The 143,164-nt window shown below is 45.5% G+C and overlaps 3 protein-coding genes across 12 annotated transcripts; 1 reads left to right on the top strand and 2 right to left on the bottom strand.

The window, feature by feature from the left end:
- Positions 1-27,524: 27,524 nt before the first annotated feature.
- Positions 27,525-44,675, bottom strand: ZNF207 (zinc finger protein 207). 6 transcript variants are annotated; one of them, XM_078063458.1, is made up of 12 exons: positions 44,482-44,675; positions 42,879-43,006; positions 38,462-38,600; positions 36,430-36,600; positions 36,236-36,311; positions 35,678-35,725; positions 34,510-34,580; positions 31,723-31,880; positions 30,545-30,637; positions 29,282-29,524; positions 28,527-28,686; positions 27,525-28,375 (listed from the first exon to the last, which is right to left on the bottom strand). In XM_078063458.1, the coding sequence occupies exons 1-12, from the start codon at positions 44,519-44,521 to the stop codon at positions 28,215-28,217; spliced, it is 1,488 nt and encodes a 495-aa protein (XP_077919584.1). In that variant the 5' UTR covers positions 44,522-44,675; the 3' UTR covers positions 27,525-28,214. The 6 variants fall into 6 exon arrangements, with proteins under 6 accessions (XP_077919584.1, XP_077919586.1, XP_077919596.1 ...); XM_078063460.1 differs by having other exon boundaries at positions 36,430-36,597; XM_078063470.1 differs by lacking the exon at positions 30,545-30,637.
- Positions 44,676-48,227: 3,552 nt separating this feature from the next.
- On the top strand, positions 48,228-59,413 carry C2H17orf75 (chromosome 2 C17orf75 homolog). 3 transcript variants are annotated; one of them, XM_036116933.2, is made up of 10 exons: positions 48,228-48,437; positions 49,151-49,231; positions 50,074-50,199; positions 51,144-51,287; positions 51,534-51,591; positions 54,014-54,133; positions 55,033-55,097; positions 55,215-55,369; positions 56,607-56,710; positions 57,261-59,413. In XM_036116933.2, exons 1-10 carry the CDS (start codon positions 48,298-48,300, stop codon positions 57,474-57,476), a joined length of 1,209 nt encoding a protein of 402 aa, XP_035972826.2. In that variant the 5' UTR covers positions 48,228-48,297; the 3' UTR covers positions 57,477-59,413. The 3 variants fall into 3 exon arrangements, with proteins under 3 accessions (XP_035972826.2, XP_035972828.2, XP_035972827.2); XM_036116935.2 differs by having other exon boundaries at positions 56,607-56,663; positions 57,261-57,427; XM_036116934.2 differs by having other exon boundaries at positions 48,229-48,437; positions 55,233-55,369.
- Positions 59,414-61,497: 2,084 nt separating this feature from the next.
- Positions 61,498-112,294, bottom strand: RHBDL3 (rhomboid like 3). 3 transcript variants are annotated; one of them, XM_036116930.2, is made up of 9 exons: positions 112,131-112,293; positions 110,588-110,611; positions 95,150-95,308; positions 89,527-89,751; positions 85,187-85,335; positions 81,728-81,840; positions 76,014-76,114; positions 68,052-68,112; positions 61,498-65,163 (listed from the first exon to the last, which is right to left on the bottom strand). In XM_036116930.2, the coding sequence occupies exons 1-9, from the start codon at positions 112,239-112,241 to the stop codon at positions 64,892-64,894; spliced, it is 1,215 nt and encodes a 404-aa protein (XP_035972823.1). In that variant the 5' UTR covers positions 112,242-112,293; the 3' UTR covers positions 61,498-64,891. The 3 variants fall into 3 exon arrangements, with proteins under 3 accessions (XP_035972823.1, XP_077919574.1, XP_035972824.1); XM_078063448.1 differs by lacking the exon at positions 112,131-112,293 and adding an exon at positions 111,072-111,809; XM_036116931.2 differs by lacking the exon at positions 110,588-110,611 and having other exon boundaries at positions 112,131-112,294.
- Between the last annotated feature and the right edge of the window lie 30,870 nt (positions 112,295-143,164).

The raw sequence follows: 143,164 nt of genomic DNA, 5'->3' as shown, positions 1-143,164 counted from the left end.
AGAGAGAGAGCACATGAGAGGGGTGAGGGTCATAGGGAGAAGCAGACTCCCTGCCGAGCAGGGAGCCCGATGCGGGACTCGATCCAGGGACTCCAGGATCATGACCTGAGCCGAAGGCAGTCACTTAACCAACTGAGCCACCCAGGCGCCCGATATCTTAATTCTTTAAGAACATTCCATATACCATGGCAAAGTAGACAAATGCTAAGAAAAGATTATAGAAATGTATAGGGAATAGTGATTAGTTTGGGGTAACTATACCACAGAATATATCAAAGATGGCATGAAGGTCACAAAAGGCTGAGGAGGCATTTGGACATTATGCTGTAGGTCATAGGGGGTTTTCTATGGCTTCTGAACTAGTAACAGAAAAAGCAGAACCAGCTCTCTGGATCTGTGGTCTTAGCAGCCTTGGGTCTTTGCTGCTTTTGATTGGCATCACTGGATTTAAAGGGCCCTCACTGGTGTCCAACCATGTCCCTAATCTTCTCATGAGCACAATCTAAGATAGCTCTTAGGGATGGCAGTGTCCTGGCATATTAGATGCCACTATATTCTCCCTCACCTGAGGCAGACATCACTAATCAATCACAGTACTCTTTCCCAATAAGCCTAGTCTGCCTCAAAATACTTCTCAAAATAGCCCTCCAGGAAAAGCCAGTAGACCCTACTGTAAATTGCAGAGATTTGCCATCTCCCTACTCTGAGCCTTAGGACCAGTACCTACCTCTTCAATATAGCTTAAAAATGCTCCAAGGGTTGCACAGGAACTCTGAGAATTCTAACTAATTTTGTGTTAAGTAGGTCACAGGTTCAACTTACACCAAGAAAAAGAAAAAACAAAACCTGACAAACAGGTATGTAGTTCCTGGTTAAGGTAGTGAACTTCAAGGATTAAAAATAAGTCATATATGGGGCTCCTGGCTGGCTCAGTCAGTAGAGCACGCAACCCTTAATCTAAGGGTCTTGAGTTCAAGTCCCACACTGGGAGTAGAGACTGCATAAAAAAAAAAAAGATAAAATCTTTAAAAGGGGGGGCACCTGGGTGGCTCAATAGTTATGCCTCCAACTCTTGGTTTCCGCTCAGGGAATGATCTCAGGGTTGTGGGATCAAGTCCTGCATCAGGCTCCGTGCTCAGAGCAGAGTCTGCTTGAGATTCTCTCTCCCTCTCTCTTTGCCCCTCCCCCCACTTGTGCATGCTCTAAAATAAATAAATCTTAAAAAAAAAATCTTAGGGGCACCTGGGTGGCTCAATTGTTGAGTGCCTGCCCTGGGCTCAGGTCGTGATCCCGGGGTCCTGGGACTGAGCCCCTCATCGGGCTCCTAGCTCAGTGGGAAGCCTGCTTCTCCCTCTCCCTCTGCTGCTCCCCCTGCTTGTGTTCCCTCTCTCGCTGTGTCTGTCAAATAAATAAATTCTTAAAAAAAAAAAAGATTTTAAAAAATCTTAAAAAAGAATCATATACCCTAGACTTATACAATGTTATATACCAATTTTACTTCATTCTAAAAAATCATATAAAAACACAGACAAAAATTAGTTTATCTATAAAGGGGGTGGGAAGCTTTGGTCTCCTTCTTGGCAACATTAGACACCAGTAAGTACAAAACTTACAGAATATTGATGGGAAATCTTTATCCAGCCTAATTGTTTGAAGGCCAACAAAAAAATGTTCTCAAATATGCAAAGCCAAAAAATATACCAGCTATATACACCTTCCTCAAAAATGTACCTGATTATATCATCCAGCCAACCAACTAATGAAAAAAGAAAACACATTTTTTATTTGGAATTTGTGATTTTTTTTTTGGTAATTCCTTCAACTTTATTCTTTTTTCCAAAGGTTTTTTTTTGGCTCTTATAAGTTCTTTGCATTTCCACATAAATTTTAGAATCAGAAACAGGAAAAAGTCAAACTTTCAGTGACCTAGAAGATGTGATCTGGGAATAAAAGGCTGAGTGGCAAATTGAAAGGAAGCAAATGCTTAGTCAACCCTCCTGTCTGGGGCACGATGTCCTGGCTCCCTGGCTTAGCTTGCAGGGCAGAGAATGGAGTGAAGAGTTGGCCTACAAAAGGAAATGTAAGTTATGTAACTTTTTTTTTTTAAGTGGGCTCCATGCCCAACATGGGGCTTGAACTCACAACCCTGAGATTAAGAGTCATGTGGTCTACTGACTGAGCCAGCCAGGTGTCCCAAGGAATTTCTGGATATTAAAGGACTAAGAGTTAATATTTAAACTTTTAAAGCTAAATAAGTGTAGTAATTATGGCTACAAAGCTCGATTTAAATATGCCACAATTCATGAATAAGCCCACAATAATATTAACTAAAATGTAAACACACACACACACACACACACACACACACACACATAAAACTAAGAGGTTAGGTAGGAGAATGGGAAGAAATAAAAGTATGATAATTTTTTCACATTTAATAGAGTGAATCAATTTCATTTTTGATGAATTGATATATATATATGAACATTATTTAAAGATACAAAAAAGTAACCACTAATAATAGCAGAGAGCCTAATATACCAGAATATACTTAATATATCAGAAGCTGGAGAGAAATACCACAATATATAGAGAAATGTCTGGAAGAACATGCATCAGAATGTTAACATGCTCTGTCCGGATGACTGGATGGTAAGTTCCATCTTCTTCTTTAAGTTTTGACAGAGTCTGTTCTTCACCTCATGACCTTAGGGCTTGCTGCTCCCACTGTCTGTAACACTCTAGCCTATCTTCAAATGGCTAACTCCTCTGCTTGGCTGTCTCCTTCTCACTACTTAGATACAGCTCACAGATAATGAGTTCATTTCCTCAGAAAGACCTTCCTTGATCATCCAGTCTAGAGCAGTGCCATCCCCACAAACCACTATTATTTTACCGTCTTATTACCATATTACCCTGTGAAGTGCCTTCACAGCACTTTATCAGTAACAAAATTCAAAATTATCATTTTTTTTTTTATCTTGCTAATCTCCCACACTAGCATGGAAGCTCCAGGAGGGAAAAGGCTTGCCTGCTTTGTTTTACTGCTGTCTTTATTTCTCCCCTAGGACCTTGAAGCACACCCTGGCACATAATATTCATTGAAATATGAATATGCATAAGTCAGTTTTGTAATCAGAAAAGAAAAAAGCTATTTTCGTTTGAGAAAAGAAGAGCAAAGAGAGTAAGTTGGTTGAAAAAGTGAAAGATGAGACCAGAAGATATTTTATGCACACTTAATTGGCAAAAAAATTTTTAAATGTGAGAACCAGAGAGTGGGAAGGGAGGGAAAAAATTAAAAATAAAAAATAAAATAAACAAAAATGTGAGAATGCTAAATGTTGAAAAGGATACTGATCATCTGAAACCCTTATGCATTGCTGGTGGGGTATAAACTGATCCAAATACTTTGGTAAACAATTTGGCATTCTTTTATCATTTGTGTATCCTATTACCCATCAATTCCACTCACTCCTAGAGAAACTCTTTCATATGTGCACCAGGAGACATAGGTTATAATGCTTACAGCAACACTGTTTGTAAAGGCAAAAGACTGGAATCCCAAATGTCCGTCAAAAGGAAAATGGATAAATAAATTCTGGCACGTCACACAATGGAATACTATACAGCAGTGGAAATGAATGCACTGCAGCTACACAAAACAACACGGATGAATCTTAGTATGACTTATCATCCCATGATTCCAATCTTATGAAGCTTAGAGACAAAACCATACAATACACTGTTTAGATATAAGTGGATGTATAATAAAACTCTAAAAGTAAAAGCAATTATATTTCAACTTAAAGAAAGCAAAAGTACAATAAACACGTTCACATATTCTTTTGTGTCAAATACTGTGTTAAAAAAAGGAAAGAAAAATAAGAAAAAATTGGACCTCACATTGGAGTTGATCATATCTATTTTTCAAATATAAATATTGTACCATTAGGAATTCTGGTTAGAAACAATGAATTCTTTTTAAAATAATATGTTAGTTCTAAAGATACAAAGTTTTAAGTTACATTAGGCTTCTGACTTAAAGCCAACCATATTTTACTCACAATTGCATTCCCTATATCTGGCATAGTAGGTCTTCAATTAATATATATTGCTCAATGGATGATAGGTGATACGTAGTTGAAGCACTATTAAGAAAAACAGCTCTTTTTTATTAAGCTAGAAACTGTTTTAAACATTTCACAGGAAGTACCTCATTTAATCTTCCCAATAACCTTATGAGGTAAATTCCATTATTATCCCAAATTCTATGAGAATACAAAGAGAGCACCTACCTTGGCCCTGGAGAGTCCAAGATTAGAAAAACATCCTGGAGAGGAGCAAACTGAAACAAACTTGGGGAACACAATTTTCAATACAAAGTAATTTAAGTTAGATGCATCACCTTTTTTCTTTCACATGTAGATGCACTCTGTCAGCAATAAAATTAAGGCAATCCATTGGTTACTAACCAATAGATTGGTTAGGTTAGGTTCATGTAAATTTAAAACATTGTACCTGGTACTCTTTACAAATCTTTTTTTTAACTGTAATTTTTTTTTTTTTTTAAAGATTTTATTTATTTATTTGAGAGAGAGAGAATGAGAGACAGAGAGCATGAGAGGGAGGAGGGTCAGAGGGAGAAGCAGACTCCCTGCCGAGCAGGGAGCCTGATGCGGGACTCGATCCCGGGACTCCAGGATCATGACCTGAGCCGAAGGCAGTCGCTTAACCAACTGAGCCACCCAGGCGTCCCTTAACTGTAATTTTTTAAAGATTTATTTGAGAGAGCGAGCACACAAGCAGGGGGAGCGGCAGGCAGAGGGAGAAGCAGACTCCATGCTGAGCAGGGAGCCCAATGCGGGACTTGATCCCAGAACCCTGGGCTCATGACCTGAGCTGAAGGCAGAGGCTTAACTGACTGAGCCACCCAGGTGCCTCTCTTTACAGATCTTAACTTCAAGAAAACATGTAAAAAGTACAGCACTAATTGAGTTGGAGAGAAGAAAGGAAATCACTAGATGCCATTTGGTTGCACATAAAGCTTATTAGTGAAAGAGTTGCAGGGATGTAAAGTATAATACATTGGCAAAGTGAGAGTTCATTTTCAGGAAGGTAGGAAGTTCTTGATAAAATTCTAATGCACAAAAATTTAAGGAAAACTTTTAAGATAAAAATGGGGATTTATTATGTCTCTGTGATGATTAAATATTTTAGAAATTTACATCACAAATTTCCAGGAGATGGAAAATGTCATATTACCATGGGACCCCATCTATCTTCATTTCTAAAAAGAATTTCAAGTAAACAAAACCAAAAAGTGAGAAACAGGGGTGCCTGGGTGGCTCAGTCGGTTAAGCATCTGCCTTAAGCTCAGGTCATGATCCTGCTCAACGAGGAGCCTGCTTCTCCATCTCTCCCTCTGCTCATTCTCGCGTGCTCTCTCTCTCTCACTTTTTCTCTCAAATAAATAAATAAAATCTTTTTTAAAAAAGTTAAAAACATATATACCTACGTTTACAAGTCAGGGAAAAAAAGTCCTATTATTATGTTTTTAAAGTAAGCTCTGCGCCCAACATAGGGCTTAAATTAAGGACCCCAAGATCAAGAGTGGCATGCTCTACAAACTGAGCCAGCCAGGTGCACCTTAGTTATTAAAGAAACAGTAGCCTAAAATGTTACAGTTTAAAGAACTAAGCCTTTGCTGCTAATTTGGGTTACAGGTTCTAATTCACCTATTCCAGCAGTTCATCTCTCTGCATCTCTGTAAAATTAGCTTAGACTGAACGCTCAAAGTGCCACTGAGGTGTCTGTTTCTTCCACTGGACTCTATGCGCATGGGAACATGTGGTATTTTCTTAATAATAAAATATTGCAAAGATATTTAATGTATCTACATACCCACCACCCATCTTTAGCATCATGCTGTTATTTGCTATACACCTTCAAGAATACATGACGATACAGTTGAAGCACTTTGTTTATCCACTCTACCCCACAAGAGGTAACTTCTACCCTAAATTTGGTATTTATCATTCCCATGCAAGTCTTCATACCTTTGTTACACATATATGTATGCGTAAATACTATCATGTTGCATGTTTTCCAACATTTAAATGTCATAATATTGTACATACCTTTACTTAACCATTTATTGCACAATGTTATTTGATATTTATCTGTAGCGATACATATAATGCCTGGTTCATTTTAACTGCTGTATTTTTCTGCATTTCCTATATACACTTAAATTATCCATTTCTCTATTGATGAACATTTTGGTTATTTTCATCCTTTCAATTGCAAATAATAAAGTTTTGTGCATCTCCTTGTATAGAAGGTCTAGGAATATATACATCTCCAACTTCACTGAATTTTGCCAAATTGCTCTCCAAAGTGATTGAACTGGTTTACTGCATGTGGCACCAGCTCCTAAGAGGTCCAAAATATTAATTTTCCTCCTCTTCCTTTAATAACAGGTCCTCCCAATTTTAGATGGGTGTGTAGCCAACTAGAATACATACCATTTCTCATTGTTTCTTATAACTTATCTGTGGCCATGTACCTAAGTTTTGGCCAATGGTACATGACAACAAGTAATTGGACCATTTCTAGATTATACCTTAAAAAGATATGGACCCTCCCCTTCTTATTGGCTGGTAGGCAGATACGATAACTGCAGTCGCTGGAGTAGCTACCCTAAACCAGAGAATAAAGGTGCCTATTAAAGTTGACAAATCAACAAATTAAAAAGAATCTGTCACAAACACTGTATCAGCCCCATGCTTGGACTATTACAGGAGAAAAACTTCCACTTTATTAAACCTTACTATAGTTGGGTTTCTGTTACAACAGCCAGTATATTTTGTTTCATATCTTTGCCAACATTATCATGAAATTTTTGCTAAACTGATAGGTTTTTGAAATGGTATTTCACTGTCGTTTTAACTTGCATTTTCCTGACTACTAGGAGTCAACTTTTCATATTTATTGGCCATTCTAGACTTTCATTCTAGTCAATACTTTTTGCTCATTTTTCCAGTGGATATTTTTCTTGTCAACTAAAAGCTTTAAATATTCTGTATATATATGCATTGTAAATTGCTTCTTCCTGACTTAATCTTGCTGTTGTGGGCTAATCCCAGTATTCTCAACTGCCAAACAAGAAGGTTAACATGGTTTTACAGTATCTGTCACTTGAGAGGAGGCAGAGAACATAATTCTCAGTTGTGAATACAGAGACACCTCTCAGAAAGCATCCGGAATTTGCAAACAAATTTCTGTAACACAACATAATGGGTTTTTCTTATAAAAAAGTGCACAAAAATTAAAAGGAAAAAGAGAGATTCCATAGACTGACACTGTCTTTGAAAAACTGTGAGAACCAAAGGATGTAAGAAAAGTAGGTAGAGAGATGGGGCACCTGAGTGGCTCAGTCAGTTAAGCACCTGACTCGCAGGGGCACCTGGGTGGCTCAGTCGTTAAGCATCTGCCTTAGGCTCAGGTCATGATCTCAGGGTCCTGGGATTGAGCCCCGCATCAGGCTCCCTGCTCAGCAGGAAGCCTGCTTCTCCCTCTCCCAGTCCCCCTGCTTGTGTTCCCTCTCTCACTGTGTCTCTCTCTGTCAAATAAATAAATGAAAATCTAAAATAAAATAAAATAATAAAAAATAATAGTAAAAATAGGGAGAGAGAGAGAATGACTGGACTGACTCCAGGGAAAACAAAAAGCTTCACTGGAGGGGCGCCTGGGTGGCTTAGTCGGTTAAGCATCTGACACTTGATTTTGGCTCAGGTCATGATCTCAGCGTCTTGAAACCAACCCTGTATTGGGCTCTGCACTCAGCGGGGAGTCTGCTTGAGATTCTCTCCCTCTGCCCTCCCTCCCACACGCGTGCATGCACTCTCTCTAAAATAAAAAATAAAAATTTTGGGGGGCGCCTGGATGGCTCAGTCGTTGGGTGTCTGCCTTCGGCTCGGGTCACGATCCCGGGGTCCTGGGATCGAGCCCCGCATCGGGCTCCCTGCTCAGCGGGAAGCCTGCTTCTCCTTCTCCCACTCCCCGTTTGTGTTCCTGCTCTCGCTGTCACTGTCTCTGTCAAATAAATAAATAAAATCTTTTTTTTAATGTTTTTTTTTTTTAAAGATTTTATTTATTTATTTGAGAGAGAGAGAATGAGAGAGAGCACATGAGAGGGGGGAGGGTCAGAGGGAGAAGCAGACTCCCCGCCGAGCAGGGAGCCCGATGCGGGACTCGATCCAGGATCATGACCCGAGCTGAAGGCAGTCACCCAACCAACTGAGCCACCCAGGCGCCCTTTAAATTTGTTTTTAAAGATTTATTTATTTGACAGAGAGAGAGACAGCGAGAGAGGGAATACAAACAGGGGGAGTGGGAGAGGGAGAAGCAGGCTTCCCGCTGAGCAGGGAGCCCGATGCGGGGCTTGATCCCAGGACCCCGGGATCGTGACCCAAGCTGAAGGCAGACGCCTAACGACTGAGCCACCCAGGTGCCCCAATAAATAAAATCTTTAAAAAAAATAAAAATAAAAAATAAAAAAAATTTTAAAGGCTTCACTGGAAAAGAAATGCAATCACATTACATTTCTTGGCCTTTTAATATTTACAATCATAAGAAATCTTCATCAATTTCCAATTTTAAAATCAACCTATAGCCAAAACACCTTGTTTACAGAACAAAATGCAGATGTCCCAACCCTGACACTGCAAAAAAGTATAAATGTCCAAAGTACGAAGTGAAAGGTGGAAAAAGAAGAGTAAAGGATGATGATATCTTTAAGTTATTAAGTGAGGGATTGAGATACTGTCTTCAACTGATGGACCAGGAATAATAGGTATAAGTTATAGAGATAACAGCAAAACAACAAAAACATGATCCAATTACATAAAGAGGGAAGCTGTGGTAGAGACGGAACAAATGAGCTAAATCCTTACCTAAGACAATGGAAATCAGTAGACGTTAACAAGTCAACAATGTAAGGGTGTTAATTCAAATACACTAAGGTGAAGCCAAAAGAAACACCATTAAAAATAATTCTTCCTAGGGACTGTGACTGAGGGTGGGGCAGGGAACTACTGCTTTTTATTTAATCCACATTCGGTTTTTTTTTGTTTTTTTTTTTTGACAGAGAGAGACACAGTGAGAGAGGGAACATAAGCACGGGGAGTGGGAGAGGGAGAAGCAGGCTTCCCATGGAGCAGGGAGCCCGATGCGGGGCTTGATCCCAGGACCCTGGGATCATGACCTGAGCCGAAGGCAGACGCTTAACGACTGAGCCACCCAGGCGCCCCTGATCCACATTCGATTTTTAAAAGTGATATGCGATACATTAAACAAAAATTTTTTTAAAAAGTCAGTAGAAACTTTGTACAAATTTCCATGGGCCAGGTAAAAGATTATGTGCTCTTAGTAACTCTGAACTTCTAGAGTTACTTTGTCTCACCATTTGCTGATTGAGAAAGAGGACTGACGTATGCTTTGTCAATACCCTGTTATCAGAGCTTTCTCTGAGGATGACATACAGGTGAACCTACTCAAAACAACAAACATTTAGTGCCATGTGCAAAGGCACTGTGAACCACAGGTAGAATGACATCTTTCAAACACCAAAGTAATAAACTTCAGTCACCTATTATGACTATTTCCAAGATATGCTCTCTCCCACCCAAACACGTTCACTGATTGTTCTGAAGTTTTGCTTGTGTGATCTCAATACTCTTGGTGTACTGCATTGTCCCCAAAATCCTCCTAGGAACTGAAATGATGCTAAACACTAAACACCTGTATTTATTCCCACTTACAACCTGCAGCTGGACCATAGTGGCCAATTACTGGCTCAACTGCACCAGTCCCAATCCCCCTGACATCATGCTCCATCATGCTGACAGATCATTTGGCCCTTGTCCATTATCAAATCTTTCTCTCTGGGTCTGAGTTTCCTGCTATTGATAGCCGCTAAATTCCCACAAACATAAACTTCTTGCCAAGAAGTCCCATACTGGTAACCCATAGGAGAACTGGCTTGCAAGTGTGTTTCATTCTAATTTTTTTAAACAAACCTATTTTTTTTTTTTTGCCAAATTTGAAAAGGTTTCTGAATTCCCTAGAAAAATGAAATCTGGCAACCCTGCCTAAACATTACACACAGCATAAACCTTTAGAACTCTCCAACTGACTCATTTCTATTACCTATCTGGTTCTTGTAGGTTTTTTAAGATTTTATGTATTTGTCAGAGACAGTGAGCGAGCGAGCGCACAAGCAGGGGGAGTAGCAGGCAGAGGGAGAAACCAGTCTCCCCACTGAGCAAGAAGCCCGATGCAAGACTCCATCCCAGGTCCCTGGGATCATGACCTGAGCTGAAGGCAGACGCTTAACTGACTGAGCCACCCAGGCGCCCCACTTGTAGGTATTTTAGCTTGCAATCCCTAGCCTAGCCTACCTGTATTCTATCCAGAGCTCATTTTTCATCATGTAGGAAACAGGAATTTTTGTCCTGCAGACATCACACATGAAAAGTTATGTCTCAAAAATCCTAAATACACACACACACACATATATATAATGTATATATATATATATAACCTTCTAATCTTCCTGCAAAAACACAAATCGTTTTTCAGAATAGCTGTATCCAAGAGAACTTTGCTGTTAAAAATGGTTATAATTTGGGCGCCTGGGTGGCTCAGTTGGTTAAGCGACTGCCTTCGGCTCAGGTCATGATCCTGGAGTCCCGGGATCGAGTCCCGCATCGGGCTCCCTGCTCAGCGGGGAGTCTGCTTCTCCCTCTGACCCTCCTCCCTCTCATGCTCTCTGTCTCTCATTCTCTCTCAAATAAATAAAATCTTTAAAAAAAAAAAAAAAACGGTTATAATTTATGGGTGCCTGGGTGGCTCAGTTGTTAAGCGTCTGCCTTTGGCTCAGGTCATGGTCCCGGGGTCCCAGGATCAAGTCCCCCATCAGGCTCCCTGCTCAGCAGGAAGCCTGGTTCTCCCTCTCCCACTCCCCCTGCTTGTATTCCCTCTCTTGCTGTGTCTCTGTCACATAAATATTTTTTAAAAAGGGTTATAATTTAGTCAATCAGTAAGTGCCTTCTAAAGATCCTGCTTAAAAGAACAGCACGACTGTCAGATTTAAATTGCACAATGTTCAAATAAAGGCATGTGCCTATCTGGACCTCTAGTCTGTGTCTGTGAAACCAATTAAACCCACTCCTGGCAAGTTAGTCAGATTCAGCAGTTATGAAGTACCTCTCTTTAAGTACCATGCTGCAGCATGCTAGGTTTGAGAGATGCAACGAACAAGACATACTCCTGCCTTCAAGGAGGTTGTAGTCCAGCACAAACAGACAAGCAACATTAAAGGTTAAGTAGCTGGAGCAATAAAAGCACATATGAATATGAAGGTCATGATGAAGACTCAGGGGTTTATAACAGGAAATAACCTCTAAACTAAAATTTGGTTAAGTGAGGAAGCAGAAGTTACCAAACCAAAAAGGTAAGGAGAGGAGATATAGAGATACGGGCAGAAAAAAGCTTGAGCTGAGGACCACGGGGAAATGGTAATAAATAACGCTGGGAAGACAAGCAGGGGTCAGATTATGAAAGGTCTTCTAAGCCAAATAGAAAAGTAAAACATTCATTACTCCTACCCCCAATGTCACTTCCAATCATTCATGTTTTAACCTGAGGGAAAAGAGGAATCATTAAAATAATGAGAAATGGGAAAAGAAGCTGAAGAAACACCAAAAGGAATAATCAAGAGACTACTAAAAAGGTAAGAGTCACTCTGTGAAAAACAGTATCAAGAAAATCAGAAGACTGGGGCACCTGGGTGGCTCCAGATGGTTAAGCGTCTGCTTTCTGCTCAGGTCATGAACCCAGGGTCTTGGGATCGAGCCCCACATCGGGCTCCTGACTAAGTGGGGAGCCTGCTTCTTCCTCTCTGCCTCTCCCCCTGCTCATGCTGTGTCTCAAATGAATAAATAAAATCTTAAAAAAAAAAACAGAAGATATGCCACAAACTGGAAGAAAATAGTTGCAAAACCCACATTTGATACAGGACTGTGTATATCAAAAATATACAAAGAACTTTTTTTTTTTTTTTTTTAATGTTTTATTTATTCATGAGAGTCAGAGAGAGAGAGAGGCAGAGGCAGAGGGAGAAGGAGGCTCCCCGCCTAGCAGGGAGCCCGATGCGGGACTTGATCCCAGGACCCTGGGATCATGACCTGAGCCGAAGGCAGACGCTTAACCATCTGAGCCACCCAGGCGCCCCCAAAGAACTCTTAAAGCTCAACAAGCAACCCAATTTAAAAACGGACCAAAGACCTCAACACACACCTTACCAAGTAAGATATAAGCATATGAAAAGATGCTCCACATTGTATGTAATCAGGGAAGTGCAAATTAATATGAGATACCACTGTGTACCTAATAGAATGGCCAAAATTTGGAACACTGACACCACCAAATACAGGCAAGGAAGTGGAACAATGGAAACTCTCACCCATTGTCAGTGGGAATGAAAAGTGGTATAGCCGGGGCGACTGGGTGGCTGAGTCAGTTAAGCGTCTGCCTTCTGCTCAGGTCATGATCCCAGGGTCCTGGGATCGAGCCCCATGTCGCAAGCAGGGAGACTGCTTCTCCCTCTCCCTTTGCCTGCTGCTCTGCCTACTTGTGCTGTCATATAAATAAAATCTTGAAAAGAAAAAGAAAAAAATGGTATAGCCAATGTGGAAGATGGTTTGGCAGTTTCTTACAAAACTGAACATATCTTTACTATACAATTCAGCAATTAGATTGTGCTCCTTGGCATTTACCCAAAGAAGTTGAAAATCTATGTCCACACAAAGACCTGCACATGGATGTTTATAGGAGCTTTACTCATTAATTGTCAAAACCTGGAAGCAACCAAGATCTCCTTCAGCAGGTGATGGATAAAACTGTGGTACATCCATCCAATAGAATGTTATTCAGCACTAAAAAGAAATGAGCTATCAAGCCAGGAAAAGATATGGAGGAAATTTAAATGCTTATGCCAATCTGCAAAGGCTTTATACTGTATGATTCCAACTATATGACATTCTGGAAAAGCACAACTATGTAGACAATAGAAGGATCAAAATAAATGCTGGTGAGGTTGAGAAAAGGGAACCCTTGTGCACTGCTGGTGGAAATTTAAGTTGGTGCAGCCACTATGGAAAACAGTATGAAGGTTCCTCAAAAAACTAAAAATAGAAATACCACACAGTTACAGTAATTCCACTTCTGGGTACTTACCCAGAGAAAATAAAAACACTAATGTGAAAAGCAATATGCACCCCTATGTTTACTGCATTACTTACAGTAGCCAAGTTATGGAAGCAGCCCAAGTGTCCAAAAATAGGTGAATGGATGGTGTTTATACAATAAAAAAAAAAAAGAATGAAATCTTGCCACTCACATGGTGGATGAACTTGGAGGGTATTATACTAAGTGAAATAAGTCAGACAGAGAAAGACAAATACCATGATTTCACTTATATGTGGAATCTAAAAAACAAAAACAGGGATGCCTGGGTGGCTCAGTCAGTTAAGCATCTACCTTCGGCTCAGGTCATGATCCCAGGGTCCTGGGATCAAGTTCCACATCAGGCTCCTTGCTCATCGGGGAGACTGCTTCTCCCTCTGCCTGCTGCACTCTCTCTCTTTGGCAAATAAATTAAATAAAATCTTTTAAAAAAACCAAAAAACCAGAAATAGACTTTAAGAGTATAAGCTGGTGGTTGCCAGAGAAGAAGTGGAGGGGTGATGGACAAAATAGGTGAAGGGATTTAATTAAGATGTAAACTTCCAGTTATAGAGTAAGCAAGCCATGGGGATGAAAAGTACAGCACAAGTAATATAGACAATAACACTGTAGTAACTGTATGGTGACAGATAACCACACTTACCTTGGTAAGCATTTCATATTTGTAATTGTCGAGTCACTATGCTGTACACCTGAAACTAATGCATGTAATGAGGGGAAAAAAAGACAGCAAAAAGAAAAAAAATACGATCCGTGGTTGCCAGGCATGGGAATGGAGGATACGCAAATCATAGAGGATTTTTAGGATGATGAAAGCACGCTGTATAATGACAGATGTATGCCGTCTTACTTTTATCCAAACCCACAGAATGCAGTACACCAAGAGCAAACCCAAAGATAAACTATGGACTTTGCATGATTGTGATGTATCAGTTTAGGTTCATCCTTGGTAAAAATTGTACTATTCTGGTAAATGATGGTGACAAAGGGAGAGGCTATGCATGCGTGGGGGCAGAAGCCATGATAAATCCCTGTGCCTTGCTTTCAATTTTGGTGTAAACCTAAAACTGCTCTAAAAAATAAAAAATAAAGCAGGAGGTGGTATTCCAGAACATAGTAAAAGGGGTCAGCCATAAAAAAATGGATACCTAGTCCAAAGCAATAAAAAAAGTGTAGTTGCAGGTTTCTGCAGGTTATTTCATAGATATGGTATCTAAAAAGTTAAAGACCATGGCTTTTACTATTTTCATGAATTAGGGAACAAAGTCATCAGACAAGTGCATGTGTAAGTGGTACAGGGTGATATTGGGAACACACAAAGATTTGAAGAGATGTGGGAAAGGTGACTATATCCTTACACAGAATGGCTTTGCAGCATCATGAACCCAGCAAACACCAAAATGTGTGCTCATACACTAAGCACCTACAATGTGTGATACGCTTAGACATGAAATTGCAAGGTTATGTGACTGTCCTCAGTAGTGCAACACTATATAACCAATATTCAAAGAGAATATTAACCATTTACTCAAAAAATTTATTGAGCACCTACTACGTAAGTAATAATCTAAAGACTTCCTTAGGCTCAGGTCTCCCACAGTCCTGGGATCGAGCCCCGCCATCGGGGTCCCTGCTCCGTGGGAAGCCTGCTTCTTCCTCTCCCACTCCCCCTGCTTGTGTTCCCTCTCTCGCTGTCAAAAAAAAAAAAAAGGAACTCAGTGAAGGGGAACTTCAGATGTCAGTGGGTTAAAGCAGAGGGACAAAGGTGTCTTGAGGACAAATGGAACAAACGTATTTATAAATGGCTCATTTCATTTTAGACAATGATTATCTCAAACTCCAGGTACAAATAATCTGGAAGAATGAATATAGCACACTCACTTCAGACAACTATTAGAAACTGCACCTTTGTGAAGGAGGAGGTTTCAGGAAGTTTCTATGCAGAAATCAGAGAGAGGGGAGTTCAATTACATGCAATAGGACTTACGTGGGCATAACAAAAAGGTCACTGAGGGAAGCAACGTTTTACCACTGGGGAAAATGGAAAAATTGAGATATTTACAGGAAGGCGACCAAGGAAAATAAAGGTGTAAGGTATAGACGATTTCTATAAACATTTTAAGCTAGCCTTGGTGAACAGTAAGAAATTTGTGTTTTTTAAAAGTAAGCTCCATGCCCAACATGGGGCCTGAACTCATGACCCTGAAATCAAGAGTTGCATGCTCAACCGTCTGAGCCAGCCAGGGGCCTGGAGAAATTCTTGACCAACTCAGTAGCAGTCAGAACCAATTATAGTTCCTATAGATCCTACTACCCCACATCACCAGGACAATAGTAATGAGGAAACGGTGGCAGCCTCGGGTAATGTAGGAGTACAGCCTTGGGGCACTTCTGAAGAGATGTAAAGTCCAAAACCACAGCTCTAGTCAGTGTTAGTTACTTAATCTCTACACCTAAGGTGGGGCTTGAACTCACAACCCCAAGATCAAGACCCTACCGTGTCAGCCAAATGCCCCTGGCCATTGTTTTTTAATACCAAAAATCAAAATCATTCCAATTCATATAGGAAATGTATATCCCGGGAGCACCTGGGTGGCTCAGTCGTTCAGCGTCTGCCTTTGGCTTGGGTTATGATCCCGGGGTCCTGGGATCGAACCCCACATCAGGCTCCCTGCTCGGCGGGGAGCCTGCTTCTCCCTCTCCCTCTGCCTGCCGCTCACCCTACTTGTGCTGTCAAATAAATAATATCTTAAAAATAAATGTATATTCCGAATGTGGTATTCAAGAACCTTTACATGTTAGCCTCAAATTACTGTATCCCCTTCTCTCCAACTTTCATTCACATAACTCCCTCTACTGTTAGATTTTCCAGTCTTTCTCCAAACACTTTTCAATTTGTCCAAATCCTAACAATCCTTGAAGACCTAGTTCAAATGTCCACCTTTTCCCTGACACAATGCAGGTGGAATTACCTTTCTCCAAACTTAACTTCCACTGCGGGCATTTTCGGTTTCTTACGTTAGCATCGATCCTTCTTAGACTCTAAGACCAAGTTTTGGTTTGGTTTTTACCTCTCAATGTCTTACTAGATCCTCAATAAACATTTCCTAAAGGAAAATCTTGCAGATGCGGTGTGGATCAAACCATGAGTAAAAACAGTTTAAATTCCAAATCTTTTTGCTCTTTGCAAAGTGCTTAAGAGGATTGGCATCACCTAACTTCTCAAATGATCATCCAGTCACAGTAATTCATAACACCAGTTCCTCTTGAGTTCTGTTTTGACCAAAGGGTTCTTCTTGCTAACTAGTCCCTATACTGCCCACCCCCACCCAACAGTTAACTTTTAAAAATCAAACTATGTATTACTCACCAGCTCAGTCTTTGAATGACTTCCACTGGAATAAGATTCAAATCACAGTCCAGTGTGATCTGCTCCATCTAACCTGTCCAATCTCCTCATATGACACACATAACCCCTCCCATCCACTCTTACTTCATTTTTCTGTTCTTCCAAAAAAAGGCTATGCTCTCCGGTTTCTGCACCTAACTATCCCTTCAGTCTGGCATATGGTTACCCAGCAAGACTTTTTGCAAGGGTTGGCTTCTTAAATCCTCAGCGCCAAGGTCCCTTTTCAGATGCATTTCCTAAATAAAAATTTTTAGTAACCGCCTGCCCCCACTCCACCCCTGTAATCTCCACTGGTGTGACAAGGCTAAGTTCCTTTACATATAGTAACTACTTCTCACAAGCCTAGGAAGTTTGTAATTACATCATTTTAGAGAAATAACTTAAGGTCATAAAACTAGTAAATAAATGGACAAGGATTTGACTGCAGGATCTCAGCTTATGCTTAATCTAAACCACTATGCTACATCTGGTTCATTCCACCTGTTCAACCTCAACACTTGATCACATACCCCATATATCCACAGCCTAAACATCCTCATTTACTTCTTTCTCCCAAGAGACATTTCCATTTTTAATAAAAATAACTGCCTTTCTTTTCCACACCAAAAACTGCTCAGGACAGCTCAATACAAACTGTTCTGGATACACTTAATAAAATGGGCTCAGATAAGTACCATAAATAATAAATGAAAGATTTTATTCATCTTTATAAATAACAGGTGCTCAAATATTAATGGTTAACCATAATCAGAGGACAAAGAGGCTTACTTTTAATAATGCAGAAGCAAAAATCCTTCAACTTTTAGATGAAAACACAAACTGAAAACTGCTTCAGCTATGAAAATAAAACACCACCTCTCAAATGGTACTTTTAGCTTTCTTAAAGCCTAGCAAACACCGCCCCACCCCCCCAACTACCTCAAAGAGAAACAAATCTTCAGTGCCTTTTGGAGTTTGTCTTAGTGTATGGCTATAGATTAAGGAACATCTCTTCCTCCAAACCCTAAGAACAGACTAAAATTCAACATTGGTAAACACCATAATTGTGGTCATCCACTTCATTTTTCTCTTGCATTAGCTTTCAGGTGATACATCATAGTGAGAAAATACACTACTAATACTTGCGCAAAAAAATTTTATTTAATGGTGGGGGAAGGTAAATCTTAAGCAGGCTCCATGCCTAGTATGGAGCCTGACTTGGGGCTTGTTCTCACAACCCTGAGATCATGACCTGAGCCAAAATCAAGAGTCAGACACTTTACCAACTGAGCCACCCAGGTGCCCCGTAAGAAAATTTATGCTACTAGTCAAATTTTTTTTGTTTAGCTAGATCATTTAACCATACAAAGGGACTAGTCCTTTATTCTCTCTTGCTTGCTCAGGTCCTCCTTACCATCATATATTCTGTGTATAACTTGCTTTTCCATTCCCCTCTTACCAGTACAATGCTAGAGTGAAGCCTGTAGACTGAACTGAGAAGGGCCCCCTCTTTCCTACAACCCTTTGGGATCTTGAACAGCTTCACAAAATAATGCTATCCTAGGTTAGGAAGGAAATAGACATTATTACTCAGAAATAAATGACCTTCCCTGGTGTAGCAATTAAATGTTTTCACTTAAAGTTCCATTTACTATCTTATTATTAAATACAACATCCCAGGGAGAACAGGGGAGATTTCCAATTTCATCACCTTTTCTCTTAATTTAAAAAGCACTGCTTCCATGAAAATCAAATACCAGCTTCGTAACATTTTACTATTAGACAATGATTCCTACAATATTCCAGAAAGAGGACAAGGTTGGTTCCCCCCCCCGCCCCCCGTTTCTTATCAGCTGTCTATTGTCAGTTTTAACTGGAACTGAAAAACAGAAGGCTTCAAATAAACTGAGAAGTCATCACTATTTTCTATTTTAAATAGAAACATTTAAATAATTCTTCTTGAAGGTATTTTATCAGCCACTTATTTCTACTGAAAAAATCTTGAAATACAATTAGTGTTTAAAGCACCATACCAAATAAAAAGAAAACAAACCAGACAAAGGAGTTAAGATACATTTCAATTTAATCATTGTGCACACAAATTTGTAAAAATGCTAGACACACATACATGAAGTCGCAAAGGAAATTCAAGAATTCTTGTTCATGTCTAAATTTTTAAACTATGGAAATTTGGCTACTTACTCTCACCACTATTACATGCATTTAGAGTTACATACTTACCACATTTTCAATGTCTGCTTATCCTTGCTAGGAAAGGAGAGAGTTCCTTAGAAATTTACTTCACTTTAAATCTTAAAGACATAAATTGAGGGTCCATACTTTGTTTAGTGCTTATCTAGAAGAATACATCACCATTATCACATACTCAAAATATCAATTTTCAGATTTATTTTAGAAGACTATCATTTTCCGTACTAAAATGCATTAGGAGCAGCTTCCTGTTCATTGGTGCTTTACATTACAGCAAGAAATACAATGTGAAAACATCCTTAGCTTATGTTGACATCAGCTAGGATGTGGCTAAAGACTAGAGAGAAAAAAATCCATGTGTCACTCTGAAGGAAAGTACTAAACAGGGCATAAAGTGATTAGAAATACACCCAGAGGTTAATTTCCACTGGTATACACAGTCCCAGAAACCGTATTTCTAACCTAAGTTTTCCATGCAAGGTTAGAAAGATTTAAAGATACACTTGAAATTTTCAAGCCTCATTCACAGAGAATCCTATAAGCAATAGTCTGCAGGAGCATTTCAGCTTAAGTCCTTCTTCAAGCCTACCCTCAGCTTTAATTGCTCACGAATCACTGCAACAACAGATTCACAGAGAAGACATAAATTCTGATGTTTAAATTTTACACCTGTGCAGTGCAGGAACCAAAAGCATTTGAGACAAAACTTTTGGTTGTCAGCTAAAAGGAAAATCTTAAGCTTAAAAACATTTTTTAAAAGCACTAGTTTTGAGTAAAAACATTTTTTCTATCTTACCAAAAGAAAAAAATTGCATGTTAAAAGTGGAAGTCAGAAAAATGATCTGGATTGTTAGGGAAATGTCAGGAAGTGAAAATAATCAACTTTTAAAATACATTCCCAATTCAGGTATTATCTAAAGAGTGTCAAAATTCAGGCTGCTCACTTCTTTGATCAGTATCCCACTTCAATTAAACTTAAAAGGAAAAATTGTGACATAGAAGTATAAAATAATACTCACCAGAAAGGCAGCTTTATAGAGATGGTTTTAAGGAAAACCATTTCCACTGTATCTACGCCATTTCTTATACAGATTAAACTGTGAAAGGCAATGAAACTTAAGCCCTTAGGCAATTTTATATTAAAAAACAAGTGGATATCTTATAAAATATATTATCAGCTGATATATCGAGATTTTTAATTAACTAAGTGCACGACTTTCATATAAAATAACATTAAGATGGTCTGTTTTCAGTGGCTAATCACCATCCCCATTTAATACAATACAAGATCAGCTAGTTTTATGGACTGTCTCAAATTAGACATCATTACACTTAGGGCGTAGAGGAGGTAGCCATGCATCCTCATCAATGCTACAGAATGGAAGGATGGTTCAGGCTTGTACAAACCAAATTGTAAGCTTTATTCTTTTTTCCTTGGTATTTAAAATGTTTATCAACATAAGAGCATAATATTTAAAGGTTAAAGGAAAGGTCTCAAAGATGGTTGAAGAAAACAATGAATTCTGGTAGAACCAATGACAGTAATAAAACCCTTAACAGATCTTTTACAAGCCATTATACCCTCACTGCCCCTCAAAAGGAATACACAAGGAATCTGTCTAGGTTTCATGGTGGGTGGTCAGTTTTCATTTGAGTATTAAAAAGTCAGTTTTGTTATTCTTAATTCAAGGTAAAACGAGCCCACAGTGGTGGAGCACCACCAAAATACGTTATAGTTTACAAAAAAGATTAATAAAATTAGTACTATTTACAGCAAGAGTTACTAAAAACATTTAACAAAAAAGCAGTATGAAAACATTTTCTAGCTTATGACTGCACACCATTTATCACTACTAGAGGTGAGGAAACTTGACTTTCTTGGGTTGATTCATACTGTAAAAAGTTAAAAGGTAAAATATGAGTACCACCATGGGAGAGGCTTAAGTAAAAGAGCCTGGACCCAAAGCCCTGCACTCTGTTTTCAGATACCAACATGTACATATAGCCAATCGAAACTTTCACTGTGTTTTCCTTTTATGTACAACATATCTACTTAGGGTCAACCACAACCAGATAATAAAGGAGCAGTATTACACCTTTCTCACAACGGAGGTTAGCAAACCTAGCTACTTTGGCCCAAGTACTGAGTGTTTAAAAAGTGTCCAATGGATCTATTATTAGTTATACTCACATTTAAGTAACTGCACAGCTTTCTTCCTTGTGTGGGTTATATGGATATGTTTGAAAAAAATAGGAACATCAGGTACTTACAGATTAAACTAACCTGTACTGGCAGGGCTGTGGGATTTTTCTTCTCTACCAGTAAGTAGCAAATGCTGAAATTCTGCTGCTAGTTAACAAAAACACAAATTGTATTAAACTGAGGAGTTCAATCCATAGTTTAAAAAGTCAATGTGCATTAAATTTCCTCAGAACCTGACATTAATACATTTTAAACTTTTTCCCTAAGTCTTACAAAAGTTACCTTGCATTGGCTCTTAAAGTGACCTTTTGAGACTTAAAAACACTATCTCTTGGACACACCTACTTTTAATAAACTATGTATTCCAACATGTGTATTATGTGGAAATTTTGGTTCCTCTAAAAAAATGGGGGGAGCATGTATCTGGGGGAAAAGGTAATTTCTAAATTTAAGTGTGTGCAGACATACTCCACAGAGGAAAGCCAACTTTTAATAGTTTAAAATTCAATTTTCAAAACACTCGATTTTATCAGAGTTAAAACATGGACTGAAAAGTAAATCTGTTTCTCCTGGAAATACACTAATAAACTAATAACAAAAACAGAGGCTTTGCTCAATAAATCTATGCCCCATACTATTCTAACTCAAACCTACAGAAACTTCAAGAACTTCCCTTGGCTCACTTGGGTGTTAAGCAGCTTTATCAGTAGAGAAAGGAAATGATGCTGCAAATTTTATTTTCATCTGATTGCCCAAATATTTATGAACAAAATGTTAAGAGTAAGTTACATTATAATAAATGATTTGGTGAAACCTTAATCACAAATGCAAACCAGAAGCAGGAATGTTACCTTTCACTACATTTAAGGTTCCTAAGCCTAACAACATTATATAATGACCTCTCAAATAGTAACGGTCTGTGTGTAGTAAACTGGGGAAACGTCATTCTTCATTTTTATCCAAATTGGGCATCAATAATATCACTGCCAGCTCCTCAAATTTAACCAAAGGTGAAGGCATACAGATTCTTTATCAATAATGATGGTTTAAAAAAAAATCAACAACAACAAAAAAACCCCATAAAAACCCAGACACGGTAAGAATGCCAAAGGGCCAGGAGAATTCCAAAAAAAGGCCTTCTCCCTCTCTATACAGCATTACACAAACCCCTGACCAAACACACAGCACACATTACTGAAGCTGTGCCGTAACACAACCTTACACAGCATTTAGAATGGATGGGGTCCAAGTTAGGTCCAAGTTATCAATCATTAAAATAATTTACTCACATGTATCTTCTCTGTAGTTAATTTGATCAAGATTAAAACATATATACAAACATATTCTAATATAGCTGATTATATGCCTCCTAAAAAACCTAACCATGAACAGTCTTGACTTATAATACAGGATTCAATTTGCTTCAAATAGCAATAGTTCAAATTAGCTTCAGTGAAGAGCTCCTTTAGGTCTTCAATTCCTGCCTTAATAGGACTTCTACATCCTGCTTATTAGTAAAATAAAGATATTTCCCCTGAGGATACATGAGCTGAACTGAACAGATTTAAAGAGACAAGGTTTAAAAATTCAAATTAATATAGTTGCAAGCTATTATTTTTCCAGAGTTAGGAAGAAAATGAAAGGCTCTGCCCTTTATGGCCAAATTATTATACAAGAATGTATACAGAGCTCAGCGCAGAAACAACAATTCTTATAAAAAGCAATTCTCTTCTGAGCTTTATTCATATTTTTTTTAAATGCTACTTTCAAACTTACTATTTCTCAACAAAAATACCAAGTAAGAACATGAAGACACTGGGGAAAAGCTGGAGATATTTCAAGTATTAGGGAGCTCAAACTCAAGTCCCGCATTTCCTACTAGTTTGATTTAGATCCCATAACAGGGAATGCCTAACAGCAAAATATTAAAAATATTGTTCTAAAAATTTAACATTAATACAAAATTATGAATAATCACTATGTGCATAACACTATGTACAACATCATTAAAGTAACTCCTTCTCATTTTACCAAGAAATATCACACAGAAGTTAGAGGATTTCTATGCTAGAAAAACAAAAAGTCATTTATTAAAATGATTCAGATGACAGAAAACAAAATATTGAGAAAGGGTTAAAAAAAAAAAAAGTAACCTTCACTAATATTCAAGTCATGAGACAGCAAGCAGAAGTGTAACTAGGGGGAATGTTTACTTACAAAACTGCCTTAGAGTCAATAGTCTTATAAATGAATCCCTCCTTTTAGAAGAGTTTTCCATAAAAGTTACAGCACAAGAAAACCGACTTTGTTTTGGAATAACATACAAAGGTTACTTAATATTAGGGAGATAAATACTGCCTCTTTAAAAAGACATACCTAATTAACACAAAATTTTTATATTTTAAATACTACTTATCGCTAACCAATACAAGTATCAGTTTACTCAAAACAAATTTTATCTCTGTAAAGTAACTAGTTCAACATTTCATTTACCAAGTATTACCAGTGGAAGGAATAGATACCTGAAAGTTATGTAATTCTCAAAACCATACTTCAGAGATATCAAGAAAATTAACTTCAACAAATTACGCCACCTTTAGAAAATCCCTCCAACACCCAGTAGTCAAGTATGTAAGAGCCTATTTCAATTATTTCAACTATCACTATTAGAATTAAGACAAGCAGCCTCACTCTTGAATATTTCCCTAAACTGGGGGATGGTGGATGCAACAGAAAATAGCTCCAATTAAGGAGACTTAAAGAGGTGTAATTACCGAACAGGTTATAAATGTATTCTTTTGTTGTGACAAAATTTTTTTTCAAACGCTAAAATCTTTTTTTCCATGATTCAGTTACACAGAAAATCGTATGTTTTAATTGCACAGGTGAAAATTTGGAATTCATTTAATGTATATTTTTTCTTTATGCTTCCAAGAATTAAAACCATATAGAAAACATTATCCTGGGTTAGCTAAACACTGTACTATATGTTGTTCCTGTTCAAAAGAAAATGCAATCTGGATAGAACAGATGTGTCGCTTAAACACAGGAAGGAACAAAAGTAATACAGGTTTATGTTTTGGCCTCTCTTCCATTTCTTTCTTTACTCCTCACAACATACACACATAAACATGTTTCTCACCAAGTAAAAGCAAATTTTAGTTGGAATCAAATGTGGATACTTTTCGTGTGTGCATATTGCATAAAACAATGTTCAGTACAGCTGAAAAAGAACCTCAAAAATGTTCCAAAACCACAACAATTCAATGTACTAAGTTTACCACAATTCAATTTCAGTTTGGCTACCTGAAAATCAGTAATCTATCCATACTGACAGGTCTGTAATACCCAAACTCTTTTATTATCCTTTTATCAAATGTGTAGTGTATTTGCATACATACCACACACACACCACCTTCCCACTCTTCACAAGGGCTCTACATTAACATTTGCTCTAATGTGGTGAAGTTTGTAAATATTAAAAAAATCACAAGCATTTCCACATGACCCTTCAACCTTAATGTTCAATGCATAACTTTGGGATTAAGAATGCAGATTTCAGTATCCTGTGGCATTTCCAATGATCAAACTTATCCATGAAGTTAAATTTAATAGTTTGAGGACCAGTAACTTTTTCCTAAAAGTGAAAGTGGAAAATTTGACAAAACATTTCATGCCTCCAAATCAAGAACATCAAATTTTGTCAATTTACTAATAAAGATCAATATAGCAATACCAGCTTTACTGAGGCTGTTAACACAAAGTAAATTACATAAAATTACATGTATCAAATACTTTTTATTTATGTTTATTAACACCACAGTCAAACGTGAATATTAATATAGAGCCTTCTCTGCCCAAAAGAGTATAAAAATCCTAAGTTTAATTAAATTTAGGGGCCTTCACCAAACTTGCTGCAAGTTTGGGGACATAAATATCCAACAGCCATAAAGCTGTGAAAGCCCCTATAAGGAATAAAATAAATCCCACTTGCCTCAGACTGAACAGGGCAACACTGAGACTCAGCCTCAGCCTGTCCTATGGCAGGGCTATAGGAAGAAGAAAATTTTGATTTTAGAAAAACATTACCCAATTAATTTAAAAGACATGCATTAAAAAAAAAAATCCCAATGATCAAGCAAGCAAAGGAAAAAAGAGCAGCTTTTTTAAAAAAACGATTGTCTGCTGTAATTCCACTCTGAACCCATACTTATTTTTGTTGGGGATCTCCCCCCAAATAACTAAGTTCAATTAGTTTAAGCTGAACTTGATCAGTGGAATAGAGTACACTAGGAGTATTTTCCCCATTCCTAATGGTAAGTGTGTGCGATTATTACCAAAATATAAGTATTCAAATTAAATGATAATTCCAGCAGCCACTCAAAAGTTGATCCTCACCTGCTGGTCTTGTCATACAGCAGGTAAAATCTATACGTGATAGAAACTAGTGCCAGACAAAACGTTAAGTCACTTTTTTGTTTTTTTAAAAAAGGTAACATAGGAGTGGACTAAGGGAGAGCCAAAGTTGGCAGTCCCATTAATCTTACAACTTCCTAAATTATGGCAATCACAATGCCTGCCTGAATATAGCAAGTCCTAAAGGATGTCTTCTGTGAGGGCAAACAGAAGTTTACTTCAACTCAACTCCATCTATTATTTTAAGGAAGCATAAGTCAAAGTAAGAGTTCATTATTTCAACATGGTTTGTTCCTCTCATAATTTAACCACACTATGGACCCCAGAAGCAGTTAGGTAAAAGGTATTTTCTAGAAGCTTAATTATGCTGATGCATGCACAAACAACTTTAAATATACCAAATGGGCACCACCTGAGCCATATACCTAACACAACAGGAGATGGTGTGCTTAAGAGTCATGCATAACACTTTGGATTAACTTTTTAATTAAAATTAAAATTCTACAACTTATTTAAAAGTAGTATTTTCTCCCTTCAGACTTCAGAAAACAACAACCCTTGATATAAAATATCAGTTATCTTTCCATTAAATGTAAATAAGCTTTGCATAAGCTCTGAAACATTACTAACCCATTTGTATTTTGTTGATAAGCCTGTACATGAAATGCTTGAAAGACATTTGGTTTGGGAAAACATTTCCTATTTAATCGTTCTAAATTTAATCATGCCATTTTTACCTTACAGATTTTCAACACAGGCTCTTCTTTGGCAGTCTGATAAATGTGCTGCCAAATCTAAATATATGTTAATTCCAAAACTACTTAGTAGGCAGGTGTTTGGTGAGGGAAAGGGTAGCAGTACGGGGCTTAGCCACTGGCAGAAGGAAACGCGTTCTTGGTGATACACAGATGTTGCCTTTTCAAACTATGGAGTTTTTTGAACCTCGATGGTACAAGAAAAGAGCTATGAAACATTTCACTGGAGCAAAATATCCGATTTAAAACAGCACTCAACTTTGTAAATATTTGTATGTTTTGTTTAAATGAATGACTTTTACTTGTCACCTAAATACAGACTCTTTTATGATGATTAAAAGTTTTCTTTTCAAAGACAAAAACTCAGATTTCATGTCATATCTACACCTTCACATATAGGTTATAAAAAATTATCACCATTTTCTTACAAATCTTTATGTTGAGAAAAACTCAACTTGAGTTCATTATATTAATAATTATGCTTTGTACAAGTCATTTGATACTTAAATAATCATAAAAGTACCTTGCCAAAATAAAGATCGAAAAAATGGGTACCAAAAAAGGTCAACAAGAGCTATTATTGTAGGAGACTTGCAACACAAGATACTAATAGCAGTGTCACCTCTACAGAAAACTACTTCACAGGACACAGTAACATTCAAATTTCCAAGAATGAAAAGGTTAACAGGAAAGCCATTTAGGCTTTATAATAACAAAAGGTAGCCATCTTAATCAAAGAAATAATGTCATTTTCCAGGAACATAATAAATTTTGAATCCATCTGTTAACTGTCCTAACAGAGGCACATTTAGATTATTTTGGTGTAATTACACTTAGAAAAGATTCCAATCCATTAACAGCAAAAAGCTATTACTACATGCACCTAAGCTTCTAGAAGTCTGCACCTGAAAAGCTTCTGAGGTCCACGCAGTACTGCAGTCTCAAAAATAATCAGAAGGAAATGAGTGGGTCTGGCACTAGGCTCTAAACTTCATCAGTAGGAGAGGGCATACTAAGGTTTACATTTTAAATATCTACGACATCTAACATGTAGTGACAACAAGGGCGTGGAAAGATGACACAATATAAAGATTTCATACCCACTATGTAATACTCATATGTATCTAAGTTTTTCTGTCAACTTAAGCACTAACATACAATTCTATATATATTGTCCAGTTTAAAACATGCAGCTAAGGAACAACCTACAATTCAAAGACAGAATCCAATGATATATCAAAACTGTATTGGTAACTATGAATTTTATTATGTGGACATCTACTGTGGCATGCATCTGTACAAACCTTTCAGGCAGTGGTCCACAGCTGGGTTATGAATAAAAAGGCATAAGTTTTTCTCTCATTTTATTACAATGAAGTTTAACAGTACAGAAAAGTCACATGACCTTGGTGGGTCAGATTTCTTAAACCCTGCAACATGAGGAACTCTAAATACATTAAATATTGTTATACATTCAGACTTCCAATGTACAGGTCTTGGAAACAGTTACAGCCCTCACCAAGCTAGGTTGGGGACATGAAGTCCAACAGCATCTGAAATGCTGTGAAGGCATAACTTTACAAATAGCAATGTAAGCTTACAGAACTTGCCTTTATTAAGGTGGTATGTTCATGTAATTCCAGCGCCTTCACAATATAACGAACCAAATTTACTATACTTCACTTCTAAAAACCTAGATGAAACATGAAAAAGAAGCCATACAGTATAAATTGCAACTTCAGGAAAAGTTCCTGCTTTATTATTCCAAATAATTTTTCCCATGTAAAATAAATGTCCAATAGTTCCTGGTATGTGGGAAGATAATGTTTGTTAAAGTCACAATGAAGCCTTATTGACGGAAGCTTGGCTATATAAACAGCACAAGTTGAGAAAAGGTTTAATCTCCAAACCTATTAGATTGGATGAAGTAAGATCAGTAACGGCCACCTTGCGACATTACAGGAGGTCTCATTCCCATCGGAGGTCGAGGAGGCCCACCTTGATAAGGGGGCACCATCGGCGGTCCCTGCCCATAAGGTGGCATAGCACCAGGAAGGTAACCTGGCATGCCTTGATGATGACCACCATACTGACCTAAAAAACACATTTAAAACACAAAAAATAGATTGAGTTGGTCTGTGCGTTATACTTTTAAATGCAATGTATTTTGCAGATAAATTTATGTGTATACTCAGAAAATCCACTAAATACAATAAACAAATACAGTAAACATAAAAAGAAATACCATGAGGCGGCATTGGGGGTCTCATTCCTTGTTGCTGTGGGATGCCTGGCTGTGGTGGCATCATACCTCCAATAGGTCCAACTGGTGGATTACCAATGGGAGCCTGTCCTGGTCGAGGAAGATTACGTTGATATTTAGGTAACTGTGCCCTTCTCTCTTCCTACAAATAAAAATGAACACAATGTTAAACACTTGAATGCAGAGAGCAGTCATTAAGCATAAAAGACAAACATCCAAAATCTTACAGAGTAACTTTTTAAAAATGTACCCTTACTTCCCAACCACAATTTTTGCTCCACAAACCAGTCCAACTGCTTAAAATCTCAATGCCTCAAGAAAACCCCACCTATTTTTATATTTGAAAAATGGCTAATAACTTCCCAGGAATTATACACTGCCTCAGCAAGAAAGTGTCTAGTGAAGAAAGTCGCTTCAAAGGATCTGTATATTCTACCTCACCACTTAACTGTTTCATCATTTACAAATTTATGTGTAACCAAAATGATTTTTGAGAGTTAAGAACCCAACTTACTGTCTTCTTTTAAACACAATCTGGGAGTAGGGGAAAAAGTGTGTCTAAGATCAAAACACGCAACATTCCCTTTATTTTGTGGTTCTTAATAATCAGAATAAAAACCACACAGTAAGCATTAGATCAGATTATAAGATCACTGGTGTACAAATTAATACTTTAAGAGGAAAAGTTACTACAACGGTATTCAAACTACGCTAGTAAAAACCTGTAAAGAACTTACCAGTGATATATCCTCATCTGGGTGGATCAACTTACTGGTTGCACTGGTTGTCGTAAGTGTAGCAGGCTTACTTGTTATTGAAGCCGCTGGTTTAGCTGCAGTGCTATTTGTTGTACTAGTAGTTGAAGCTGTAGACTGTGTATAAGCAGGGAATGTAGGCTTTGGGGGTTCTGTAGTTGTTGCAGGGGTACTATTTAAGGGCTTGAAATCTGTACCAACAGGTCCTTGGACAGCTGCCTGAGCCTGGAAAACACAATCTTTCATTAAGGAAACTTCAAAAGCCAAAACTGAATATACCTATTATAATTAACTTAAAAGTGAGATACCAACATTCAATAAAGGACCAAACTTTCAATGAAATTAAAACAAAGTTAACATAACTAAAACTCCACAAAAAATCAAGATGATACACAAGAATATCAAAAGATGCTGGGTCAAAGTCACATCCAAAACTCAGCAGTGGAAACAAAGACTGCATATGTAACTTCTAAGATGTTATCTACCTTCTCACCAAAATTTACTTGCTTTACAAAAGCTTTGTAGTTATTTCAGACTGATGAATTACACTGTATCAGAATAGCATGTTCTACATTTACTATTCTAAATTAGTTGTTTAATCAATCTACCAAGCACCTCAAAAAAAAAAAAAAAAAAAAAGGTTAGAAATTACAAAATACAAATGTTGGATAAATTTTAGTTACTAAGCATAGCATGAACAGTATCAGTGGTGACACATTAAAGATGTCCCTTCAGAGATATCTTTATATAGATAATACAATGTCCTCCCAATTAACAATGGCTAGATGATTATCATGGACAAAAGGGCTTAGTAGGATCTTTTAAGCGTAAAGTTACCAGTAATAGTAATATATGTGTTACTTTTCATAATACCAAACATCTGAAACATGAAAACTAGGCCAACTTTAGAACCAAATGCAAAGTACTAAATTTCCTTACATTATATGTGATGCATTAAACAGCATAAATCAAAAAAGCTTAATCATGCATCAGGCTAACCATTGGCCACTATAATGCATTTACTGCTTACATGCTTTTAACCCTTTAGAACCATAGGAGTTTGGGGTACATTTTTTTCTATTAGTATGAGTTCAAATTTTCAAATACCATTGATTTTTATACCATTAACTTTAAAAAAATTAAACATGTATATTTTTTGGGAAAAGATTTAGTTTTAAAGTAGGGTCCAAAGGGTTAAGTTTATAAAGCCATTTTAACAATTTTAAACTGCAACTTCCTGCGTACTTGTGCTGTGCTAGGAAACAGAGCTTTAGAAGATGCAGACAGACTTTCTGAATTGGATGAAGCTGTACTTGAGCTTGTTACAGGTGTCCCCATCTGTAGCATAAAAGAAAGGAAACAATGAAAAGTCTCCAAACAAATGGGTGAAAATAAGCCATGTGGTAGACTTTTTTTTAGTATAGATTGCATTTTTATAAACGCAAAATATAATGCAATCAAATCTGATTTATTTAAAGAGGCAGGCAGTTGATGCATTTACAATAAACAAAGTGACAGTATGAGCCTCAAAAAAAATCTTTAATTCTACACCAATAAACCTAGTTAACCAGTTTCTTTTCTAAAACTGGATGTGCTTTTGCACTGTGATTTTCCAAAAATGATACCTTCAATTGAGAATAAAGATGCATTACTACTGACACTTCAATCCAATTCTCTATCAATGACTCCACAAGATTTTTGCCAAAAGTTTGACATCTCTCAATAAACAAAATCCCCACCCACCTCAAAAACATAAGATATGTGCTTACAGAGGACTTAAAAAGTAATGCTTTTAATTTAGCAACCATAAACAGAAAAAAATTCAGAAAAGAAAACTTCTATGGGATAATGTTAAAGTGAAAAAAAGAACACACATCCTGATCTTAATTCTGAATGAATTAAATATATCTGTTTAATTCTGAATATAACTGGGAAAAAACAGCAAAAGTAAACAACCATTATACACATACGATATATATAACAAAAGCATCTTTAGCTTCTGAGTTCTGAAAAAAGACAAGTTCAGTAGGAAAGATTAAGTCTAGGTCAAATGATGCCCTTCCTGCAAAAGTGTAGCATTGTCATTTGTCACTGTTCTAGATTAAAGAGTCCAACGTTTCATTCCACTCACAGTTCAAGCGGTAAAAGAGGACCTCTAAACATTATCATGTATTTAAGTCCCCAGAAATTAAACTTTCATTTCTAACCAGAGTTCACAGCTATGAAAAAAATAACATACTATCTGGCTCTAGTCAATGTTTGCAAACATGCAAGAGAATAGGACACTTCTTTGTATTTAATAAATTACATTAAAAAGATTATAAACAAAAAATTGACCTATGACAATTTCAAGGATTTCTATAAACAACTACACTTTACCTTTAAATATAAGTGTTCACTCCTTTTCAGGAATTTCACCTTACCTGTCCAGCACTGGGGAAAAGAGGCTTAGTAACTGGAGGCTGTGGAGCAGGAACTGTTGCTGTTGGTGCAGGTGGTCTATTAAGAATGCCTGGTGCTGAAACAGCCTGCGCTTGAGTCATTGGAGGAATTCCAGGACGGGGAACAGGAGGGGGCATACCTATAGAGAAGAAATGTTGGGAGGATTGGGGGGGGGGGGGGGTGTTGAAACATTTAGCTCAGAAAAAATTTTTCCCAAAACTGTTAAAATATACCATATTAAAAATGCTTCTAGGGGCTCCTTAGGTGGCTCAGTTGGTTGGGCCTCTGACCCTTGATTTCTATTCAGATCATGGGATCAAGCCCCACGTTAGGCTCCATGCTGGGTATGGAGACTGCTTAAGATTCTCTCTCCCTCTCTCTCTGCAACCCCTCACTCACATGCTCTCTTTAAAAAAAAATAAAAATAAAAAATAAGGGGCGCTTGGGTGGCTCAGTCATTAAGCGTCTGCCTTCGGCTCAGGTCATGATCACAGAGTCCTGGCATCGAGCCCCGCATCGGGCTCCCTGCTCAGCAGGAAGCCTGCTTCTCCCTCTCCCACTCCCCATTTGTGTTCCCTCTCTCACTGTGTCTCTGTCAAATAAATAAAATCTTTAAAAAAATAAAAATAAAAATAAAAAATAAAATAAAGGGGCGCCTGGGCGGCTCAGTCGGTTAAGCATCTGCCTTCAGCTCAGGTCCTGATCTCAGGGTCCTTGGGATTGAGCCCCGGGTCAGGCTCCCTGCTCACCAGGGTATCTGCTTCTCCCTCCCTTCCTCCCTGCTTGCGCGCACGCTCTCTCTCAAATAAATCAATAAAATCTTGAAAAACAAAAATAAATAAATAAATAATGCTTCTATGCTACAAAATTACTGATGAACTGTTTAATTCAATGAAGTCCAAATAACTTAGGCATTTGCCCATTGGAACAATCTTGCCTCAACCTTTCTATTCCTGTGTCTTTTCAGAATTTTGGGAAGTGAAAGATACCACTAGAGAGTCTATACATGGGGAAAATAGCAATTAAGCTTACCAATTTTAGTGACTGGCAAACTTTTTGAAACACGTAGTGAATTAAAGCAATCTTCCAACAGCTGGACGCTCTCTGAACTCTAATTCAAATTACTGTAAAAACTTTGATACGTCATATACCCATAAAAATTTTTCCAGGGGCGCCTGGGTGGCTCAGTTGGTTAAGCGTCTGCCTTCGGCTCAGGTCATGATCCCAGGGTCCTGGGATCAAGTCCCGCATCGGGCTCCCTGCTCGGTGGGAGTCTGCTTCTCCCTCTCCTCCCCGATCATTCTCTCTCACTCTCTAATAAATGAATAAAATCTTAAAAATTTTTTTTCCAGAAAACTAAGTTATTCCTGTAAACACGTTAAAGATTGTATTTTTTTCTTTTCTTTTTTTTTTAAGATTTTACTTATTTATTTGACAGAAACAGAGCAAGAGAGGGAACACAAGCAGGGTAAGTGGGAGAGGGAGAAGCATCAGGGAGCCTGATGTGGGGCTCGATCCCAGGACCCTGGGATCATGACCCGAGCCAAAGGCAGATGCTTAATGACTGAGCCACCCAGGCGCCCCTAAAGATTGTATTTTTCTTAAGTAAACTCTACACCCAACATGGGGCTCAAACTTAAAACCTGAGATCAAAGGTTGCATGCTCTACAGGCTGAGCCAGCCAGGCGCCCCTCCTTTAAGCACTTGAAATAAATTTTCCTAAAATCCATCACTAATGCATTCTTCAAACTTCCTCAACATTACTTTGCCTAAAATTATCTCAGAACATAACATATGTGGAGCTACTGCCTATAAATGAATGGTTGCACCAGCAATGATGCAAATTTTACTGCTGCCTTACTTTAATGTGGAAAACCCCACGTTATAGGCTACAAAGTCAAGACAGGGTTTTGTTTTGTTTTTTTACGACTCCCTTGCAGCTAGAGGGTCCATTAGAACTGTTTCTAGCCAACAACAGGAGGCTAGGAAGCTTTTGGGAGAGTTACTTTGCTCCCTAATGGAAAAAAAAAGAACACTTTGCTGTTGACACTCTTTGTTGCCTGCATTATCTTGTAACAACTGAGTGATGTGTCTGAGGGAGAAAAGCTAAGGCTAGCAAAGAAGAAAATTTAAAAACACATGGGTTCTTGACATTACCAGCCACTGAGGCTACTACCACTTTTCTTTCTGTTGAGTAAGACAATAAACGCCTACATTTTTAAATATGGTTTGATGGGTTTCTCCATTACTTGCCAAAAGAGTCTCCATTACTCACCTAAAATATTCCTAACAAATACAACCCCTCAGGGTGCCTGGGTGGCTCAGTTGGTTAAACACCTGCCTTCAGCTCAGGTCATGATCCCAGGGTCCTGGAATCGAGCCCAGCGTTGGGCTCCCAGCTTGGCAGGGAATCTGCTTCTCCCTCTCCCTTGCTGCTCCCCGTGCTTATGCTCTCTCTCTCAAATGAATAAATAAAATCTTTAAAACAACAAACCCACAAATACAACCCCTCTTAGGTATATGAGCTTTGGTGCATAGGTTCTATAACTCATTTTGACTGCTTTGAAACCTGTTTATTACCTATTTCAGAACTCAAAAAAAAAACCCCACGGTCCATTCTGACACTTCAAGTAATTTAAAAAAGAATTCAGCAACCTACGGAAATTATACATTACAACTGCACTAAAATCCACAAACCTATTGTCCAAAATAGGTAAGAATAAAGCATGCCAGTCACATTAAAAAGGAAATTATCTAATGTTTCATACCTGGTGGCATACCAGGCATCAGAGGTGGTATTCCTGGTCCAGGTGGCATCATTCCACCCATTGGCATCATTCTATTGGAAAGCAAATTTCAAGAAACAAACCAAGTTAATGAACAGTATAAACCATTAGAAAATATTTTGGCTAAAGCCTGAAACAACAGATAAAAGACTTGAATTTGACCCCTAATATTGGAATCAATCAACCTGAAAGAACACACAACACTAAAACAATTCTATCAAAATAAGCTCTCTAAATATCAGCAAACTCTTGGGTTTACCAGTAAAATAAAAAAAAAATCGGTCTTTGTTGACAAAACATTTTCATAAATTTAAAGTCACTAAAAACAATTATACCCTCCTTAATATATATAAGAGGCCTCATCTAAAATATGTGTAATTGGAAATCAAAATCACCTTCTGTCTCACTTGAAAATATCCACACAGAATGTAAATAAGAAAGAAAAACTATTTCAGAATCATCAGACTTTTCAAAAGGAAAGTACTGAATATACACTGTGGAGTAAAGATTTTTTTTGGAGGGTTACAAAAAAAAAAAAACCACTACCACCAAAATTAAAGACAGTCAAAAGTAAACTCACACAATTGCCTAATTTCTATTTGTAATAGCTACCTTACACTAAACCATGACTTAAAAACATAACCCATATTTATTTTCCTTCCCCTAAAAGAGCTCACCTTCAAATATCAGTGTCCAATTCACTTAAAACAGTTAAAAGTTTGTGAATTCTTAACTGAGGACTTTATCAAAAGATAAACTTCTACATATATATATATATATATATGTATATATATAGTTTCCATTACAAGAAAACCGAATTACCTTCTATAAGTAATAAAGCATGTAATTTGGCAAAAGAATATTCTTTCTTAAATAACAACCTTTTTACTAAATTCCATTACTTTAGCAGTTTGGGGAAAAACAGCTGCATTTAGAAAATGCTTTATTTATATGGGTCTATTATAATTTCCTCACAGATGTTTTATTTCCCTCCATTAAGAGATCTGTGTCAACCAGCTTGCACATTTTAGAAGTTTTAGTGAGGAAGGTTAGAAAATTTCTGAAGTCAACTGAATAGATACCATTAAACACACAAAAAAATGACATTATGATTATACCTCCTGAATTACATTATGAATGAGATGCTTACATGTTTTCACCGCAAAATGACTGGGTGTATTTTCTCTGATGATGCAATCTGTGAAAATGTATGACAAAATCAAAATCTAACTGTGATTTTCAAAATACAGTGGGAAAGTGTATTGTATACCTCTCACATCCAACAATATTTAAGTAAAAGTGATAGGCACGAGCACCTCATATCCATTTTAGTTCTTGAGGATTTGACAAATAAAATCATTTACAGAGTTTGCTTCTTGTCACAACTACAAAGTGTCATGGACAGTTCTGAATCTCAGAAACACCAATCTATAACCAACTACTTTAATTACATCAGATGCAATTGAAGCAGATGGCTGCCTACAGACATCCTAAAGCCCAAAAATCTATTCTCTTCAGAGGCAAATTTATATTCATTTAATTTGTTGGTAGACCCCTTTATTAGACAAGTTTAATATTTATGGAGCCCATACCTTTTAGAAGAAAAAAAAAAAAAAGGCAAAGTAACATTTTAAAATTCATATAACACCCAAGTTGAAAAAGATCATTACTAGGCACAAGCCCACAAGTCAATTAAAAGTTCTCTTACCCAGGTGGCATGCCTGGCATAACTGGTGGCATTCCTGGCATCAGAGGAGGAACACCTGGCATTAATGGAGGTATGCCTGTAAGAATTTCAACAACAACCACAAAATATATTAGAGTAAGAGAAAATTTTAATACTTTTACACCGTATCAATAAAGTCCTTAAAATGTTAAATTTTAAGAAACCTTATGTAATACCTGGAGGCATTCCTGGTGCTCCCGGAACTGGTGGCAGTCCTGGCTGTGCCATTGGGGGGATATAACCTTGTTGAGGTTGAACAGGCTGTGGCTGAAATGAAGTTGAAGCTGCAGAGTCATCATCATCATATTCATCAGAATCATCTTGTTGCTTCTTTTTTTGACTCTCTGCTAAAAAAGTTTTAATTAGTTTTTCCCATACAGTAAAAAAAAACTCAGCAAGTTGGACATTCAACATTTAAAAAAAACTATTTCAGGGCGCCTGGGTGGCTCAGTCGTTAAGCGTCTGCCTTCATCTCAGGTCATGATCACAGGGTCCTGAGATCGAGCCTCGCACTGGGCTCCCTGCTCAGCAGGGAGTCTGCTTCTCCCTCTCCCTCTGCCCCTCCTGCTTACTCTCTCTCAAATAAATAAATAAAATCTTTAAAAAATAATGATTATTTCAGTGCAATTAGCTCATGAGATTTTTCTTACAAAAAAAAAATCAGTCAATACTGTTCTTTTTAAATAAATAAAATCTTTAAAAAAAATTTTAAAAAAAAGCGGGGCGCCTGGGTGGCTCAGTCGTTAAGCGTCTGCCTTCGGCTCAGGTCATGGTCCCAGGGTCCTGGGATCGAGCCCCACATCGGGCTCCCTGCTCGCCAGGAAACCTGCTTCTCCTTCTCCCACTCCCCCTGCTTGTGTTCCTGCTCTCGCTGTCTCTCTCTCTGTCAAATAAATAAATAAAGTCTTAAAAAAAAAAAAATACCGTTCTTTTTACTCTTCAAATGGGTTTTCAATCTATATTAAGCAAGATTAACATACTTTCCCTATTTTATGACAGATAAAAGTAATTTTCCTAAGTCAGTTTTATTTTAAAAAATAGCTTTCTATTCCATCCCAAAAGGTAAACTATGACAAAGAGGTCTGACCTCTCTGCAATGCTTTTCAAAGCAGAAGTTTCAGGGCACCTGGCTGGCTCAGTCGGTAGAGCATGTGACTCCAGATCTTGGGGTCTTGAGTTCAAGCTCCACACTGGGTGTAGAGCTTACTTAAAAAAAAAAAAAAAATTGGGGGGCACCTGAGTGGCTCAGTCGGTTAAGTGGCTGCCTTTGTTTGGGTCATGATCCCAGGGTCTTGGGATCGAGCCCCACGCCAGGCTCCTTGCTCAACAGGAGCCTGCTTCTCCCTCTCCCTCCTGCTATGCCTACTTGTGCTCTGTCAAGTAAATAAAATCTTTAAGAAAAATCTCATGGGGCGCCTGCGGGGTGGCTCAGTCAGTTGAGTGTCTGACTCTTGATTTCAGCTTAGGTCATGATCCCAGGGTCCTGGGATTGAGCCCTAGGTCTAGGCTCCCCACTCACTGCGGAGTCCGCTTGAGAGTCTCTCTCCCTCTGCCCCTCCCCCCCAAGCTCGCTTGTTCACTCCCTCCCTCTCAAAAAATAAAAAAGTAAACCTTAAGAACATAAAATAAAATAAAGGGGTGCCTGGGTGGCTCAGTCGGTTAAGCATCCAACTCTTGGTTTCAGCTCAGGTCATGATCTCAGGGTTGTGAGATTGAGCCTGGGCTCAGCGCAGAGTCTGCTTGAGATTCTCTATTTTCCCCCCTACCCCCCATCGCTTGAACGTGCTCTCACAGTAAGTAAAATCTTAAAAAGAAAAAAATTTGATAGGTGATTAATAACTTCTACCCTCTGGATAGTGATCGCAAATTCCAAGTCAAATAACAGCACTAAAAAAAATTTTTACTGTTAGTGGTTATACAATTAAATCAAAACAAGCAACCTTCATTTTCAAAAACCTCAACACTTGCTAATTCCACTTAGAATTCAGTTAGCAACAAAACATAATAAAGTGTTTGGAATGATCCACGTGGTATTACATATACACAAATTAAATATACAACTTCAAACATTAAAAGACATAAAAACAACACTCAAAATTGGAATTTTGAATAAATCTAACATCCACTATTTAATTTATACGTCAAAAGTATTATAATACTCTCACCAGTGAAGCTGTATTAAGAAAAAGCATAGATCTTAGCATTTACCTTGTGTCTTCTGTTCAAGAAGTCGTCTTCTTTCATCCATGTCTTTTTCTGGAATTCCTTCCATACCATATATTTCCAATTCTATGTCTGTTCTCCCAGGTATTGCATTTGGTACAGCATCTATTGTCTCTTTATGCACCTAACATTAAAATAAACTTCCATTAGATAGACTAAGGTGCCTCATAAAGTCCTTTAAGAGTAATTTGAAATTACTTAGGGAACACTTAGTATAATGGTTAAGTATATTTGGTTCTAGTGAGACTGTCTGGATTCAATCCTTCCTCAGTTTTGCTGCTTACTAACTAGGTATGTATATTAGGCAAATCATTTAAGATTACTCCACCCATAGTACCTAACATCTAGGATCATTCTAAGGATTAAATAAAATATAAGGAATATAAAAAGCACTTGGTAGTACGTCTAACACATAGTAAGGGCTCAATAAACATTAATTCAAGTTTACTACAAAGCTTATGAAACAGTCTTATTATATTAAGAATTAAAATAAAATTTCCAAGAATGGATTTTTTTTTTTAAGATTTTATTTATTTATTTATTTATTTGAGAGAAAGAGAGAGAGACAGAGAAACAGCATGAGAGGGGAGAGGGTCAGAGGGAGAAGCAGGCTCCCCGCTGAGCCAGGAGCCAGATGTGGGACTCGATCCCAGGACTCCGGGATCATGACCTGAGCCGAAGGCAGTTGCTTAACCAACTGAGCCACCCAGGTGCCCCCCAAGAATGGATCTTGAGACAAGCCTATAGTTACAAACTATAAAAGTGACTTTTACAATTAGCGTTACCCATAACTAATGAGTTACCTGAGGCACTTAACACTGCACAGCAGTGATCCTGTCATTACCCTATATTTGTTAGATCACGAAGAGGAGAAAGTTCTCTGAAATCTACAATTTTTTTCACTGTATTGTTTTTGCTAGAACAAATGTTTCTAACCCTCAAACATGGGTCTCTTTTGCCAATAAGGTAAAATTCCTGCTCATCTTGGTTTCTTCAGCAACTTGCATTAAACTTAGGCTAAAAAATGTCAAAGTATTTTGCCTAGGCTATCAGCATCACCTGAAAGCTTATTAGAAATGCAAATTCTCAGGATAGCCCCACGCCATCAGAAACCCTTGGGTAAGGCTAGCAATCTGTGCCTTAACAAGCCCTCCAGGTGATTCTGAGGCATGCTCAAGCTTGAGAACCACTGATTTAGGTTAGTAATGACTTGGACATATTTGTCCAATACTCAATTTTTCTTTCCTCCCAAGACACTTTCATGTAAGAATAGAAAGGTAATTAAAGGAAGCTAAGTATTTTCTTCTTAGGTATGTATCTCAAAGATTTTAAACAGCAACATGCAAATCAAATTCAAAAATTACCACAGTTTTTGATTAATCTTTAACCACTGTTCCTTATTGTGATTCAAAGATCCATGAATAAAGCTACTCAACAAGCTTAATCACCCTGTTTTCTAAGTTTTTTGGAATGTTACTATTCTTGACAAATGCAGATTAAGTAATTCATGTTTTCCAAAGAAATAAAATTATATTCACGTACACATTAGTCTTTGTTATATTTCTAAATGATAAGGCCAAGAATAAACATATCAAAAGCTGTTCAAAAGGAAGGAAAAACAACATGATTTACCTAACTACCTCACAATATCCCAGCCAGAATTAGATTTCTTACAATCTTGCCTAGAAGTTGGTAGGGTCTTGGCTGAAAAGACAGGAGCAAGCACTGATGTGAACCATCTAAATTATTAATGTCCTAGGCTTACCATCTATAAAATTGGAGGATGTATCTGATTTAACTGCCATGCCTATCTCACAGGTTGCTGTGAAACTACACTAGGACTATAGAAATAGAAGCACTTAATCAATTAAAGATGTTACTGAAATAATTTCTCAACTAATCTTCTAGTTCCATTCCATTTCTCTGCCCTTCTCTATAGCACTTCTTCTTCAAGGAGTGCCTCTACTTCCTTATTTTCTCTTGAAAGCACTCCAAACAGGCTTTCATCCTCATCATTCTAGGAAATCACTCTTGGCAAGCGACCAATGACCTCCACTTTGATTAATCCAATCTCAGTCCTCTTCTTCCTTGACCTACCACCAGCATTTGACTCAGTTAAATAACTCACTCCTTGAAACATTTCATTTGGTTTCCAGGGCACTATTCTCTTGTATTTCCTACCTTTTCAATGTCCTTGAATGGTTTAATCTTCCAACCTTTAAATGCTGGGAGTGGCCTAAGGTAGAGTCCCTGCACTTCTTTTTTATCTATATTCTACTCCCTAAGAAGAGAGAACATCTAGTATAATGAGTTAAAACAGCTGTCCTTACACGGTATCCTTCCAAATTTCTATCTCCAGCTCCCACTTCTCTGAACTCCAGGCTTGTAGATACAACTGCTCATAAGACATCTCCATCTGGATATTCAGTAGACCTTTTCAAAATTAAATACCCATATTCAAAATTAACATAACACAACCTTGATATCCTCATCTCTAAACCAATTCTTTCTGCAGCTTTCTACATCTCAATGTATGGTTAACTCATGTCACACTCCTCAGACCAAAAACCTTCAGATCATCTGTAACTCCTCACCTCATTTTACTCCACATCTAATCCACCAGCAAATTCTGGTGTCTGTCACCATCACCTCGCCTGGAATACTCTAGTCATCTTAAGTGTTCTCACTGCACTCTGCAGCCTGTCTATCTCAAGCCTACAGCCAGGACAAGTCTTAAAAAAAAAAAAAAAAAGTCATCAGAGCATGCTCTACCTCTACTCAAACTTCCCATTTCATTCAGAATTAAAGAGAATGGCCTACAGTAAGTAAGCCCTCCTATATAAAGCACATTGCTACTCTTTCCTTTTTCCTTCAATATAGGAGAATGCTCCTGTAACACGAGGGTCTTTCATCTGCTATTCCCTAGAAGCTCTCTCTCACTTCCTTTCACATCTCTGTTCAGATGTCAGTTTCTCATTCAGGCCTTTCCTATCTTGTGGCCCTCCCTATGCCCCCTACCTAGTTTTAGTTTCCCCTATCACTTATCACCAAAAACCTAAATAGTTTATTTTCTTCTACCATATGAATCTAAACTCCACAATGGTGACTTCTTCACAGCTGTATACTTAGTGCTTAAAACACTGTCTAGCACAATACCCTCTCATAGGAACTTTTTGTGATAAATAGTAATATTCTGTATCTAAACTACCCAATAGTTATCCACCAGCCACATGTGACTGAGCACTGGAAATGTGGCTATAACGTGACTGACGTTAAATTTTTAATTTTTAAATTAAGCTTTTTTTTTTTTTTTTTTTTAAAGATTTCAGAGAGAGTGAGAAAGCACGGGGGGGGGGGGGGCAGCGGGAAAAGGAGAAGCAGGCTCCACTGATTAGGGAGCCTGATATGGGGCTTGAATCCCAGGACCCTGGGATCATGACCTGAGAGAAGGTAGGCACTTAACCAACTGAGCCACCCAGGCGCCCCTAAGCTTCCTTTAAGTAGCCACATGTAACTAGTGATTGCCACAGTGGAAAACTGTGGGTCTAGCATGTAGCAGGATCTAAAATATTTTTGAATGGATATTACATTATTGTTATAGTTATATAATTGGAGTAAAAAGGATCTATATAAACTTATTTTCTTTTATAAACTTATTTTTAAACTCGGGGAAACAACATCTTATTTTAATTTACCTCCCTGCCTCCTACCAACAGTAGTTTCCAATGAATAGGGATTTGCTCATCTCTCATCCCTCTAGGGTCCAATTAGGCAAAAATTCAGGCAGCTCTAGGATTGGCAAAAGTAGAAGAAATAATGTTGAATAAGACATAAAGGCACTTACTAGATCATTAAAAATATAAATTGCAAAGCTCTTCCTACCTAGTAGGGAGAAAAAACTCCAGAAACCCAAAAATTATCAAATGAAACGCGATGTTACCATTCCAAAAGAGGTCCATGGAATAACAGAAGTAAGCCTATCCCCAGGCAACAGATTATAACAAATCCTTCAATGGCAGTGAGTAATGGTAGCTAATTATGTATTAATTCTCATGGGATTAGAACTGGTCAGCCTGACTACAAAATTTAAATCACTGATACTTGTTCTCTAACCCAAGTACAGAGGAGATACTTCAGGACCTCAACTTAGTTGTCACCAATCTAACCTAGGATAAAAAAAGATTATCAATAATTCAAAAATAAACATAAATTTTCTCTGAACATTAAAAAAATCAATTATTTATCTTAATGGCTAAAAACAGGTTTGTTTTTTTTTAAAGCTGACTGACCACATCTAATCTTCTGCAATAAACAAAACCCTACAGCTGTCAAAGAGAAATTCAAAAATTTTTTCCATATGGTTTCCAAAGGGGTAATAATTACAGAAAAAAAAAATCCTTACCTGCATGCAATGAATAGCTAAACCAGGTCCTGTGTACAACTTCTTATGACATATATGGCATTTAAAATGTTTCGCTTTTTGGTGTTGTATAAGAATCTTCTCATCATCAAAATCTCTATTACAATACCTGATCAGTGTTGTTAAGGTACAAAACCAGCATAATAATGACACTGCTTATAAAAAAAACTGTCATATAAGAGAACAGGAAGAAGAACATTAAAAAATAAAAACAGTTAAAACCAAAAATGTAATTTATACAAACTTTGCTTCTGCTATTTACTATACAATTTGGAATTATCTTGCCATGTAATTCTACTAAGTTTCCTGGAAAACCCATAATCTCTCTTCACGACCTCTAAATGAACACATCTCAGTAATCAGCAATATAGTTTTGTCAAATCCCTGCATTTAACAAATATTTAAGTGAAACTAACTTTTTTATTCAATATTTCAACATTTAAAACATTTAAAATGCATACTGTGGACTAGACAGTTCAATGTTAAAAAATCCCCAAGTTTATGTCAAGACTGAATTTCAAAATAGAATTCATTAAATAGAAAACAAAAAATAATCGAAATGTTAAAAATCTACCTAATATCTGGAATTTAAAAATATTTATATTATTTAGATCCAAAAATAAGCTCATAATGAATAAGATCATATCCATATGAACAATCCATAGTTGTCTGCAACTCCTTACAAATATATGTTGCCATGGAATGTATCGAAACTCACAGATAAGTTACATTAATAAAACTGAGAATTTTTATCTCGTCAGATTTTTCTAAAAGCACATTAAAAAAAATTAGTGACTTTTTCAACTTAGCATGTAAATAAATGTAATTCTGTAACAAACCGTTTTTAAGTACAAGACAATTAAGTAAAACCAATTTTAACGTAAAGTGTATTAGCGCTTCCGGAAAAAGTGTTAAAAAGACGCCACGTTTTAGTAAGCAACAAGAAGCATTTTTTTTAGTCTTACAAAGCCAGGTAATAGACACAAGAAACTCCACCCTCTAAGAGAATGCTTCTTGAAGATTAAGGCGCCAGCGGGTGAGACGCGGAAGCTAGTTCTCCCCCACCCCGGCCAAAAAAAAAGGCGGGGGGGGGGGTCCGAAACCAGGGTCGACTAACACAAGCCTTTACTAAACCACCGAACCTACAATAAAACGGAAAAAAGTGGGTGACAGACTCCGGAAGCTCTCCCCTAATCCTCCAAAGACTCAATCAGCGTATTATACTCGAAGAAAGTCCCTTTGTTGAATCGTCACCAAAACAACGGAGTGTGGCAGAATATCCTTAGGGGACACTGTCCTTGGTGGAGGGGTCCAAGCCGCCTCCCAGCGGTTGAGTCAACGCTCGCACCAAAGCAAGAACCTCCTGAGTCACGGAGTCCCACGACCCCCAACTGCCAGAGCCTCCCGCCTGGGGACTTCATTTTCTGCAAAGCATTCCCAAATCCGGCTCCGGCCACCAAGCCGCCCACCTCGAGGCCTAGATCCCAGACGCTCTCTGCCACAGGCCAGAGCAAGGCCTCCCAGTCCCAGTCACCACCAACCGGCGCCCCCGCTCGGCCTCGACTTCAAACCGATAAAGGATATCAGCACCACGGCTTCAGCTGCTTCTTCTTCTTGCGACCCATAACTGCGCTCTACCGACAAAGTAAAAGGGGGGGGGAACCAAGCAGGAAAAACGAGGCAAAAATCGCTCACTCTTCCGACCCAACGGCCACCACCGCGTCTCACAGGAAACAGACACAAAATGGCTGACGCCCTCGTTCCCCGCTCTGCTACCATCAGGCACTGCGGCCGGAGGCGGTGCCAGGCAGGGAAGGGTCACATGACGCAGGCCTCCTTCCTGAGTGGGGGGAGACTCGTGGCCGCTGAGGTGTGGCCGCCATCTTGTCCCTTTAAGCTGTCTCGGCCCTCGTTGGTCGTGCTTGCTGATCCCTCCGGTTTCCTTTTTTAAGGAAGCTGGCTACCGAGGTACCCCGAGACGCTCGCTAATTGAAGGAAAAAAAAAAACCTGGAAAGAGTATCATTGTAATTAAGGACAGACTACAAATAATAATGAGACAGCGCCCTACTTTTAATTTTTCGTTGCCCGGATTAATCCTTTATGTAGTACGTGTTGGGCATTTGCTTATTACATGTTAAGTTAAAGAAGTGGCAGTCTCTGCCTTGTAATACACAGATTGGTGGCAGATGAGTAATCAAGGCAGTGTGGTCAGCGCGGTGATGGGGGAAATACAAGGTGCTGCAGACCTCTGGAGGGGAACACCAACAAGGGTCTTGGCGGTCATTGGGGTGTCAAGAAAGGTTTTCTGAAGGGTCCGTGGGAGCAAGGGAAGTGGAAGAGAGAGAACCTCATTGAAGGAGCAAAAAATGCAAGTCTTTGAGGCTGAGCACCTGAAAAACACTAATGGTGTTAGGGCTGGAGCTTACAGTGATGGGGCTGGTGGCAAGAGATAATCTTAGGGAGGAAAAAAAAGCGGGGGGAGGGAATGCAAGCTGGAAAGGAAGAAGTAAAACCGTGTTCACAGATAGCATAATCTTATGAGTTGGACTGTGTCATTGTGTGTGTGTCCCCCACACCACGCAATCACCCACAAAGAAAAATTAAGTCCTAACCCCCAGTACCTCAGAATGAGACTTTTAGCGGTGAGCAAGCTGACACTCTAGTAGAGGAAACAGACAATAAACAAATGTATAATGTCAGGAGTGATAAGTGCACTGAAAAAGAACTAAACAATATAAGGGGACAGGATAGAGACTTGCTGGGATGACAGCAGAGGTTTGTGTGGGATGTGTTTTGTATAGGGCATTTTCTGAGTATCTGAGGAGGTGACATTTGTGCAGAAAATTGAATGATATGAAAGAAAAAGGCCATGCAGATATTTAGGGGCATTCCAGACAGAAGCACAAGTTAAAAGACTGTTACATTGGGGGAAAAAAAAATTGAAGGGTTTGAAAAACACCAGGAAATGTGACCAGAACAGACTGAGCAAGGGAGAGAATGATAGGAAATGAAGTCAGAGCAGGTGGTAGAGGCTAAATTATGAATTATGTGCATCACACAGAGACTTTTTCTTAGAATTCTAAGACCCAAGCAGGAGAATACAATATAAAATAACAGTTAAGATTATAGATTGATCAGGGTGCCTGGGTGGCTCAGTAGGTTAAGTATCTGCCTTTGCCTCAGGTCATGATCCCAGGGTCCTGGATGGAGCCGGAGTTGGGCTTTATGCTCAGCAGGGAGTGTGCTTCTCCCTCTCCCTCTGCCACTCATCCTGCTTGTGTGCTCGTGTGCGCGCTGTCAAGTAAATAAATAAAATCTTTAAAAAACAAACAAAAAAATATGGGAGAAAAAAAAAAGAAGCCAGTAATGAGATTCCATAAGATCACCCTGTCTGCATTACTTTCTTGGCAGTAATTACATTCTGCCCTTCCCCATGTGTATACCTTGTCTCCTTCAATTGTGTTGCCAGAATAAAAACTTAAATACTGGATTGTTTTTCTATATGTGCACATATTCTAGTTCATTCTTTTTAATAGCTGCATAGTCTTCAGGTACACATGTGTATTAGTTTCCTATTGCTGCTGTAACAAAATTAACCACAAATTTAGTGGCTTAAAACAACACGAATTTATTATATTACAGTCCTGGAGATCAGAAGTCTGAAATGGCAGGCCTGCATTCCTTCTGCAGCCTCTAGGGGAGAATCACGTATTGCCTTTTCTAGCCTCTAGAGAATGCGCAATTTGTGGTCCCAAATCACTTCCGTCTCTATATATCACAATTGCCTTCTCCTTTCTGATTTCCCGTCTCCTTCTTACAGAGACTCTTAGGGTTTCACTGGGCCTACTTGGATAATCCAAGATAATCGTCCAATTTCAAGTTCCTTAATATGATCACAACTGCAGAGTCCCTTTTGCTATGTGAGGTAAAATATTCTCAGGTTCCAGAGATTAGGACGTGGACATCTTCGTTGGGGAGTGTGGGGGGTTATTATTCTGCCGGCCACTGCATGTACCAAAAACTTACATAATCAGTACTCTATTGACCAACATTCAGATTGTATCTAGTTTTTTATCATTATAAACCATGTTGCAAGGAATATTTTTGGACTTGTATTTTCACACTTACATAAATGTATCCATTTGATGATGTCCTGGTGTTGCATTGATAGTCAAAGGGTATATGAATTTAAAATATTGATAGACGTTTTCAAATTCCTTTCTAAACCATGTGCATTGAGAGCACCCAGCTGGCTCAATTGGTAGAGCATGTAACTCTTGATCTCAGGGTTATGAGTTCAATCCCCACATTGGATGTAGAGATTACTTTAAAAAATAAAATCTAAAAAACAAATAAAATAAAATTAACCACGTGCATTAATTTTATTCCTATCAACTGTTTAGGAGAGTGACTGCTTCTTTACACACCCCAACGCAAGGTATTACCAAACTTTCAAATGTTTGCTAATCTAACAGGTGAAAAGCAGTACTATATACTACCAATTTCATTTGAAATTGAACAGTTTATTTACTTACATATTCTTCATTCTTATTTCTTCTGCGAACTGCCTATTGTCTTTCTTTTTTATTGATGAATGACAGCCCTTCATCTATTATATATGTTGCAAATATTTTTCCTAGTTGGTCATTTGTGTTTTGACTTTGGGCAACACAGAAGTTTAGTCTTTCCCTGGTCAGATTTATTAATCTTTTCCCATGTGGTTTCTAAGTGTTTTAAATATTTAGAAAGGCCTTCTTCAAGAATCTTCAAAATTCTTCCATGTTTTCACCTGGGAGGGGGCATTTTAAATTCTTATATATTTTGGGGCGCCTAGGTGGCTCAGTCAGTTGGGCCTCCTACTCTTGATTTTGGCTCAAGTCATGATCTCGGGGTCCTAGGGTCAAGCCCGGGGTCAGGCTCCCCACTGGTCAGGGAGTCTGCTTGTCTCCCTCTCCTTCTGTTCCTCCCCCGCCTGTGCGTGCTCTCTCTCTTTCAAATAAATAAATTTTTATATCTTTTATCAAACTGATGCACGTGAGTGCGTGTCCACGCTCTTGAAGGGTGGTAGGAGGGCCCATTCATCCTTTTCCAGGTGGCTAGCTAATAGTACCATGTTTATTACGTCTCCTAGACGTCTTAGACGATAGCCAGAGGACAAAAGGGAGTCAAGAGAGAAATGGTAAAAGATTCTGCAGGAGGTAATTCGGCGCACCCACCAGCCCCTACCGGCAGTAAAGGCCCCCGCCCCCGACAGCGGCTTCCTGGCCTGCGACTCCGGGAAACAGGCGGAACGCAGGTGCGCGAGGGCTGGGAGCCGCACGAGCCCGGCCTCGGAGGACTGTACGGCAGCGGGGGAGCGGTTTGGCGGGAACACAGGGCCGCTCGGAGGCCGGCGCCGCGATGCTCCCCTCCTTGCAGGAATCTCTGGATGGGGATGAAAAGGAGCTAGAGAGCAGCGAGGAGGGAGGCTCCGCGGAGGAGCGGAGACTCGAGCCGCCGCCCAGCAGCCACTACTGTCTCTACAGCTACCGCGGAAGCAGGTGCAGCGCCCACCGTCCCTGTGGCCCCGCCCCGGCCCCGCGTCCCGGCCCCGCATCCCACCCCTGGCCGCTCGCAAAGCCCTTCTTCCCCTCTCCCAGCTATATAGTCTCTGGCCCTAAGGACCCTCCTCGCCTCACGCCGTTCTTCCGGGCCACCGTCCTGGACTTTGGCGCCCCTCCTAATCCTCTGCGCTCCAACTGTCCCTCTCGACTTTTCAGCCCCTTCCTGTCGCCCCTGCCCTTTGTTTGGCGCAGCGCCTCGTACACTCATTAATGTCAATTTCCACCCCGTCCTTCCTGTCATTACCGCCCCACTTTCTCCCATTAGCCCCACGCATTCACACCTCCATCCCACCCTCTGATTATCCTCCGTTCTCGCTGCCTCCTTTTCCTCGGTCGGGGCAGACATTCCTGGGGCTCTCTTGGCCCTGGAAAGTCTGGTTTTTAGAGGAAATTTCCTCGACTCTTGTGGATGTTTAATTTAGCTTTTCCTCCACCTCTTAGACGGCCTGGAGAAGGGGCTCTTGTCCGCACCGTTTCATGGGTTTTCCCTGTCATGAGGCTACGTAGGCAGTGGAGGATCCACGCACTTCTAACTTGCAGCATTTTCAGTTGACTGTTCACCCCCACCCTGCTTGCCGGCGGGGAGGGGGCCATACTGCGTTTGAGTTAGAGCCCATAACTGATAGCTGTATTGCTTTTGTGGTGTGCAGATTGGCACAACAGCGAGGGGACAGTGATGATGGAAGCCCAAGCGGCACAAATGCAGAAACGCCCTCTGGTGATGATTTCAGGTAAAAGCAGCTCGACCCTAACCCACGGGTGTGCTTTCATCTTCTCTGCATCTCTGTCCTGTAGATATCAGTGGGTACCCTATTTCACTTCAGCTTTCCCCGAGTCAAACCACCAAGCCCACCTATCCCCTAGGAACCTCATCTGGGTTTCCTCATTAGTCCATTCATTCAAGGCTGGGCAGATCCAAATACTGGAGTGCCCCTGGTGATTAAGCCAGAGGCAATCCATCTTAGTTCCTTGATTGGAACTGCATTAAATATTCAAGGTCATATGAGTATAAAGAAATCTAAAATGCTCCTTTTCCCCACCTTCAATACCCTTTCAGAGCTCCATTGCTACACACTGGAATGTAAACTCTAGGACAGAATAGATTGTTGTCTCTTTGGTTCATTGATGTCTCCCTACCTGGCACCCTGAGTGGTACCAGGGTAAACATTTAAGACATATTTTGTAAATGAATGAATGACTGAATCTTAGCACTTGATGCGAAGTAGGGGATAATACAACAATATGTTCACTGACAGGATGATGGATGATTTAAGGAATTTTTTAGGTGTTGTAATAGCATTATGGTATTGTGAAAAGGAGGTAAGGTCAGTGGATTAGGGGTCCCGGTGGAGTATACTAGAGAGAATGAGCTGGAAAGATAGGACTATTTTAAACCATTTGATGAGGTAGATCATACTTGGTGACATACACACCTAGAAGCCTCCCCAGCAGGAGTCCTATAAAAAGCTTTGTCAAATCCTTAAAGAGATTCTGGTTTTTAGTAATATTCTGATTTATGAGGTGTGAATGTAGTAGTCCACTGGTAAGGGATGTGTGTCTTTTATTTGTCCAGCCTCTCCTTGGTGGGTACTAATCTGCCATCGGAAGTGGAGCCAGACCTGCGTGGTTTCATTGCTAAGCGTCTTGCTAAGGGAGCAGTATTTGAAGGGCTGGGTAATGTTGCATCTGTGGAGCTGAGGTAAGTGTAAAATGTGCTGTGTCCTGGATTTTTATTTTTGAGCTGAATATGAGAAGTGTGGAGAAATTGCAAAAGATCAGCTCCTACCGGACTTGCAAAGTTGGTCTTTGTTCTCTGGCAGCCTGAGCCCTGGGTCTCACACACACACACACACACACACACACACACACACACACACACACACACACACTTGTGGGATGGAATTAAGTGAATGGCAGACGCTACCACCTAAGAGTACTTCTTTGGTCTTGTACTTGGAAGAAAAGAGTTAATTACCAAAACTAAAAGTGTATACAGTTTGTAAAGTGCTTTCCCAAACTGCTCTCTACAAAGGGGCAATAGAGCAGATACTCTTACTTCCATTTTCAGATGAGCAAATAAACTCAAAGACATTGAGGTCACACAGCTGGTCATATTGATGGAGTGCAGGCTTAATCATAGGTGTCCTCTGTTGACTTCCAGCCATCTTTCCATTACACCCCTTAATTGTAGTTCACTTTAGACTATGATTTTGCCATCAAGTCCCCTCAGGAGTATGAAGCCACAGCCCAAAGATAAAGCCCCAGGATTAACATGTCACATCTGCCTGGAGCTTCAGTGATTCGTGAAGTTTTGGGGGGAGAAAGAGAACATGTTTATATTTATGTAAACGTGGATATACTATGAACAAGAATAAAATTTGCATGAGTTTTTCACATAAGAGAAGAGAACTCAAAGAAATGCCACGTTTGAAATTCTAGGTGCTGCTTTTGCAAAAGCCCATAACGGTACATGGTAATTTTCCTCTGCTATTACAAGTAAACCAAGGAGAAGTCTAGGAAGTTCTGACCTAGTTTGCAATCTAACAGTATTGTCAGATGAAGATGACCAAGGTTTGCAGCAGTCCATAAAACTAGATGCATGACTTAGCAAAATAATACATTTTACTGTCTTGTCTTTTCTAGGATTCCAGAATCCCGGGTCGGTTGTTATTACTGTCTTTTCCAACAAGAAAAACTGCTTCCTGAAGCAGCAACAGTGGACTCTGAACATAACGCTTCAGAGTATGTGGTCTGTTTTTTAGGAGGGTCTGAAAAAGGACTTGAGCTATATCCTTTCTTTGATCTTCGAGGATATCAGGAAGGAAACCATGGGATGCTAAGTGGAGGACTATTACTACCGACCTCCAAAGAGCTTTTCTACCCCTTCTATATTTACTTCATTTCATACCTTCATACAACCAGTTTGTCCTGGCATGTCTTAATTTAAAGTTTGCATCTGAGAGATTTTATGTTTCCTATTGAGAGATAAAACACTATCTTGATGCATCCTTTATTGCTTCCTTAAGAATGTACTTTCAGGCTTGAATTGGACAAGTATATTCAAGGGCTGAAAAATAACATGAGCTGTGAGGTAAGATGATCGATTTAATTGGTAAGACTGAGATGATAAACACACTGTAATTGCTATGCTTATGAAATCACACAGGTAGACACAAAGACACCCAAATGCTGAAAATACTGCTTTGTGGGCTAATAGGAAGGTGCCTGTTAAGGGAAGCAGGGAACATAGTCCTATAAGTGCTCTAAGTTTCACAAGACTGCTTCTGATGTTTTGTATCCATGAAAAATTGAATCCATTGAATTCAGGGTATATGGTAATATGCCAAGTGAGGAAGAAGATACTCTTTTCCAGATTTCTAGGCACATAAGACTTATGTGCTGGTCAGAACTAATGTCCATGAAGCCTCTGGCACCAAAGACATGCTATACAATGGTATGACTGTCCTTGAACTCAACATCAAAGATTTGTAGAAAAATTCACATTTTTTATTTTTTTAATCTTTTTTTATTTTTTATTTATTTATTTTTTAAAGATTTTATTTATTTATTTGACAGAGAGAGACACAGCGAGAGAAGGAACACAAGCAGGGGGAGTGGGAAAGGGAGAAGCAGGCCTCCCGCCAAGCAGGGAGCCCGATGCGGGGCTCGATCCTAGGACCCCGAGATCATGACCTGAGCCAAAGGCAGATGCTCAACGACTGAGCCACCCAGGCGCCCCCTTTTTTTTATTTTTTAAAGATTTTATTTATTTATTTGACAGAGGGACACAGCCAGAGAGGGAACACAAGCAGGGGGAGTGGGAGAGGGAGAAGCAGACTCCCCGCTGAGCAGGGAGCCTGACACGGGGCTCGATCCCAGGACCCTGGGATCATGACCCGAGCCGAAGGCAGACACTTAATGACTGAGTCACCCAGGCGCCCCGAAAAATTCCATTTTTTATTAGTCGATCTTTCACGAACTAGATATATCCATATTGATTATCTATACCTTTAAAAAACTACACTTCACTGTGTAGTAGTTGTTAAAGTTATAACTCTTCTAACTTTACTACCCATTACATGTGGTACCAATTCCTTTTACTTGTCATATGCTTACAAGATCCTGCAGGAGAGGAAAGGCTAGCAAGCCTAGTAAGCCCAGGAAATGGGTCTAGGGGGAGCTGCTCTCCCAGAGCGGAGCTCTTGCAGTAGTCCCCAGTGAGCAGCACAGTCTAGAAAGCCAGATGTGCTCATGGCCAGCGCTCATGGCAGCAGTCTGACAGCTGGAGTGGGCTGGAGGGCTTTGATGAATTAGTGTGTGTCCTTCTCTGATCCTATCTGAATGTGAGTGAGCTGTCTCACTCCTCAGCCGTTCAGCAGGTGCTCTATAAGCTCACGCGTGGATGTTTCAGGCACTGCCAAGTGCGGGGGTGACAAGGATTATTAAGAGAATGTCTCCTGGGGCACCTGGCTGGCTCAGTTGGTAGAGCATACAACTCTTGATCTCGGGGTTGTGAGTTTGATCCCCACTTTAAGGGTAAAGATCACTTAAAAAGAAAATCTTGGGGTGCCTGGGTGGCTCAGTCGTTAAGCATCTGCCTTCGGCTCGGGTCATGATCTCAGGGTCCTGGGATCGAGCCCCGCATCGGGCTCCCTGCTCGGCAGGAAGCCTGCTTCTCCCTCTCCCGCTCCCCCTGCTTGTGTTCCCTCTCTCACTGTCTCTCTCTGTCAAATAAATAAAATCTTAAAAAAAAAAAAAACTTAAAGAAAAAATCTCTGAGTATACACAGTATGGTAGGAGAAGATGGACATGTAAATGCCCAACTTCTCCCAGCAAAGAAATAGCATGGAACCCTACTAATTCGGTCTCTTTATTTTATGTAATACATTTCTAAGTGTTTTTTTAAGAAATTCCATACAGGGGCGCCTGGGTGGCTCAGTCGGTTAAGTGTCTGCCTTCGGCTCAGGTCATGATCCCAGGGTCCTGGAATCAAGCCCCGCGTTAGGCTCCCTGCTCAGCGGGAAGCCTGCTTCTCCCACTCCCACTCCCCCTGCTTGTGTTGCCTCTCTTGCTGTCTCTCTCTGTCAAATAAATAAATAAAATCTTTAAAAAAAAAAAAAGAAATTCAGTACAGAATTATTCCCCACTCTGCTCAGGAAAGTTGTATCACAATTCCTTATTTGAGTTGGTGGTGTTAGCTTAAAAAAAGGAGGTATCTATCCTCAGTTTTTTTTTTTTAAGATTTTATTTATTTATTTGAGAGAGACAGAGCACGAGCAGAGGCAGAGGCAGAGGGAGAAGCAAACTCCCCACTGAGCAGGGAGCCCAACGAGGGGCGAGATCCCAGGACCCTGGGATCATGACCTGAGCCTAAGGCAGACGCTCAACCAACTGAGCCACCCAGGCACCCCTATCCTGAGTTCTTTGCACTGTCAAGAGTATCATGAAGAAAATGTTAAGTCCACTAAAGAGAAGGCTTATATTAAAGCAGGTGACATTCTTTCTTGATCTAGGAAAGGGGCCTGGAGAACCACATAAAATCCTACCTGAGCAGCTGGTTTGAGGATGTTGTATGCCCAATCCAAAGGGTGGTTCTTCTCTTTCAGGAGAAGCTTACCTTTCTGCTACATGCTGTAAGTATTGCCCAAACAAAAGCATTTCTTTAATTGAGAGTCACTTTGGCAGAGTTTGGATTATTTAAAGACATACTCACTTTCTCTGAACACTACTCCCCACTCCCCTGCTGAATATTCATTCAAACTATGCTTGCAATCAGAGTAGACCACACTCTGTTTACTGAGATCTAGAAAGTTCCACTACTCAGGTAGAATTGCAAATACTAAATCTTCCTAATAGGATAAAACATTATTATTTTTTTAAGTAGGTTCTACGCCCAGCTTGAGTGGGTTTAAACTCATAACCCTGAGATCAAGACCTGAGCTAAGATCAAGAGTCTGACCCTTAACTGACTGAGCCAGCCAGGCACCCCAGGATAAAACATTTTAAAATAATATTTTTGAAGTGATCTGGGAGAGGCACAATTTCCAAAACAATTTGAGAAGGAAAACAAAAATCCCAAAGTGATTTTTCACTATATAAAAAGTCCAGATAGGGGCACCTGGCTGGCCCAGTCTGTAAAGCATGCAACTCTTGATCTTGGGGTCGTAAATTCAAGCCCCACATTGCGGGTAGAGACTACTTTTAAAAAAAAGTCCAGATAAAAAATGAAAAATTCACGAAAATACCCAGACAATGGGGGAAACCTAGAGTATATGGCCAGGCTTTTATTTAAATATGTGATGGGTAAATTCAGCTGTAACTGGATGGTCCCATGAGACCCGGGTGGTAAAGCCAGGTTTTAGGCTGTCAGTGGGCACCTGATGAACAAGGCTCTGGAGAGCTCCTGGGTAGTGCCCATCTAGAATGGTCCAGTGTGGTGGTTATTGGGGAAGCTGACGTTTACTGTTGAGTATCTGCTCAATAAGGAAAACTAGAATCCCTGTATCGATTAGGCTTTATTTTTCTCTCATAGGCTCTGAGTTATACTCCTGTTGAAGTTAAAGAATCAGATGAAAAAACAAAGAGAGACATTAACAGGTAAAGAAGAGTTTTCCTTTTTCACAGCAAACCTGATACTATGTTTTCAAACCCCCCACCCAGTGCAGAATGAATTTGCTTTCTCCCTCCTACCCTGCAATACTGTTTGTGGAAAAGAACCTGTGTGTGTGGCAGGTTTCTGAGTGTGGCCAGTCTTCAAGGCCTTATTCACGAAGGCACCATGACGTCCTTGTGCATGGCCATGACCGAGGAGCCACATAAATCCGTGGTCATCGATTGCAGCGGCTCCCAGCCTCAGTTCTACAATGCAGGTGAGCCACAGCCCGAGGCAGCCTTCCTGGTGGGAGTCTCTATTTTTGCACCGAGAACACATGAGACAAAGTTAGCCTTCCAGCCTTGTACACTTGTCCCTGTTTATCTCACACTCACCAAAAATAGTATCAATTCTAGAACCATGGAAATCCCATCATGCCTAGCAATTCCACTCCTATGTATATAGAGAAATTCTTGTATGTGTACATAAGGAGACAAGTACAGAAATATTCATAAAGGCATTGTTTGAAATAGCAAAGAATGGAAGCAAATGTCTATCAGGAAAACTGAAAAACTGCTATATTCATACAGTGGAGTCCTACATAGCAGTGAAAATGCACGAACTAGCTCAGAACCATACTATTTAGTGGAAAAGCCATTAAAGAAAAACAAAGTTTTAACATATGTAAAGTAATACTATATAGGCCTTAGAGATTAAAAAAGAAAAGTATGTGACAAAAGTTGAAAGAAATATGTGGGAACGATAATCCTTTCTGATGGGAAAGGAGGGGGATGTGATGGGGAAGACGTACTCAGGGCTTCAGCCATTTGGTATTTCTTAGCCAGGTGGTGAGCCGACTATTTTTTTAGACCATTATAGAAAGTCTTAAATAATTCACTACACGTGGGGCGCTTGGGTAGCTCAGTCGGCTGAGCATCCGACGCTTGATTTTGGCTCAGGGCATGATCTCAGGGTCGTGAGATCAAGCCCCGTGTCTGGCTCCTCGCTCAGTGGGGAGTCCGCTTGAGATTCTCTTCCTCTCGCTCTGCCCCTCCCCCCACTTGTGCATGCTTGCTCTTTCTCTGTCTCTCTCTCAAGTAAATCTTTTTTTTCTTATTATTTATTTATTTGACAGAGAGAGAGAGACAGCGAGAGAGGGAACACAAGCAGGGGGAGTGGGAGAGGGAGAAGCAGGCTTCCCGCGGAGCAGGGAGCCCGATGCAGGGCTCAATCCCAGGACCCTGGGATCATGACCTGAACTGAAAGCAGACACTTAACGACTGAGCCACCCAGGCGCCCCTAAATAAATAAATCTTGAAAATAATTCACTATAAGTGTTTTGACCAAGAAGGAAAATCACAATGGATACAGGTGATGTATACCTGAAACTAACAAACTATGAAGTGTCAATTACACTTCAGTTAAAAATAAATAAATAATGAATAGAAAGAATACATGTCTTATGCTTTGTAGGATTTCGGTTTTATTTTTTTTTTTTCTAAAATACTTCATAGGAAGCAACCGGTTTTGTGAGGACTGGATGCAGGCTTTTTTGAACGGCACTGAAGGAGGTAACCCTTTTCTTTTTCGACAAGTACTGGAGAACTTTAAACTAAAGGTAATTAATTGGCTATGTGCCAAATATCATCATATCATTTTTGTCTGAATTTTAGTTCATACCAGTGACAGAGTAACAAATCTGCTTTACAGCTGTGATGTCTATTAAATAGGACGTTCTCAAAACTAGAATCCCCAGAAGGCATTTACTTTATTTATATTTTCCAGGAGCTTCTGCATATATATCATTGCAGTTCCAATTAATTGGGTTGAGTGCTTGCTTGTATCTCAGGGACATCAGTCGTCTAATTTGTGATGTATTTTAGTTGGAAAGCACCAAAAAAAATGGTTCAGTGACTAAGGTTTCAAAATTCTGATGGGGAGGAGCATTGTTACTTTATTTTGCAGATTTTAAAAATATTTTTACTTTATGTAAGAAATTGTGTTCTCCCAAGGGCAAAGCATATTAGCAATAAGAACGATGGAAATATTTAAAATAAAAAGCAAACATCTCGGCAACATATGTCAAGCTCTCAGCTGGATAGGAGATATTTCTCAGGCTTCGTTATTATCTCACTAAACACATACTTAACTGGATAATCTTTTTCTAGGCCATACAAGACACAAATAATTTGAAGAGATTTATCCGACAGGCAGAAATGAATCATTACGCTTTGTTTAAATGTTACATGTTCCTGAAGAACTGTGGTAGTGGAGATATCCTTTTGAAGATTGTTAAAGTGGAACACGAAGAAATGCCTGAAGCCAAAAACGTGGTGGCTGTCCTTGAAGAATTTATGAAAGAAGCTCTTGTCCAAAGTTTTTGATCACGTGTTTTGAGATCATTGTGTTGTGAAGTTGTACATACCAGCCTTGGTGTTTGAAACTGCGGTTGTTGTAACTGTCATAGGATTGCTACTGAAGATTACTTCAGACACATTCTAGATTTCTTCATTTCGTACTTTTAAAATTTATTACTTAGACCTAAAAATCCGAGGACCATTTTCACTGAGTCTTAGATGTGTGTTAGAGTCGTGGAATTTTAGGACACTGCTGGCCCCATAAATTCTAGGCCTCGGGGGGTTGATGCTCAAAAATCTTGAAAGGTAATTTTGTGGCTTCTCTGAGGAGTTGGCTGCAGTATTTAGCAATTTTTCCTCCCAGAAAAATTGTGATACTCCTTTCTCAATGTACTATAGCTTCTTTAAAAAAAAAAAATGTCCTCCTAGTCTCAGGACAGAAAAGCGCTGCGACACCATTTCAGAGACAGATCTGTGCATCCTGTGGGTGCTTGGATAGATTTTTTTTGTCTGATTATGGCATGGATGACAAAGCCAGCTTTTAAGTCAGTACACAAATCATGACTGTTTAAGAAATTAAATGAGCTTTAAAAATACACTAGCTTCAAGACAAAACATCATCTCTGACAGAAAGCTACTGCAGAAGTGGCCGCCAGCCCCTTTCTTCATTCATTTGTTCACAGGTACCTGCCAAGAGCCTGTATTTTCTTTTGTTTTTCTGTTGAAAATGCTGGAGTTTTCCAACAGTGTTAAAAAAGAAGCAAAGTACACAAATTCTACAAGCAAACTGTAACATAAAGAATGCAAACAGATTCTTCATATCAGAGTTACTTATTGATTTTAGTTTTTTGTATATTTGTTATAAGCCTCATATTGTTTTACTCCGAATCAATTGAAAATGGAGCCATTTATAATTCCCATGGAAGCCAATTGTAGCTACACACATGATGGCAGTTTGTTCTGCAAAGCTCTTTAATAAATCCATTTAATAATGATTTTTGGTTAGAAGATCAGAAGTCTTATTCTCACTGCCTTCAGGATGCTCAGAGGAACACAAGCCCATAAAAATCCTCTCCCAAACTCATACATAAGTTCTGACATAAGTAATGACTGACAATGGCCTGATGCTTTCTCTTCTACAGAAGTCTGGGGACATGACTCACCAAGCCATTTCTTTTCCTTTAATGAGAAATACAATTCAGCTGTACTCTCAAGATCTTCATAAAGGCTCTCATATGGTTTTAAATTTTAATAACTTGGATTGTAGGCAATGTAGAAAACAAAATCCAAATAGCATTTTTTATAGCATTAAATTCAGGATGACTATGGGAAATAAGCAAGTCGAAGGCTTATTGAACCTGCCCTTGAACCTGGCTTTTTCTAATGTACTTGGTTACTCATTTAGAAATCATTTTTTTTATAGACAACATTAGGACACCAACATTTGGAGTCTAAAAAACATATTTTTCGTTTTCAGATTCACGTATCGTTCAACAGTCCATGATGTAAATGGCATTTTAAAGTAAATGTATTACCTGCTTCAAGCCATTTATGGATATAGTCAAGGTATAGTTAGCTATTCCTTATGTGTACTTCTATATATATATTGTGTGATGCAGGGTCACTACAGTACACAGTTGTGTGCCATACTGTCTTATTTTACAAGCCTATGACAAACTATCACTATTCTAGGCAAGGAAAATGGTGACATGGAATCAAGTATCTTGTTGGCCATGAGAAGAAACCCAAAGAGCTCATGACCAGAAACATGTACTGTATTCAAATTTTAATAAGCTAATGTATTCATTTTTAAAGTTTTAAAAAGGATTTGTTCACGTGTGGAATACATTTATGTATTGCTTGTGTGCTCTACACACAGGAAATATGTTTGTCATGTATCAAAAATGGCCTGTTTAATTGTAATTATATTTGTAATAATAATAATAACCCAACTTAGCTTCTCATCAGCAGAGTCATTTTTATTTAACTAGCTCCATTCTCAAGTCTGACATTTTTATTAAGGCGCAACAAGTTTAGGGGGAGATTATACTTGCGTAAGGAATTTGTTGAAGAGAGTCACATCACCTGCTGGAATACACCTTTCTGCACCTTGCAGGAGGCATCAGGCAGGGTGTGAGGGCAATTTCCATCACAATGTTTTATTCATTGTCCAGGGAAGTTACACCCATAGAACTCAATAACCCAAGTCCCTTCCCTTCACTCTCATTATTAACCGTGACAGAATGCCTGTCCTTTACCAGAGGCGCACTATACCAGATGCTAGGGAAGCCTGCTGGCATCTGGGAAGTAAGATGAGGACCACATTTTCCCAGCCATGTGTCTTCTCAGTCATGGAGATTCCCACCCCCCCACCCCTCCCAAAGCCCGGCATTGATGAAGTCTTTCCACTTGGAGGGCTAAGAGAGCTGGAGAGCTCTGCAACTGCTAAACTTCCTGAATGTGTCACAGACTTCAAATCATTCTGAGCTTGCATAAATGCTAGATTCCGGAAGTCGGCGGTGATAGGGAGTGACAATGAATTCATAGCTGTGGATTTTCTTGTAAACTATTTGAGGATGGCTGATAAAGCAGAAATCCTGTCAAGTGAGCATGGAATGAATATTCCAAGGTCCATTACTGTGACTAATGCAGTGAGACTGGATCTTGAAACGAACGCCCTGGCCCTTCCACCGGGTTTCGTGCCCTTAAAGTCCCACACAAACAGCCGAGGAGTGAGAGCATGAACTCGGGAACCACAGTGCGAATCCATCTATGCCATAAGGTACCCGGGAGTCACCACACTTCCCTAAGCCTGCCCCTCATATAAATATGAGCATATTGATACCCACTTCACACCGAGTAGCTGTGCACTAAATGAGGATAATCTGTAGAAAATGGCTCGTGCAGTGCCCAGCACATACTAAGTCATCAGTAAACTGTCTTCATAGTTACCTTATCACCGGTAGATGTCCCACGAAGTTATTGGAAGAATGAGACTCTGGTAGGAGGGAGGAACCAGAAAAGTCAAGGGGGAAGTGATAGGAGACCAAAGCTAAACAGCTTCTGGCTGTCCAGGGGGCTTGCCAGTAAGCGCCCCGGCTATGGAGCCTGGAACTGACCGGGGGGTACACTGGGGCTCAGACAGTATCCTGATTTTCCCTCCAGGGAAGTTACTTATCCACACATGAAACAGAAATGAGTTCTTTGACCTTGAGTCTGAGCTGTACTCTCAAGTTTGTTCTGGGATGCCTTCTGCAGCTTTTAGAAATGTTTTTCAATGACCCACAGGAAACTGATGTGACAGAACATTATGGGAAACAGCTCCCATGCTGAATTTAACAGGGTCGTTTAATCCCCCAACAAAATTTAACAGTTATGAATGGCAAATCTGTGTATACTGCATCGGTTTAGAAAAGCTGGAGAAAACACTTCACTGAATTCTCAGACTGCATCCATTCAAAGCCCATGTGATTATTAAACTTACCCAGCACTACACTTTACCATTAATGCCCCTCTCGCTCTCCCCTTCTGTATGTGAACCATGTCCTCTCACCCTGAGAAAATTCCTATCCCTTCCTCAAGATCCAGGTGTTGACTGCCCCTAGAAAGACCTAAAGAATAGACTATTGGGGTAAAGAAGGAAGCGCCTAGATATTTCAAAGATCACTCCAATAGTAGTAGTCAAAATATTAATCTCCCGTCAGAGTATAGGGTAAGAGGAGAAGAGGAAGACGGGGTGCCAGGCAGGACAGCGGGCACAGAAGTTCTTGACCTGAAACCACGGACCAGTTTCCTTATTCACACACCACCTCCCCCCTCCACATTGTCTCTCCATGCATTTTTAGAGCAAGAGAAAACACAGCTTCCATCAACCACTCAAAAGAGTTCAGTAATTCAAGAACGGTTAAGAACCACCGAGCTGGAAGCACCAGCACCAAGCACCGACCCCCGGAGCAGTGTTGTATGTGCCGCCTCCCACCTCCCTGCCCCAGACAGAGACAAAACAGGCTCCGGTGCTAGCCCTTCAGGTCACTTCCTGAGTCACCGATGGCTTTAAAAAAAAAAAAATCTTTAATGGAATCTGTGTTCAAATAATATGTTACAACAAAAATATACAGAATGTACACAATACAAAAATATTTAGAAACAAACATTGCAGCTTGTGTTTCCTTTTGTTTCCCACTTACTCAAGTCCTTTGGGGGGGGTGCGGAAATTCAGCGTTGGGCACTGTTTTTTTTAAGGCAGAGGAGTATCGGTGCTTTTTGGCCAGCCCTGGGAGCAACATGAAGGATGCCAGGAAAGGGCTTCCACTGCACCCGGGAATCTGCATTCTTTGAAAACGAAATTGGACCCTGGGGGAAGATCTGGGTTTGGTGAGCAATGACTCCCCTAATCCTCTGAGTAAGAAGGGTCCTCGTGGAAATGGAGAGTCCTATTAGCTGGCAAAAACACCTCATTAGGGAGCTTTTCCTAATTAAAAAAATGAATGACTAATGGTGTCATTAAAGCCAAATTTCTCCTTTGAAGATTTGTTTTCCCTTCCCTAGTTTCTGTGATTCCGCTTCCGTTTAACGAGCGAGCAAATCTATGGCTGCTTTTTGGGGAATCCCCAGCTTTCAGTTTCCGTGTCCCGTGGATGGAAGGCCAGCTACCCTCCACAGTCCCAAGAAGAGGCACACTGGGCCGGTGGCTGTACGAGCTCAGGAAGGAGGGATGATAGGGACGGGTCGCCAGCAGGGTGCCGGGGATGAGGGTGCGCGGACTGGCTGAGGAGAAAGCCAGACACCAAAACGGAAACCTTTCTTACCAGACAATGATCTCTGGTCCTGGTTTGGAGACCTGGGTTGTATGGAGTGACCGTGGACCCCACTGGGTGGCCCTGCTTGGAGCTGATGGTTGGGCGAGGGTGGGGAGGGGGGTGTGAAGCTGACCAAAGAACTTTGGGGTTCCTTTTGGACCCTGCTGACAGGGAACGGCTGGGGCCTGTGGCCTGAGGCTAGATGAGGCTCCCTTGGTGGTCTGAGACAGGATGGCAAATGGGATTTTCACCTCAGGCAGTCCTTCTTGGTAGCAAGCTCCTATCTGCGGCCCTGAGGGAACTGGGTGCTTCTCTGAGGCCTTTCTAGAGTCTTCTTCTCACCCCTGCGAGAGGTAGACCCCTCTCCAGGCCGCACCAGACGAAGGCAGGGGGGACTCTCCACTCCCTCCACCCACTACCCAGAATATGGGGGTGCCTGGTGGGACACCCTGCCTCCCCGCAGGGCACCGGCTGCCTCCGTTCCTCCAGGGAGGGACAGCACCACTCAGGTTTAGGGGGCTGCAGCCCATGGCCAGGGCCCCCCTCTCCATCCTTACCCAAGTCCTCTCAGCCCCAGTTCCAACTTACTCTCCTCTCCTAGGAAGCTGACTCTCCCAGCTACACCCTTCCCTCAGTGGGGCAGAGACAGGCTGGCAGGACACAGACAAGATGCCTCAGGGTGACGTGGCCCAGCCCCCGATCTGGGCCTGTGCCAACTGGGCCTGGCAGTCCTCAGTACTGTACCAGCACGAGGGCAGCATGACCTCAGGAGCCACACGTGGGGACCCGGACAATCTATCAAGCACCGGGCAAAGAGGGGGAAGGGCTTGGCATAGGCTGGGGCTGCATGGAGACCCTGTCCATTCACATGTGATCACTGAGGACAGGAAGCCACAGCGGCCCAAGACCCCCAACTGCCTGGCCCGGCTGACTCCAGACTAAGCTCCTGCCCTCACCCCTGCATGGACCCAGTCCCTCTGCCTCCCGGACTGGAGTTCTTTGTCCTTCTGGGTTGTCAGTGGTTGGGAATTCCAAGAGCAGTATACAGGGAATCACATATTTTGTCAAAAGCCATCCTCCCCTCCCCCTCTCCTCAGGGCCCGTATCAGCTCCTGCTCGGGAGTCATTCCCTTAGCCTCGTTTTCCCACTTGTGCCTTGGGGTGGGGATGGACCTGACAATAGCCAAGTTCCCTCCAAGCTCTGAGCATCTGCGTCTATGGGCTGCCCTCACCTCTGACCCTCATCCAAAAACCCAACAATTGTCCAGAAGCAGTTTTCCCCTAAATTGGAATTTCTTGTACCGCAGCCTCCTGTCCCCCCTACTCAATGGACACATGGCTTCAATATTCCTGCCCCAGCCTCTCTGACACCCCCAAAGTTCCTTCCCTCTTAAGGAAAACAGAACAGAACCATCTCAGATGTGAAGGTCATTCCAGAGGGGAACAAGAAGGGAGCTTGGCAAAGGCCAACTGCGGCATCCTGAGCATCCCTAGGAGGGCCCAAGGTCTCCCTCCACTGAGGACAAGTCTCCCACTGGTCAGTGGTTTTCAGGGAGATGCCTGGAAAGGATGAGGAATGGGAAAGAAGGGGCTAGCTTTGCCGAAAGCCAGATCCTCAGGGGTCACACTCTCCCACTTCTCAGCACCTTTTTTCCTCTCACGCAGACCCTTTCACACACCCCCACGCCCCTCACGGGCTTCCTCTGCAGCCTCTGACTTCCCTCACGTTCTTCCCATGGCATCTCTTACCATCCCATGGATGTCCTCACCCACCGAACCACACACACACACACACACACACACACACACACACATCCCCATGACCAAAGGGGAGGCACAATGTAGGGTCAGGGCAATGGAAGGGAAGGAAAAGGCTCTAAAAACAAGGCAGGGCATGGGATGCTGGGGCACCCATATGAGTTGTCAGCATTCTGGGAGACAGGGAGGGAGAAACCCAAAGCTGGTACTGGGCCTTGCCAAGGGTAGTGCTTGGGATGAAGTTTTTTCCCTCCTACTTGGGTTTCTCTTACTGGATACCCCCAGGGCAAGAGTGAGGCCTAGAGCTACAGCATCTCCCTCCTCTGCCTGCCCCAGTGCCCACCACCAGGAGCGCACCCTGGGCTCTCCTACACCAAAACCCAACATGTCCACCGCCAGGCCCTCCTCCACTCCAGAGCTCCAAACCCAACAGCTGTAGAGCGAACATTTCCTGGCCTGTAACTGTATTTCTGGGCTGGACAAGGGCCTGCCTGGCTACCCCACCCTCGGGTCTTCCTGACATCTCGGGGTGGGGATGAGGGAGGAGGCTGCCGCTCAGTCTGTGACGAGGGAAGCGTTGCCTGAACACACAGAACAAGCCCAGCCCGAGGGGAGGGCTGCTTTTACCCCACCCCAGGCCTTCGCCCTGGCTCGATGTCCTCAGAACAGTCTAGAAAAACAATGGTAGCAGCATCCAACTCATCCAGCAGGCGCCTTTCAGAAAAAGAGGCCCCATTGTCCAAACCTGAACACCAACATCACCGTGGCCCAGCATCTCGTCCTCTCCTCCCTGGCCTCTCAGAGCTGGTGCCGAGAACAAGAAAGTCCATGTTCCTTCCTGCTGCTGCTAGGCCCTCCCACCCCTGACCTAGGTCCCCCAGCGCCTTAAGGCGGGGGTGGCAGCTTTAAGTCCAGCAGGGTGTAGGCGAAGATGTTCCAGAAGACAGCGAACAGCACAAAGACCGTGTACATGGCCACAAAGATCCACCACAGCGACTGGTCCTGCAGCCTCTGCTCGTAGTTCCTCAAGACCACCACGCCCAAGGTGATGCCCACAGCCACGCCGCCCAAGTGTGCCACAAAGCTGGGGTGAGGGCACGGGGGGTAGGCCGATGGGTGGAATCGGAGCCACACGGCCCGCCCGAACTCCATGCTCACTGCAAGGGGAGGAAGCACAGAGAAGTCACAGGAGGGCCGCTGGGCAGGGGCGGAGGGAGAGGCCTTGCACGCCATCCGGCCACCCGGCCACCCGCTCACCCATCCACCCGTGAGTTCACTCACTGCCCACTAGGCCGAGCACTGTTTGTTCTCTGCCCTGCAGATAGAGAAGTGAAAGACAGACGAACCCCTGTTCTCCCAGGGCTTACAGATCTGGGAATCGACCAGCATCAATTACATACATCAGATAATTCCAGTAAGAAAAATTCTAGGGGGGAAAAAAAAAAAAATTGGTAATTTTAAATCAACGCTGGGTGTAAGGAGGGGGGGATTCGTTAGTTTGGGGAATCAGGCAAGATCTCCCTAGAGACGTGAAATGTGCACAGAGACGTGACTATCAAGAGGAGACCCTAAGAAGAGCAGTCCAGGCAGAGGGGAGAGCTTGTGCAGAAACCCAAAGAGCCTTGCAGCCCCACGTTCATGAGTCCGGGAGGCTCAGTTTCCCCATCTGCAGAGTTCCAGGCTACACTGCTGGAACATTAATAATAACTTTAATATGTGCTAGCACGTTATAGTTTAGAAAGTGTTTTCATGTGCTGTTTCAAAACCCTTAGAAACCTTTCCCTCAGAACTTTTGTGATTGGAAGGAAGGGATGGAGGGAGAAAAGGGCAAAGAAAGAATGGGGATACACAGCCCCAACACAGTGCTGGAGTCTCCCTCCTAACAGATGCTCAAATGCCCCCATCCCATCCTCCAGTTGACTCTTCTTGCCTGAACTTGTTGGGTCAGCCAATCCCATGGGATGCACTCTCTCCAAAGGATAGGTGCTGGGAAATGGCCATTTCACGGCCCACCACCAAAGAGCACTAAGGGCAGGCATTCTTATCCCCATTTTGCAGATGAGGAAACCAAGGCAAATTTGACGAGTGAAAGAAAGTCCTTTGCGGGGAATTCTGTACTTGTTCAGTTACCATTTAGTTAACCAGTGTGCCTCTCTCCACCATCGCCACTGCGGGGGCACCAGGACCTCCAGGGATGTTCATTCCCCGGGGATTGCCTAATCTTCTGGCCGGGGCCCTGCAAGTCCAAGGACGGCCAATAGATGGCAGGAGAGGAGCAGCCAGGGACCGACACTGAGTCCTCCCCAAGCCCTCCCCAGGCCCTGGGGCATCCTTCTGCCTTTGCTTAGCAGGCCCTGGGTGCCACAAAGGAGGTCTGAAAGACATTGGTTTCCCCCCCCCACCTCCCCCTCTGCTCCAAAACAGCATTCTAGTTTTTATGAGTTGGATTTTTTTAAACATCAAGACGCAGGCTTCTCCTCCCTTCCCTGCACACAAACTCAGAGTCTGAGCAGACAGGGAAGCTATGCTCACCCCGCCCCCACTCACTGCACCCCACTGCCCCCCACTGCCCTGGCTCAAAGAGTCTGTGGGCTTTAGAGCAAGGGATGTGGAAGTGGACGGAAGTGCAGTCTGCAGAGGCCCATCCTCCTGCCCCTGTCTGTTCTGGTTCATCTTCCTCTTCCCCAGGTCACAGGTGGATCCAGGCAGACAGCTCAGGTGCTCCCACCCAGCCTGGCGAAAGTACGGGCATTAGCAACGGCACAGGCCGGCTCCACATTCTGCCTCTATCACCTCCAGCTGGGTGGCCGTGGGCAAGGAACATGAGCTCCAGTGTCTACCTACAAATCTAGCCTTATAGAAAATACCCTCTTCTACAACCGTGGCCTGAAGACTGAATGAGAGACCGTGTGTCCCCTCGTCTCTCTTTCTGCCTGCATCGCATCTTATCTCTTTCCACCTCAGAATGAGCCTCTTATGAGGCCTCTGGTCTCACGAATAGTCTCGTGAACTCAAATCTGCCAGTAACTCTCCTGTTTACAGCCCTCCAGCGGCCTCCCAGTGCATCCAGGATGAAGTCCAACCTTTCTCTTTGCCTTTAAATCCCTCGTGACCCGACTCCTATTATCTCTGATCACTAACACACGCAGTCCCAAAGCTGTCAGTCTCGTCAACTGCCCTGACGGCCGTGGCCCTTCCCCCACACCTGTGTCTACGTTCGCGCTGCATCTCTGCCCGAAACGTCCTCTTGTACCCTGTCGTCCTCTTGTACCCTGTCTCCGCGGTGAACGCCGAGCTGTCTTTGACACTCAAAATGACCTCTGCAGGCAGAACTGACTTCTCCCGACTAGGGCCCCACCACATGCTGTACACAGGGCTTCGTGGATTAGTTACAGTCTGTTCACCTGCTAAACTGCAAGTGTGTGTGTGTGTGTGTGTGTGTGTACATGCGTGTGTATACGTGAGTTATCCTGGGGAAAGAGTCTCTAGCTTCTAATAGGAGATCTCAAAGGATCGACTCCATGACCCAAAAGGTTATGAAGAAGCTATTTTTCTTGAGACAAACCATAAGAGACTCTTAACTCTAGGGAACAAACTGAGGGTTGCTGGAGGGGAGGGGGGTGGCGGGATGGGGTCACTGGGTGATGGACATTAAGGAGAGCACTTGGGTGTCAAATAAGACTGATGAATCACTGACCTCTACCTCTGAAACCAATAATACACTGTATGTTAAATAATTGAATTTAAATAAAATGTTTTAAAAAGAAGTTATTTTTCTTGATCTGGGTGCTGGTCACTGAGCTGGACACTCATCCTGTATTTTTCTGGGTGTATACTATACGTTAATACAAAGTTTAAGAAAGGTTAAGCGGCAGAAGAGTGGGCCAGTCTTCTCTCATAACATCCCTACTTTGTCACACTCTGATGACATGTTTCCCTTTTTTTTTGACCACAAAGGCCTCCAGGGCAGGGACTGCGCCATCTTTATGTCCTCCAGGCCTCAGGCAGGGCTCCATCCCACCCAGCCTGCCCTGCCCACACTTACTACAGATCAAGGCCACAGCCATCCGCAGCAGCTTGAATTGACACTTCATGCCTGACCAGTTCTAAGGGAAAAGGAGAAAGTGCCATTAGTTCCAGATCTGACCACTCTTCTACGGATGTATCTCACTTCAGAAAACCTAACACTGGGGTGCCTGGGTGGCTCAGTCTGACTCTTGGCTTCGGGGCTCAGGTCATGACCTCAATGGTCTTGAGATCAAGCCCCCTGTCGGGGCTCCCAGCTCAGCGGGGAGTCTGATTAAAGATTCTCTCCCTCTGCCCCTCCCTCGGCTCGTGCTTGCGCTCTTTCTCTCGCTCTCTCAAATAAATAAATCAATCTTAAAAAAAATAGTCTCCATTAAGTCTTGAATGAGGCAGTTGTGAGCAGATCACACCAGCATGAGATTCAGACAATGGTGAATTTATTACTGTCATAAAAGCGCTTGAGCTGGAGTAAAGGAGGAAGAGAATCCAGATCTAGGGAGATGAGGGCCCTGTCCCCTCTACTTGGGCAGACAACCCCTGAGAACTGCAGTGATTGCTGGATCCCACGTTTGCAGAAGGGATGCAGGGCAGCAAACCAAGCAAAGTCAAAGCAGAACCGTCAGGATAATAAAAGAAATCAAAATCCAGCCTATGAGAAACGGATGGAGAGAAGACCCGGGGGTCAAGTTCACTGTTGTCAAGTATCAAATGAGTCACGGTAAGGACAGGGCACATTCAGTGTAATCTGTAATCGGAAGACTCCATAGATTAAAACTTCAGGGATTTTTTTAAGTTCCAGATGTTTCCATTTCTAATAAGTCAGAACATTCCATCTTGCGGGATCGTGAGTTTCCCATCACTGAGAGGTTCAAACAGGGGCTTGACATCACTTGGAGGGGATGCTCTACAGAATCAGGCATTGGAAAAGGGGGCCTCCAAACAAATCCCTCTTTCCCCTGAGAATCTCAGAACACTCTGAACCTCCAAAGCAGATAAACAGAGTACAATTATTCACCTTACAAAAGGATTTTTCACTTTACAAAAGACTTCGCCATGGGGTTCCTTTGAGGGGCTCTCCCACGGCGCGTTCAAAGCACCATTCCATTTATACAGAGACATGCACACACAGAAACGAGTCTGGAATCTCCCTGGAACACATCAGCCCTAGGGAAGGAGGCAACCGCGTACAGCCAGGGGCTTCTGTTGCCTCCCACCCACCTACTCTGCCTTTGCCGCCTGGCCCAGGCCCAGCTGAGGGCACATCTCGCACTCCTTTGATGTTGGGGGAACACATGTGTTGAACGTTACCAGGGGCCCTGAGCCCTGGCACATACAATAATGTTTATGAAGCTTCGGTGGAGTGAGCAAGATGCAGGGCAACTGCCAAAAAGAGGGTAAAATCCTGCAGAAGGCAGTCGGCGTCCCGCACATCGCCTCCCTTTCCCCTAGTATTCGCCACTGACGGGCAAGCCCTTGTCACAAAAGGTGAGGTGGGCAACACACAGCCCCTCTTCAGGTGAGGAAGTCTCATCTTTGCTTGCTGACATGTTCTGTGCTAAGAAGCAGATGGTGGGCAACGTTGTCACCTGCTGGTGGCTGCCCACAGAGAAGCCCCACCAGAAGACAGGGAGCAAAACAGGGGTTGGTGGCCTCCATTGGATCTGGCAACCCAATGGAACCCAGCTCGGCTGGCTGATGGTCTTCCGGGAGGAAACCCTGGGATGGGCAGGTGCTTAGGAGTCACCTGACAGACCGTCTCCTCCCCAAGGGCAACACCTACTGCCCCCCTGCTGACAAAATGGCCCTCCCACCGCTGGGACACCCCTGGGGCAGCCCTGTGAAGGGGCTCTAACCACTGAAAAATTCTTCCTGCTACCGTCTAGCCAGGCTTTGCCTCCCTGTGATGTCCACCCACGGATCCTAAGTCTCCCCTCAAAGTGACACCCATGTTCACAGCCGCATGATTCACAATAACCAAAAGAGGTGGAAGCAAACCAGTGTCCATGCACGGGTGAATGGAGCTGCAAGGGAATATCATGCACTTTAAAAGGAAGGACATTCTGACATGTTGTAACGAACGAACCTTGAAGACATTATGCTAAGTGAAATAAGCCAGTCCCAAAAGGACAAATACTGTCTGTATGAGCCCACTTCTATGAGACACCTAGAGTGGTCGAATTCATAGGGAAAATAAGTGGAACGGTGTTTGCCAGGGGCTGGGGGAGGGAGGAATGGGGAGTTGTTTAGTAGATACAGAGCTTCAGTTTTGCAAGATGAAGAATTCTAGAGATAGATGGTAGTGATGATTGCCCAACCAGCGAGAATGTACTTGACACTACTAAACTGGATACTTAAAAATGGTTAAGACAGGGGGCGCCTGGGTGGCTCTGTGGTTAAGCGTCTGCCTTTAGCTCAGGTCATGATCCCGGGGTCCTGGGATCGAGCCCTGAGTCGGGCTCCCTGCTCAGCGGGGAGCCTGCTTCTCCTTCTCCCACTCCCCCTGCTTGTGTTCCCTGTCTCGCTGTGTCTCTCTCTGTCAAATAAATAAATAAAATTTTTAAAAAATGGTTAAGACGGTAAATTTTATGCTATGGTATATTTTACCACCATTAAAAACAAACGTGATACAGAACACTTCCAATATTCCTTTTCCTCATAAAACCCCTCCGAATGAACCTCTTACCTAAAGACAGTGTCTCTTTCACTGTGTTCTGAGTGATAATATCAGGTAAAGTCAGTCTAGAATATATTGGCCACTCTGTCCTTCAGCTGAGGTCCATGCATGCCCCTTTCAGGCCCTATCTGGGGTCTGTCTTCAAAAGTACACTCCATACCTTTGGTCTGGCAAAGCCATTGGTGAGGTGACTCAGAACTCCTTTTTGGCTGGTGTCTTCATTTGTAAATCTGGAGTACCATTAGTGCCTATCTCAATTACCTACCTCACTGGGTTGTGAAAGTAAAATGGATTCATATGCGTAAAGCACTAAGAACACTGCCTGGCATGTGGTAAGCATCATGTAAGTGTCTGATATGATCATCGAGACCTGAGGCAAAGACAGTGGGTTTGCCCTGCACAGCACCTTTAAAACTTCTGAATGACCTTGGACTAGCCGGGCAGCTCTGGCCTCCCCAGCCTCCCCAGCCTCCCCAGGCCAGCTCCCTTTAGAATCACTGCCTGGGCCCTGAAGGCACTGGAACTGGCCAGGTTGATCCAGTTACATCTCCAACCCTACACTTTGGGGAAGAAGAAACTGAGAATCAGTCCGGGAGGGCTGGTTCAAGGTCAGAGTAAGTTAACAATGAGTCCAGGGCTCTGTCTGCCCCGCTTCGGAGACAGGGTCACATTCTGTCTGTCCCTGCTGGCCGCTCCAGTTGCCCCCAGAGCTTAGCGAACATGGGTCAATGACCTGTCTCACAGCACTGAGGGGTTCAACTACAGTCACCCCTTCCCACCAGCTGCTTCGTTTTCCCGACCCATTATTCCCTCCAATAAAATGCGCTGCAGTGAAACATAAGAGAAAAGAGAAAGAATCTCCCTATAGCCAGCACTGCTGCTATAAATGTGGAAACACCTGCAGACCCAGGGAACACACATCTTTTGCAGGCCCTTTTCGTGTTTTTCTCTCCCAGAGCCTTGCAGGGTGAGAAAGAACCCACCCTCAGCAAACAAGGTGGTGACCAGTACCCTCGGCATCTCATTCATGCTCAGTTAAGAGCACAGAGGTTGAAACCCAGGTGGGAGCTTGATGGTTTTACATATCCTGGTAGAAACAACTTCCTGAAAACCCAGCACAAGGGAAGGGAGAGCATGACACAGATAAATTAGGGAGCGATTACTTGTCCTACGAGAGGATTTTTATTAATAAAGTGAGCCTTACAACATAGGGATCTCGGGTGTCTTTTAGACAATAGTCTTTCTTTGTGCTTTGACAATATGGTCCTGTTGCAAAAACTGAGATCTCAAACATTTTTTAGGGAAACATCCATTGTACGGAGTAAAGTGTAAGTAAACATCTTGTATATTTAATAATGGAACGCTGGCCTGTGGGCCCCAGCAAAAAGCAATTTATAAATTATTCTTCTTTATACTTCTAGCATTTATTTTTTTTTAAGATTTTATTTATTTATTTAAGAGACAGCATGAGCACGGGTGGGAGTGGGGGGTCATGGGCAGAGGGAGAGGGAGAAGCAGACTCTCCGCTGAGCAGGGAGCCCAATGTGGGGCTCAATCTCAGGACCCTGGGATCATGCACTGAGCCGAAGGCAGACACTTAACTTACTGAGCCACCCAGGTGCCCCTACTTCTAGCATTTAAATTAACAAGTCTTTTTTTTTTTTTAAGATTTTTTTTAATTTATGTATTTGTCAGAGAGAGCGAGTGAGCGAGAGAAAGCCAGCGAGAGAGAGCGAGCACACAAGCAGGGGGAGGGGCAGAGGGAGAAGCAGGCTCCCCGCTGAGCAAGGAGCCTGATGCAGGACTCGATGCAGGACTCGATCCCAAGACCCTGGGATCATGCCCTGAGCCAAAGGCAGACGCTTAACCTACTGAGCCACCCAGGCGTCCCTAACCTAACAAGTCTTGATTGCAGGTCTTCTATGCCATCCAGTTTTTTTGTTGAAATATTTTCTGAACTTAATCCCTCGATATAAACTGCAAGCTTTTTGGAACTCAAAGTGGTTTGGGGTTTTTTTTTTTAAGATTTTATTTTTAAGTAATCTCTACACCCAACGTGGGGCTCAAACTCACAAGCCCGAGATCAAAGGTGGCATGCTCCACAGACTGAGCCAGCCAAGTATCCCTGGAACTCAGAATATTTTTATGAAAAATAAGACATGCTTTCATTTAAGGCAGAATCTCTCACTTAAATAGTCCTGAGAATAGAAGTGTTTAACACTTTTCTATTTTGTATCTGAAGTAAAAAGGACGCATTTTCCTCATTGTTCTCTGCAGATAACAGGCAAAATGGATAAATATAAAAAATTACATGTATTTGAGGATATACAAACACACTCACACACATACACACATACACAAGTGTGCACACACTGGATCCCCCAGCTGTGTGGTGATTCGCCACATGGAAAGCATTTTTCCATCCATCCTTTTCCTGTATTTCTCACAACCAGCTTGTGGAGAAGGGGCTGCTGATGAGGGAGCGGAGGCTCTTAAGGTGGTGACACCAGGACTCAAATCCAGATTTTCTGACTGTCTTGCTCTCTTCTCCTATCCGTTCTGACAAGGCACTTTATTGTGCACGCGTGTGCGCGCGCACACACACACACACACACACAGAGCAAATCTTCGTTTGGCAATTTAAAATACTAGCATATCTAGCACACGGAACTACATGAAACTGCCAATGTCTGCTTCCGGCCCGCCGAAATGGCCATCTTATAGGGTTTGTCCTCATGCATCTCTGAAGTGCTGGGCTCTGAGCTACTGTGGGTAAAGGCGGCCTCTTGTTGAAAGGAAACCAATCTTTCTAATGAGAACATGAGGTATTTTTTTTCCCATCAAATAAGCACCACACAACTCTCTAGGGAAAGGCTTCCACGGATGTCATGCTCCGGGGACTGCAAAGCTCCCAGGGGGCCAGGGAGAGCCGTGTCCTTCTAGAAGGGCAATGGGCTCTCCGGTGGGACTGCTCATCTCCACCGCCACAGGCCATGGGCTACTTGCCAGAAAGAAGCGTAAACTGGAACAAAACGGCATTCACCCCTCCCTCCTCAACCGCCACCCCACACCCCACGGTTCTTGGGGTGCTCTGGCCTCACCGCGGGAACTTGGGGGGCCTCGGGGCTGTTTCCCATGCGGCAGGGAAGGGCGTGGAAACCGGGCATCTTATGAACTCGCGTCTGTTTCTCTCCGTTGTGCTGTTCGTACACACACACACACACACATACACACACATATCTTAGGGGGAAGGAGGGTTTGTTAGCAGTTCGGCCCCTACAGAAAGGAACTGGGGCAGGGGGAGGGGGGGTGGCGGAGATGGAATTCAGGGAAAGAGCTGTGTCTGGGGAAGGCTGTAGCACTGATACAGAATGACCCATTTAAAAGGGCCATGCGAGGCAGCCCCGTGCTGCCAGGTTCCTCAGCAGATGGGCCGCCCGTGTGCGCACACGCGTGTGTAAGCGCACGTGTGCGTGCACACCCACACGAGCTTTCCCACACCTGCTGGCTCTCTCAGGTGCTCACATGAAGTTGTCAAAATTCAGACAAGTAGCAAGTGCTGTCAGTGTCTGTCTGTCCGTCTCTCCCCTCCCCCCTTCTTTTCTTTCCCTCTGTCCCTCTCCTGTGCTCGCTCTCTCTCTCTCTCTCTCTCTCTCGCTCTCGATGTACAAAGGGGACTTTGATGAAAAGAAAAGGGATGGTGTGTTGAGCCGGCAGGTGACAGTGGCAATAATAAAGAAGAAACAGGAGAATTTAGGAACTCCAGACTGTTGTAACTGAGCATTCACACATCCGCCACGTGGGTGAAGACAGTGACGGAGGAGGGAGGTGAGAACAGGAGGACCCTGGCGGGAAGCTATGCCTTTTCTAGACACTGTTCATTTCTTCCTTCCTTCCTTCATTCAAAATTTAGTTGGCAGGTTGGGGGGAGGGGGCACCCGGCTGGTTCAGTCGGTGGAGCATGTGACTCTTGATCTCGGGGTTGTGAGTTCGAGCCCCATGCTGGTTGTAGAGATTGTTTAAAATAAAAAAATTTAGTCGGCACCAGCTGCCATTTGTCCAGCCCTGTGCCAGGCACTCGGGATGAGTAAAAGACCTGGACCCCGCCTAGAGGCCCCCTCCTTCCAATGGCCTCTAAAACAAGGACTTTGGCCTCCTCTGAGACTACTAAACTGATTCCAATTTCTTGCCTTGCAGACTCTCTCTCTATTCTGAGTCCACCCTGGCCTCTTCTGGGAGGAGTAGGGAGTTAACATTTATATGGAGTGGTTATATCTTCACTTTATCTCCTTTATCACATATCATCCCATTTCATAGATGTAGAAACTGAGGTATAGCACAGTTAAGTAATTTGCCCAAGATCCCTCTTTAGGAAGCAGGAAGCCAGGATTCAGATCTAGGCTGACTGGCTCCAGAGCCTGTGCTCTTAACCATTACCCTAGAATGCCTTTCAGGAAAAGGCAAAGAAGAACATGGGAAAGGAAGGGCAGTGTCCCACTGTAAGAGGTTGGTGTAAGGAAATGACACTTGAATCATTGTCAGGAGCTGTGGGTTCAAGTCCCGATTTTGCCACTAGGGGTCAAGGATTGTAACATTTTTTAAAGTTTTTTTTTTTTTAAGTAGGCTCCACGCCCAGCATGGAGCCCAATGCGGGACTTGAATTCATGACCCCGAGATCAAGATCTGAGCTGAGATCAAGTGTTGGACGCTTAGGGGTGCCTGGGTGGCTCAGTCAGTTGAGCATCTGCCTTCGGCTCAGGTCACGATCTCAGGGTCCTGGGATCTGGCCTCTGGGATCAAGCCCTGCGTCGGGCTCCCTGCTCAGCGGGGAGTCTGCTTCTCCCTCTCCCTCTTGTCCCCGCTTGTGCTCTCTCTCTCAAATAAATAAAATCTTATAGAAAAAAAAAAAAAGAGTTGCAGGCATCCCCATCTCCTTTTTTCCTTTTTTTTTTTTTTTTAAAGTAAACTCTAGGCCCAAAGTGGGGCTTGAACTCATGACCCCAAGATCAAGAGTCATGTGTTCTTCCAACTGAGCCAGCTAGGAGACCCTATTGTAACATTTTCTAAAGTCAAGTGGGAAAGGGATAGAATTAGGGAAATGGGTAACTTCATAGCCAAGAAGAAAAAAACAAGAATCATATATGGAAGAGTCCCATTTGAGATGAGCCTACGGAAAGTGAGGAGCATCTGTGAACCCTCCTATCAGCCAGGTCTGCCTGGCATTTCCGGGTCTGAGCTGGGGAGTAGACAAGGACTGAGGCGCAGAGGGGACGCCAAGATAGGCATGTTGGGACAGGAGGTGCTCACCATCACGATGTTGGCCAGATGGGCAGAGACGAGTGCATACACCCCTCCAGAGGAGCCCACGACCGGCGCAGTCATGTCAGCCACGGACACTGCCAAGGACCCTGAGACAGAGAGAGAGCGGGAATTCAAGGGTGCTGGAGCGAGCTCCCCGCCCGTCCCAGGCCCTAGCAGCCAGCAGCCTTGGGGGTAAGACCCTGGAGCAAAAGGATCCATCTCCTCTTGCCTTCATCCCATGTTGTCCTGGAGCCCCCTAGAGGCCTAATTTATGTCTGAAAGAACCCTTTGATTCAAACTTCTTTTATAGGAGACCCAGGGGAGGGGAGGGATCACCTGCCTGTCAGGGCAGCCTCTGCCTCACCTGGTGTCACCTGGGGGTTTAGGGCAATAAGAAATAGTAGCAGAGGGGCGCCTGGGTAGCTCAGATGGCTAAGCAGCTGCTTCCGGCTCAGGTCATGATCCCGGGGTCCTGGGATCGAGCCCCACATCAGGCTCCCTGCTCAGCGAAGAGCCGCTTCTCCCTCTGCCTGCCACTCCCCCTGCTTGTGCGCTCTCTCTCTCAAATAAATAAATAAAATCTTTAAAAAAAGAGAAAGAGGGGCGCCTGGGTGGCTCAGTCGTTAAGCGTCTGCCTTCGGCTCAGGTCATGGTCCCAGGGTCCTGGGATCGAGCCCCACATCGGGCTCCCTGCTCAGCGGGAAGCCTGCTTCTCTCTCTCTCCCACTCCCCCGATTGTGTTCCCTCTCTCGCTGTGTCTCTATCAAATAAATAAATAAAATCTTTAAAAAATAAAAAAAATTAAAAAAATTAAAAATAAATAAATAAAGAGAAAGAAAAAGTAGCAGAAGCAGAAGTAGTGCATGGGCACCACACATCAGACGCTGGCCACGTGCTTTATGTACCTGGTCCCCTTTAATCCTTTGAGGACGGCGACAGTGGCCATACCACAGAGGTGAGGAGACTGAGCCCAGAGTCACTCAGTAGGAAGGGCTGGAACCAGGATGTGAGTCCAGCTTTGTGGCACAAGGCCCGTGCTCCTGGCCTCGACAGCAGCCACTCCCCAAACTGGTACAGAGGTCAACGTCCATCCTCTACCATCGCTCGCTCTGCTCAACGGCATCTAGAAACCTGCTTGGCATCCCCTCCAACCTCCCTCCAGCTGAGTGAAAGAGTGAAATTACCAAAGGCCAACAGGATCTCCGGAGCAGGGTCGGGGGTGTTCTCTGGAGGAAAAATGTCCTTGAAAAGTCCCAGGGAAGAGAGAGAGATGATGTCATACCCTCTGGGGGAAAAGAAGGGTGTAGACTCTTGGTCTGGGGGATGACAAACTTTTGTGCTGGAAGGAAAGCCGGACAGAGAGGAGAAGGGAAATGTATTGTTCTGGTCTCATTTAAGTGTGATCAATGCTTTGGCTTCCAGGGAAGGACACAGGAGACTAAAAATAACTGGGAGGTAGAGCCCAGGGCTCTGAGGCTGAGAGGTGGCCGGCCTGGGTGAGTGTGCAGAAACCACCACTGGAAAATGTCCGCAGGCTCGAGAGCCAATTAGCCGCTGCCTGGGTGGAGACAGGAGGGACCGGCCCAAGGCCAAACTCTGCAGGTTCTACAGAGGTGGGGGGTCTGCTACTTAGGCGGAGGCTGGGCCCAGGCCAGGAGCCAGAGCGCCTGACACCCCTGAGCATGGAGAACCCCCATAACATCATCCACCTTCTCTCCCCTACCAGCCCCCTTGGACTTCTCTCAAGGCTTCGTGGCTCACTGAGATCCTTCAAGTAAGAGATCCCCACAGCAAATTCTGGGTCTCAAGGGGGATGTGATCTCCCAGGAAAAAGCACTGTCATGAACGGGGAGCTCCCAAGTCCTTCTCCCCTCCCAGGGTAACTATAAATCTTTCTTCTCCCCTTTCATGCCTTCCCTCCGGCTTTAATTAGGTATTGATCTATTGTCAGATAACTTTTTTTTTTTTAACTGCCTAGCCAAGGGGTCAGCCATATATAACAGGAAAAAAAAAAAAAATCCCAGGATGGCAAACAGGCCGGCGGTGGGATCTGCATGACAAAGGATTCCCACGCTCTCCCGGAGGCCCGTACAGCAAGGAAAGCTGCATTGCAGGGCTGCGGAGGGCTGGCTAACTGAGCAGCTCATTAAGAGCAGCTCATTAATTACCGCGTGGACAGAGGAAGCCCCAGCCTCCTCGGGCTGGCCTCTTTCCTCTTGCAGGTCCCACCAAACCTGCCCAGCTTCTGCTCCCCCGGCCTCCCCGATGCGATGGGATCCACGCACGGTCCAGGGTCCAGCCTCCCCACACTGACCCTTCTCTCGCCCTACCCATGGGTAGAAGTCCCTGACCCCAGAGTCAGGGGTCAGCCTGGGATTGTGGCGGGAGTCTGGAATGGGGGCGTGACTGGCTAGTCGTGTGACCTTGGGCACAGCCCCTGAATTCTTTGGGCTTCAGCTTTCACATCTGTGAAATCAAGAGATCTAAGGCTTTTCAACTTCTAAGCAGCAAAACCCTCTTTTCAAAGGAAACTTTACCCACACCCCTACCCCATGGAGCAGAGCACAGGGAGCCTATGGCTAAAGGGGAGTGGGGCCTGGGGAGTCAAATTTGCCACCCACCAGAGGGGACCTCGAGAGTTCCTTCCAGATCACAGATTCAATCACCTGAATCTTGGCCTGAGATCCAAGATCTGAGGTTTGGATCCTGGTTCTACAATCCTGGAGGTAACAATCTGGATTCACCGGTCCTCCATGTGTGGTGGAAAGACTTCCCTCAAGAAGCTGCAGTTTAGCCCTGGACTAGAGGGAGTGGGAAAGGTCAAATACAAGCATGGGCATGTGTGCCCATAAATAGAGTAATAAAGGCCACCCCTGGGGGCAAGAAGCCTGGGCCAAGCAGGATTCCTGACAAGCTGTTTGGAAGCTAACCTAACGGATGACAGCTCCATAAGGCCAGTATGAATTCCCCAGAGGTCATGGGGACAGAGGATGGGGACAGAATGGCAAGCTGGAGGGACACACACATCTCTGCAGCAGCAGGCCCAAGGACTAGCTCTAGTCGGGGCTGTGAACTTTCTCAAAAAAAGTCTGGGTCCACACCAGCACGCAGATAAATTGGAGACTTTATCATCATGCACAGCTGCAATAATTTTAGCCTGAAATATTTAAAGCAGGTGTTTTCCAACGTCTCCCTTGGCCATTAAAGAAAAAAAAAAATCCCAATAAAAATCAGCAGAACATCTACCTTTAAGCAATATAACTTTATTTATGTATGTATTCTTCCATTTGTTCTACAAATATTTGTTGCTTAACATATGCCAAACCCTGCATTAGGCTCTGGGGAGGCACACGTGGCTTATAATCTACATAATCTATAAGAAGAGCTTGCCGAAGCGCTTAAAATACTGGCTTTTACAGTATCTAAAATTTCAGCCATGGATTTGTTAGCTAGAAGCAAGAGACGCATTGGCCTCAAGCACTGAGCAGAGGAAGGATTTCCATTCACTTCTAGTACTTCTTAGTCCTTCTGAGAAAATTGAGCAAGTCATTTCACCTCTCAGAACCTCTTATAAAATGGAGGTGACAGTGCCCACCTCGTAAGACTTGGTGAATTCAGGACACAATGTGCGAGAATCCCCTATGGCACCTGGCAGACATTAGCCACCATTGCTACAGATTGTGACGGCCCTGCCTTTGGAGCATTTTCACTGGGCAGGAACTAAAGGGCAGGGCCTGATGTCTATCAAGACCTCCCTGGGTTTCTGATAATAAATTATCTGCACAAAGGAAAAGGCCTGCCTTTTGGTTCTCATTGCATATGGCAGTGGTTTGAAGCAAGCCTTTGGGTCAGGCGGCCTGGGTCTGGGGCCAGCTCCACCATGTACAACTGAATCTCCCTGGGCAGTTGGTGAGGCACGCTAAGGCTCGGGTTCCGTACCTGTGACAAGTGGAAAGTGTTAGTACCTGCCTTAGGAAGGCAGGCCCTTCCTAACTACTGGGTATCCAGTCAGGACCCGGCTGTCTATGAATGGGGCCCCTTCTCGGACTTGGGATGCACACAGAGTAGAGAGGGAGGAAGGGGTACAGGCAGATCCATCAACTCGATCCTGGAGAGCAATGACATGATATACGGTGACCAGAGTGCCCTCTCTAAATCAATGCCTCCGACAGAATAGTACACATCATTTGCTTTATGATACAGCCCCACACCCTGCTGGTTAGTTGGCAAGCCCCCCCCCTTCCGTCGGTGCACCATCCCCCTCTGCACTGGTGTCACTGGGAAGTGTCACCAGTGCAGCCTCCCTGCTGGGTGTCATCTGGTTTGGGTGAGGCCTGAGTCATCTTGAATCTGATTTTTGTCTTCTGGGTTATTGGCACTCCCTTCCAATTGACTACTAACTGCAAGTGTTATGAGTGTCTTTCCTGCTCCTCGCTATTAACCATCTGGGTCTCTGGGTATCTAGGTAGAGAAAATGTGGCTATAAATCTCCAGATGTCAAGATTGGGGGGGTGCGTGGGTGGCTGAGTCAGTCTGGCACAGAGCCCTCATTAGACCTTTTGTTCAAGGATGTGGAAGGTACTGGATGCCGGGAGAAGCTCGTGGGGGTGCTGTCCAAGGTGGCCAAGTTTTCAACCCTCAGCACACAGAGTAATGAAGAAGCTGTGGGGCCAATCTACCACGCTGAGGGTTCCTGAACTAGCAGACCAGCCTCTCATGGGTGGGTGGGGTGGGACCCTTCCCTCTCGGACTCTTGAAGCCACATCAGTTACTCCCAGGGTCCCTGTGTGCCTGTTGTTTACAAGGTCAATGGTGCCCTGCCCTCCTGATGACAATTTTAATGCCACTCAGAAAGGATTAAGATCTTACTTAAACATACACACAAAGCTCCCTTGGGCACAGCTGTCAAGGTGAAGAGCTGAGGCGGCAAACCTTGTAAAAAAAAAAAAAAAAATCCAGCTATAAAGTTGGAAACATCACGAGGGAGATCCCTCTGTTCAGAAACCTGGTTGGTGCAGACTTTTCCTGCAGAAATGCAGCCTGCTCTCCTCAGCTCACCCCAGCCCGCCTCACCTCCACTGGGGAGGGAGAGGGGGAGTCCCGCTGGCTATAGGGTACCCTCCCCATCCTCAAGGTCATGGTCCTCCGCCATGTGAGCGGAGTCAGCGGGGCCCCAGTCTCCTTCAGCTGGCATGGGTGCTCACCACGTCTCAGGCCAGACTGTTTCCTGTCAGCAGTGGGTCAATCAGGAGGGCAGGTGCTGGCCTGGCTGGGGAGGGACCTGGGCTCACCCACACCTTGGATGTCCCTGCAGCAATCTCACTGTGCCCAGCACGGTTTACACGGCCCTCTTATTCCACTTGTCACCTCCCTCTGCCCTCCTAACACCCTACAGGCAAATCTGATTAGTTCCTTCCTAAAACTTAATGGGGCCAAGAGAGGTTAAGGAATTTCCCCAAGCTCACACAGCTTCAACATGGCAGCATAAAGACGGAAAGTCTCCTCCCCTTGCCATCACATGCCTCTCCCTGTGGATGGCAGGCCCCTTTCCAGCCCCCCTGGGGCGGTGGGGAGATTGGCCTGGAGGACGACCCTAATAGTTAGGAGCCTTGGGGATGGGGTCCGGTGTCCCTGGAAGCCTGGGACTTGCCCAATCCCGTGGGGTCTCCTCGCCGCCTTGGGGAAGTTTACCTCTGTGGATTCGTGGCCCACCTGCCTACCTGCCACAACACCAGCCACGTAGACAAGCCCAATACGGGTTGCTCCATGCACCATCTCCAAGGGCACCCCCACAAGGAGCTGCAGCACCACGTTAAGTCCCAGGTGTTCTATCCTGTATAGAAAGACCACACTCCATCATTTATTCATTCATTCATTCAGCAAACACTGTATGCCAAGATGCAGGGATCCAGCAGTGAATTATACCTGCTTTGAGGAGCTCATGGTCTGGGTTGGGGGTGGGGGCAGGAATTACAATGCAGACAGACCATCTTGGAAAGAGCATACCTTGCCTGCCACCTGGGACAGGAACGGTGCAGGGCCTGGGCAGTGTTTGGCAATGTCTGCACCTGCCATAGTGAAGAGGGCAGGTAACCATGGTAGAGATCCAGCAAATCCATCGGCTGACACATGAGAAGCCAAGGCTTGGAGAGGGGCACTGCCTGGCTTAAAGTCACACAGCTCCGGCTCCTGATGTGCAGAATCTGCTCCACTCACCAGGCTACAAAGGTGCTCTGGGGCTCACTATTGTATGTGTAAGAGAAAAATGTTTTCAGGGCGCCTGGGTGGCTCAGTCGGTTAAGCGTCTGCCTTCGGCTCAGATCATGATCCCAGGGTCCTGGGATCAAGCCCAGCGTCGGGCTCTCTGCTCCGCGGGGAGCCTGCTTCTCCCTCTCCGTTTGCCCCTCCCCCTGCTTTGTGCTTTCTCACTCTCTCTCTCTCAAATAAAGTCTTAAAAAAAAGGAAAGATGTTTTCAAAACAAAAGCAAGCATTAGAGATATCTCTTAGAACTGAATAATTCCTTTGTTTTTTAAGATTTTATTTATTTGACAGAGAAAGAGAGAGAGGGAGCAAGCACAAGCAGGGGGAGCAGGAGAGGGAGAAGCAGGCTCCCCGCTGAGCAGGGAGCCCGACGCTGGGCTCAATCCCAGGACCCTGCGATCATGACCTGAGTTGAAGGCAGACACTTAACTGACTGAGCCACCCAGGTGCCCCTAGAACTTAATAATTCAAAGTTATCCCTTAAGATCTCATAGGGGAAGCTTCTCCCTCCTGGTGTGAGAAGGAACACTCTCTACTCCCAAACTCCCAGGGATGGCTTTTCTTACTCTGTGAATACTTCCCTTTTTATACTATCATACACCTGTGACCAGATCTTGTTGCTAAATGGTGTCTAGCTGAGTGCACCTGTTACTAGAAAAAACTGTAACATTACTATCACTACATCAAATATGTGCTTTCAAATTTACAAAACACTTTAACATCCATTATCTCATTTAAACTGAGCCTACAGCATCTGCACAGCTTCCTGGGGATGGTTAAGTTATAGGGTAACAGAGCACATCATGGGGGGGCCCTGGCTGGGTCACAGCCCTGGCCCTGGTCGGCAGGGCCCGGCCTGGAGGCCAACTGCTGTGCCGCTTGGGTCCACGTGGGCACCTGCCTGCCCAGGAGAGCACCTGCAAGGTAGCTCAGACAGATGGGGCTCTGTCCTAAACTCCCACCATGCCTGGAGTTTTCTAGCCCACACCAACTGTGCCAGCCAAAGGGTTAGAAGCGTCAGACAAATGCCCTGGAAAGGAGTCGGACGGTAGCATCAGACTCAGTCCTTGGTTTACAGATGAGAGCCCGAGACTAGAAGATGCCAGGAGAGGGACCCAGGGCTCTACCTCCCAAGCCGAGCTCCTTCCTCTCTACCACACTGATTTCTGGATTCACCAGTCCACAGTGGGCCTCTCGGTCATAGGTCACCTTGCTGGGCTCGCCCCACATGCTGGCCAACCATCCCTACCTCCTGTCCAAGAGCCCCTCCCTCAAAATCACACACCAGGAAGCTCCTCCCAGGGTTCCCCCAGGCAGGCACTGCCCCATCAGAAGCACCAGCCAGAGAAAGGCCGGAGGCCACCCCTATAGTCCTCGGCTAAGAGCCTCTGTGCCCTGTCCACTTTGGCTTCCAGGCTTTTAGTTCCCAGAGGCAGGGAGTGGACAAGGAGGCTTTGGAGGCTTTGTGCATGCTTGATCCTCACCCCAGAGGCTCAGGGAAGGCCAGAGGGCAGTCCCAGAAACAAGACAACACATGCACAAGTTCCATCCCATGTGCAGTCAGAGGCTGGGCAGCCTGGGCAGGGAAGCCTCCCTCCCCAACCCCAGTTCCTTGGTTCACAAGAAGACCAATGCATGATGCACCCCCCTCGTTCTGCTCCTTGGTCCTATGAGAGCAAAGCCTGAGACATGGCAGGCAAAGCGCCAGCCTGCGCGAACCATCCCCTCTTCTGGCTCAGAGTGGAGACAGCCATTGGTAACCACTGACGTGCCTGGTCACCCCAAAACTCCTCTTCAGTAAGTGTAACCAATTAGGGATTGGCACCTGTGCTGCTTTGGAGACTCCTCAGCAGGAGGGGAGGCTCACAGTGTGGCTCCCTCTTGGCCATTGTGGGTCTTTCTGCTAAGGAATGGGAATAATGGAGCCACGGGGACCAGAGTGATCCTCTTCCCATTTCCAACGCCAGGGACAAGCACCCCCAGACTTTTCCCAGGCGAACGGTGAGCCCTTTCGCTTCTCTCTGCAGAGGCCATAGAAGACACAACAAAGGTCTGGGTGTCTGGCTACTCAGCTTTCCCAACTCAGTGCTTTTACTGTGTAAAAACAGTCTCCAGTCCAGAGGGGACTGGGACCCGGGTGGTCACCTGGCCAGACAGTAGGTCCTTATCATGGGGTAGGAGGCACCCATGAGAACTGACTGTGTTCCAGCCCCAAAAGAGGCCACGTATCTGTCAACAGAAACTACCAGTATTGCTAGAATTCCTCAAAAAGACTCTCACCACCTATGGAGACCACCTTGGAAAAAAGGCACTTTCAAAAGAAATTTGTCCTTTGTGGGCGCCTGGGTAGCTCAGTTGGTTAAGCGACTGCCTTCGGCTCAGGTCATGATCCTGGTGTCCCTGGATCAAGTCCCGCATCGGGCTCCCTGCTTGGCAGGGAGCCTGCTTCGCCCTCTGACCCTCCCCCCTCTCATGTGGCTTCTCTCTCTCTCAAATAAATAAATAAAATCTTAAAAAAAAAAAAGAAATTTGTCCTTTGTTTCACTTGAGACACACACACACACACACACACACACACACACACACGAGTTTGTGGACAATGAACTTGGTTGCTAACCACACTTCCCTTTTTGCCTTGGCCACTAGGAAGCTCAGAGCAAACTTATAACCTACATTTATACTGCTCTCACTGTGGGCTTAAATTGAGCATTTTCATCCATCCATTTCCCCCTTCCCACACACTGTCAATAAGTAACTCATATATTTTGGTATTAGATAAGTTTCAAGGAGCCACCTCAAATGCTGTGTCCAGGCAGATAAAAATAAACTAAAACAACACGTATTTCAATCTAGGCTCTCTGGACCTCCTATTTTCCCACAGGGACTCTGGCCAGAGCGAAAGAAGGCAGGTACTCACCCCGCATGCATGAAGATGTACGTCAGGTAGCGCCATGCCTGCACTCGGAGCTGCGGGTGGTAAACCAGGGAGTTCTTCAGGTACCGCGGATGGGTTACCTGCAGCACGAATTGGTCCAGCGATACTCCATTGTAGAGGAAAAAGGCAACCTGGATGAAAACACGGGACGGCGAGGGCCTGTTACGGACGCAAGACTGCCTGCGAGCCTCTGGCGCTGACTAACCCTCGGGATACCTACTGGAAGGTGTCCCCTTTCCTCCTCAGAGAATGAGGGACACCTGCATGGCCAGCGTCCAGCCTAGCTTTCAACCACCTCTCCCCGCACTTCTCTTTGATTATTTTGGTTTTGTTTTTTGTTTTTTTTTAAGATTGTATTTATTTATTTGACAGAGAGCACAAGCAGGGAGGCAGGGGGAGCAGCAGGCAGAAGGAGAGGCAGAGGGAGAAGCAGGCTTCCTGCTGAGCCCGATTCAGGGCTCGATCCCAGGACCCTGGGGTCATGACCTGAGCGGAAGAAAATGCTTAACTGACTGAGCCACCCAGGCGTCCCTCTGTTTGGTTATTTTGTATTAAATGGTCACAGCATGGTCACAGGGGTTCTGCCCACACCTCCTCAGTGCTAGGCAGGAAGGGCTCAGAGGGTTTTAAACTAATTGCAGTGGGGCGCCTGGGTGACTCAGTCGGTTGAGCGTCAGACTCTTGGTTTCGGCTCAGGTCATGGTCTCATGGTCATGGGATCGAGCCCCACGTCGGGCTCTGTGCTCAGCGGGGAGTCTGCTTCAGATTCTCTCTCCCTCTCCCTCCCCGCGCTTGCTGTCTCTCTCTCTGCTCTCCCTTGCTCTCAAATAAATAAATAAAATCTTAAAAAAAAAACAAAACAACGAATTGCAGTAATAACTTACATACTCATTTGGGAGAAGAGGCAAGGCCACAGAAGTAGATTTTTTTAAATTGTGGCAAAATACACATAAGATAAAATTTCCCATTTGTATCAGTTTTAAATGTACAGCTCAGTGACATTCAGTATATTTATGTTGTTGCACTAGCTACAGAAGTCTTCTCATCTTGTAAAACTGAAACTCTGTCTCCATTCAACACCAACTCCCCACCCTCCTCTCCCCCAGCCCTGGCAACCACCATTCTACTTCCTGTCTCTATGAACTTGACTCCCCTGGGCGCCTCATCTAAGAGGACTCATACAGTGTCTATCTTTTTGTGGCTGGCTTATTTCACTTAGCATCGTGTCCTCAAGCTCCACTCGTGTTATAGCACGTACCCGGATCTCCTTCCTTTTTCAGGCTGAATACTATTCCACTGAATATACAGAGCACAGTTTGTTACCCATCCATCCATTCATTCAACACTTGGGTTGCTTCCACATTTTAGCTATTGTGAATAATGCCATGGAGACAGGTATACCAATATCTCTTTGAGTCCCTGCTTTTGATTTTTTTCAGGTATATACCCAGAAGTGGGGTTGCTGGATCACACGGTAGTTCTGTTTAATTTTCTGAGGAACCTCCATACTGTTTCCAGTAGTGGCTGCACCAGTTTGCATTCCCACCCACAGTGCACCAGGGCTCCCATTTCTCTGCCTCCTCGCCAACACTCCACAGGAGCTGATTTTTGCAGATGACTGAAGCATCCTTGTTTACCCCAAAAAGGTATTTTTTTTTCTAGACTTTTTCTTTCTTTTTTTTTTTTTAAGATTTTTTATTTATTTTTAAACAGAGAGAGAGACAGTGAGAGAGGGAACACAAGCAGGGAGAGTGGGAGAGGGAGAAGCAGGCTTCCCGCCGAGCAGGGAGCCCGATGTGGGACTCGATCCCAGGACCCTGGGATCATGACCTGAGCCGAAGGCAGACACTTAACGACTGAGCCACCCAGGCGCCCTCTAGACTCTTTCTAAAATGCATCATTCAGGGGCGCCTGGGTGGCTCAGTCAGTTAAGCATCCAACTCTTGATTTTGGCTCGGGTCATGGTCTCGGGGTCATGAGATCGAGCCCCGCATTAGGACTCAACCCGGAGTCTGCTTGGGGTTCTCTCTCACCCTATTCTCTCTCTCTCCCTATTCTCTCTCTTTTAAACAAATAAATAAAATCTTAAAAAAAATAAAAATAAAATTCATCATTCAGGGGTACCTGGCTGGCTCAGTTGGAAGAGAACGTGACTCTTGATGTCGAGGTTGTGAGTTCAAGCCCCATGTTGGGTGTAGAGATTACTTAAATAAACTTTTTAAAAAATAATAAAATAAAATAAGATAAATGCTCATTCATTTTCCTGTGTTCCTCCTCAGGGTGTATGCATAGTCTTAAAGCTGTCTCAGGTATTGATCTGGGCTGTTAGAGTAAAGTCTTCTCCAGCAACTGATGGGGTTTTCACTCCTACAGAAAACGGCCCTAAATTCCTGTGTTTCTTTAAGACTCAGGTCTGCTTCTAAATTTTTCGTTCTCTCCCATACTGCCCGGTTGGCAGCAGGTTATTAACCAGGTACTACAATCAGGTTCTTATTCCCTGTTGCTGGCTGGTCGTGAGCCCCTTCTAGTAGCTTCTTACCATGTCCCTTCCATTCCCTGTTATGGAACCAGAAAACCAAGTTTCTAAAATCTGTATGTAAAACAAAAGCTTTGGGCTTTAGTACAAGTATTTGGAAAGAGTTATTTCCGTATTTTCTTCCAGATTGGCGGTTTGAGTTTACATGGCTGAAGTTTCTGGAAACATGAAACCAATCTGGACGCTCAATCTGGCCTCTCTGGATGACCTTGGATAAATTATTTGAAATCTCTGGTCCTTGGTTTCCTCATCTGGAAATGGGAATGCCAATGCCTACCCTTCCAAGACGGTCGTGAGGTTTGAAGGGGGTAAAGTACATGAAGAGCCAGCTGGGTGCCCGTCACGCACGCAGCAAATGAAGCTATAATTAGTGTGGGGTTCAGGCCCCCCAGCAGGACTCCCCTGGGCTTCAAGGGGAACCTCTCTGTCCATCTTTCACAATGCGGGTGGCCTGGCAGCAAATACAGCTCCCAAGGCAGCTCATTATTACTGGTCCTCAAATAGAACTTAATAAATAGACCAACACAGAAAGCATTTGGAAAACGATTCCAAGAATATCTCAGAAAAATGGCATCTTCAACATGGACTTGGATGAAGACATAACAACAAATGGAGGAGTGCGGGGGTACAGACTGGCTAGTCCGATTTAGGAGAAAAGAAGGAGGATGTCACGGAGCTTAATGATCCTGCTATTGGATTCGGCATCAACTTGAAAAGAACATATGCTTGGGGGCGCCTGGGTGGCTCAGTCGTTAAGCGTCTGCCTTCGGCTCAGGTCATGATCCCAGGGTCCTGGGATCAAGCCCCACATCGGGCTCTCTGCTCCGTGGGAAGCCTGCTTCTCCCTCTCCCACTCCCCCTGCTTGTGTTCCCTCTCTCGCTGTGCCTCTCTCTGTGAAATAAATAAATAAAATCTTTAAAAAAAAAAAAATAAATAAAAATAAAAAATAAAAGAGCATATGCTTGGGGAGGGGGAGGGTGTGGTCATTAGGCCCATGGCTCTGGAAGAGAAACCTTTACAGACTCTAGCACACGGTTCAGGAGCTGGGGCTGGGAGCCCACAAGGTTCTAGGCTGAACAGCCAAAAGAATTCAGAGTTTCTCACACATGGGCACTGATTCAGAAATTCGTCCCTTTGGATTCCGTTGCATAAGCAGAAGACGGTTAGAATAACAATAGGTATGGATGATTCCCTAAGGGGAGAAGGTTCTTTCAAAATGTTAAGCCCACATTTCCCTGTTCATAAACACCCCCTCCCATATGCATTTGTAATGCTTTTGCGTTCAGAAAGCACCACCAGCCACTCTTGCTCTAGAATAGAGGAGTCCTACGGGAGGGGAGCAGGTCTGGTTATCCCTGCTTTACAGGTGGGTGATGGAGTCCCAGGGGAGCAAACTACTTACCCAAGTTACTCACTCAGGGAGGAACTAAAATAACTAAAATCACTCGGTTTTTAATGAGTTAACTACCCCCAAATCAACAAGCTTATTACATTGCTTGTGTTGCTGTGGTTTTGGTAGGGGTGGAAATATGGGGATTTTGCTGTGGGGAGGATCGCTTGATAATAATCCTCGGGGTAGCCTTGCGGTCCAGGGGCTGGAATCACACTTGTAGGCACTGTCATGGGACCGGACTGGCAAATGACAACTGATCCTCAACCACTGCCTTTTCGGGGAGAAGATGTTGTCCTTCCCCTCTGGATCTCAGCTAGTCTCCTGCTCCCCTGCCCCCACCCCCTCCCCAAGGCTGAGCAGCTCCCCCCAGCCCCCCCTCCCCCAGTCCTTGCCTCCAGCAGTGTGACTGTGATCATGAACCAGGGCGGGGGGCAGCAGGTGTAACTGTCGTAGTACCACTTCCGATCAATCTCCCGGGGCAGGGTCTCGTAGGCCACGTGGCGGATCAGCCGCTGGGAGAGGTTCAGCCCTTTCTCCTCCAGTAGGGCTTTGCTGCACAGCCTGCGGTTCCCCTGCAGGATGGCCTGGCGGAAGCTGTTGGACCGCTTGTTGCTCATCTGCGCGGGACACATGGTGCGGCAAAGGGTCAGAACGGGAGTCTCGGGGAGCCCTGACCCGTTTCCCCAGCCAGCACATTCCTTGGACTAAACAGGCCTCATCCCCCCTTCCTCTTTCTTCTATAATAGTTAACAAGAAGCAATATTCACTGAGCTCTTCTGTGGCCGAGGTGGTTCTAAGCTCTTCACGTGTGTTGGGCTCACTGGATACTCTTAACTAGTCTACTTGTTAGGTAAGGACTAGGAATACCCCACTCTACCAAATCACAGAGGGTTTTAGGAACCCACCAAGTTCAAACACAGTATGGCTCCAGAACCTATACTGATGTTCACCGTTCTTTCCTTCTATTCACCTATCCGTCAGCCGTCCATCACAATTTACTGAGCAACTACTAAGTGTCAGCACATTGCCAGACATAGGGGAATGCAACGGTGCTCAGGGCAAATAACTAAGCAGCAATCATGGTTCCAAGTGAAGGCTGCTGAGGGGAGCAAGCAGGCAGGGGCCCAGCCTGGTCCCACGGTGGTCAGGGAGGGCCTTCCATTGATCCCCATTCTCATCCTCTCCATGCCTACAAAGCTTGGATCTGGTTCTTTTTTTTTTTTTTTTAAGATTTTATTTATTTGACAGAGAGAGACACAGCGAGAGAGGGAACACAAGCAGGGGGAGTGGGAGAGGGAAAAGCAGGCTTCCCACGGAGCAGGGAGCCCGATGCGGGGCTCGATCCCAGGACCTCGGGATCATGACCTGAGCCAAAGGCAGACGCTTAACGGCTGAGCCACTCAGGCGCCCCTTGGATCTGGTTCTTGGTGGCTCAGGAGGAGTTCTGGAAATGTGGGCAGAGCTTAGGGCTCCATGTTCACTCACTGCAAGCTCAAGAAAGAATCATGAGTGAGAACTGAAGGATGATGAGGAGTTCGTGTCCTGAGACATCCTCGCTTGGGAAGAGGTGGGCAGACCTTGGTTAGATGGGCGAGTTTGTAGAGAGGTCTCTAGGACTAGAACCCAAAACTGTGCTTGTGGGAGGCCATCACTCCTGAGGGCCTTTAAGGGAACTGCAATGCCTGGTGAGCCCAGGAACTGGTTCTCAAGCCTTGTCTGTGGACTGGTCCTACCCTCGGCAGCCTAATGTTGCCATGATGAATCCTCACTGCAGTCCTGGCTGCCACGCTCTGGTCAGCCTGATTCCTAGAAACCAGGTGGCCAGTCCTGCTAACTTCCAGCCTCCTGGGACCTCTGTCGCCTCCCACCTGCCCTCCACGACCACACTCTAGACCCTTCTTATGAGGAGATAGAGCTCTCCCAACCCCAGAGCCCACAGGGCTGCCTGGGGAGCTGAGGCGGGGACTATCCACATATTCCTGGGACTGTGGCCTTAGCAGGGGACATTTGGCTAAACCTAGGCAGAAGTCCAGACAGGGCTGGCCAGGTGAACTAGGCCAAGGCACAGGGGTTTGAAGCCGTGTCAGGAGGGAGTAACAGGAGAGGACCTGAGTTCAGAGCAGGCCAGGTAGAATGAGCCTTTGTCTGCAGTCCCCCTTCTCTGTTCCTGGGTTCTATGGTCTTTTGCCTTCAAAATCTGGCTTAACGCTCACCCCCTCCAGTAGGCCTTCCCAGATGAACCCCTTCCATTGATCCCTATTCTCATCCTCTCCATGCCTACAAAGCTTGGATCTGGTTCTTGGTGGCACAGGAGGAGTTCTGGAAACGTGGGCAGAGCTTGGGGCTCCATGTTCATTCACTGCAAGCTCAAGAAAGGATCATGGATTAACATAACAATAAAAAAAATTTAAAAAAAAAAGAAAGGATCATGTTATCAAACTGTTATCTTTTTTCTTTTTTACAAACTATTTTTTAAAATTTATTTTTAGAGAAAGAGAGCACACAGGCAGGAGGGACAAAGGGAGAGAGAGAGAGAGAGAATCCTAAGCAGGTTCCGCGCTTAGAGCAGAGTCCGACATGAGGCTCGATCTCACAACCCTGAGATCATGGCCCGAGCTGAAATCAAGAGTCAAACACTTAACTGACTGAGCTGCCCAGGTGCCCCTGTCAAAGTCTTATTTTTTTTTTTTTAAAGATTCTATTTATTTGACAGAGAGAGACAGCGAGAGAGGGAACACAAGCAGGGGGAGTGGGAGAGGGAGAAGCAGGCTTCCCGCGGAGCGGGGAGCCCGATGCGGGGCTCGATCCCAGGACCCTGGGATCATGACCTGAGCCGAAAGCAGATGCTTAACGACTGAGCCACCCAGGCACCCCGCCCCTGTCAAAGTCTTTTGCGGCCACTCTTACCATCCTCTCTCCCAGTCCCCGAATATGCACAGCATACTCACAACACACCCTGGCCACACCCTGAAGACTGACGCCGGGGGTGGGCTTGCCACGAGGACAGGGGAAGCAATGTGCACCCACACCATTCGCCTGCACCCTGGTGTGCCTAGAACCGAGCCGGGTCTCAGGCCTCATGGGGTTTACAAGGAGAGGCGAATGCTAGTTATTGGGTGCACAGCACTATCCTCACATTATAAAGATGGGGACTAGGGGCGCCTGGCCGGCTCAGTTGGTAGAGCACGCGACTCTTGATCTTGGGGTCGTGAGTTCGAGCCCCATATTGGGCATACAGATTACTTAAGTAAATAAATAAACTTTTAAAAACAAATAAATAAAAAATAAAGATGGGGACTAAAGCTTGGAGAAGGTGAGTAATTTTCTCAAGGACCCAAAGAGGGGCGCCTGGGTGGCTCAGTTGGTGGAGCGTCTGCCTTCGGCTCAGGTCATGATCCCAGGGTCCTGGGATCGAGCCCCACGTCCAGCTCCTGGCTCAGAGGGGAGGCTGCTTCTCCCTCTCTCTCTGCCTCTACCCCTGCTTGTCCTCTCTCTTTCTCTGTATCTCTGTGTCTCGAATGAATAAATAAGATCTTTAATTTAAAAAAAAAAAAAAAGGGACCCAAAGAGTCAGGATTCAAATCCAGATACATCTGACTCCAAAGCCCATGCCAGCCTGTAGGGTACTCTTGTGCCACTAGATAAGGGAGTCTTTTCTTGCAGGTGGATGCACCCATTCTAGGCCTTGGTGAACAAAGCCCACGCCAGATTTCAGTCCCCATTCATCCTACTGACAGGCACCCTTGCACAGTGCACAAGCTGCATGCCTGTACATGACGACCCTGGCCACCCAGCTGTAATACAATGTGGTCTGTGCTCTAAGAGAGGCCTGGGCAATGCATTGTGGGGGCTCTGGATAAGGGTGGCTCATTCGGCCCGGGATGGGTTGGGAAAGGGCTCACAAAGGATGCAGGGGAGTTTACCTGGGGGAAGAACATTAGAGATGACAAAATCTTTCAAATACTCCATCTTATTTAATCCTTGCGACAACCCCGAAGAGGGTATCCTTTGGCTTCATTTTACAAATGAGAAAACCCAGGGGCGCCTGGGTGGCTCAGTCGTTAAGCGTCTGCCTTCGGCTCAGGTCATGATCTCAGGATCCTGGGATCAAGCCCTGCATCAGGCTCCCTGCTCAGTGGGAAGCCTGCTTCTCCCTCTCCTACTCCCCCTGCTTGTGTTCCCTCTATCTCTGTGTCTCTCTCTGTCAAATAAATAAAAAACTTTAAAAAAAAAAAAATGAGAAAACCCAGGGACACTTGGGTGGCTCAGTCATTAAGCGTCTGCCTTCGGCTCAGGTCATGATCCCAGGGTCCTGGGATCGAGCCCCGCATCAGGCTCCCTGCTCAGTGGGAAGCCTGCTTCTCCCTCTCCCACTCCCCCTGCTTTGTGTTCCCTCTCTCGCTGTGTCTCTCTCTGTCAAATAAATAAATAAAATCTTTAAAAAAACAACAACAACAAATGAGAAAACCCAGGCTCAGGAGATCTTTCTCTGTGAAAGGCAGAGGCAGAGGCAGAAGCAGGACCCAGGTCTGCCTGACTCCAGCCCCTGGGCACTCTGCCTTCCTGAGAGCTTCCCTCCCGGAGAGCCCCTCCTTAGTCCTGGTCTCCAGGGCAGCCCCACTCACAAGAATCCAGGCTCTGGCTGGCTGCTCCAGCTTAGAACATGAATCCAGACATCCCAACAGGAACAAGCCATCTACTGCTGGAGTTCACACGGGAGACCCCACAGACCCGCAGCTGGACAGAAGCATCCCACTGGCCCAGCAAAGCCCTCACTCTGCCCTGAGCCTGAGCAGGGCATGTAGCAAGCATGCTGGGCTGTGAAGAGCCGATGCAGGCTCAAACCCGTGGCCTGGTCTTTGGTGGCACTGCTGGGCTCCAAGTTACAGGCTCACCTCCATTGCCCCTCCTCCCATGAATCCTGACTGTCCCCACTCCCCCATTTAGCTCAGCTCTGTCCCCCACCCTCTAGGAGGTCTGCTTTCTGGGTCCACTCCAAACAGATTTCTTTACCCCTAAAAGCGCTACAGCTGTTCCCTGCAATCATGCTAGTCTCTGGGCAAAGGAAGGCTTCCATCAAGAGGCAATGAGAACATTTCCAAAGCCTGGACACCCAGATCAGAGAGCTCACTTGGCACTTGGCACCTGGGCCCCCCCATCACCGGTGCCTTTGAATTCTAGGAGCCTGGGGAACCTCATGCAAGTCATTTCACTTTTATCCCTCCATGGGTGACAAGAAAAGGGGTGACTATCTCCACTTCACCAACAGGGAAACCGAGAGGAAACTTCTGGCCTTGTATTCATCTTGCTAGTTCATCCAGCTTCTACTCATGTCCCAGCCATCCATGGTGGGATGCTTCCTGCTGAACCCCACTCCCATCTCGCCACAGTGGCCCCCATAACAGCACAGCAGTAGCCCCCAGTGAGGAGGAAGTCCCTGTTCCAAAACCCTGGTTCACAGGCCTACTGTCTTCAGCCGCTCCAACAAACCAGGACATCAGCCAGCAGATCTGAGGAGCTCTGGCCTTCACCCATGTGCCCAGTGCTCCCAACATCCACTCCCCAGCTCCCCTCCTTCCCACCTCCTCCTCCCAGCCTCCCTCTCAGTGGAACTGGCCCCACCCCCAGCTCCATGGGGTGGGTTTGAGTCAATCAACACATCCCACTGACCCAATCTAGGCCAAGGGGAGAGAGGAAATCCCAAGCTTTGTGTGGGAACTACCACAGAGGAGACCCTCTCTTGCCCAGCATGGTGAGGCCTGAGGGTGTAAGGGCTGGAAAAGCTGCAGCCACTTTGCTGTCACATGGGTGAGTGTGGACCTGCCAGGGGCTTCTTTGGGTATGTGCTGACACTACAGAGGCAGAACCAAAAGACAAAGAGAAACCGGGTCCTTCTGAGGCCTGGACTCCTTCAACGCTGCAAGCCAACCGATCCCTTTAATCGCATAAAGAGGACTTCTTAGCCATAACCCCCGAACAGACCCCTCCCAGCGGTCAGGGCCCCAGAGTGCTCACCAGGTTGACAAAATCCTGGTAGCAGATCTGCCCGTCTGCATGGCTGTCGGCGAGAGCCAGGAGCACCTCCCTTTTGTGCGGGTCCAGCTTGGAGCCGTGGCTCTCCAGGAGGCTCCGGAACCTGCCTGTGCTGATGTAGCCCGTGTTCCCAGGGTCGAACTGAGGGGGAAGCACAGACAGCAGGGGGGTCAGTGGGGCCCTGCAGGTACCCATCTCCATCACCACTCACCGGCTCCTGTCCCCAGGCCCTCTACCAAGAGGCCCAGGACTCGTCTGGGATGTGTCCAAGGCCCCCATGGGAGACATCCAAATAGGGCATGGACAACCACTTAAAGACCTAGAAGGCCCTGGAGCCCTTTGAGATCGCCCAATCCAACCAACTTGTGCGTGGATAGGGAAACTGAGGCTCAGAGAGGTTAAGCTCCCTCCTGTCCACCCCTAATCCTAACCCTGGACAAGAGGAAGAGCAGGAAGGAAAAGGCAACGAGGGGAGGAAGATGAGGAACTTCTGAGACTCGGGCCAGAGGGACTCCAGTGGGGGATGCTGAGGCCCCGGGGCCGCAGGGAGCAGGGGCCCAGCCTTGCAAATCCGGCCGCACCTGGCTGCCGGCGCCTCTCACACCCACACTCACATACACCCACAGCCATGCACACGGGCCTGGGTGGGGCTCCTCAGAGATACTGTGCAGCTTTGCACACCTGCGTCCCTCAGCCTGGGGGCCCCTTGCCCCCTCGTCTCCCAGGGAGACTCCGACTTACCCCGCCCAGCAACTCTGTGCAGTCTCAGGACTCCCCGGGACACAGGCTGCTCGGGCTGGACCCCCCTCCCCCGCACATCAGACAGACCTCTGGCCACCAGCCTGCCCGGCCCCCTCATCTCCTACCTGGGCCTCCCCACTGGGCTGGTGGCACAGGGGTACCCCAGGATTTAGCAGGAGCCTGGCATGACTGGCACTTGTAAACATTTCCTGGGCAGATACATAGTGGGTGTTGGATGAACAGAAGGGTACTAATCTTCCAGGGAAAGTATCATCGGTTCAGGTAGAAAAGGATCTCATTCATCTCTCCCAGAAAAGTCCCCAGCCTTTCCGTGCCTCTTCTGCAGGCCCTTCTTCCTCACAGAGCCCCCCCAGCACACGCCCTGCTAGAGAATGACGAGAACCGTCTCTCGCCGATGTCGGCAGCTGTCCTGTCCACCAAGAGCCTCCCCACACAATGTTGCTGTGCCTCCAGACGTTGTAGGGGGCGGCTGAGATTTCAAAAGGCAAACACACTGTGGATGTCCTTGTGTGCAGGATAGGGGAGCCCAGATGACCAAGCCCACGTTTCCCCCCTTTTCTAGAGAAGGTCAATGGAGACTATTTTAGGAAGGCTGATTCGGTGTGCAGTACCTCTAAGACAACCCAAAAGAAATAGCCAAGAGTCACAAGTCTTGGGCTATTTAAATTCTTCCCAGAACTCAACGAGGGACGACATCCCTAAAGAGGCTTGTTTAAAAATCGGCATGTGTCCCCACCCTCCATTCCAAATACCAGGTTCCAGGGATGACACCCATTTGGTTCACACCACTGAGTATTTCAGGAAACACAGTGACTCCCTGCACCGTAAAGATCTTTAAGAATAAAAATCTGCTGTTTTCATGGGGCCAAACACTTTTCTAAGCCCTTTATGTCTGTAATTTCTCTGACCCCCGACAACAACTTCCAGAAGCAGGTCCTATTTAACTAGCCCATATTACAGATGAGGAAATCGAGGCACAGGGAAAGGAGCACTGAGAGGTAGGGGACATGCCTGGCAAACAGCATGCTGCACCCCGGCGGCTTAGCACTGGTGGCCACTGACCTTCAGCCTCCAGGGGCTGCTCTGGGGCTCTGAAGCAAAAGTGAAGGATCAAGGAGGCGAGGGGAGGGAGAGGAGGGGGGCTCATGGGCCCACCCTACACAGATTTTGAAAGCGGGAAAGAGCCGCACACGGCCACAGTTCTGACCCCCCGATGCTTAGATAGGAAAGTGAGGCCTGGATGGGAAAGTGGCAATGACAGCCAGTGAGGGTCTCCTGGTACCTGGGACCCCCCCCCCTTGCATCCCCACAGGCTGACACAGGCCCCCTGACTCACCGGCCTGGCCTCACATGGCCCCTTGTGCTGGGTGGGCTGAGGGTGGGGGTGAGGGGTGGAGATGGAGAAGCAGCCCCGAGTCCCGGGGAAATCCACTTTCCCCCCAATGCCACCCATCCCCTATGAGCACTGCAGGGGGGCAGTGATATACCCGCAGCACGGAGTCTCTTCTGACCGGGTCTGGGGGAGGAAGACCAGTGGCCTCTCATTCAAGAGCAGGGACACCAATCCCCTCCCAGGGGCTGCCTCAGAGGCTTGGGAGGGCAGTGGGGTGGGGGACTGGGATCAGGCAAGGGCCCCTCTCCCCTTGTTCTAGCTCCAGACAAAGAACCACCTGCTCCCCAGCTCTCCCTCCCCCCCTCCAGGGCTCCCTGCTGTTGTCCTAGTGACAGGGGCTGCCCTGTGGCTCCAGGAGCCCCCCACTCCCCTGCCAGTGCTGCCCCCAGCACATTACAGGCTCCAGACTATGGAGAATGAGCTGGGAACAGGCCAAGTCTCCCTTCGCTGCCAAAACTCTACCTTTCGTGCCAGGGCCAGACAAGCCAGACAATGGGGGTCATCGCTACCCTAATAATGAGGCCTCAGGGATGACGGAGGGTGCCTAGCGGGGAGGGAGAGGCAGGGAAGGGGCTGGCTCCACACAGGACGCCTTCTACACCCCCCCGGGACCCCCACCACCTGGGAGGATGAGGGCCGGACCAGAGGCAGACTGTGGGCATGGGGCACGGCGGGGTGGGGTGGGGGGGAGCAGAGGGAGACAAAGGGAGAAAGAATCAGAGAGAGAGGACGCGAGCAGAAGGTGGACAGAGGTAGGTCCCTTGCCCCAGAAGAAAACTGAGAGCTTCAAAAGGAGGCTGCACGGAGCAAGGCAAAATCCCATTCTTGTTTCAGCCACTAACGAGTTTGTATAATTCAGAGTAAATATCTCAAGCCATAATTGCCTCATCTATCAAGCGTGCCTCGCGTCCCCTCAGGTTGCAGCGGGTTAGAGCAAATGCAGGGCAGCAGGGCCAGGGCGGAGACTCAGTGTCCGGCTCTTCTTGCCTCATTCAAAGCAAAGCAGGGAGCAACCCTGTAACAGGGGCTTGGCTGGCCCTTTGGGCACACTTCCTGCCTTTGGGACTCCTTCGAGGCCAGGTATAGGGGATAAGATCCGTGGTTTGGAGCTTTTGGGAAAAGAAACCCTACAAATGCAATTTTCCTCATTAATAATGTGCTGAAGGCCCCAAAGCTCCCCCCAAGCCCTGGATTCATCCAGTTTTAGCAGTGGGTCGCTCTTGGGATGAGGTCTGGGCGGGTTCCAGGCAGCCTGACGAGGGCTGGGGTGTGTGTGTGTGGGGGGGGGGGAGTTGGGGACAGTGGGCTGTGAAAGGGCCACAGGCAGGGGCCCAGCGGGGAGCCAGGAGTCAGGAGCATCCTCGCAGCTGCCTCCTGACTAGGGCCCAGCACTGTGGAGGGAGGGGGCAGGCCAAGCCCACATTCAGCCTGAGCGGAGGATGCTGGCCTCAGGGGGAGGAGAAGACGCAGAGTGAGGGCTGACCCTCCCTCGGCTCCCGCCCACCTGCCTCCGCCATGAAAAGAGCTGCCAGAGGCTCTCAAGGGACGTTTAATCCCAGCACCATCCAGCCCTCTGGCCCCTTAATCCTCCAGGTCGCCAGTTTTCCCCAGCCTGGGGCCCCACAAACGCCCTGTCCCGGACCGCATCTCCCGGCCTGGACCCCTTCCTGGTGCACTCGTGATCTAGACTGGGGCAAGAAGCCGCCACATTCGGACTGCTGCCACCTAGGGCTGCTTCCCTTCTCTGGGGCAAGGAGCAGTGGGAGGGTTTCAGAAGGGACCCTGCTCCCAGCTGCTTAACCACGCTGCCTCGGTTTCTCTTCCAATCATATGGTAGGAACTGTCCCTTCTCAGGGTGATGTAAGGGTGTCCATCCCCATCCCTGCACACACAAGCACACCATATGCAAATGGGGGTTGGGGAAAGAAATCCACAACCAAGGGGCCCCTGGGTGGCTCAGTTGGTTAAGCGTCTGCCTTTGCTCGGGTCATGGTCCCAGGATCCTGGGATCCAGCCCCGCATCGGGCTCCCTGCTCCGCGGGAAGCCTGCTTCTCCCCCCCACTCCCCCTGCTTGTGTTTCCTCTCTCACTGTCTCTCTCTCTGTCAAATAAATAAATAAAATCTTTAAAAATATATATTTTATTTATTTATTTGAGAGAGAGGGAACACAAGCAGGGGGAGTGGGAGAGGGAGAAGCAGGCTCCCCGCCGAGCAGGGAACCCGACGCGGGGCTCGATCCCAGGACCCCGGGATCATGACCTGAGCCGAAGGCAGATGCTTAATGACTAAGCCACCCAGGTGCCCCAATAAATAAAATACTTTTTAAAAAGAAATCCACAACCTATACAGCCCATGGGGGCAGCCAATCTTCTCTCCTTGGTCAAAGGGCTGATGGGACATTTGGGATCAGGATGAGGCAACTCGCATCGGGGGTGTGCTGTCAGAGGGATCCGGTGTCCGTGGCAAGAGGGGCAGCAGGCCAGGGAATCGGAATTCATGGTCCAGGAGAGCTGACAGGAATCTCTATGGTTCTCAAACTGCTCTGCAGAGTTTTAGGGGCTCTGACACCCCGAGAGGGTGGGAGGGGGTCGCTGAGCAGACCCCATTCTGGAGTTGTTTCATGTACTGGCTTTCTGCATAGTACTCAGTTGAACAACATGATAGAAGCTACATATATGCAGAATGGCTTCTAGGTCTCAGGTATTACCTGACTGAAACCTCAGCTCACCCCATGTCCTAGTTTGCCGGAGACCTACTGTCTGAGCATGATTATTACCAGCACCCCTTTCCCCCTCAAAAATGGTCCCGAGTTGGATGATAAATTAGGTGGTCCCCCATTTAACCCTCACAACAAAACTCTGAGGTAGATGCCATTATGAGCTCCATTTTGCAGGGGGGGAAACAAGGCCCGGAAAGCTGAGTTGGCCACGTTGGAACAGCCAGCAGTCGGTGCAGATGGGTTCACATCCAGGCAGAGGGGCCTGCGGCCTGCCCCCTCCTATCATAAGGACCATGTGGCTAAAAACGGTTTGAAAGACCCCAGTCCAATCCAGTCCTTTGTTCATGTCACAAATATTTACCAAGGATCGGCCATGTGCCAGGCATCGCACCTCATTTTCTGGACAGGGCAACAGGTGCAGAGAGCAAAAGAAACTAGCCCAAGATTACAGCTCGAGTTAGTGGTCAAGATGGGAAAGGTTCTGGGTCCCTCCATGGGAACCTGCCCCAGTCTTGCCCTTCCTCGTCTTTCTTTGTCCTGTCTTGTGTATGAAATACGGCCCCTGGCTCAGAGTTTCCCCATGTGTAAAACACACATAAGGTTTCCAAGGTCCCATAAGTTTGGGAAACCCTTCTGGAAGGGCCTGATGCATAAAACCATACTAAGGGCTCTGCAAGTTCTCACAGTGAAGAGACGTGTCTGATTTTGTTCAGCCCAGTATTTTCCAAACTTATTGGACCTTTGGGCATCATACTTTCCACAGCAACATGCCATAGAACACTCTTTGGGAAAAATGCATGAGTCCATAGAGTCATTTCTTCCTTTTGTGGAACCCGGCCCCTCTGCCCATGGTTCCAAACCAGCCTTTCATCTTCATTTCCTGAGTGGCAAAGGCCCTCAAGTCCATCGACACTTTGTCTGGAGGCCTGCCACAGTTAGAAATCTGCCGGGCCCAGGCCGCAGCCCAAGGGGTGAGGGGGATGCTGCCCCGGAGAGGCTGAAGAATCAGGGACTGGCCTAAGGGAAAGGCTGGGCTGAGCTCACAGAGAACAGCCCTGCGGGAGCCGGGATCTGCCTGCTCAGCACCCAGGACAGCGGCGCCATGTTCCCCAGCCCGCCCCCTCCTGCCGCCAGCCAGGGAGCCAGGCCAAGCTTCAGAGTTTACCCAGCAGCAGTGAAGCATAAGAAAAAGAAGAAAGGAACACACTTATTTTATATCTATTACGTATGTGTGAATTGGACAAACTGCATTTCCAAGACAATTGCACGTCTGATCCCTGTTCCCAACACTCGAACTCCCTTCCTGTCCCAGGCTGACCCTCTCCCTCTCCTGGATGTAGAGAGGCCCAGGATCTCAGTGAAGGGTGTGAGTACCTTCAAGGACCCCGAAGGAAGCACGTGGAGTGCCATCCTGGTGGAGACCTCTCCAGTCCAGAAGGTCGGGACCTGGGATCTAAGGAAGGCTCCCATCCCTGGCCCCAGTGTCCTCTCTCTGTCCTCCAAGACAGAAGGAGCCCGGGGAAGTGACCACATGGCATGCATGCAGGGGGCGGGGCAAAGCACAGGCAGTTGCCCCTCTCCACTTTGGGGACGGTTAGCAAGCCTCATCTGCTGGGTCCTTGCATCATTACCCGGCTTCTGAACAGAGATGAATTAACGAGGCTACCCAGGGGCTTAGGGCTCAGCAGAGCTGTCCCCACCCAACAGCCAGAGCCCACCAGGGAACTCTGGCCCATTATGGATATTTACTGCCCCATAAATTAGGTCCAGGCCTGCAGCTGCTGAGGTCAGGAGGTGAGGTTATGGGAATAGCAGCTTTCTCTTCCAGTTCTCCTTCCTCGCAAATGAGGATGCTAATTCTCCCCATAGAGAAAACCACCTCACGCCAGTCCCCTGATTCTGAAATACTGATTTTTCACAAATATCTTATTACTTTTATTCTCACACCAACCCTAGAGTGAGTGTGATTAGTCCTGTTTAACAGATATGGAAACTGAGGTTCACAGAGATGAACAGTTTGCCCAGAGGCCCTCCCAGTGAGTGGAGCAGGGCACCATCTGGCTTGCTCAAACTGGGGCTGGAGTGGATTTTCAAACCTCAAGCCTCCCTGGGCAGAAGAGAGACCAGTTCCTGAAAACCAGGTTCTGACCCTCCTGTCCTTGGGTCTCCCCACATGGAGGCACGAGGGACCCTTGTGCTCCCCTGGGATTTGGCCAGGCCAAGGCCTCTGACAGCTGGAGAAGCTTCTGTGATTCTAGGATTCCCAGCTGTATTATTTCTGTTCTTTCAGCTGCCATGGAAGGGGTCTGGGGGGAGGCAGCTCGTCCCTCTCAGGAGGTTTCTCCCTTAAGCCCCAAGACGGGCTCCTGAGCATCCTTGCTCCCCATAAGTCAAACAGCTGAACCCGGCTCTGAGGTTGGCAGCCTGGTTAGGGAGCTAGAACGCCCTTCCCTCAGCAGAGAAGCGGGCATCCTGGCCTGAATCCAGGCTGAGTTGCTGGATAATGGGCATGTTTCCAGAAACCACCCAACTCTCTCAACACCTGGGCTGGAGGGGAAGAACTCCCAGACTACCCACCCCCATATAGGAAGCTGGGGTTAGGAGGGCAATGAGGGGTGGGGGCCGGCTCCTTCCTCCAGGCTTTGTCTCTTTCCAGCCTCACAGCCTCTTGGAAGACCTTGCTTCTCCTTTTCTCAGAGCCCCCCAAAGAAGGCCTTGAAGACTCTGAGAGGGCAGCTGGGGGCTGTGACTCAGAGGCAGGTCCCTTGGGTCCCCAGGAGCAGACACACTGCCCGGGCTGACTCATCTAGGCACAACCATCACAGCCGCCTGGGGACCAAAGCTGAGTCATAGCCACGAAGGCAGGCATCCAGGCCCAGGGGGGCAGCCACTGGCAGGGAGGGGTGGGATTGGGTGCAACCAGGGGGCAGGGGGCTGACACCTGCCCCATCCCTCCTTTCAGCCTAAACCCATTTCCTCCCGCTGCTTCTCCTGGAAGCCACCGAAGGGTCCCTTGTTCCCCAGAAATGAGAGGGCTGAGAGATCCAGGGAGGAGGGGAGTGGGAGCCGGGCAGGTAGGATAAACGGTCACCAAACACTTTCACCTCCTGGGGGCCCTCCACCCTGTTTCAAAAGCCACCTGAAGCCATGTGGACAAAGACATACAGCCCCTTCTGCAGAGGACCCTTATTTGCTTTGGGTCTCTGGGCAAGCCCTTCCCTTTTGGGCCTCAGTGTCCTCCTCTGTAAAGAGGGGATAGCACCACTCACCTCACAGGGCTGTTGAAAGATCAAAATGAGATGAGGACCTATGTGCATGCAGTAGGCATTCAATAGTTGCTCCCTCAAAGAAATATTTCCCGACTCCAACCTGTAACTTGCTTCAGAAAAGCTGGCGGGACAGAGGTGGTGGCTACCCCTAGTTGTTCACAACTCAAGATACACATGGACTCATTTCCGTAACACAGAAGAGTGCCCTATTCTCACGGGAGGCCACCAGGAACTGCCCAATGGGACACCAGGCAGAGGAGGCTGGCTCCGGGCTCTGGTCGCCTGATGGCCGGACCCTTCACCCTCAGCCGTGCAGGCATGCAGCCAGTGAGCAGAGGGGACACTTGGGCGCCACCCCCATCCCAGGCAGCCTTTGTCCCAAAGCTTCCCTCCTTTCCCTGCAGAAAGTTCAGGACACATGTGGAAGAAGCCAGCTCGATAGGGCAGAAGAACCCCAGACTGGGGATCTGGACACTAAGATTCGCCACCTAGAACTATTACGTGTCAGAGGTTCTTCTGAGAACAGCATCCATTTCCCTAAGTTCCAGGGACAGGACATGACGGCCATGTTTATCAGGCGCTCACTTGGTGCTGTGGCAAGTGCTACCCGCATGCCACGTCCCGGGCCGCACGCCAACCCTGAGGGAAGGGAAGTGTTCTAGGCAGCTCCCAGGTGAGACAACGGAGGCTTGGAGAGGTCCCCTGGCCTGCCCACTGCCCCACAGCTGGGAGCAGACTGGGACCTGAGCCAGATACACACCTGTCCTCACCGCTGCCCTAGTCACTCAGGACGCCAAGTAAGAAAATGGACGCCTGGGAACACAGGTCAGAGGGGAGCACAAAGGGGCTCGAGTCCCAGCTCTGACACGACTGCACCAAGCGGTCTCAGAGGGCGCTGAGCTCTGCTTCCGCCCTGGCAAAAGGAGCAGATCGGACAAGGTGCTTCCACCAGCCTTCTGACCTATGGTCCTTGAGGTGGGAGCAGCCCCGGAGGGGCCGGCGTGAACAAGGCAGCCCCACCCAGTCAGGGCCTGCGTGGGGAGGAGATGCTTGGACCCACGACGACACACTCGGGGCTGCAGTCTGACGTGTCGTCTGCTTGAACGCATGTGTGCCCATTATGTGGGCAGGCAGCATGCAGTCTCAGGTCCCTGGGCCCCACCGCTCAACTGCCACCAAATGTAGTTCTGTGAGAGGTCAGGGATAAAAGGGTTAATTCAGCATGGCTGCCAAGGTCACTGGGGCAGGAGCAGGATAGGAAAGCTCGCTTTGTGCTGGTGGAGGCACGTCCACAGCCTCAAGCGCCCTGGAGGCCACCTGATAAGGGGTTGGAGGTGCAGAGCCTGAGCAAACTCGTGGCTTTGTCCTTCTCTGGGAACCTCTTTCTGCCGGCTAATCGTGTGTTCCAGGGGGCCGCCATCAATGCCCTGCCTCCGGGGCAGGTGTTTTCGCTGTGGCCCCTTGCTAATCCATTCGGTGGCCCCATATGAACCTCTTTTCAGCTCCCAGAACTTAAGGCAGCTTGCGGGAGAACTGCAAATGAGGATGACTTCAGGGTCAGGCCAAGGGAAGACCCCAGGCTGGAGAGAAGGGGGCCGAGCAGGGGAGACACTTAGGGAAAGCCAGCAGGAAAATCCTCCAGGCTCAGAAGTGGCTCTCTTTCCAGGAGCCTGGATTGGGCAGGAGCTGGTTTAGAGAGGCCGCTGCCTTCCCTGGGCGGGGGGGCCTGGATCTCAGAAGCAGCCCCGTGCATCTTCCAGCAAATTCTGATTCCCAGTTAAGAGACAGCTGTTGAATGTCCACTGGATATCAGACATTGTAAAGAGTCTCCACTTCCATCTAATTCCTACTATTGTTCCTGGAGTTCAAGATCACTGTCCTTGTTTTACAAATGAGGAAATCGAGGCTCAGAGAGCTAATGCCACTTGGCCCCAGTGACAAAGGCATAAGGCTTGAAGCCAGGTCCATCTGACTCCAAATCCAGGCTCTTGCACCCAGCAGGTCGTCTCAGTTGCTCTGCGTGCTGGTTGTAGCACGTTTATAATTTCAGTGGTGGGACAGCCACAACTTGTCTGCTCTCCTTCTGGGAGATTAGCAAAGCTGGGGCTCTTATGGGGTCCTGAGAAATGCATGCTCCCAGTGGAAGGGGGGAAAAAAACCCAAATTACTTCCAATCCTTCCTTTTCCTTCTCACTCATCTGAGCTCAAAAGCAACTGTGCTTTGTTGACTCAACAGAACTCTGCTCCAAACACTTTTGCTCATTAAACATTTTGCATATATTGAAGGTAGATCTTGAAGGTATTTTAAGGGTGAACCTGGAAATGACTTTCCCACCCTGGAAGCCCTTTAGGGGTTAAGTGCATTCGGGTCCAGTATCTGCCATGGACCCACTCTTTGACCTTGGATCCCTGACGGCACCTCCCTAGAGTTCGGGAAGGGCCTGAGACTGCCGAAACATAACCTGAAAAAGAGGAGCCTATGGAACAACATAAAGCAAGAACTGAAGGGCACATTACCTGCGCAAAATTACAAACATCAGCACGATAGATGAGACAAAGAATAAACTGGCCCCACACATATAAAAATTTACCAAGTGATAAAATTTTCTAAACACATTAAAGGAAGTGTTCCTTGGGGCGCCTGGGTGGCTCAGTCAGTTAAGCGTCTGCCTTCAGCTCAGGTCATGATCTCAGGGTCCTGGGATCGAGCCCCGCATCGGGCTCCCTGCTCAGCGGGGAGTCTGCTTCTCCCTCTCCCTGCCCCTCTGCCCTTCCCCCCTGCTTGTGCTCATGCACTTTCTCTCCCTCTCAAATAAATAAAATCTTAAAAAAAAAAAAATAAAGGAAGTGTTTCTTAATAAGTGCTGGCATAACTGGATAGAAACAAGGTCTGGATGGAGTAAAGGGCTGGATGATTTCATTAGTCACAGAAACTGTAGTAGGAAATAGAAATGCATATTTATAAGATCTAAAGAGGGATGAAGACTGGGGTGCTTGGCAGGTTCAGTTGGAAGAGCATGCGACTCTTGGTCTCAGGGTTGTGAGTTTGAGCCCCATGTGGGGTGTAGAAATTGCTTAATAAATAAACTTTAAAAAAAATGAAGAGGGATGAAGACTGTCTCAGGTCTAAAGCAACAGAAGGAATCATGATGGAAAATCTCAACAGATTCAACTACAGAAAAATAAGACATTTTGCACAATACTACACTATGACAACAGATTCGTATCTAGGTAACTTTAAAATCTAATATTTAGTAGCCAAACTGTGGAAAGAGCCAAGATGTCCATCAACAGATGAATGGATAAAGAAGATGTGGTATATATATACAATGGAATATTATGCAGCCAATATTATGCAGCCATCAAAAGGAATGAGATCTTGCCATTTGCAACGACGTGGATGGAACTGGAGGGTATTATGCTGAGCGAAATAAGTCAAACAGAGAAAGACATGTATCATATGACCTCACTGATATGAGGAATTCTTAATCTCAGGAAACAAACTGAGGGTTGCTGGAGTGGGGGGTGGGGTGGGAGGGATGGGGTGACTGGGTGATGGACACTGGGGAGGGTATGTGCTCTGGTAAGCGCTGTGAACTGTGCAAGACTGTTGAATCTCAGATCTGTACCTCTGAAACAAATAATGCAATATATGTTAAGAAAGAAAAAAAAAAGAAGAAGAATGTAGCAGGAGGGGAAGAATGAAGGGGGGAAATCGGAGGGGTAGACGAACCATGAGAGACGATGGACTCTGAAAAACAAACTGAGGGTTCTAGAGGGGAGGGGGGTGGGAGGATGGGTTAGCCTGGTGATGGGTATTGAGGAGGGCACGTTCTGCATGGAGCACTGGGTGTTACGCACAGTGAATCATGGAACACTATATCTAAAACTAATGATGTAATGTATGGGGATTAACATAAAATAAAAAAAATTTTAAAAAAATCTAATATTTAGGAAAACCGTTTAGGTCCCAGGCACATGAAAAGATAATTCCCTCAAACAGAAGTGGAAATAAGAAACAAAACATATGATGGACCGTCTAGGGGTTGAAGTGATGACCTCCTGGTTTCCCACCTACTATAACTTCCAGGACCCACGGGGAAGAAGTCAGGGGTGGGGTAAGGAGGGCTGGCATGCTACTCTCCTGCTTGAGCAAGCCAGCCAAATTCCCAGAATATGGGGGAGGGGAGACTCCAAGGGACTGGGGTCATCTGTTTTCTTCACTTCCAACTCCCACAAAAGGCATCCTGACCAATTATTTGAGGGGTGACCACACAGGACCAACAGGCCAAGGTCGTGGCTTCTAGTTCTTGGGGTTTAATTAGCTTCATGCTGGGTCAAAGCTACTCCATGTGCTAAAGAACCAGACAGCACAGAGGGAACTGGTGCAATGCCAAATATCCCTAAAACCAGGGGGAGAAGTCCCAGCAGGTCCCAGTTCGAAACTGGGTGATCACTGGTGTTCCCTTGACCAAGAAAGGAAAGGAGGACCAACTTTGGCCAGCTTCTCATCCCATCAACCTCTGGAAGGTGAACACATCAGCTTGCAGAGACTCTGACAGGTGTCATGAACCCCCCACTGACCACAGTTTGGTCAGGGCTGTCCATTTCTGGATAAGGTGGTTGGGGGTGGGGCTGCCTCAACCTCCAGTGAAATGCTCTTTCCTAAGTGCACCAAGGTCCACAATCCTCAAGTCCTACCGTTAAGCAGGCCCACAGGAAAGGCAAAGGGGAAAACCCTTCCAAATTCTGAATAACCTCACATCCTGAAGCTGCACACCCCTTTGTGAAGCTTCATAGGTATTCTCCAGTTAGCGCCACTGGGGAATGGTCCAGGGGCAGCTTCACGAAGTAGGGGCAAGGAACACAGAGGGACTGGATCTCTGCCAGAGGTCAAGTCCTGCTCAGGAGCAGCTCTCCTTAAACACAAATCACCCACAGGAAGGAAGGTAACAGAAATGGGCTTCTTTTTTTTTTATAGATTTATTATTTTAGGGGGACCTAGGTGGCTCAGTCAGTTAAGTGGCTGCCTTTGGCTGGGGTCATGATCCCAGGGTCCTGGGATCGAGCCCCGCATCGGGTTCCTTGCTCAGCGGGAAGCCTGCTTCTCTCTCTGCCTGCCACTCCCCCTGCTTGTGCAAGCTCTCTCTCTCTCTCTCTGACAAATAAATTCTTAAAAAAAAAAAAAGATTTATTATTTTAGAGGGAGAGGGACAAGCAGACTCCTCACTGAGCAGAGCCAGACGTGGGGCTCGATCCCATGACCCCAAGATCATGACCTCAGCCAAAACCAAGAGTCAGATGCTTAACCGACTGCGCCCCCCACCCCAGGTGCCCCCAGAAATGGGCTTCTAACACCACGTGATGGACGGGGAATAGGCATAAGGCAGAACTTACTGTGAGAAAACAATGGTTTGCCCGGAGTATTTTGGGAGTTTCTTTCCTATAATTAATTTTGTCTGTCTAGCATTGTTTCCGGGTGGGCCTTCCCAGAAGCAGGGGGATGCTCCCTGTGACACGAGGGACCTCCCTCCGGTGGGAGAAAATGGATTTCACAGACCACCCTCGAGTATTAGTTGCTATACATTCTCTCTGCTCTCCTCTCTCTGCTCCAAATTCTTCCTACTGTTTTCCTCCATTCACCCAAATAGTTCCTTTTAAAATGTAAACATACACAGAAAATTAATCAAATGAGGAAGACAGACACAGAGGGAGAAAGAATGATACACTTTGTTCTAGGTTCTGATTCTAAATCTGGCAGGAGGTGTGAAGGGCTGACAGCTTGCTGGTCGTGGTGTCGGTGGCAGCAGGAGGCCCCTCCTGCCTCAGGGCGGCCGCTGTGCTCCCAGGAACTGGAGGGAGAGTGGGTGGCGAGTGGGAGCAGAGGGAGAGATGCGCCACCCCGCTGGGACGGGAGCCGGGAGCCAGCGGATGCTCCCCAAACCACAGCCAGGCCTCATTCTAATGTGGGGGGTGCCCGCAAGCACCCCCCAACCCCTGCCAGCACGACTTTACAGCTGTAATTCCGGGTCTCGGTCCCACTCGGGCACCTGCATTTGGTGGGTTCTTCGCATTGATCTGGTCTGTCACCAAAGCTGTCATTTTTGCCAACACCCCACCCCCTCACCCCGACTTCCCCTTTTTCCTTCCAGGTTCAGAATCCCAAAGTTATCTATGCATTTCGCTCATCTACGCGGGTCCAGTGACATCTTCCAATTCCCCCATTGCCACGTCCCTCTTCCTTTCCGTTCTTGCCATCCTCCATGTTCATTCACTGCAGCAGGTCCCTGCCTACTTTCTCTCATGCCTGCCATCCACCTTACCTCCTCCCCACTAGCACACAGGACCTTTCCAAAGCATTGCTTGGATCCCTGCTGAAAAAACTTTCAAAGGCTTTCCCTGCCTACAACAGGATAAGGTCTGGTCCAAGCTACTTTGTCAGCTTCATCTCCTCATCCAACCCAACAGGTTCCCTCTGGCCCAACCAGACTGGGCTCTTAAAGTTGTGCAAACTTCATGGCACAATCATGCCTACTGCAGGACCAGAGCGCTCACTAGTCCCCCTGCGCTGGAACATCCCTTGCCTCCTCTCCTCTGCATCCGGGAATGGAGACAGAGAGGGAAATACACAAAAGCTCTCAACACCGGTACTAAGCAACCAAGAAACTGTTTCCTTGCTGAAGGTCAAATGTCCATCAAGAGATTCCAAAGTTGGCATTCCCAACTCCATTCCCCACATCTAGACGCTAGGAGTTGCAAACAATCACATACTATTTCCCATAACTCTCATCCCTGCCGCAAAGTTAGAGTCAGCTTTCAAAAGAGCCCATACTGTGAGTCACTCTCCAAGGACAGCAGAGAGTTGACTTCAGTGGTGGCCATGGATCTTTGAAGGTGGAGGTAAAAAAGGAGAGGGTATATTAATCTAAGCCCTTCCCCCACCTCCTCAGTCCCGACTGCAATCACCCCCCCCCCATCCCCGCATATAGGGAATGTCCCAGGCTTTTGATACCTATTGTGCAATTTCTACATGGTATTTAGAAGGCAGAGTTGGGAAGAGGAGGGAGCGAAGGATCTCTCAGGCGAGCCCACCGCCTACTCCTGAAACCTGGAGAGCAGTGGAGAGCACTGTCGATCAGTCTCCGAGATGCACTAAGCCACGCCCCCACCACACCGCACCGTCTCAGGAGTGCAGAGCTTGGGAAGCCCACGCAAGCAGGGAGACTGATTGTGGGGAGGGCTGGAAGGAAGTGGGGTCATTTAACCGCTCACATACCTGATCAAACAGGACTTTCCAGTGCTGGTAGAGAGGGAGGCCATGCAGAAGAGGAGGAAGAGAAGAGAGAGAAAGAAACACACACTTATCACCAAGGACTCTCTAGCCCCTGATATTTCTGACATAGCTTCCCAGCTGCTGCCCAGACTCAGGAACCCGCCACAAGACACCAGGGGAAACCTGGGGGGAGCTCCCCAAATGAGTCTGCACTAAGCAAAGACAGGGAACTCAGGTTGGGGGAGGGGGGGTTGTCCCTCTCTTGGAGTCCGGCGGGAGGAGGGATACGCTGAGCAAGGGTGATTCTCAGCAATTACTAAATAAAGGCATCCAACTCTATCCAAGGGCCTCTAATAACTTCTGCCTAAGGCTCATGTCCATGTCTACTCCCACACCTGGGAACCCACCCTGCTGCAACAGTCTCCACCTGCTGGGGGTCAGAGAACCCCCCCTACTCAGGAAAACTCAGCCCTGAATAAACACTAACCGTTGCTGCAGTTTGGGAGGAGGGGTCTCCGGAATGCACTGAAATCTAAACAGTCTCTCCAAGGCTGAATCTAAGTGCTGAGTACATGAGCCTGGTGAGTACAGGGCTTGGGAGCCAGAAGCAGGTGAGAGGTTTAACCAAGGGAGCCAAAGGGGAGGGAAGAGGTTAAGCTCTCCTGGGGCACATTCCCCGGTAGGTTAGGGGTCCTGGCTTCTCCATTTCCCTACCCTGAGAGAGGGCTAGGGCAGGGCAGAATGTCTCTCCAGTTTTTCACCTCTATATGCAGGTTAACCTCAGGAGGGAGTAGCTTAAGAAATCCCAGTTCCCAGGACTCCCCAGTGCCCGCTCCGCCGATGGCTCCCCAGACCAGAGGGAAGGAGACTCCAGCAGCAGATGGCAGGGAAGCCCTCTGGGGCAGCCCCTCCCCATCCTCGCCCGGGGGACCGTCGCTGGCATCGACTCGGTCTGGGACTCCTGGGCTCTCTTCTGGAAGCGACACTGCTCCCAGCACTCCGCCTCTCCCTCCTCCGGCCGGGTTCAGGGACCCGGGCCGGCTTGAATTTCAATCAGTGTGGCGACAGGGCAGGTGCCGGGAGGGAGCTAATCCGGAAGCGAAGAAGGGGGTCGCCAGAGCGGTCGGCGCGGCCGGGTTCCGGGGACTCTGCGGCGCCCGCTCCTTCCCCGGGCTCAGAGAGCCCGCAGGTCGCGAGCGGGAGGGGAGGGGTAGTCACGGCTGTGACGCGGCCGCCTCTGCGGGAAAACGCCGTGTCCCGGCCACTGCACCAGCCGCGGGGAGGGGGCTCCCGCGGCCGACCAGTCCCCAGCGCAGCGGCGGGGCTGCGTCCCGCATGGAAGCCGCGGAGCCCGAGCGGGGGGTGGCGCGCGCGCGTTTGGGGGAGACCGGTCCCTCCGCCCCCTCCCGCCCGCGGGGACCCGGCCAATCCGGGGCGCTCCCGCGTCACCTTGAAACCTCGAAGTTGCCCCGCGGGGGCGAGACGGGGGCAGCTCCCCCTTAGTGCCCCCCAGAAAGTTTGCCCGGGCGGGGGAGGGGGCACTCACGTCTTCCGGCGCCGCCGGCGGCCGCTCCTCGGCCTCGGGTTCCAGCTCCTCGATGCGCTCCGCCTCGGCGCAGGCGGCCACTGCGGGGCCCGGGCTGGGGTGCTCGCCCATGCCGACGCGGGGTCCAGGGCCGGCGGGCGGCTGCGGGGCTCGTCCCGGGGCGCCGGGCTAACTTTGCGCCGCGCCGGCCGCGCAGCTCCGGGGGCTCTGTGCGCGCCGCGCCGCCTCCGCGCCAGCCCCGCCGCCCGCGCCCGCCCCCATGGCCCCGGCCCCCGCGCCGCCGCCGCCTCGCCGCCCAGCCGCCCCGGGACGCCCGGCCCCTCGCCGCCAAACTTCTCTGCGCTCGCCGCCCCGCCGGCCTCCGCCTGCGCCCCGGCCTCCACGCTCGGCTCCGAGGCGAGGGCGCCCTTGGGCCGGCCCCGGCCCCCGCGGCTCCCCGCGCTCCCCTCCCGCTTCCCGCGGCCCCCGCTCTGCGCCGGAGTCTCCTCCTCCCCGCGGACTCCTCGGGGGCGGTGCGCGGGCGGGGGCGGGGCTGCTCCCGGGGACCGCCGTCCCCCGCCCCCGGGCGCCACCACCAGAGGCAAATCGGTCAGAGCCGCGCGGCCTCGGGAGGGGAGGGCGCAGAGCTGCGGCGGGGTCGGCGGGGAAGGGGCTGCACCGCCCGGGGCGGGGGGCGGGCTGCGGAGGGGAGCGCTGCACTGTCCCTGGCCCCGTTACCGCCAGCCTCCACGCCGGGCCCGGGTTGGTCTCGGGGCCGGGGGGGGGAGGGGTGCAGTGCCCACTCCCCGAGACCCACCGGGTTAACGTTCACTTGGAGGCTGCCGATGCGTGAAGGAGGCAGGGGCGAGGCTTTCCCTAAGTTGGCAACGTCGGGGTTAACTGGGAGTGAATTGGGGGCGGGATGCTGGGAGGACAGGATCCTGAACACCCTTCTATCTCTCTTCCCTTCCCTTGGGTCTCAGATTCTGGGAGGTCCAGATACGCCCAGTAATTCAGGGATGGGAGAAGTCAGATAGGGACGGTCGGGACCCCAAATCCTAAATCTTGTCCTCCCACCCCACAAAAGAGCTATGTGACCGTGCCCTGGCTTCATCTGACCAGGTTGACAGAGGCAAGACCAGAGAGGTGCCCCAACTGGGAGAAGGGAGGTAAAGAAACTAAAGCAAGTAGTACTTAAGTTAGACCAGAGGAAGAGGGGATCTTATAAAAAATGGGTGTTGTTTCCCTGCGGGAAAGCCCTCCCAGGAGATTGTCTCCCAGAAGCAGAGGCTCTGCCTGCCAACTGGTCCAGTGGTCGGCTGGGACAAATGCTACCTCTCCCAAGAGGCCCAGGGACTCAGTCCTGGCCAGTCAGTACCCTTCTAGTCCTCCTCCCACCACCCAACACCCACCCACTCACTGGTCTTTGCTCCTCTCTCTCTCCCTGTCAGAAAGGGAGACTCTTAGGGTGCCTGGGTGGCTCAGTCAGTTAAGCGTCTGCCTTCGGCTCAGGTCATGATCCCGGGGTCCTGGGATAGAGCCTCACATCGGGCTCCCTGCTCCGCGGGGAGTCTGCTTCTCCCTCTCCCACTCCCCCTGCTTGTGTTCCCTCTCTCACTGTGTCTCTCTCTGTCAAATAAATAAATAAAATCCTTATAAAAAAAAAAAAGAAAGAAAGAAAGAAAGGGAGACTTTTCCAACAGTGAAAGTTGGCAATTAATGTCTCATCATCATAAAGCAGACACACAACCCCGGCCCCAGAATCCAACCTGTGACCATCTCACCCGACAATGACTATTCCCCTTAAACACAGAGGAGGAAATTAACTCCGTTCTAATTAGGTGAGTTTGCTACAGACACCAATTTTCATCTCGGTTTCAGAAAGTGTGATCATTTCAACTATTTTTGTTTCTCACCACCCTCCCCCATCCCTACTCTACTAACAAGTCAAGATCCTGCCAAGATTTCCTTGTAAATAAAACTGTCTGCATAGGGTGTGATTTTGAAAACAGCCTTCAGGGGGACAGAAGAGAGGCCTACTTCTTTGTGGAAAGACGCCCCGCCTGGAAGGACAAAAGGAAGCATGGGGCCCTGAGGTCAGTATCACTGCCTCCTCCCCACCCTCCCGATATCATTTACTTGACCTGTCTTGGTGCTGGCTGTGGGAGACTCAGATCTCTGGGACTGGACCAGTCGTCCAGGAAGCCTGGAGTGGGGTGAGGGGAAGAAGGGCTCAGAGAGGCATCAGCCACTCTGCCGTGATGCCCAGCAGCCCTGGGCGGTGTTCTGACCCCAGCTGCCCTTTGGTTTCTTTAGCCCAGCACATCTCTTATCAACAGTCCAACTCTGTCATCCCCTCAGGTAGAAGGAGCCCCAGCAGACTCAGTTCTCTGAACACTGAGCTCCTACTGAGTGCGTGTGACAGAGCTTCGGGAATACGGAGATAAATAGGATCTGGACCCTGCCCTCCAGAAACTGTTCAACTGGAGACAGCCAGGGAAGTCCAGGGGGCATAGAAACCCAAAGGACAGGGTTCTTGAGGGTCCAAGAAGGCTTCGTAAAGGGTATGCCTCCAGAACCAGGCAAAGTGAGAAACCTGAAGGGAAGGCATTTTAGGCAGAGGGAACTTCCAGCACAGGCAGAGGCCAGGCATGGGAAACAGTATGGTATGGCAGGGAGCTACGAGAAACCTGGCATGGCTGCCCATGGGAGCAGGCTGCTTCCCGTGAAGAGCTCAGCCTGCAAGTGACGGTTTGAAGGGCTGTGAGTTTCCTGAGAAAGGAGCTTCAACTTTACCGAAGGCCAATGGGGAGGCATCGAAGGACTGTGAGCAGCAGAGTAATATTTAAAAAGATCCTTCTGGGGGCACGTGGGTGGCTCAGTCGGTTAGGTGTCTGGCTCTTGATTGTGGCTTAGGTCATGAGATCCAGCCGCATGTTGCTTAAGATTCTCTTTCCCTCTCTTTCTGCTCCTCCCCCACTCGAGCGCATGCGCTCTCTCTGTCTCTCTCAACTATAAATAATAAAAAGATCCTTCCAGGGGCACCTGGATGGCACAATCAGTTGAGCAACCAACTCTTGGTTTCGGCTCAGGTCATGATCTCAGGGTCCCCGGATCAGCCTTGTGTTGGCCTCTGTGCTCAGCTGGGAATCTGCTTAATATTCTCCCTTCCCCCTCTGCCCCTCCCCCCTGCGTGCTCACTCTTGCGCTCTCTCTCTCGCTCTCGCTCTCTCTCAAATAAATAAATAAATAAATCTTTAAAAAAAAAATCCTTCGGCTGTAATATGGAAAATAGACAGGAGGAGGTTGGCCTGAGCATAGGAAGATGGGAGATGCCATCCAAGGAAGAGGTCGTGAGCTCAGCAGCAATTAGGGGAAAGGGAGGATCCGAGAAGTCTCCAGGAGGGCATCTTTTTTCTGTCTGCCCTAGGAACATTTCACCTGCACCAAAAGCATCCTAGGAAAGAATTCCCAACCGCTCACCAAAGCTTCCTTTCCCTGGCCCTCGCTGGAAGGAGAATGGCCGTCTCGCCTTATCCCACCTCCTCCGTGAACCTCCATTAGCCTTCAGGGTAGCCTCTGCCTCACCAGCCAGCCTGTTTCACCCCTCGGACCCAGGCAATCGGCAGCTCAGGATACCGCGCCCCCCAGCAGGCAGTGGGACCCCTCTGAGGAATGGGAGTGGCCAGGCTGTCTGGTAGCTTTCGGGCCACTCCAGACTAGGATGACCTGAGGACTGGCACATTCAGTGCCACACTGGGGACAGAGGAGGGAATGGGCGTTGGTGCCTGCTCACTTTCACTGAGTGGCTGCCGTGGGTCAGGCACTTGTTAGACGACTGTACACGGGCCCAGTCCTCAGAGAACCCTAGGTCTGCTGGGAGGTGACAGCAAACACGGGCTGATTGGCTTTGACTGATATCGTGCTCTTCATTTTGTCAGTGCTCCACACCCATGATCTCTCTTAAAGTTCCTAACAAGAGGCTCTTAGCGGCTGCAGCACAGGATCAGAGCCTGGGGGGAGAGCAGTTTGAGCTCCGAAGAGTCACACTCAGTTCAGAGATGAGCCTCGAAAGTTGGGGCAGCTTTAGGGGAGACCACGTGGAAGGGTGTCTGGGTGGAAGGAACCACCGCAGCAAAGGCACAGAGGTAGGAAAGCCACTGACGGCGTTGAGAGCAGCTCAGAGGGTGAGCTCCAAGTGGCCAGGTGGTGAGAACCATGTCTCGAAAGTCCTTGAGTGCCAGGCTGAGGAGGTGGGACCTTGCTCAGGGGGCGATGGAGAAGCAGGGATAGCTTCTAACTTGAGCAGCATTTTAGGAAGATCAAGTTGGCCCCAGCTCAAGAGTGCAATTCAAAGAACACTATTGCAAGTGTCCATTATTCACCAGACCCTGGCCGAGGTGCTGAGAATGCAAAGAGAGTAAGACCCAGGCCCTGGCCTCCCGGGAGAAAATCAGATAATCCTCTGATTACAGCTCAGGGAGAAAAGGAAGGAGGGAAGAGGAAGAGCTGTTTGGGGGCCAAGAGAGGGCGGAGTTCTTAAGGATCTGATGCTCTGAACCTGGAGGCTAAAACACTGGCCAGTGGTGAGCCGGGAAAGCCAGGGGGAGCCCCTGGGAGGGGGAAGCGGAGTGAGGGGAGCCAAGGAGTTTGTGGACCACATGAGCTAATGAGAAGCCAGGGAAGGAACATTAAGGGCTATAATTACCGCCCAAAGCAAATGGCAGGGCAGAGCAGGGGGGGGTGATTTTCTCCAGAACTTCTCCGGCTTGGGCCTCTTTTCCAACAATAGCTTCCCATTCTGAGGTCTCCTTCGGTCAGGCATGAGCCCCTCAAGGCCCTTTCTCTCCCTAAAGCAAACCCAAACTGACCCTTACAGGCCCCTCTCACCACGTGGAGCTCCGATATTCTGAGAAACCTACAAACAGCCCCGAGCGGCCCACCGTGGATCTGCCTGAGATGAAGACATGAGTTATTTTTGACTGAGATCCAAGCCCCAGCCCTGAATTCTTTTGTCTTCCAGGAATCCCCCAGTCATGTTTGAAGCCTGCAAGTCCGAACAGCGGACGCCGCTCAGGGAGGAGACTGCCACTTGGAATCCAACCACCCTCCGTCCCAGCTCCCACATTCTTCTCTTATTGCCCGCTGTCTTGGAGATCAAACGGCACAAGGCCCAACGCTGCTTTGCTTTCGTCTCTTCCTTTCTCACTCCCTCCAGGGCCCCCAATTTGCCGAGACACTTAAATCATTACGGAAGGATGTCTAGGTTCACAGACACCAAGCCCTTTCAAAGAGAGGCGTGGGCTCCCAAAAGCGGATCTCAGAAGGGCACAGAGGAGACTCTCCCAGTTCCAAAATGTAGCCAGCCACACGTTCTGGGCAATGGTCAGCTGCTTTGCTGGCTCTCGGCTTCCTTCTCTGCCATCTCCTTGGGGCGTGGCTGGTCCCCAGGGTGCCACTTCTGGACTCTCTTTGGGCCTCCAATACTCTGTGGGACCTTTGGTTATGCAAGAGGTAGGTCGTGTCTCCTCGTGGGATCACATGCACCTCTCTGAGCACGCCCCTCCTTCCCACAGCCTTCCCTTAACCCTCTGGCCCAAACGGACCATGCCTTCCTCTAGCCAAGTTTTATCTTCTTTATCCAAGATTGTCTGTGCCTTGAAGGAGAGGATATTATGGCCTGTTCGGTTTTGCATCCATCACAATATGCAACGCTGCGCACCGTAGGAGCCGAGCAAATGTCTGGTTAATGAAAAACAGAGCATGGCTGTTGATAGGACATGAAGTCTAATTACAGAGTTATTACTCTCAGCCCCCAACAAGCAACCGAGTTTGATGTTACGGAGAAAAGATCCTTCTGCATAATAAAAATACAATTGTATGCCTGCTGTCTTTATGTCAAAGCGCTTCTAGGTCTGTCATTCCATGTCGTCACCCCAAAGCTGGCTTTTTTGAGGTAAGCAGAATGAGTCCAGTTGCCTCCATTTTACTAATGGGGACACACAAACCCCTGGGCCCAGAGGAGGTCTGAGTCTCCATTCCTCTCACCAAATTTCTTATTTTAAGAGTGAAAGCGGGGGGATGGGGGGGTGAGGGGGTGGAAGCTGATGTGGTAAGTGCCCTTGGCCCCAACTACCGACCTTCCCCCAGGGCAACCAGGCAGAGCTACATCAGGGTGCCCAAGCGCCGGCTCGTCCCGTCACGGGCTGGTATGTGCCAGGGGATGGCTTCAGCTTTAGGGAAAAAGCCATCGGTCTGTTTCTCTGCTTTGTTTCTCTCTTTTATTTTTAAAGATTTTATTTATTTGACAGAGAGAGAGACAGCGAGAGAGGGAACACAAGTAGGGGGAGAGGGAGAGGGAGAAGCAGGCTTCCCGTCGAGCAGGGAGCCCGATGCGGGGCTCGATCCCAGGACCCTGGGATCACGACCTGAGCCGAAGACAAATGCTTAATGACTGAACCGACCAGGTGCCCCTCTGCTTTGTTTCTCTTAAGCTGCCTGTGTAGTCTCCTCCCAGAAGGAGGGGGACGGTTTGCCTTCATTCACCCCTGCACAGTGCGGGCCCCGATGAGGGTGTCCGGCCAGCTGTGAGGAAAGGACCCGGCCCCGAGGCCCAGGGTCAGCCTTTCCACTGACTATACACTCCATGAGAACAAGGACTTACAACAGTGGCCGTGAACCCGGGAACAATTCCTGGCACCTAGAAAGCTCTCAAAAAGTCTTTGCTCAGGAATAAACCTGCCCCATTGCTACTTCTCCAGGCCGAAGGAAGGCATCCCAGAGGTCAGAATTCCTAGGAAGTCTGCCCGGCATCTGGCCTCAGAGGGCTTTCTGGGCCTCCTCTGGGAAAGAATGTCATCCATCCCACACCTACTCTGGTGAGGGGCTGCAGTGAAGAATGCCTCGGGGCCCATGAGGCAGGCTTTCTGATGATGGGGACACAGCCGCCTGCGAACGGCGGGCAGGGGAGTGAGACGGTGGGCACTCAGATCTGCTTCCTCCATCTCTCAGCTGCGGCCCAAGTGAGGCGGTGTGAGAACTTCTCGGCGCACGTTGTAAATACCATCTGTCATGCTGCCTGCCGAGACGCAGCCTTCCTCCCTGGAAGGAGAGCGTTCTTTATTATTTATGCAGAACGCACCCTACTTAAGTGCTTGTGCCACCAGGAGAGGGAAAGAAAAGCCCAGAAGAGTCGAGGACTCCAGGGACCTGCCCCTCGGAGAGCAGCTGGTCAGGAGGGCTGGGCCATCTCAACTCTTCGGGGGATTAGAAGGCACACATTCTTCTCCACACTCTGCCATCAGCTTGCTGTGTGACCTTGACCAAAGCACCTGAACCCCGTGAGCCTCCATTTTCTCATCGGTAAACGTAGACATCAGACTAGATGGGCTGTGACCTCTCCCCTGGCCCTGAAACACAGCTGGGTCCCTTGGACCCTTCTCCCTCCTGCTGCTTGCCCAGAAGCCTGTTCACTTCCCATCACCCCTCCCACCCAGGCCGGATGGGGGAAATACAGATCAGGATGTGATTCCTTAGTACTTGCGAGCAGGCCCAGGAGTCAGCAGACCTGCGTTCTGGTCCAAGCCCTGTCACTCTTTAGCCATGCGACCCTGGGGACTAAGAGATTGCAGTAGAAGAATCCATCTCAAAATCCCACAATCTCTGACTTTCCATTCCAAAACAGTGCCTATAAACACCTTTGCAGACTAAGGCTCTGGACACGGAGATGAATGAGACCAAGTTTCTGCCTACTGTGAGCTCTAGGACAGGTAGAGACGACATGCTAAAAAATCCTTCCGGCACAATGCTATCGGTGCTGAGTAGAGATGTATGCAAAGCATGGGGTGGCAGAAAGGGGGTCCAAGGAGGTGATGCTAGAGCTGGATCTTAAAAGACCAAGTAGCAGTTTGCCAAGTGGATGAGGGCTTGATGCGTTCAAGACAGAGGGAACTGCATGTACTAAGACAGGAAGGTGTAAATCCACATAGAAACTGCCTACTCGTTGTTAGGTGATGGGGACATTCTGGGAGTCTTAGCACTGACTGCTTTCTCTCCCACCCCGTTAGAACAATCCAGTACTCCCCGAGTTGGGGAGAGGGGGCTTATGATTGATGGCTCACCTTGGCCCCCCGGTCCATGAGGCACATCACCCAAGGATATGAGAGACTAACAAGAGTCTCCCCTTCCATCTCCTGCCTTTATCTGTTCTCTGAACTAGAAGCAGTGAAGCAGGCTGGAAATAGGGGGATGGTCCAAGGTGACCCAAAATTTTCCAGCTTCGCACACCATCAGGCCGGGTCAGAAGAGGAACATGGCTCTGTGCAAAATGGGGCCCGGCGGCTGGCAGTCAGGGTTGCTGGGCGTCCTCCCGTGTGTGGCCAGAGCACGTGATCGGTCCTACCGCTGTGGCAGCCTGTTGTGGCTCCTTGGGGAGCTGTCCAAGTCCTCTGCAGAGAGCTGGAGTTAACCTGTCCCTTCTCCATGAAGGACGTCCTGCAACGGAAATGCGCTTAGTCTGGTTGCTGCAGCTATGGTCTGCGGCTCACGTGCCTGCTCTGCATACTCCACAATACATAAGAACAGCGAGGAGGAAAATGCATGCCTCCAAGACATCCATTAGCTGTGAGCAGCCTCCTAGGCTGCGAACCATGGGGTTAACCAGGCTCGGGGAAAGCCTATGAGGCACTGTAAGCATTCTGCTGGCTTGGCTTGCTGCAACAATTTATAGCCAAGAAAAAGGGGCTGCAAGTCAGGGAAATACCAGAACCGCTGAAGGAACGGACACATTTGCCAGATGGTTCCTGAGGCACAATTGTTTTTGCAGAGGGACGGTCTGCAGAGGGAGGTCCTTTCCTCGGAGAGCAAAGGCGCCGGCTGATGGCTCATTCATTATCCTGGGGCTCGTTCGGAGGAGGGTGCTGGCTTAAAGCACACCCACGCTTGTCCTCTCCCCAGAACCGTGCAGCTGTGATTGCCTGAGGTTGAAGTGGCGATCGGGATTGGGCCTCTCCAAGCACTCCTGTGTTTCTTTAGACACCTGCCACCTGTATCTTCTTTCCCAGCTGAAGCCCGTTAGTTCGTTTTCCCAGCGGCCGGCTGTCATCCTCTCTCCTTAATGTATCTGACTGCATTTAGTCAATTCCACAGCTTGGGCTCTTATGATGTGAGTTCAGTGGTGCTGCCAGGGCCAAACTGTGAGGCCATAGTGACAAGGCTGGGGAATGGTTAAGTGGGTTTGAAAATATGAAGAACGGGAAGGGCATCTTAAATTATTTGCTACATTAGCACAGAATTTTCAAGAACCCTTGCTTTTGCTTGATCATGCATATGTCTCCCTGTGCCCCCCTCCGTGAGCAGTAGAAGCCATCTCTGTCTTGGTTTTGCTAAACATTCCAGGTGGGCTGGTGGTCCTGGTCTGAGTCACGCAGATGCCCCCCCAAAGCCTGGGTCACAGGGCAGATGGGGTGAGGGCGAGTGGGCAGTCACCACGAAGGTAGCCGTCCTGCAGAGCCCCAGGGATGCCCTATCGCTGGTGGTCAGTGGGCTCCTCCCTGCAGAAGGACAGCATCCCTGTGGTGAGGATGCCTACGTGGTAGGGGACCTGTGATCATGTGTCTGTTTGCCGTAACATCCGTGTTACATCATGACCTCCATAAGGACAGGATGCCTTTGTGATTGCCACGATTTCTCTGTCCTCTAGTAATCATGCTGTCAGCCTGGCGTCTAGGGGGTTAGTGGAATACAGACATACTTATTCACAGACCTCCATTTGCGCCTGGCAGGATAACCTTCGCCAAGTGAGTTCACGAGGCTCAACGGGACTCAGTTGCCTTGGATTTAAACGAGGCTAATGTGACACATCTTGCTAGGATGTAGATAAAAAGGATGGGGCAGTGCCTGGCATGAAGGAGCTTTCAGTAAGCAAGCGTCATTTCTCCCTCCCTTTTCCCCCTGGATACTCAATACATGGTGTTGAATCAATGAATAAATTATTTCGGAGATGAATACACTTTGGCATCTTTCTTGGATACATTCACATTCCAAAAAGCCCATAGATCGCAGTTGTTAAAAAAAAAAAAAAATCCAACACCAAGTAACCAAATTTGGTTTGCAGTTTACAGCCCAAGGCAGCTACCCCTGTGGGGGGCGAAAGTGGTTTCCGACAGAGGTAGAAATACCTCTGTTTCTTTTTAAAAGGAAAATACAACGAACCTGCCTTGAGAAACAATGCCACAGGACTTTGTGTCTGACCTCTTTCATCTCTCCCTTTGACACAACAGGCACACAGTTGGTGCCTAATAAATGCACACCAAAGGTTCGGTCTTCTGAGAGGCCTCCAAGTTGCAACACTGACTGGGAACCACATGGAGCCACAGTGTCCTCTAGTGGGGAAGACCGTCATAACACCCCCCCACAGGGCTGACCCAGACACACGAAGCCCCAGGTTCCCTAAAGGGCCCAGGATCAGCCAGCCCCATAGTGCAGCCACCAGGACAGGCTTCCAGGCTGGCTTCATGACTCGGAAATAGCAAACAACACATTCTCCAGGAAATGCTCTCCTGAACGCATTACTCAGAGACAGCCATCACAGCCACATTTGTCCCTTAAAATTCATTAGGCATCAATTAGGGGGGTCTAGGCAATGATTCTAGGCTGCTAACATCACAAAAAGAAACCAGACATTTGCTGCCTCCAATGGAAGTACATAGCATCGTCTTTGACGTATTTTTAAAAGTAGTCTCTAGGGGTGCCCAGGTGGCTCAGTGGGTTGGGTGTCTGCCTTGGGCTCAGATCGTGATCCCGGGGTCCTGCGATCAAGCCCCACACCAGGCTCCCTGCTCAGCAGAGAGTTTGCTTCTCCCTCTCTCTCTGACCCTCCCCCCAGTCATGCATGTGCGTGCTCGTTCTCTCTCAAATAAACAAAATCTTGGGTTTTGTTTTTTTTTTTAAAGATTTTATTTATTTGACAGAGAAAGATAGCAAGAGCAGGAACACAAGCAGGGGGAGTGGGAGAGGGAGAAGCAGGCTTCCCACTGAGTGGGGAGCCCAATGTGGGGCTCGATTCCAGGACCCTGGGATCATGACCTGAGCCGAAGGCAGACGCTCAATGACTGAGCCACCCAGGTGCCCCTCAAATAAATAAAATCTTAAAAAAAAAAAAGTAATCTATACACCCAACATGTTGCTCAAACTCACAACCCCGAGATCAAGAGATGCAAGCTCTACCAACTGAGCCAGCCAGGCGCACCAACCTATGATATATGTTTTGCCACAGAATTGAACCTGAGCCAGGGCACCTGGGTGGCTCAATCAGTTAAGCATCTGACTCCTGATTCGGCTCCAATCATGGTCTCAGGGTCGTGAGATCGAGCCCAGTGTCAGGCTCCAGGCTCAGCAGGGAGTCTGCTTAAGATTCTCTCTCTCCCTCTCCTCGTGTCCCTCCCCCACTGCTGGTGTGCACTCTCTCTCTCAAGAACAAAAAAGAAAAAGAAAAGAAAAAAAGAATTGAACCTGAACCTGATCAAGTCTCTAGATCTAACCACCAACTTACAGGAAACAAATTGGCAGTTAACAAATTAATAAATTTACAGAGGAATATGTTGAGCGGCACCATGGGAAATGCGATCAGAAAAATCCAGACTGTGGAAGACTGTACAGGAAAAATGACCTGCTTTCCTCAGCAATAAATTGCAAAGAGGAGCGGAAAGAGATGAACCTTTTTTGAGATCTTGATTTAAACAAAGTGAAGGGGGGGAAGCTTGTTCAGACAATTTGGGAAACCTGAACACTGTATAGTTGATCTTTTTTTTTTTTAAAGATTTTATTTATTTATTTCACAGAGAGAGACACAGTGAGAGAGGGAACGTAAGCAGGGTGGAGTGGGAGAGGGAGAAGCAGGCTTCCTGCTGAGCAGGGAGCCCTATGTGGGACTCGATCCCAGGACCTTGGGACAATGACCTGAGCCGAAGGCAGACACTTAACAACTGAGCCACCCAGGCGCCCTGTATAGTTGATCTTAAGAAATTGTTCATTGTTTTTAAAGTATGAAGATAGAATTGTGGTTGTTCATTTTTTATAGATTCCCTATATTTTATTTTATTTTTTTAATATTTTATTTATTTATTTGCCAGAGAGAGAGAAAGCACAAGCAGGGGGAGCAGCAGGTAGAGAGAGAGAAAGGAAGACTCCTTGCTGAGCAGGGAGCCCGAGGAGGGACTTGATCCCAGGACCCTGAGATCATGACCCGAGCTGAAGGCAGATGCTTAACCGACTGAGCCACCCAGGCGTTCCAAGATTCCCTATATTTTAGAGGTATACACTGAAATATTTTCAGATGAAATGATGTGCTGTCTGGGATTTGTTGGAAATAATTTCGGAGTGGGTGGGGGAAGAGATGAAACAAGGCTGTGGCCATGTTAACTGCTAAAGCTGGGTGAGGGGTACACGAGGGTTCATTACACTGTTTGCTTTACTTTTGTTTATATGTGAAATTTTTCATAACTAAACGTAAAAAAAAACCCTACTAGAAAACATTTCAACCTTGATTCTCCTCAAGAGAGTCCACAGGTGGGGCGCTCTTATTTGACAGAGAGACACAGCGAGAGAGGGAACACAAGCAGGGGGAGTGGGAGAAGGAGAAGCGGGCTTCCCGCTGAGCAGGGACGGGTGCCTCGATCCCAGGATGCTGGGATCATGACCTGAGCCGAAGGCAAATGCTTAATGACTGAGCCACCCAAGCACACCAATAAATAAAGTCTTTTAAAAAAGAGTCCACAGGTGACTCCTTTAAAAGCTTTATTCTGCTGCCTCTCTGAGAAAACAGGAGCCCGTTATTTGACAACTTCTGTATCATGAGGTGTTAGAGATTGCTTTCACCTGGCATGTCTGAGCACTACGGTCCAAATCAGATGCCATGCTTTCTAGATGCACTTCTGTTCTTTTATTTACTCCTGGGTAATAGAGTAGGAAGAGGCCAAGAACCCGGGGACGCTTCAACCAGTGCTCTGACTTGGGGGAGCCACGCGCTCCCACGCTCTCTGCAATCTCCAGATGATCTACGTGACCCTCTCTCCCTCGCAGTAACTTTTGACCCACAGCTTTCCAACACAAGGAACTGGACATCAGAGCATCAGCGAGTGTACGGGCGGATCCAGCACCTCCTGCCTTCTCGCTAACCCTCATCCTCCCCTCTGCCATCAGCTTACATCAACACAGCTGTATCAGCAGCCTGTCAGCTGCCAATTCTCCTAGAAGACATTCGGCACTTTTCCTATTCGGGCTAAAAATAAGTCCCAGGCTCTCATGGGTATCCGCAGGTGGTGTGCTCGCTCTGCCATGCTGGAGTTTTCCTGGGTTGCTGTAACTCAGAAACAGGGAATTGCTTCTACCAAGTCTGGGGTAGAAGCTCTAGTCCTTCTTTGGGGAAAGGACTATCAAAGTTGAAAGGAGCTTAAGACCTTTCCCTTAAGGCTGTTGCTAACTGGGTACTCACCTCAATCATGGCACCTGGCAGAGGGCGCTGGTTCAAGTCCCAGTCCTGCTACTTAGCTGGTCTGAGACTGGTGATTCAAACTCCTTTAGTGGCAGTTCTGGTATATTTATAATGGGGACTATGCCTCTTGGTTATGAGAATTAAATGATATGGAAAAAGGACTTTGGAAAAAGCTCCATAATATATGTTAATTTTTCCACCTTTTTTATTAAACGCTCCCTTGACCCCCTGTGCCAACAGGCTCTCATTTATTCACTTAACAAATCTCATTTCATTCACTTAACAGATATCTGAGTGTTCGCTATGTGCCAGGTCCTACGGTGCTAGGAGCTGAGAGTGAACCAGTGAACAAAACAGAAGAAAATTCTGCCCCCTCAGAACTAACAGTGGGGGGACTAGCAAAATTAATTAGATAAAAGAGTACAGTATGTAAGATGTTGATAAGAGCTATAGAGAAGAGCAAAGCAAGGATTCAGGAAATGCCTATATGAGCAGACACTGAAGTTTTTAAAATGGGGTGGAAGGGAAGATCTTACTGAGGTGACATTTGAGTAGGACCCTGAAGGAGGTGAGGGAAAAGGTATGTGGACATATGGGAGATAAGCATTTCTGGCAGAGTTAAAAGCAAGTGCAAAAACCCTGGGGTAGAAGCATGGCTCATAGGGCGCCTGGGTGGCTCAGTTGGTTAAGCGACTGCCTTCGGCTCAGGTCATGATCCTGGAGTCCCGGGATCGAGTCCCGCATCGGGCTCCCTGCTCGGCAGGGAGTCTGCTTCTCCCTCTGACCCTCCTCCCTCTCATGCTCTCTGTCTCTCATTCTCTCTCTCTCAAATAAATAAATAAAATCTTTAAAAAAAAAAAAAAAAAGAAGCATGGCTCATATATTGCAGAGCAGATGGAGAGGAGTGAGGGAAGGAGATAAAGTCAGAGAGGTAATGGATGAAGTCAGATTAAGTCATGTAGGACCTTGTCAGTCATTTTAAAAATTATGACTTCTTATCTGAATAAGATGGGAAGCCACTGGAAAGTTCTGAGCCAACGGGTAGCAATGTTAACATTTTAACATGTTGACAAAAGCCTGAAGACAGGCAAAGGTAGAAGCAGGGAAGCTTTGAAGATATAAAAAAGACCAAAATTGAATGTGTAGAGATTAAAAATCCCAGGCATGTCTAGATGAATAATACACTGGATAAAATTAACAGAAGGAAAAGAAAAGATTAGTGAACTTGAAGACACAGTAATAGGATCTACTAAAATTAGATACATAGAGAGAAAAAGGACTAAAAAATTAATGGAGTATCAGTGAGCAGTGGGACAACATCAAGCAGCCTAATATGTTTATGCTAATGTGTGTTTGAAGTTCCAGGAAAAGCAGGGAGCAGAAAAAAATATTTGAAGGAATAATGGTCATCAATTTGATGAAATCTATAAACGCACAGATACAAGAACCTCAATGAACCCCAAGTGCAAGAAATATGAAGAAAATACGCAAAAGCACTTCCTAATCAAATTGATTAAAACCAGTGATAACGAGAAAAATCATAAAAGCAGCCTGAGGGAAAAGACACATTATACACATGGAAACAAAGATAAGATGACAGCATATTTATTGCCACCCACAATGCAAGCCAAAAGGCAGTGGAGCAAGATCTTTAAAACGCTGACAGAAAAATACTGTGACCCTGGAATTCTTTACCCAGTGGAAATGTCTTTTAAAAAGGAAGGTGAAATAAAGACTGTTCAGACATAAAAGCTGAAAGAATTCACCACGAGCAGATTTGCACTATAGGATATATGTTAAAAGAAGACCTTCAATCAGAAGGAAAATGATATCAAAGAGAAATCTGGCTCTATACAGAGTTACAAAGAACACCAGAAAAAAATAGATGGGTACTGAATTATGTTTTTTTTTTTTTTTAATTTAAATGTCTTTAAGAGGGTCACCTGGGCTGGCTCAGTCGGTGGAGCATGTGACGCTTGGTCTCCGGGCTGTGAGCTCAGGCCCCCACATTGGGTGTGGAGATTACTTAAAAATAAAATATGTTTTAAATAAATAAATAAATGTCTTTAAGAGATAATCAATTTCTTTTTTTTTTTTTTAAGATTTATTCAGTCATTTGAGAGAGAGAGACAGCGAGGTGGGGAGGGGCGGAGGGTGGGGGAGAGAGAAACCTCAGCAGACTCTGCGCTGAGCATGGAGTGCAACATGGGGCTTGATCTCACAACCCTAAGATCTCGACCCGAGCCAAAACCAAGAGTCGGACACCCAAACAACTGTGCCACCCATGTGCCCCACAGATAATCAATTTCTTTTCTAAGATTTTATTTATTTATTTGAGGGAGAGCATGAGCAGGGGGAGGGGCATAGGGAGAGGGAGAAGCAGACTCCCCGCTGAGCAGGGAGCCTGTCCTGGGGCTCAATCCCAGGAACCCGGGATCATGACCTGAGCTGAAGGCAGATGCTTAACTGACTGAGCCACCTAGGTGCCCTGATAATCAATTTCTTAAAGCAAAAACAGTAATACTGAATCATGGGGTTTATAACATATGTGAAAATAAAATATGTGACAATGGTAACCCTAAGGCCAGGACAGGAGAAACGGAAGTATACAGTTACAAGGTTTTTTTTGTTGTTTCTTTTCTTTAGTATTGAAGTATAATTAACAGAGTGTTCTATTAGTTTCAGGTGTACAACATTCAACAATTCTGTACATTACTCAGTGCTCACCATGGTAAGTGCAGTCATCATCTGTCACGTTGTTTCTACAATCTTTTTTTTTTTTTTTTTTTAAAGATTTTATTTATTTATTTGAGAGAGAGAATGAGATAGAGAGAGCATGAGAGGGGGGAGGGTCAGAGGGAGAAGCAGACTCCCCGCTGAACAGGGAGCCCGATGCGGGACTCGATCCCGGGACTCCAGGATCATGACCTGAGCCGAAGGCAGTCGCTTAACCAACTGAGCCACCCAGGCGCCCTGTTTCTACAATCTTATTCACTATATTCCCTATGCTGTATTTATCATCGCTGTGACTTATTTATACCAGGAAGTTAGTACTTCTTAATCCCCTTTAACTATTTCATCCACAAGATTTTATTTTATTTATTTATTTATTTTTAAAGATTTTATTTATTTATTTGACAGAGAGAGAGATAGCGAGAGAGGGAACACAAGCAGGGGGGGAGTGGGAGAGGGAGAAGCAGGCTTCCCGCTGAGCAAGGAGCCTGATGCAGGGCTCGATCCCAGGACCCCGGGATCATGTAAGCTGAAGGCAGACGCTTAACGACTGAGCCACCCAGGCGCCCCTCATCCACAAGATTTTAATAGAGTATGTAAAGTGGTATAATATCACTTGAAGGTAGATGGAGATAAGCTAAAGATATATACTATAAATTCTAAAGCAAGCACTAAAGTTATTGCTAAATTGGATAAAAAAAATCACAATCTAATTATAGGCTATCTACAAGAAACTTACTTTAAATAAAAGATAGGTTACAAGTAAATACTGATTCTGCACAATTTTTCCAGATAACTTAAGAGGAGGGAACGCTCTTCAACTAATTCTATGAGGCCAGCAGTACCCAGACACCAAAACCAAAAAAAGACATTATAAGGAAAGGAAATAACACACCCATATCCATTACGAACATAGACTCAAACCTTTTTACAATTTTGGCAAATCAACTGCAACATATATGTAAAGGACAATACACCATGACCAAATGGGGTTAATCTTAGGAATGCAAAGTTGGTTTAACATTTGAAAATCAATGTAATTTACCACATTAACAGACCCCCCAAAACAAAACAAAACAAAAAACCCAGACAACAACAACACAACGATAATCTCAATTGATGCAGAAAATCATCTGACAAAATTCAACATCTCTTCATGATAAAAACTCTTGGGGTGGTTTCTATGTTGAGAACAGACTGAAGATGAGCAAAGGAAGAAGCAGGGAAACCATTTAGAAGTCTATTACAACAATCCCAGCTGGAGAAAGACCAGGGTGATAATCTAATCACAGAGGTAGTGAGAGGTGGTGGTCAGACTCTGGTTATTCTGAAGGTAGTCCAAACAGGATTTGCTAATGGAATGGGTAGGGAGTAAGAGAAAGAAAGGAACCAAGAAGGATGACTCCAAGATTTTTGGTCTGATCAACAGGAAGGATAAACTTGCAGTGAACAGTGATGGGGAAGATGGTGGGGTTTGGTGGTTTTGGTAGGACAAATCAAAAGTTTTATTTTGGATGTGGTAAGTTTGAGATGTATGTTCAAATCCATATTAAGATGTCTACTAGGCAGTAGACCTATAAATCCAGAGACAGAGAGATATCACATATGGGCTCCAAATTTGGGAGTCTTCAGCATATGATTGGTGTTTAAATTCAGTAGAGCAGATGAAATCACCAAAAGTCTGAGAAAAGATAGAAAAAAATGTCAAGGCCTGTGGCCCTTTATTTTTAGAGATTTTATTTATTTATTTGAGAGAGACAGGAAGAGAGGGCACAAGCAGGGGGAGGGGCAGAGGGAGAGGGAGAAGCAGACTCCCCACTGAGCAGGGAGCCTGACCCCAGAACCCTGGATCATGACCTGAGCTTGAGGCAGATGCTTAACCGACTGAGCCACCCAGGCACCCCAGGCTGTGGCCCTTTTATTAAAAGATCTGCTAAAGGAGGAAAGTCCAGCAAAGGAGATTCATGAAGAGTGGTGAATGAAGCAGAAAGAAAACCAGGAAAGTGTGGAAGCCAAGAAAAGATTCAAGAAGGAAGAAAATATTGTGTCAAATGCTGCTGATGAGTATAAGATGATGGCTGAGAATGGACCATTGAACTGGCAATGTGGAGGTCACTGGAAATCTTGTCAAGAGCAGTTTCAGCATAATAGCACAGGCAAAAAGCCTGATTAGAGTGGGTTCAAGACAAACTAGGAAACCAATCCTTCACAAAGTGTTCCAAAAAATAATACAGGAGGGAACACTTTCCAAATTATTCTATGAGGCCAGTATTACTCTGGTACTAAAACCAGACAAAGACATTGTAAGAAAACTACTGATCAATAATGCTTTATGCTATTGATACAAACACCCTCAACAAAATACTAGCAAACTGAATCCATCCTAAAGTCCTTTTTATATACAAATCTCACCAGAAACAAGTGGGATTTATCCCAGAATTGCAAGATTGGTTCAACCTACAAAAACAATGTAATACATCATATTAACAGAATAAAGGATAAAAACCTTTTTAGGATAAAGAGATCATTTAATAGATAAGAAAAAAGCACTTGACAAAACCCAACACCTTTTCATAATGAAAACACTCAACAAACAAGAATAGAAGGGAATTTACTTAATCTGATAAAGGACATCTATAAAGAACCCATAGCTAACAACTTACTTAATGCTGAAAGGATGGAATATTTTCCCCCTAAGGCCAGGAATAAGACAAAGATGTCCATTCTCATCATTTTTATTTAATATTGTACTGGGGTTCTAGCCAAGACAATTAAGAAAGAAAAATAAATGGAAGAAATCTAGGTTGAAAAGGAAGAAGTAAAACTATCTCTATACACAGATGACATGATCTTATATATAGAAGATCTTAAGGAACACACACACACACACACTATTAGAGCTAATAGGATATAAGATTAACATATAAAAATCAATTGCATGTCTATACATTAATAGTGAATGGTCTGAAAATGAAATTAAGAAAACAATTCCCAGGGGCACCTGGCTGGCTCAGTTGGTGGAGCATGAAACTCTTGATCTCAGGGTTGTGAGTTCAAGCCCCACATTGAGTGTAGAGTTTACTTAAAAAGAAAATTAAAAAAAAAAAAAAAAAACGATTTACAATAGCATCAAAAAAAGTAAAATACTTAGAAATAAATTTAACCAAGGAGGTAAAAGACCTGTACACTAAAAAGTACAAAACATTGTTTTGGTGTTTTGGTTTTTTTTAAGATTTTATTTATTTATTTGAGAGAGAGAGAGAGCACAGAGGGAGAGGGAGAAGCAGACTCCCTGCAAAGCAGAGAGCCTGACTGGGGCTCGATCCCAGGACCCTGAGATCATGACCTGAGCTGAAGGCAGACACCTAACCAATTGAGCCACCCAGGTGCCCCAGTACAAAATATTGTTAAAGAAACTAAAGAGGGCCTAAATAAATGGAAAGACATCCCATGTTCATTGATTACAAGACTTAGCATTATTGAGATGACAATACTCCCAAGTTGATAAACATATTTAATGCCATCCATAACAAAATCCCAGCTGGCCTTCTCCCAACCCTCACTCCCCAGAATATGACATGCTGATCCTAAAATTCATATGGAAATGCAAAGGATCCAGAATAGCCAAAATAATCTTGGAAAAAAAAAAAAAAAGAACAAAGTTGGAGGACTCACACTTCCAGATTTCAAAACTTACTGTGTGCTACAGTAATAAAGACTGTGGGGTACTGGCATAAGGATAAACACATAGATCAATAAAATAGAATTGAAAAATAAACCCTTACATTTATGGCCAATTGATTTTTGACAAGGGTGCCAAGACTATTCAGTAGGGGAAAGATAGTCTTTTCAACAAATGGTGCTGTGACAACTGAATATCCACTTGCAAAAGAATATAGTTGGCCCCCTAGCTCACAGAACTTATAAAATTAACTCAAAATGGACCAAAGACGGGGCGCCTGAGTGGCTCAGTCGTTAAGCGTCTGCCTTCGGCTCAGGTCATGATCCCAGGGTCCTGGGATCGAGTCCCGCATCGGGCTCCCTGCTCTGCGGGAAGCCTGCTTCTCCCTCTCCCACTCCCTCTGCTTGTGTTCCCTCTTTCGCTGTGTCTCTCTCTGTCAAATAAATAAATAAAATCTTTAAAAAAAAAAAAAAAAAAGAAAGCTAAAAAAAAAAAAAAAACAAAAAAAAAACAAAATGGACCAAAGACCTAAATGTAAGAGCTAAAACTCTTAGAAAAAAAAACACAGATGTAAATCTTGGTGACTTTGAGTTAGGCAATGGTTATCTTTTTTTTTTTTTTTTAAGATTTTTTATTTATTTGACAGAGAGAGACACAGCGAGAGAGGGAACACAAGCAGGGGAAGTGGGGGAGGGAGAAGCACGCTTCCTGATGAGCAGGGAGCCCAATGCAGGACTCGATCCCAGGACCCTGGGACCATGACCCAAGCTGAAGGCAGATGCTTAACGACTGAGCCACCCAGGCGCCCCAGGCAATGGTTATCTTGATAGGATATGATACCAAAAGCATAAGCAACAATAGAAAAAAAAATAGATTAAAAACTTAAATGCTGGGGCACCTGGCTGGCTCTGTCAGTAGAGCAGTGATTCTTGATCTCAAGGTCTTGAGTTTGAGCCCCATATTGAACATAGAGATTACTTAAAAAGAGAAACATATGCTTCAAAATTTACTATCAAGAAAATGAGGGGCGCCTGGGTGGCTCAGTGGGTTAAGCGGCTGCCTTCGGCTCGGGTCATGATCCTGGGGTCCTGGGATCGAGCCCCACGTCCGGCTCCCTGCTCGGTGGAGAGCCTGCTTCTCCCTCTCCCTCTGCCTGCCACTCTGCCTGCTTGTGCTCTCTCTCTATCTCTCTGTCAAATAAATAAATAAAATCTTTAAAAAAGAAAAAAAGAAAAGAAAAGAAAATGAAAAGACAATTCACAGAATGGGAGAGAATACTTGAAAATCATATATGTGATAAAGGACTAGTATCAGAATATGTAACAAACACTTATAACTTAATAAAAAGATAGTTTTTAAATAGGCAAAGGATTCAAATAGACAAATCTCTAAAGTGGACATACAAATGACCAATAAGCACCTGAAAAGATGCTTAACATCCCTAGCCAATAGGGAAATGCAAATCAAAACCACTTCATACTTACTGGGATGGCTATGGTAAAAAAGATGGACAATCACAAGTGTGAACAGTGGGAAAGAACGGTGAGAATGTAAAATGTTGCAGCCACTTTGGAAAATAGTCTGGCAGTTACTCAGAATGTTAAACATGAGTTAAACCATGACCCAGCAATTCCAATCTTAGATATATACTCAAGAACATTGAAAATATATGTCTACCCAAAAACTTGTATACAAATGTTCACAGTAGTATTATTTGTAATAACCAAAAGGTGGAAATAACCCCCAAATCCATCAATTGATGAATGGATAAACGAAATGCAGTATATCCATGCAATGGAATATTATTTGGCCATAAAAAGGAATGAAATACTGATATATACTGTAACATGGATATACCATGAAATCACAGTAAACGAAAGAAGCTAGACACAGAAGGTCACATACTGTATGATTCCATCTATATGAAAGATCCAGACTAGGCAAATTCATGGAGACAGAAAGTAGACTAGCGTTTGCCAGGGGCTGGGGGGCAGTGACTGCTAATGTGTATGGGGTTTCTTTTTGGGGTGACGAAATGCTCTCAAGTTAGGTCATAGTGACAGTTTTACAATTTTGTGAATCTATTAGACACCACCGATATATATTAGGATCATACACTTTAAACAGGTGAATTTTATGGTGTGTGAATTACATCTCAAGGGTTTTTTTTTAAAGATTGTTTATTTATTTATTTGAGAGAGGGAGGGAGTGTGCAAGCAGGGGTAGGAGCGAGGGAGAGGGACAAGCAGACTCCACACTGAGCGCAGAGCCCAACACGGGGCTTGATCTCACTACCCTGAGACCATGACCTGAGCTGAAATCAAGAGTCGGATGCTCAACTGACTGAGCCACCCAAGCGCCCCATCTCTGGTTTTAAAAAGAGAATAGGAGATATGGGAGAAACTGTCAAGCAATAAAGGGAAACAGAGGAATGGGGACAAGAAGATAATGTTTCCAGATGGCAGAAATAACAATATGTTTGTATAGAGAGATGCAGGAGGAAAAAAGGTTGATAATGAAGGAGGGAGGGGGTGAGAGGGGAAAGTGAGAGAAAGAGGGAAAGAGAACTGCTGGAGTAGATGAGAGGGGTTGGAATCCAGCGCTGAAGTAATGGGTGCCGTGTGGATAGTTTATCTGTAGTAAGAGAAAAGAGAGAGCACAACAGATACATACAAATGCAGGTAGGTGGGTATCGGTGGTGTGGGAGCTTGAGGAATTTCTCTTCCAAGTGCCCTCCTTCAGAGAGCTCAGTCTGTTTTCCTTGAATCTCTTGCTTATAGCCTCTTGTCTCAACACATGCCTTCAAAGAAAGCAAACTGGCTTCAAAGAAAATAAACAAGCAAGCAAGCGCATTAATTCCCTCCCCCAGATCATTTACCCTAGTAGCTTTTAAAAATTAATTCTACCTCAAGCTGTTCATTCTTTTGCTCTGAGTTCTTTCCACAATGTTATTTATTTCTGTTATTTTAATCCATTTTTAAGATTAAATTTTATTTTATTATTAAAGAGTAATTCTTACACAAATAAAATTCAAAAGGTACAGAAAGCAAATCAGTCTCCTACCTCTGTCCCCACTCCTCCTCCTGGAGGCCAGTTTACTGTATATCTTCCAAGAGATAATCTATGTATATGAAAGCATATGTATGTATATTTGCATATATATCCCTCATTGCTTTTAAAAACCGCAAGTGGTATCCAAACTTAATGTTCTGCATCTTGCTGTTTTCACTGAATATGTATCTTGGAGATTGTTTCATATCAGTACATATAGCACTGACTCATTCTTTTTCATAACTACTGTGATACGACAATTTTAAAATATGTTTGCCAAGTCTTTGATATTCCTTCCTTCAAGAGGTGGAGCTCGATTCCTAAGTGTGGGCTGGACTTTGTGACTCACATCTAATGAACTAAATATGGCAGAACCAATGTGTGTCCTCTGAGACTAGGTCATAAAGGACAATGCAGCGTCCCCCTGGTTCTCTATCTCTTGAATCACTTGCTCTGGGGTAAAGGGAGCTGCCATGACACCCAAGCAGCCACATGGAGAGAGGACCGGGTCGTGAGGAACTAAGGCTTCCTGCCCACAGCCAGATGAGTGAGCCATTTTGGAAAGGGATCCTGAGGTCTTACTCAGGCCTTCAGAATGACTGCAGCCCCGCCACTCTGGAAAACAGTATGGAGGTTCCTCAAAAAGTTGAAAATAGAGCTACCATACGATCCAGCAATTGCACTACTGGGTATTTACCCCCAAGATACAAATGTAGGGATCCGAAGGGGTACGTGCACCCCGATGTTTATAGCAGCAATGTCCACAATAGCCAAACTATGGAAAGAGCCAAGATGTCCATCAACAGATGAATGGATAAAGAAGATGTGGTATATATATACAATGGAATATTATGCAGTCATCAAAAGGAATGAGATCTTGCCATTTGCAACGACGTGAATGGAACTGGAGGGTCTTATGCTGAGCGAAATAAGTCAATCAGAGAAAGACATGTATCACATGATCTCACTGATATGAGGAATTCTTAATCTCAGGAAACTGAGGGTTGCTGGAGTGGTTGGGGGTGGGAGGGATGGGGTGGCTGGGTGATAGACATTGGGGAGGGTATGTGCTATGGTGAGTGCTGTGAATTGTGTAAGACTGTTGAATCAGAGACCTGTACCTCTGAAACAAATAATACATTATATGTTAAAAAAAAAAGAAGAAGATAGCAGGAAGGGAAAAATGAAGGTGGGGGGATCAGAGGGGAGACGAACCATGAGAGACTATGGACTCTGAAAAACAAACTGAGGGTTCTAGAGGGGAGGGCGGATGGGTTAGCCTGGTGATGGGTATTAAAGAGGGCACGTTCTGCATGGAAAAAAAAAAAAAAAATGACTGCAGCCCCAGCTGGCAGCTTGTAACCTAATCAGAGACCCTGAACCAGAACCACCTAACTAAACTGCTCCCAAATGTCTGACCCACCAAAACTGTGAGATAACAATTATACATATTTTTTAAAGAATTTTATTTATTTATTTGAGAGAGAAAGCTAGGGGAGGGGCAGAGGGAGAGGGAATCTCAAGCTGACTCCGCGCTGAGCACAGAGCCAGACGCAGGACCCGATCACATGACCCTGAGATCATGACCTGAGCTGAAATCAAGAGTTGGACGCTCAACCGACTGTGCCACCCAGGCCCCCCCAGGACTTTTTATATTGAAATGGGATGATAAAGGAGATGGGACACATTTGTTTTAAACGTGTATAATTATGGGGCGCCTAGGTGGCTCAGTCAGTTGAGCATCTGACTCTTGATTTCAGCTCAGGTCATGATCTCAGGGTCATGGGATCGAGCCCCACATCGGGCTACGCACTGGGTGTGGAGACTGCTTGGGATTCCCTCTTCCCGCCCCCACCACCTGCTAGCACGCACTCTCTTTCCCTCTCAAAAAAAAAAAAATTATATATATATATATGAAAAGTCCCTTGGCAGCCATAAAGTATGTCATGAATATAAAGGATAGTGCTTTCTTGTGCCATCATCCCCCTGCTTTTCCAATGATGATCAGCATATACATCTGAACTTGCTCAAACCACAGTGCTCTGCAGTTAAGTGTGGCATGTAGGCCTTTGAACAATGTCTGTGCTGGCCCATCTAGTGTGTTTTTATGTGATGATTTCCCTGGGAGAAGCTGATATTTTCATCTGTGTTTCCACCAGCAATTCCCTGGGCTAATGTATTTTAAGTTTTATTTTTTTAAAGATTTTATTTATTTATTTGAGAGGGAGAGAGAGAGAGCACAAGCAGGGGGAGCAGCAGAGGGAGAAGGAGAAGCAGACTCTCTGCTGAGCATGAAGCCCAACACAGGGCTTGATTCCAGGACCTTGGGATCATGACCTGAGTTGAAGGCAGACACTTAACCGACTGAGCCACCCAGGCACCCCTAAATTTTAAGTTTTTTCTAAATGTTTTCACTTTGTTCAGAAAGTGAAGTCAGCTAAGAAACAAATCTGGTTCTCTGGACTTTTCTCTCTCTGTTCCTGACCTGGGCAGGCCTCCCAGCAGTATAGATAGGACCTGTCAACTGTACTCTGACGATGAAGATGAAAAAAAAAAAAAGAATCTAGTCTTTTCCCTGGAGGGGAAAGCAGCTAATAGCATTCAGATATTTTGAGATGAAACTGTTACCATGGGAATGTTTCCCTATCTCTCCCTTAATAATGATGGGTAGAAACAATGAACAGTACAGCTCCCAGAATTCTAGAAATAAAGGCAACAAGGGAAGGAAAATGAAGCTGGAAGAACACATCCCAAAGAAAGGATCCATTAGTTCTGTCCAAACTCTGCCCTGGCTGCATCCTAGGAGACCGGGGCCAGGTGGGGTGGGGTGATTCCCTTGGGCAGCAGTTTTTCTCAAAGGTTCAGAGTTCCCATATAGGCTGGAGGTGGGTGATCCTGAGATGAGGGGTGGAGACAATTCTTCAGTATTGCTGGTAAGGGAGCTAAGTTGCTCTTTCCTTCTGTGCATGGGGCAGGGAGGCAGAGTAGAAAAACTCGAGACCTAACAAATTCTGATGCTTCTTAACACTTGTCCATTTCTGTCCTGGCAAGAGGTCAGGGTGCTTGGGGAGCCCTCCCTCCTCAGGGCCCCAGACCTGAAGGCAGAAGCAGGCTGGCACAGACCTTTCCATCGTGCAGCCTATAATTTCCTATGCTGTACTGCCACCTACAAGGGCTCAGAAATCATTTCCTAACCAAGAAGGGACAGGGTGCTACCTTGTCGCTCACCCTAAACTACCTACTGCTTGAAGCACTAGGGGTGCCCCCAGCTTACTGCCGGCTGGACTCCTGTTTCTCCAGTACCTTGAGAAGTCAAAGGACAAATGGCTCACTGATGAGCAAAATACGTTATCTTTTGTGATAGGCATTTTACCCTGGTCTGCTATAACCCCATGCAGGCTCTCAGAAAGATTTGTTGCCTTTTTTGTTTCTACTTTTTGAGAAGGGGCATCCCTAAATAGAGCCATCCTGCCTACAGAATAAATGGGATCCAACCTGCTAGCTGGGAATTTAAGCACCCATTTCAATTAGTGGGTAAAGATATGCAGATTGGGTGCTCCCTTAATGTAAGCGCCTCTTAAAATATCACCCAAAGAGGAAATAAGTGGATACCACCCCACCAAGCACCCCTGCTCATGTGAGCTGACGTAAGGTGAGACAGGATGACAGTGGACTGCCTATTCACCTAAACCCTTGTCTGTCAATTCTCCCAGACCGAGGTTTGCTTGGAGTGTCAGAATCTAGGGATTTCCTTTTGTTTTTGAGATCTTCAGTTAAAAAAGCAATGTAAGGGGCACCTGGGTGCCTCAGTTGGTTAAGCGGCTGCCTTCGGCTCAGATCATGATCCTGGAGTCCCGGGATCGAGTCCCGCATCGGGCTCCCCGCTCAGCAGGGAGTCTGCTTCTCTCTCTGACCATCTCCCCTCTCATGCTCTATCTCATTCTCTCTCTCAAATAAATAAATAAAATCTTTAAAAAAAAAAAAAAGCAACGTAAGCAGCACTTGAACTCTTCCTTGGAGGTAGCAGGTAGAGGTTAATCCTTATAGGAATGCAGCTTAAAGACCAGAAACTTATTGGGTGGGGTGAACAACAGAGGACAGTGTCTTCCTTCTCTAAGCAAGCACCCAGTAAAGGAACACACAGCTGTCCCTGTCTCTCACAACTTCCAGAACCATGTATTTTCGGTTCAAACTTCGTGATTCACAAAGAGAAAATCAGTTTAAAATTTTGATCTAGCATAAACATAAACTCAGCGGTGTGCAGCAGGGAGCTCTAAAGATGGGTGGCCCCGTGGACACAGAGAAACCAGCCGGCAGGCATCCAAAGGCAAACTTCCTTGGCCAACTTCCCAGGGATCTCCACAGAGCTGGCTACATAAGAAAGGCTCTCTCTGGCAGATGACATGCTTCTCTTAATTCGTTCTTTAAAAAAATATGTATTTATTTTTTAAATAAGCTCTACACCCAATGTGGGGCTTGAAGCCACAACCCCGAGATCAAGAGTCACATGCTCTACCAACTGAGCCAGCTAGGCACCCCCTTCTTTCTTACTAACTACTGGGCAGGCAGAGCTTCTTCATTGGGCTTTGAAGGACATTTCTGGCAAGTAGTAACTCACTCCCCAAATGTGAATCCTAAAATGTGGCAGAAGCCTGATTGCAACATAAGATGCACCTGGCTTATAATCTGGTACAAGTTTCAGCTGCCACTTATTCCTAACAAATTAACATAGCTTTCATGCTGCTTGAGATAAACACCTATTCTGTTCCAAGTGCAGTATTACAGAGCATATTTTTCAAATTCAGCTGCTACTTTGACATTTTTTACAGAAGTGTGTGTCTACATTTTTACAGACCATGCTAGAGAAAAACCCCTTCAAAGAGGTGATTGCTGATCTCCAGCCCCGGAAATATGAGATACACAGGCACTTGAATTCCTCCAGCCCAAGTGAAACTAAGTACTCCTTATGAAAAGAAAATAATAATAATAAATACATACATACTTACATACTTTTTATGTATAAGTTGTTCAAGGTCAAGTGGAACAAAACTTCCTCCATAAAAATTTGGGGAGCTCCTCAACTTGAGGAAATTCCCCCTTTGTTTGAATTCCCACTGCACTTGATTTTACCTCCTATAGTTACTATTTTTCTACCTGCAATAGACACTTATTTACACATTACCTCTTTAAAGATAAAAATCTTCCAATATAGCACCTCCCACCACTATAACTCTTTCATCTTTATTTCTCACACAATCGGCCCTGCACTTTATTTTTATTTATTTATTTTTGTTTCAAGTTTTTGTTTAAATTCTAGTTACTTAACATATAGTGTAATATCAGTTTCAGGAGTAGAATTCAGTGATTCATCACTTACATAGAACAGCCTGTGCTCATCACAAATGCCCTCCTTAATCCCCATCACCCATTTAGCCCATCCCCTGCCCACCTCCCTCCATCAACTCCTCAGTTTGTTCTCTATAGTTCAGAGTCTCTTATGGTTTGCCTCTCTCTTTTTTTTTCCTCCCTGCCCCTATGTTTACCTGTTTCGTTTCTTAAATTCCACATGAGTGAAATTATATGGTATTTGTCTTTCTCTGACTTATTTTGCTTTGCAAAATACCCTCTAGCTTCATCCATGTCATTGCAAATGGCAAGATTTCACGTCTTCTTTTTTTTTAAGATTTTATTTTTAAGTAATCTCTACACCAATGTGGGTCTCAAACTTAGAGCCCCGAGATCAAGAGTCCTATGTTCTACTGACTGACCCAGTCAGGTGCCCCCACATCTTTATCCATTCATCAGTTGATGGACATTTGAGCTCTCTCCATAATTTGGCTATTGTTGATAATGCTGCTATAAACAGCAGGGTGCATGTTCCCCTTCAAATCACTACATTTGTATCTTTGGGTAAATACCCAGTAGCGCAATTGCTAGGTCGGACGGTAGCTCTATTTTTAACGTCTTGAGGAACCTCCATACAGTTTTCCAGAGTGGCTGCACCAGCTTGCATTCCCACCAACAGTGCAAGAGGGTTCCCCTTTCTCCACATCCTCACCAACGTCTGTTGTCTCCTGCAGTAGGAGAGAGATTGCTGAGCTCAGGCTAAGGAGCCTCGTTGATTAGGTGACTTGAAGAAAAGCCCAAACCCCAATTCTGAGGCCTGGGGCCACTGGATCCAAAGTATCTGAGTCCCTGCCATCCTGTATTTGATTCTGCCGGGGCCCCTCCACACAGCTCAGTTGTCAGAGCCCATCTCAGCAGGAAACGTTTAGGTTTCCCTTTAGTTTTTATTTCCTCACTCAGTCCAATGTTTCACTGACTTCCACAGAGTTTTAAGGCAAATCGCCTGGCTTGTTTATTTGCCTGTTCATTTGTTCATTCAAAACATATTTATTGAGCACTATGTGCCAACTATCGTTCTAGGCCCTGAGTACACAGTGATGATTTAAGACACCCTGACACTGGTCTTGGCAATGATTTTTAGAATCTGACTCTAAAAGTAAAGGCAACATCAAACTAAATGGGACTACATCAAACTAAAAGCTTCTGCACTGCAAAAGAAGCCATCAATGAAATGGAAAGGCAGCCCACAGGAGAAAATACTTGCAAATAATATATCTGATAAGGGGTTAATATCCAAAACATATAAAGAACTCATATAACCCAATGGCAAAAAACAAAACAAAACAAAACAAAACCCATCCAGTTAAAAAATGGGCAGAAGATCTGAATAGATATTTTTCCAACAAAGACACCCAGTTGGCCAACAGGCACATGAAAAAATGCTCAACATCACTCATCATCAGAGAAATGCACATCAAAACCACAATGAGGTATCACCTCATACCTGTTAGAGTGGCTATTATCAACAAGACAAGAAACAACAAGTATTGGTGAGGATGAGGAAAAAAGGGAATCCTTATGCATTGTTGGTGGGAATTTAAATTGGTGCAGCCACAGGGGCGCCTGGCTGGTTCAGTCAGTAGAGTGTGTGACTCCTGATCTCAGGGTGGTGAGTTCAAGCCCCACACTGGCTGTAGAGATCACTTAAAAATAAAATAAAAATCTTAAAAAAACTGGTGCAGCCACTATGGAAAATAGTATGGAGGTTCCTCAAAGAATTAAAAATGGAACTACTGTATGATTCAGCAATTCTACTTCTGGGTATTTATCTGAAGAAAATGAAAACACTAACTCAAAAAGATACACTCACCCTTATGTTCGCTGCAGCATTATTTATAATAGCCAAGATATGGAAACAACCTAAGTGTCCAAAAGATAAACTGATAAAGAAGATACACACACACACACACACACACACACACACACAGAGAGAGAACAGAATACTACGCAGCCATAAAAAAAGAATGAAATTGGGGGTCCTGGGTGGCTCAGCTGGTTAAGCATCCGACTCTTGATCTCACCTCAGGTCGTGAGGTTGTGAGTTCAAGCCCTGTTTTGGGCTACATGCTGGGTGTGGAGCCTACTTAAAAAAAAAATTATTACAGTACAATCCCAATTAATAAAAGTAGAAGAAATGATAGAAGTCGAAAATGTGGCAAGTATAACTATTCTGGGCAAGATCAGTATTAGCCACTATCACAATGAGATACCACTTCACACTCACCAGAATGTTTACAATAAAAAACAGGTAAGTGTTGGCAAAGATGTGTCAAAACTAGAACCCTCATATATTGCTGCTGAGGATGTAAAATGGTGCAGCCACTTTGGAAGACTACTTGGCAGTTCCTCAAAATATTAACACAGAGTTACAGAAGGCCCAGCAATTCCACACCCAGGTATATACCCAAGGGAATGTGAAAACATATCTGCTCACAAAAACTGTACACAAATGTTCATAGGAGCATGACTCATACTAGTCAAAAAGTAAAGGGCACCTGGCTGGCTCAGCTGGAGCACACAATTCTTGATTTCGGGATCATGAGTTCAAGACCATTGGATGCAGAGTTTACTTAAAAATAAAAAAATAAAAATTGTTTTAAAAAAAATAAAAGCAATCTAAGTGTTTCAACTGAGAACATAAACAAAATGTGGTATGTCCATACAATGGAATATTATTCAGCCAAAAAAAGG

This window comes from Halichoerus grypus, chromosome 2 (genome assembly GCF_964656455.1).
Source record: "Halichoerus grypus chromosome 2, mHalGry1.hap1.1, whole genome shotgun sequence".
NCBI classification, from domain to species: Eukaryota; Metazoa; Chordata; class Mammalia; order Carnivora; family Phocidae; genus Halichoerus; species Halichoerus grypus.
This window is presented reverse-complemented; position numbering and strand designations above follow the sequence as displayed.

Excerpts from the sequence above, each read along its gene's own strand:
- C2H17orf75 (XM_036116933.2), top strand. The coding sequence starts at position 48,298 with ATGCTCCCCTCCTTGCAGGAATCTCTGGATGGGGATGAAAAGGAGCTA. Across the intron at positions 51,288-51,533 it reads TCTGAAAAAGGACTTGAGCT|TTTCAGGCTTGAATTGGACA; the intron begins ATATCCTTTCTT and ends TTAAGAATGTAC. Across the intron at positions 55,098-55,214 it reads ACAAAGAGAGACATTAACAG|AACCTGTGTGTGTGGCAGGT; the intron begins GTAAAGAAGAGT and ends TTTGTGGAAAAG.
- RHBDL3 (XM_036116930.2), bottom strand. The coding sequence starts at position 112,241 with ATGGGCGAGCACCCCAGCCCGGGCCCCGCAGTGGCCGCCTGCGCCGAG. Across the intron at positions 110,612-112,130 it reads CGCCGGCGGCGCCGGAAGAC|CACTGGAAAGTCCTGTTTGA; the intron begins GTGAGTGCCCCC and ends CCTCTCTACCAG. Across the intron at positions 65,164-68,051 it reads GGCTGTGGCCTTGATCTGTA|TGAGCATGGAGTTCGGGCGG; the intron begins GTAAGTGTGGGC and ends CTCCCCTTGCAG.
- ZNF207 (XM_078063458.1), bottom strand. The coding sequence starts at position 44,521 with ATGGGTCGCAAGAAGAAGAAGCAGCTGAAGCCGTGGTGCT. Across the intron at positions 35,726-36,235 it reads ATGCCAGGCATGCCACCTGG|ATTGCATCATCAGAGAAAAT; the intron begins GTAAGAGAACTT and ends ACATTTTCACAG. Across the intron at positions 28,376-28,526 it reads ACCCCCAATGCCGCCTCATG|GTCAGTATGGTGGTCATCAT; the intron begins GTATTTCTTTTT and ends TGTGTTTTTTAG.